Source organism: Podarcis pityusensis (assembly GCF_964106645.2).
Source record: "Podarcis pityusensis genome assembly, chromosome: 2".
Classification (NCBI taxonomy): Eukaryota; Metazoa; Chordata; class Lepidosauria; order Squamata; family Lacertidae; genus Podarcis; species Podarcis pityusensis.
In genome coordinates, this window is record NC_138029.1 from 20,695,399 (window position 1) to 20,838,480 (window position 143,082).

The 143,082-nt window shown below is 43.5% G+C and overlaps 5 protein-coding genes across 11 annotated transcripts in view; 2 read left to right on the forward strand and 3 right to left on the reverse strand.

The window, feature by feature from the left end:
* Nucleotides 1-213: 213 nt before the first annotated feature.
* On the reverse strand, nt 214-6,910 carry LOC308469302 (uncharacterized protein). 4 transcript variants are annotated; one of them, XM_080991520.1, is made up of 4 exons: nt 6,757-6,910; nt 4,645-4,723; nt 2,618-2,818; nt 214-827 (listed from the first exon to the last, which is right to left on the reverse strand). In XM_080991520.1, exons 1-4 carry the CDS (start codon nt 6,811-6,813, stop codon nt 658-660), a joined length of 507 nt encoding a protein of 168 aa, XP_080847646.1. In that variant the 5' UTR covers nt 6,814-6,910; the 3' UTR covers nt 214-657. The 4 variants fall into 4 exon arrangements, with proteins under 4 accessions (XP_080847646.1, XP_080847645.1, XP_080847648.1 ...); XM_080991519.1 differs by having other exon boundaries at nt 2,618-2,827; XM_080991522.1 differs by having other exon boundaries at nt 6,633-6,763.
* A 4,939-nt stretch (nt 6,911-11,849) lies between these two features.
* Nucleotides 11,850-33,645, reverse strand: UTP6 (UTP6 small subunit processome component). The gene is made up of 19 exons (XM_080994623.1): nt 33,456-33,645; nt 31,511-31,595; nt 30,631-30,672; nt 30,455-30,547; nt 29,474-29,521; nt 28,887-28,950; nt 28,370-28,488; nt 27,164-27,241; nt 24,429-24,510; nt 22,821-22,902; nt 22,024-22,205; nt 19,675-19,754; nt 19,479-19,556; nt 19,152-19,331; nt 16,471-16,551; nt 15,324-15,433; nt 15,130-15,196; nt 13,645-13,717; nt 11,850-12,110 (listed from the first exon to the last, which is right to left on the reverse strand). Exons 1-19 carry the CDS (start codon nt 33,545-33,547, stop codon nt 11,953-11,955), a joined length of 1,794 nt encoding a protein of 597 aa, XP_080850749.1. The 5' UTR covers nt 33,548-33,645; the 3' UTR covers nt 11,850-11,952.
* Nucleotides 33,646-57,791: 24,146 nt separating this feature from the next.
* Nucleotides 57,792-89,849, forward strand: SUZ12 (SUZ12 polycomb repressive complex 2 subunit). 3 transcript variants are annotated; one of them, XM_080994478.1, is made up of 16 exons: nt 57,792-58,334; nt 60,015-60,061; nt 60,145-60,209; nt 67,592-67,660; nt 69,892-69,941; nt 71,062-71,147; nt 71,808-72,039; nt 72,789-72,891; nt 75,263-75,368; nt 76,084-76,231; nt 81,181-81,272; nt 81,402-81,545; nt 82,383-82,540; nt 84,684-84,882; nt 87,175-87,254; nt 87,536-89,849. In XM_080994478.1, the coding sequence occupies exons 1-16, from the start codon at nt 57,977-57,979 to the stop codon at nt 87,882-87,884; spliced, it is 2,286 nt and encodes a 761-aa protein (XP_080850604.1). In that variant the 5' UTR covers nt 57,792-57,976; the 3' UTR covers nt 87,885-89,849. The 3 variants fall into 3 exon arrangements, with proteins under 3 accessions (XP_080850604.1, XP_080850605.1, XP_080850603.1); XM_080994477.1 differs by having other exon boundaries at nt 57,794-58,334; nt 76,054-76,231; XM_080994479.1 differs by lacking the exon at nt 67,592-67,660 and having other exon boundaries at nt 57,793-58,334; nt 76,054-76,231.
* A 1,514-nt stretch (nt 89,850-91,363) lies between these two features.
* Nucleotides 91,364-120,734, reverse strand: CRLF3 (cytokine receptor like factor 3). The gene is made up of 8 exons (XM_080994819.1): nt 120,536-120,734; nt 112,004-112,211; nt 110,110-110,197; nt 108,023-108,200; nt 105,655-105,877; nt 104,660-104,792; nt 99,156-99,268; nt 91,364-95,676 (listed from the first exon to the last, which is right to left on the reverse strand). The coding sequence occupies exons 1-8, from the start codon at nt 120,650-120,652 to the stop codon at nt 95,417-95,419; spliced, it is 1,320 nt and encodes a 439-aa protein (XP_080850945.1). The 5' UTR covers nt 120,653-120,734; the 3' UTR covers nt 91,364-95,416.
* Nucleotides 120,735-122,118: 1,384 nt separating this feature from the next.
* Nucleotides 122,119-143,082, forward strand: part of ATAD5 (ATPase family AAA domain containing 5) — a 29,497-nt gene continuing 8,533 nt past the window's right edge. Inside the window, exons 1-16 of one of the 2 annotated variants that reach the window (XM_080994342.1) lie at nt 122,119-122,412; nt 125,105-126,780; nt 126,953-127,007; nt 127,946-128,104; nt 130,131-130,257; nt 131,479-131,560; nt 132,823-133,004; nt 134,265-134,425; nt 134,634-134,778; nt 135,354-135,599; nt 137,187-137,283; nt 138,462-138,541; nt 138,822-138,967; nt 139,053-139,203; nt 140,779-140,940; nt 141,801-141,913. In XM_080994342.1, the coding sequence (XP_080850468.1) occupies nt 122,350-122,412; nt 125,105-126,780; nt 126,953-127,007; nt 127,946-128,104; nt 130,131-130,257; nt 131,479-131,560; nt 132,823-133,004; nt 134,265-134,425; nt 134,634-134,778; nt 135,354-135,599; nt 137,187-137,283; nt 138,462-138,541; nt 138,822-138,967; nt 139,053-139,203; nt 140,779-140,940; nt 141,801-141,913 (3,645 nt within the window). In that variant the 5' untranslated portion in view covers nt 122,119-122,349. The remainder of the gene's footprint in view (nt 122,413-125,104; nt 126,781-126,952; nt 127,008-127,945; nt 128,105-130,130; nt 130,258-131,478; nt 131,561-132,822; nt 133,005-134,264; nt 134,426-134,633; nt 134,779-135,353; nt 135,600-137,186; nt 137,284-138,461; nt 138,542-138,821; nt 138,968-139,052; nt 139,204-140,778; nt 140,941-141,800; nt 141,914-143,082) is intronic. The other variant, XM_080994343.1, reaches the window with a different exon arrangement.

A 143,082-nucleotide genomic window follows, 5' to 3' on the forward strand; every position in this document is an offset into this window, starting at 1 on the left:
TGGAAGCAAGTTTGAGGCTCAATCCAAGACAAGGGGATGATAGCTCTCGAACTAATTGGGGATTATCTTGTGTTTGCTGATAAGAGCTCCATTGTGTTTGCATGATTAAATCAATGGAAGGCAGGCAAAAGCATTCAGGTGCCAAAGCAGTATGTTGCATCAGCCATTTCCCCCACATTTATATTGACAATCACATTAAATGAGACACACACATTGTACACACTCAAAAAGCCTGTATTCTTCAGGAGCGATCCTGTCAGAACACCAAAGTCCAATAAATAACATTTACAAGAAAACTGAAGCGCAACAGTTACGATGTTGAGTTTGTAACATGGATACAAATATGGATTGACAGCTCAATGAGGTCATTCGTGTCAAATCAAATAACTAAAATTGCACACGAGACAAGGGGAAAGTAATAAGCAGCTCAAAGTAACAGCATGCTGAACTGAAAAATAAAACCTATACCGTTTCCAAGCCAGTTTAAAGCGAAAAGTGCTACAAAATTGCCATCCACCTAGTTTCTGATCTTCCACTTCTCTAGTTTCCAAGTTGTATAAACTATTCCATAAAATACAAGAGGTGTTCATGTTGAGTCTCAAGTAAGTTTCAAGGAGATATAAGTTTAGAAGTCCACATTTCTACCCCAGTGTCACCTCAGTCAACAGCATCGTCAAATTGGCCTTCCACTGGCATAGTCTCTACCTGTCTCCAAGTCACCGGTGCTACATGGTGCAAGCTTGGGTCATACAAAGGCTTTTCTCGAACTGAACATGCCACTGGCTCTTGATCCAAGAAACCTCCGCCGTGAATCACATCTTCAAAATCTGTTGAGTGATTTTAAATCAATATGATTATGTGTATAAAGCTGTTTTCAACAGGCTGCAATTCTAAGAACCCACGCTAGGGAATAAGGCCCTCTTGACATCAGAGCAAATTATTTTTGATAACAATTATTCCTCTCATCCCACCCTTCCTCTAATAATCCTAGGGCAGGATACATGGAGAGGATATCATTTTATCTTGCCAACAACCCTTAAGGCCATGTTGTCAGCTTTCTTCCTTGAGCCAAGAAAACAGAAAGCTAAATACATGCACAAAATTGGATCTCAAGAGTGTTTATCAGTGTGTGCTTATTCTGCAATTCGGTTGCAACCCTCATCAAAGGATATCAACTTACTTAAGCAGTATGTCAACTCACTTTAGCCTTATAAAGGTCTATGCTGAACACAATGAAATTTGGATCCAAGTTGTTAAGTAAAATAACATGGCAAGAAAATTTGTTGTTGGTTGTTGTTGTTGTTGTTGTTGTTGTTGTTGTTGTTGTGCCACTGAATAATTAATTTCCCCTTCCTTCACCACTCCACACATATTGCAATAAGCATGTCAGCAAGTCATGCAGAACAAATGGAAACTTCCTCTATTGATTAGAACAAGTTTCAGGAAGATAATATTCTCCAGCACTACTGCTCACTAACTGCTCAAACGAATGCTGTACGTAATCCAGAAGTGGTAGCACCAGAGTACATCATGTTGAGTAGAGCAATATGTGTGTATGTCTGATGGCTGCTAGACTACAAGCCCTGGCCTGTTTCCCTCTCTGCTTGCTTTCTCGGGGGCTTTTCCCAACCATCTGTGATGTACTGGGAGAAGGTAACTAGGCGAGACAGTCAGCCAACCCAGACCAACAGCAAGGAAGTATCGCTGCTTCCAGAGCACCAGCTCAGAATGGGAATGGCCAGAGGGCTCAGGAGAAACGGCTCAACAAACTGCTGCTGCCGCCGCCACCCAACAGCACCTGCTACCAGAAGCGGCTGATTTACTCCGCCTCATGACAGGGCTGGCCCTACAAGGAGATGGGATGTACGTTTTGTCAATGTAGTCTCGACAACCACTGCATCTAGGTGCCAAGTAGATTTTGATCTTTAGCTGTCTTACAACTGCTTTTTCAAAAGACTGGTGCATATACCCGGCCTACTCTGTTCTCCCAGACTGCTCCACTCTCTCACACATCTAATGCTGTTGCTATGAACTGAGTGACACATGTAGTCTTAGATTGCGTATCTCCAAAGTTTCACAGATTAAAAGAGATACCTTTTGTGTTCTTGAAACATCCCTATTTTTACACCACACTCTGTCCTCTATAGACGGGTGGGTTAAAAAAAACATGTCCATAGTAGCTTCCTTTTAAACACCCACCCACACCCCTTAAGTTTTAATCTCATACTCAATTTGGTACAACTTATTCAAAGAATACTTTTAAAAAAAAAATCATGGATATGATTATGAATGGCTAATAGTCATGAAGCTATGTACCACCACAGGCATCAGAGCTGGTATACCTCTGAATACCAGCTGCTGGGAATCACAAGTGCTATTAAACTTACCTCCTGCTTATCGGATTCTCACAGACATTTATCTGGCTGGTCACCATGAGAACAGCATGCTGGACTAGCAATCCAACAAGCTTTTTATGTTCTTATGACACTTTTATTGGCCTATCGCATGAGCAGTTCTAAAGAAATCTTCCCACAATGCACCTCTCCCTAGACACCTGGCTTTCTAGCATTTCTTCTTTTCTTTTTTTAAAAAGAACCATGTTGAAGCATCCACCTACCATAAGGATTGCTATTGTTTTCGTTGTCTTCCAACTCTTTATCCCAGTCCTCTTCTACATAGTGAGATACAGTTTTCGTCTCAATAAAAGCTGCATCTGTGGGCATGCTTAAGTCTTCGCCATCTGACTCAGAGTCTTCGTAGGGTGACTCAAAGTCTTCCAATTCCTCAAGGGCGCTTTTCGCTTTCTCCACCGCATGTTCTGCCAAACCTATAAAGAAAGAAGCCTTTGTTGATTTATTTGATAAATTAAACAGCAAAATGGATCCAGAAACCTAGGGAGTTTGATAGGTTAAGGCGATAAATCAGCTTAGCCATTTCCTCACTTCATTGTACGTGGCAGCAGAAAACAACTGCTGTTGTTTGAGGCAATCTTTGAATATTACAAATTCCCACCTGGTAATCATTTAGATTAAATATTGTCTGAGGTTTCCCTTTCAGTTTTAACGGATATTATTTCATAAAGCTAGTTGACTGAGGAAAACAAGGGATAAGTAAAAACGTAACTAGTTGGGAGGGGAGGCAGTTCAGGGCAACATTGGCAACTGTTGCGAAGGGAATCTGAATGTTGGTCAAGTGGCGGTTGGGGCAGTTAGCGCAGAGAGAGGAAGGGATGGTGCGGTTAAGTGAAAAAAAAGAAAATGTTGTCATGGGTTTGTGAAGCACATCCAAGGAAGGAAGACTGGTCGTTCTGGGAATGACTGTGGCAGAGAGACGGAAGAATGATGGGGTGCAGAATGACTGTGAGGTAGCCAGCAACTTTCATGGAATAGTGTGAAATGCTGGGTGACACCGCGTCATCCAAAAGGGATGCAACTGGGGGACAGAACAGAAGTGTTAGTCTCATTGTACAAGAGTGGATCAGGGGTACCAACTTGGAATAAAATATTGCAGGGTGGGGGGGGCAAGTAAGCCTTGCATAATTGATCACATTGCCATGGTGCACAGACACCATTTGAATGGCAATGCCCATCAAGCTGGGGGGCCCCTCAAATATTTTATTGGGGGGGGAGATGCAAAGACCCCTTGGCCCCTAGGAGTTGGCTCCTATGGGATGGATACATGCTAGGGGTTACTCCATCCAACATTTATAACAAAAGTTGTTTCAGCTAGCAAAGGTGTTTGTGTAATCTTCCAAACTCCCTTCCCAGGTTGCAAACTTGGGAGCATGGCTTTCCAGCTCTCATGGTAGCACTTCCTTGTTCAGTTTATAGCCTCACAGCTCTCATCGTAAGAGTTGGAAGGATCCCCAAGGGTCATCTGGTCCAACCCCTGCTGTGCAAGAATCTCAACTAAAGCATCCTTTACAGATGACCATCCAACCTCTGCTTTAAAAGCTCTAAGGAAGGAGAGTCCACAACCTTCCAAGACAGACCATTCCACTGTTGAATGGCTCTTACTGTCAGAAAGTTCTTCCTGATGTTTAGTCGGAATCTCCTTTCTTGTAACTTGAAGCCATTGGTTTGAGTTCTACCCTCTAGAGCAGGAGAAAGCAAACTTGCTCCATCTTCCATGCGACAGCCCTTAAGATATTTGAAGATGGCTATCATATCTCCTCTTAGGCTCCTCGATTCCAGGTTAAACATACCCAGCAACTTCAACTGTTCCTCAAAAGGCTTGGTTTCTAGACCCCTGATCATCTTGGTTGTCCTCCTCTGCACACGTTCCAGTTCATGGAGATAAAAACATAGCCACAGCAGGCTCCAACAGTTTGACTTCAACCCTCGAAGGCGCACTCTTCCACTGTCTCCCGAGAGGACAGATCCCAGCGATATATGTATGTAATATTATAAGGAGCTACCATCTACTGAACAAGACCAGCAAGGACTAGCAGTGGCTGTCCTCTTTCCCAGTTCTGCTACTCAAAGTCTCTTACAGGGATTGAGAGCTTGGGAGATATACTGTACAAGGTACGGTATGTATTCTACTATTGAACTACAGGGCCTTCTCCCAGGAATATGGGAATCTCTGGTATTCAAAGCTAAGATTGCACTTCTCAGCCATTTCCTCCCCACCCCAAAAAAGTACCTTTTCCAGGCCTCCAGCTGAAAGTCTTCACCACTTCAAATTCCTCCTGTCCAGCAAATGCAGATGCATCAGCCTTTTTCTAGAGGGGGAAAACGTTTAAGAAGTCAAATGATCCACATCTTTGATTGGATTCCTCATGAGATTGGCTGTTACTGGACAATAAATTATCCTATTATTGAGCTTTTGGTAACCATCTCTTTATTTTTGAAAGATTGTGTTGAATTACCTTTCGGTGAGCAAAATGTTTGTGACCTATTTGTGTATATTTTTAATGCTGATTTCACCGTTATGACCTATTTGGTTAACTAAATTGTTAGATGATGATTCCTAACGTATGTTATGCAAATTATTAGCCTCCTCGTGTAACCTCATGAGAACAATTACAACACTTGTCTTAAGAAAATGTTTCCTTCTACCACAATATACAAATGAACTGGCACACTTGCTTCGCTGGAGTAAAAAAAGGAAGCCGTATAAAGAGGTACACACTCCAACCCTCCTGCTTAGAGGCAGGAAATTTTATTTCTAAAGAAGGGTGTCAACAAGTTTATCCAAATGAACAAAAAACCTCTAAGACCATTTGTTCACCTGCTAATGCTCATTTTTTGTCTTTGTCAGGAGCAGAACAACAGAAGATATAGGATCAACCACAGGGAAACACTCTACAGATTTTTTTAAAGCCCTCAGAAAGTAAATAATTTATCCAGCAATTCCCCAGAATAATACAAAATGCCTCAGATGCAAAAGGCCCATATTAATTTCCACTCCCTCCAAAACGTAATAATAATTCTGGAGGACTGTATAGAAGTTTGAACTCCACCTTACTTCATCCAAGAAAAAGCCAGTACCCTGGGAAACTGTTCTTTACAAGAGCAGAGGAAATGTGAGTCTCCAGCAGTAAAACCACTAGCACATTTGCAAAGCTAAGCAGGGTTTCAAATGGGATGGGGAACCTCATGTTCCTGCATTTTAGGGTTGCCACCTGTCCTGTATAATACAGGACTGTCCCGTATTTAAATGTCAAATGCTAGTCCTGTATTCACAACAGTTTTGTCCTGTATTTCAGAGCTCTCTTTCTGCCAAGTTAGGGATCCTCTCCAAATGCATGTGTTGGAAAGGTGGTGCAAAAGGTCATGCATTCAAGTTGTGCGTAGCCAAGCACAAGACAGATTTACAATTTCATGTGTATGCATGTGTGCACGTGTGTGTGACAAACTTCAGAGCAGCCATCCTGCAACAGCTTGAAATGGATTGCTTTGAAGAGAGAGTGACAACTTGAATAAAACATTGGGGGACCCACATAATCCATCGCTAGACACGGCACATATAATCTGAATGGCAATGCCCAACAACTTTGGGGTAGCCCGGACCCCTCAAATATTTTATTTGGGTGTGGACCTTGACCTTAGGAGTTGGCTCCTATGCTTTGAAATCACTGCAGTATCAATTTTTTTATTTAAAAATATTTAAAAATATAACCTCCCCGCCCCGCATTTTGCCAGAACAAAAGTAGCAACACAATGTTGGACTCGACGACCCTCACAGGATTCCTTCCAATTCAGCAATTCTCAATTCCCCCATGTTGGGGGACATGGGCGTAACCAAGGAGGGGCAGTTGCATCCCGCCAAAAAAAGGATTAAAAATCAATAGAAACACTTCAACAAACTGAAGTTCTGCTCCTCCTAACAGAAGCCTGCCACACCCCCACCTAATGTCCTCTTGGGGGGGGGGGGCATCCAGGTTTCCTTTTACATGTTAAAGCCGTGGTTCCCAACCACAGGGGGTCAATTCGAAAATAATATCTCAGTGAATGGCATTTTAGGCTTCCTCCACGTGAATAGGAGTTCACCTGTTGAATAATAAGAATTTAGGAAGCATTAGGATATGTGAAGCATTAGGATTTGAGAGATGCTTAGGTGGGGCATGACCAAAAACAAAGGTTGTAAAGGACCCGCTCGACAGCTGTTCGTGAGACCTCCTTCCTCACCCTCCCAAAAAAGTAGCTGGACATTTCGAAGGTGAGCACAAGCTTAACACGTGTTTCCTCCCCCTGCACGTGAACTCCAGAGCCTCTTTCTCTCTCTCCTATCCCGTGGCCGTTTTCCCCTCACCCGCTGCTCTGGGAGGAGGAGGCGCCCCGGAGGCTCGCGCTGCCCGACCGCCTCCATGCGCGCGCTGCCGCCCCCCGCCCCGCGCGGCCAGAGTCCTCCCCTCAGTCCCTGAGTCACCCGGACACAACCGGCGCCCGCCCCGAAATGCAGCTGCGCCGCCACTTACTCCGCGGCCGCAGGCGCGCGCGTGTCACGTGGCCTACCCTCGGGCTGATCCCCTTGAGCAGCCGACCAATCCGATCACGGAACCAAGAAGCTGATCCCTTGGGAACCCTCCCCCCCCCCCCGCGCGCGCCCCTGCCGGTGTCTCGCCTGCCCGCCGCATGCGTGGGTGAGGGCGCAGAGCGGGTTGCGCCCTGCAGCTTGCCTTGTTATTATTATTAGTAGTAGTAGTAGTATATAGAAGTTTGAACTACATCTCACATCAGCCATTATTATTATTATTATATTATTACTGTATAGAAGTTTGAACTCCACCTCACATCATCCATTATTATTATTATTATTATTATTACTATATAGAAGCTTGAACTCCACCTCACACCATCCATCATTATTACTGTATAGAAGTTTGAACTCCACCTCACATCATCCATTATTATTATTATTATTATTACTATATAGAAGCTTGAACTCCACCTCACACCATCCATCATTATTACTGTATAGAAGTTTGAACTCCACCTCACATCATCCATTATTATTATTATTATTATTACTATATAGAAGCTTGAACTCCACCTCACACCATCCATCATTATTACTGTATAGAAGTTTGAACTCCACCTCACATCATCCATTATTATTATTATTATTGTTACTATATAGAAGCTTGAACTCCACCTCACACCATCCATCATTATTACTGTATAGAAGTTTGAACTCCACCTCACATCATTCATTATTATTATATTACTGTATAGAAGTTTGAACGCCACTTCACATAATCCATTATTATTATTATTATTATTATTATTATTACTGTATAGAAGTTTGAACTCCACGTCACATCATCCATTATTATTCCGGTGATTATTTATTTTTGGGTATGCACGCGTACTCAGGAGGAATTCGCTTTGTCCTGTGTCCGAAAGGATTGTTGGCATGTGAGCCAGCACTGCACGAGTTTTGCCTTATTATGTTTTCTAAACTCGTGTTTATGCTTAAAACTCATAAAATCATTTACCCAGAGCATGCTACAGGTTTCAACTGGGCAGTGGTGATATGACACCTGTTTGAAAACATGGGCCAGTGGAAACATTTTATTACATTTGGAGTCTTGACACAGGACAGTGGCACAGAGTTTTGTTTTTCCCCTAAAATAATGGATGCAAGAATTCAATACTGCCTGGAAGTCGTAGTAGTACCCTATAGTCACACCTCGGGTTACAGACGCTTCAGTTTGCGTTTTTTCGGGTTACGGACTGCCGAAACCCAGAAGTACTGGAACGGGTTACTTCTGGGTTTCGGCGGTTGCGCATGCGCAGATGCGCTAAATCGCGCTTTGTGCATGCACAGAAGCACCGAATCGCAACCCATGTGCACACAGATGCGCTGCTGCGGGTTGCAAACACTGCAGGTTGCAAACGTGGATCCCGCACGGATCCCGATCGCAACCCGAGCATCCACTGTATTTTATATTTTAGCTTTCAACTGTATGCCCGCAAACTTTGGGTTGCATCTATTGAAATCTAAACACAAGTGCACCGATGAGCACGTTCTGTTAACTGCATTCTTGTGCGAACTCTTCTGCTAGGACTTGGAAGAATGTGGAAGTGCAGCCAATATGCCTGCAACTGCATGTCTGTTAGCGGAAAGCAATAGCTGGAGTGCACTTTCCCCCTTAAAATATGTTTGCAAGCAGAGACTTCCGGGTTGGCGCGTCTGTCTAATGGCGGATTCCCTCCGAGCTCCGGAGGGAATCGGCTCAGCAGGGGATCGGGTCTTACCGTGCCGGCGACACGGGGACCCTCACAAACCACGTACACGGGGTACGTGGACATGGTGACTCGGCGGGCATCGTAAGCGCCCCCCCGACCCGTGAGAGAGCCTTTTTAAAGGCTAAGGATCGGGTGCCTGGGAGCGGCGTGGTGCTGTGAGTCTTCTGCTACCCCTGCCGAGCGAAGCCGCATGCCATTCTTCAGTCAGCGCTAACTTCTTCCTGCTAAATTTGGACTCAAAACTAAGAGCAACAACCCGTGAGTAATTTGAAAATTGGATTATAAATTTTTCGGATTGGATTTGGTACGAACGGAGGAGATGAAAAAAAAGGGAAGTCCGCCTCCTCCATATTGTTAACAGTGCAAGCAAGGATTTGACAACTAAAGTTGCGGGAAAACTTGTGAGATTGGATAAAAAATACAGACCTCACGGATTTAAAAGACCTAAGCTAAGGTGCTGGAGGACAAGAGATTATTTTGTTTGAAATTAAGTATCACCCTACTCAAGCCCGGGAGCAATCCGAGCTAAGAGCCTGCTGAGACATAGATACTTTTGACAGCTGTCAAATTAGCTGTCAAAGTTGAAAGAACTGAAAATTGAAACTTTAACCGATTAAATTGCTACAAATTATTACAAATAAGGAAAGATCGACACAAACAAGTCTGACTTTTGGATCGGAGAGGGAAAGATCATTAAAACCAGAATCCCTCTAGAGGGGACTCTTGGATATTGCAAGAATGGAACTAAAACAAGGAATACAGGAAATACGTGCTGGTTTGAAAGAGCTGATCTCTCTTGTGGGAAATTTGATACAGAGGAATGAGAAAGGCCTTGTTTTGTCTATGAGCCCACCAGACCCGAAGCTATCTGAAAATACACTAACTGACTTGGAAAGGGACTCATCGTTTGAAACACAGGCAGCTGGACAAGGGAAAGAACCCAAGATTGAGGAGGAAAAGACACCTGCCAAGCAAAAGGAGCTGAAGGAAGGGAAGGCTGAGACACCACATAAAGGAGAGGAGAGACCAAGATCTGCTAAGAAGAAATCTAAACTGACTAAGGTGAAAACAGGACTACTTGGGACATATAGATTTATGAAACAATGTTGGAATATGGGACACAAGCAAACAGGTTTAACTGAAAGAATCATCGCCAACATTGAGAAAATAAGTCTTCGATCCTGGGAGTTAAGCATGAGAGACTTTCGAAGGAATCGGCTGAAAGGAACTGTGAGAGACTTGCGCGCCTCGGACGTGAGATCACCAGGCTAGAAAGATGGACTAAATGTACTTTGATTAAGGATTGAAGCCGGGGGAGAAGGGTGGGACTTAACAGTCCGAAGGGGGTTGAAGTTTTTTGTTTTTTTTTTGTTTTCTACCTTTTAATTTTTATAGAATAAAGAATATTTTATAAGAATGGGGAATCCGTGGGGGGGAAAGGGTGGCAATTTTAGGAAAGGTATCTTCTTTTCTTTTTTAGAAACATGCTTATATCTTTTTTCTGTTCTTTTACTCTTATACAGAGGATTAAGGGGTATACGTTAATAAAATGCTAGCACAACAAATGAATTAAAGTATAATTTTATAATTAAAATGAATTTAATCAAACTAGGGTTAAGTAATTTTAATAAAATAAGGTACAGGATGTTTAGGGGAAAAACTTGCTAGAATAAATAAACTGGAGTTGGGAAACAATAGGAGGAGACGTGGGGAAGTCCTGAAAAGAAGTTACTGAAAATAAGTGTAAAGAGGTGAACCTCTTTTTCTTTTTCCTTTTTTTTCTTTTTTTTTTGGATGTATGTTTCTATGTTCCTGAGCTTTGATTCTAAATGTAATCTTATTTGGAAAATTAATAAAGATTATATAAAAAAAAAAAAAAAAATATGTTTGCAAGCAGTGTCTCTGAGATCTGAAGCCTTGGGCCAGCAAACGTTGCTTTCCAGCATTTGTCTTCCAGCCACTGGGGTATCGTTTTGCAGTGTGCAACCCAGCTATTTATTTGGGCTTGATCTGCCCTAGACAAGGTGTTTATAAAAGAATCAAAACAAAATAAATCCAGACGGGAGGAAAAACAGCAAAGGATTTTGTGCAAATGGATGTACTTGGATTTCACATTACTTTTTAGTGCAATGTGGTACTTGCTAAGGCAAAAGTCTGAAGTGAAGAGGCTTTCTGCTTGCAGGAGGACATCTTTAGATACAATCTATTGGTACATTTTAAATTTAAAAACTTCATGAGACCAAACTGACCAGTCAGTCTTAAGTTCCTTGCAACTTGAGTAATATCAACGCATTCCAAAAAAATCTGACAGAGTGATTGGATATTAGATTGTTAATGATACTTTGGACACCACTGTTACTGGCTCTATATACACTGCTAACTAGTTAATGTCCAAGAGTCAGAAATCCTATTTATTTAAATACTCTTTATTATTGTACTTGTAGACCACTCTTCAGTGTATGTCACAAGGTGGATTTGAAAAATGTGACAAAGCAAATAGATTTTACAAAAAACACACAGTAAAACCACAAAACAGTGTTATGGGATGGGGGGGATTTCTCTTAAGCAGGGCAAACCCTAGTTCAGGCTATTACTTTGAACTAGAGATGTCTCTTGTAACAACTTTGAGAGTCCAAATGAGCTAGTTTAATATGGGTATAACAAATTAATCAATTGTGTAACAATAAACAGCTGGAAGAGCCAGGGACAAATTGGTTACTGCAATAAATTTAGGTAGGTAGCCATGTTGGTCTGACGCAGTCAAAATAAATTAAAAAATTGTCCAGTAGCACTTTAGAGACCAAGTAAGTTTGTTCTGGGTATAAGCTTTTATGTGCATGCACACGAAAGCTTATACCCAGAACAAACTTAGTTGGTCTCTAAGGTGCTACTGGACAATGCAATAAATTTATTTGTTTGTTTGTATAGCGCTCTTCATCCAAAGATCTCAAGGTGGTTCATACCAATGTAAGCTTTTCTTTCCGTGTCTTCCGTATTACGGATCAACAGAACACACACAACAATGTGCCAACTGTTTCCTCTAACTCCACACTCATGTTCTTATAGTTCTTTTTTTTCCATTGGAGTACGCCGTATGAACATCAGTCAGAATCTTTTATCCACCCATCAAAAAACCAACAATAAAGAGAGAAGGCCCCCCCAAAAATATATTTATTTGCCTTTGGGTTACAAATTTACAAACAACATTTAAAGTAGGTTTAGCTCTTAAGATAAGACACATCTAGGATTACATTTCTCACAGGTGTCCAGTTTGCAGCAATGTGTACTTTGAAATAAAAGTTTCAACTTGTTCTCCCTGCAACATTTTCATCGCCCTCCAGTGAATGCTGCCGCAGTTCTCAGGTTTGCCTTGGGACTGAGTCAGTTCCTCTCTGATGTAATCCAGCCAAATATCTTCAAAGGAAGAAAAAAGGCTAGTTAATATTGTGATAATGGAAATGCCCCCATGGGCCCAAAACTTAGCAACACATGATCCTATGTATGTTCCACCATTGGGGTATATGTGTGGAGTGGTTTTTTTTTGCAAAATCTGGGACTAAAAACTTAGCAGTTGCTATAGTACTTACAATAGCTCCTTTTTAAAGATTATTTACTCCGCATCAAAGATGAGAAAGTGGTTCCAGCAGAAGTGGTGGGTTTCGATTTACGTTATGGTGTACAGTGGTGCCCCGCAAGACGAATGCCTCGCAAGACGGAAAACCCGCTAGACGAAAGGGTTTTCCGTTTTTGAGTTGCTTCGCAGGACGAATTTCCCTATAGGCTTGCTTCGCAAGACGAAAATGTCTTGCGAGTCTTGAGATTTTTTTTCGCTTTCCCCCCCCTTTTTCTAAGCCGCTAAGCCACTAATAGCCTTTTAGCAGCTAAGCCGCTAAGCCGCTAAGCCTTTAATAGCCGCTAAACCGCTAATAGCGCTAATCCGCTAAGCCGCTAATAGGGTTGCTTCGCAAGACGAAAAAACCACTAGACGAAGACACTCGCGGAACGGATTAATTTCGTCTTGCGAGGCACCACTGTATGTTGAACAAGGGTCGCGGGTGGCGCTGTGGGTTAAACCACAGAGCCTAGGACTTGCCAATCAGAAGGTCCGCGGTTCGAATCCCCACGACAGGATGAGCTCCTGTTGCTCGGTCCCTGCTCCTGCCAACCTAGCAGTTCGACAGCACACCAGTGCAAGTAGATAAATAGGTACCGCTCCGGCAGGAAGGTAAACAGCATTTCCGTGCACTGCTCTGGTTCGCCAGAAGCGGCTTAGTCATGCTGGCCACATGACCCGGAAGCTGTACGCCGGCTCCCTCGGCCAATAAAGCGACATAAGCGCCGCAACCCCAGAGTCAGTCACAACTGGACCTAATGGTCAGGGGTCCCTTTACCTCTATATGTTGAACAATGCAGACATTGATGATGAGCAACCTTTGGGCCAAGTCCAGAGTAAAATAACTTGTGCACAACTTTTAAAAAAATATCCCTTTCCTGTATATTGGATGGCTCTGGCTACCACCGGCTTATGGCCAGCCCCCAGGTTAGCCAGATGCTTAATTCTGGGGATTTGAGGGGTGGTGTGGGGATTTCATCTGAGGGACGTTGCTATTTGGGCTGCCTGCTTATTTAGCTGCCGACTTCATCCTTATTACCAGGCCTAGGCAAACTCCGGCCCTCCAGATGTTTGGGACTACAATTCCCATCATCCCTAGCTAACAGGACCAGTGGTCAGAGATGATGGGTATTGTAGTCCCAAACATCTGGAGGGCCAGAGTTTGCCTATGCCTGCTTATTATGATTCTGGCCTAAGTAGGTTCTCAAGATGACACGCAATAAAATCCAGTTTTTTGCATGCGTGTCTTTAAATTTACTCTAATCAAAATGCAGATGGAAGGAAGAGAAGATCTCTGGTTATACCCACAACACTTGAAGAAATAAAACTTCTTACCAGGGTCTGTGGCACCGAATTCTCTCAAGGCACGTTCATAATATTCTCGGATATTGGACATTTTACAGGATTCCTGGGAGGTAGAAAAAAAGGGGGGGATAACGAAGGATGCTGAGCCAAAGGTTACAGCTGTTAAATATACTTGCCAAGTACATAAAACAGTGTGTTGCTATTTAGTCCTTCAGCCCATGAATTAAAAGGGCACAGGAATAAGAGCAGAAGCTGTGACAGGCTTGGGCAATAAAGTATTGAGAAGCTTTCCCCTCTCACATGGCACTTTTCCTGCCTCACCACCCAAACCCATAGCCTTGAATGCTTCCCCTCCTATTCCTTCTCCACTACCCCACCACACCCCCTGGAGCTCCCTGAAAACTATCCATAAAACACACATACAGCGGTACCTCGGGTTAAGTATTTAATCCGTTCTGGAGGTCCATTCTTAACCTGAAACTGTTCTTAACCTGAAGCACCACTTTAGATAATGGGGCTTCCTGTTGCCGCCGCGCCGCCAGAGCACAATTTCTGTTCTCATCCTGAAGCAAAGTTCTTAACCTGGGTTAGTGGAGTCTGTAACCTGAAGCGTATGTAACCTGAAGTGTATGTAACCTGAGGTACCACTGTATTCCTATCCAACCAGATACAACCATGGGCAGCAACTAACGTGAAAGTTAAAAACATTCAGAAAGCACACAGAGGAGGCTGTTTTATTCTCAGACAGAAGGCAAGTCAATCTAGCTCAGAACTGGCTGGCAGTGGCTCTTCAAAGTTTGGGGCAGGGTTATCTCTCAGCCCTACTCAAAGCTGCCAGGATTTGAACCTGGGACCTTATGCATGCAAAGCAGATGATCTACCACTGAAGGCAGCCCTGTACAAGGAAGCTTTTAAAGGTTCAATGTTTTGCTATGTCTTTATTACGTATGCTGGAAGCCGCCCAGAGAGGCTGGGGCAACCCAGTCAGATGGGCGGGGTACAATTAATTATTATTATTATTATTATTACTACTATTATTATGCTAGACTACCAAAGAGTAGGCACTGATCTATGGGCCTTTTCAGGGCCCCACGCCTTTCAGTGCCCCCATGACAATGTATCAAAATTGGTTTATCAAAATTGTTGGTTGGTTAAAAAAAAAAATGTACTAGGCATCCACGTTTAATCTGACACTGTGGAGCTATGACCTTTTCCCCAAACAAACAAAAAAAGTATAAAAAAATAAGCAACATCACTAGCTGTTTAGGGCTTTCAGAAAACAACACAGCATTTTGAGCCATGTCAGGAAACGGAATAGCAACGATGCACTTGATATAGGTCAAATCCTTTAAAAAAAGTTTCCAGATGTTTTCTAAAAAGGCACCTTATAGTAGTCCAATCCCAACATATTCCAGCATATTAACCGCTGCTCCCTTTGGAAAATTCACAGTGGCACATGCCTCTAATGATACAGAACATCCAAAAACTAAGTTTGTCCTAAGTTACGTTACTTACTTGCTCCTTTTCAATCTGAATCATCTTCTTGAAGAACTCAAGGGAAAATGGACGGCTTTCATGCAAACTAGGACATAAAAGATGGTGTGTGAGGGATTCAGTTTTTAAAAAACCACCAGAGAAAGCAGAATAAATAAATAATTGTATTTCTGTATATATGTGTGTGTGTGTGTTTCAGAAGGAGTTCTTCTAACCTGGTAAAGACTTTCTTTGCTTTCTTATAGCCACCAGCCCTGTACGCCCATTCAATATACTTTTCCTTCATGGTTACCGAGTCAGCAGGCAGCGTGGCAAGCAAAGATCTCTGCAAGTTAAAACATAAAAAGAACCTGAGCACATTCAGAGAAGACCTGTGAAGCTCTTAAGCACATGTCATGGACTATGAGGAACCAGCATATTTTGATCTGAAGTGGGATATTTCAACCCAAGAGCTAAGGATTCAAATAGAAAGCAGGACTAGTGTACACAGATGGAATAATTCTGATTCAACTAACTTTAGCAAATCTGAGTACATCTTGTAATTTTGAGACTGTCCTTTCCAAATCAATATACAGTCATACCTTGGTTTTCGATCAGCTTAGTTCTCGAATGTTTTGGCTTCCGAATGCCGCAAACACTGAAGTGACTGTTCTGGTTTGTGAACTATTTTTGGAAACCGAACATCCGACGGGGCTTCCGACTGGCTGAAGGAGCTTCCTGCAGCCAATCAGAAGCTGCGCTTTGGTTTCTGAACGTTTTGGAAGTCGAAAGGACTTCCGAAACGTTCGAAAACCGAAAACTCAACAGCTGACAGCTTGGCCTCAGGATCTTGCACTCAGCAGAAGCCAGGTGGCATGTTTGACTTCCGTGGAGTGTTCGAAAACTGAAATATTCGTCAACGGAGACGTTCGAAAAACCGAGGTACCACTGTATTTAGAAATGGGGATTGTGTCTGAATGCATTCATACACACATTTATATTTGGGGTCCTTTGAGTATTACTGTCTCCAGTCATTCCCCTCCTTCTCCCCCCTTCTTGCCCCCCCCTCCTGCTTTGCTTCCACTTCTCTATTGTCAGAGACAACTCACATCTTCAGCAAAGGCTTTCCCCAAGTATGGCAGCCAGATCGGACACTGTCTTCCCTCGCCAAAGCCCTTGAGCCCAACTTAGTCTGGCTCCTGTACTCTACAAGGCTGTCTTGGGATCACATAATTTCTTTGACCTGCAGATTACCAAGCACAGTCCTGGCTCTAAAATTAATGCTAACATGATAATGTTGCTAGTAAAACTATTCCCATCTGCTTTCCTGAATAGTTCTACCCATGCTGAGCTGTCGTTGTTTTCAAATAGGATATGTAATACCTGATAGAGTGCTTCCGTTTCAGGAGTGCTATTGACATTCTCGCTCCATTCTGTACATAGAATCCATAACGGCAAGCTGTCCTAGTGGTAGGAAGAGAGAAAAATTAATGTATTTTTTAAAATAATTTTTATTGAATGGTTTTATGTTATAGAAAACAATACAACCATACTACCACTAAATATAATTAAGAAATAAAAATTACATACATCGATATTTAGTTTATTTGTTATTTACTGTCTTATTTCCTCCCAAACATTGCATACAACAACACACATATGTGCAGACACCCACACCCGCACAGAAAATGATAATAATGAAAGTAAATAATTTTTCCCCTTTTATCTTCCAAAATCTTTTCTTCAACTATGACTTCCTGTCAAGTCCCTTCGCATATGTTTTATCTTACATTTGAATGTACTCAAAACAATAAACCTTTCTATATAAATTGAGAAAAATTAATTTTAGGCCATGGAAATACTGTGCATGATATGCTGGATGCGAGGAACACACATAGAAGCCAGACCCAGCATTTGAGGCTATGTGACAGCTATGAAACATATTTTTAAAAGCCACAGAAAGCCCAGCGTGGGCTAGGAGATTAGGATGGCAGCAGAATTAATGCACTTATCTTCCTATTGGAGGGGTCTAGGCATATCAAGCAGCTGGAACCCCTTGCTGCAGAGGATAATATCAAAGGCTTGTAACGGGACAATAATGGGTGATACCTTTGTTCTAATTACAGGTGTTTAGGCAAGTAACTTAACCCTTAACTTAAGCATTACAAGCAAGGGGTGTGTGGCACACCATCTTAGTAACTCTGGGGTGTCCCCATAGTCATGTGCCTTTCCCCAAGTTGCAGCTGCTGCCCACCCCCGTGGAGTGCAACTTATACAAATTATGATGATGATGATGATGATGATGATGATGCCTATCTGACTGGGTGGCTTCCAACAAATTAAAACACATCAAACATTAAAAACATACAGGGCTGCCTTCAGATGTCTTCTAGAAGCCAGATAGTTGTTTACTTCCTTGACATCTGATGGGAGGGCGCCACCACCGAGAAGGCCCTCTGCCTGATTCCCTTTAACTTCACTTCTCACAGTGAGGGAACTGCCAGAAGGCCTTTGGAGCTGGATCTCAGTGTCTGGGCTGAATGATAGGGGTGGAGACACTCCTTCAAGTATGCAGGGCCAAAGCCCTTTAAAGCTTCAAAGGTCAGCACCAACACTTTGAATTGTGCTTGGAAACGTACTGGGAGCCAATGTGGTCTCAGCGGTCGCTCCCAGTCACCAGTCTGGCAGTGGCATTCTAGATTAGTTTTAGTTTCCGAGTCACCTTCAAAGGTAGCCCCCCAGAGAGTGCATTGCAGTACTCTAAGCACAAAGGCATGCATACAAGACACCCTCCCACCATGGCTGAGGAAACCCATAGTCTAGCATCATTCCAAAGGCATTCTGGGGGGAAAAACACTAAATGGAAGGTCCAGAGAATTTGCTCCTGTCCATTGGGGGATATAGGAAGCCCTGAACACATATTTTTTAGATGTCCCTTTTATGATGAGGCATGTAGAGAAACCATTGACCCCCCTGCTGGTGAGGCTTGCTGACCTCCCGGTAAAGCAAAATTTCGATCTTCTCCTGTTAGGCAAAGACCACAAGATGACCCGGATTGTAGTCAGATTCTGCGCACAGATCTGTAGGCGCAGACCATCCCCCAATTCAATCTAGTTTGTTGAAATTCCCAAACCCGGATCCACGGGCGACTTTGGGTCATTTCTCTAAGGTAGTCTATTTTGAAGTTTTTATGAGTTTACATGCCTATCGCACTTTTAAACTTAAAATCCATTGTTGTATATTGTTTTAAATGTTTGTTTTGCTATTGGGATGGTAGTTCCATTTCTGTGTCTCAAGCTGGTCTCTGACCGTAATAAATTTCATTGCTAAATGGAAGGAGCAAATGAGAAGAGTTGTTGCCCCTGCCTTCACAGTAAACATCCCTGAACACCATCTGTCCCCAAGATGAGGGGAACATTTCCCACCCACCTACCCAAGATCAGAACACATGCCCCCCCCAAAATGCAAGTGAGGTGGCAAATTGGGGAGGAGGGTATTTCAAGGAAGCTGCCTGTGGCGTTTGCCTCCTAGGATGGGTCATAAGGAAAGGGTTAAAATGGGTGTGATGTGATTGGCCAGTGAGAATGCAAGGGGGGAATAAAAGTTAGAGTGGGAGGTTTTGAAAGTCAGTTGAGGTTTGGGAGTTGAGAGTCGAGGTTTGGGAGTTGAAGAAGGAAGAGGGAGGTTTAGGTGTGAGTTGGTAGAGTTGTATTGTGAGAGAGTGAGAGGAATTGTTAGGTGGAGTCAGATAGATAGTTGGAATAATCAGTTTGGAGTTGTTAGGAACTAAGATTAAGAAACTGTCAAGAAAAACTAACTGAAACCATAAGCTTGTTCCTGCATTTAAAAATAAACTTGATTATTTGTTTATGTTAACAACTGACTGGACTCCCGTGTGTCCCCGTGAGATACGGGGTGGTGGCAGGGGAAAAAGCAATCGCAGTGGCGGCACAGGGTCAATAGACTGTCAAACGTCCGGGGGCCCTGTGTGGGATCGCCACACTGCCCCTCCACCATGAGGCTTGCAAACAGCGATCCTTTCATTCCAGGGGCTTGTCGCTTACCTTCGCCTTAACTGCTCTAAATGCTTCCTGGAAACAAGGGCCTACACCATCCGTGTTCAGCTGGAGTAGCAACTTCAGCCTCATCTCCCACATTTCTACCAAGTGGCTGAATCGTCTCGTTGCCGCTGCTGCCACCTCTTCAGCCTTTTCTCGGAGGTCGAGCCCCAGTAAGAGCTGGAGCTGACGAGATGCAAATCAAAGATAAAACGGAAGCCTTTATTGAGAAATGTGTCCCAAGACCCAAAGGCAAGTCTTCTCGTTTCATGCAGTGTAGTGCTTTTTTATATATTTAAAAAAAGACCCAGCAAGAGCCATGTACATCCTTACCCATTGCTGATAGAGAGAAGCTGGCAGCAACTGTAATTCATGAGCCCGGCTGCAAACACTTGATATCCTTTCCAACCTCTAAAAAAACAAGAAGAGATAAGGAAAAAAGAATGAGCTTCACTGCCACGCAGACTAGCCTCCACAAAAACAAAAGTAAACTTCTGAAATTGACTGCAGGAATACTTAAAGCGTTTACCTTCTGCTTTAACTCTTCGCTGTTTGTCTTCCGGTTATATCTTTCCAAGCAAAAAGCGACGTAACGTTCCCACATGGCCTCTGGAAGGTTAAAAATGTTTTTCTTAATAAAAATGGCAGTCACTCCTTCTGAACGAAAACAACAACACTGCTTTTCCAAGACCCACTAAAGAAAAATTCAACTCCTAAGCAAAAGCTAGGAACGCGGGTGGCGTTGTGGGTTAAACCACAGAGCCTAGGACTTGCCGATCAGAAGGTCGGCGGTTCAAATCCCCGCGACGGGGTGAGCTCCCGTTGCTTGGTCCCTGCTCCTGCCAACCTAGCAGTTCGAAAGCACCTCAAAGTACAAGTAGATAAATAGGTACCACTCCAGTGGGAAGGTAAACAGTGTTTCTGTGCGCTGCTCTGGTTCGCCAGAAGCGGCTTAGTCATGCTGCCCACATGACCCAGAAGCTGTACGCCGGCTCCCTCGGCCAATAAAGCGAGATGAGTGCCGCAACCCCAGAGTCGGCCACGACTGGACCTAATGGTCAGGGGTCCCTTTACCTTTTAAGCAAAAGCTATCAAACCAACAATTAAAGGGGGGGCACCTATTCACAAGATTCGCTACAAGTTTCTTTCCTCCTTCAGTATCTTTATTTAGAAATTTTATAAGCCACTTAATCGAAGAGCTCACTGAGCAGTGCACGAATAAAATCGTAGATAAAACACAGCTAAAATCCACACGGTACAGACACCGTATAAACCTCAAGGCAGCTCTGGTGCTTTCTCCTACTTCTCTGAGTCAGTTGGGAATGAAAATGTACAACATCTGACTCTCTTGGAGCACGTCATGAGTGAAAAGTAGATTACAGGACACCAGAAAGCAGACACACATATTCTACCCACCTCCTGGCTCTTTTCCGTCACCAAAGCAAGACAACGGTAAGTGGGCGATACTGCCCTTTGAATATGATTTCTGAGGCGTTTATGGGAGGCCTCTGGGAAGGTTGTGCATGAAATAAACCCTTGCTAACCAGCCTAGCCGGGTTCACTCAGCTGTTCCCTCCTCCAAGCAAATTGCACAATATACGTTAAGTCCCTGAGGTGAAGCGGTTAGTGGCATGAGGCCCGCAAACCCTTGTGCTACATGAAGATACAGGAGGGCCCTGCTTCCTCCCAACGCTGACACTCTGGCCGCCTTCTCAAATTCGGCAGAGGTGAAACGGTTTTGGACCACACCACTTCAGACTGCAGGCAAAGGTTCTGAGGAAAAATCACTCTCTCGGGAGCAGCAGTACACTCCCAAGCATGGAATATGTCCTATAAAAGCTTAGCCTGGAAGCTTGCTCCTTGAAATCTAAATTTCTACGTGGAGGCATTTTATTTGAGGCCCAGGAAGGTGCTGAATTGGGGAACATTCAGTCATGCAAGTCTCTACCTGCAGTCTTGAGGTGGTCAAATCCAGACATGGCTTTATTACCTCATCTGCTGTTAGAACTAGACCAACAAGCCTACAGTTCACCTTAAAGCCTATAGCTTAATTACTATTTTTGGAGGACATAAATCACCACTGTTATCGTGTAAAGGGAAAGGTAAAGGACCCCTGGATGGTTAAGTCCAGTCAAAGGTGACTATGGGGTCGCGGCACTCGTCTTGCTTTAAGGCCGTGGGTACTGGCATTTGTCTGCAGTCAGGTTTCCACGTCATGTGGCCAGCATGACTAAAATGCTTCTGGCACAATGGAACACCATGACGCAAACAAGAACAAACGGAAACGCCATTTACCTTCCCACTGCAGCAAACTATTTATCTACTTGCACTGGTGTGCTTTCGAACTGCTAGGTTGGCAGGACCTGGGACAGAGCAACGGGAGCTCACCCCGTCGCGGGGATTTGAACCGCCAACCTTCTGATCAGCCAAGCCCAAGAGGCTCAGTGATTTAGACCACAGCGCCACCCACATCGTGAAACCTGATTAACAATTGCAAGCGGATGAGAAGGACAAATGGACAAGCACTAGGAAAGCTTGCTGCCTCTCTTGCATTTCCAGATGGATGTTAAAGCGTGGGAAGGAGGCTCATCGCGCATGGAAATTCTTCGCAGCATCTGCATGACATCATTGGCAAAAACAAATGTATTGCCTTCCCGTTTTCATTCAAATATACCCCTTTCGGGGGAAATCTGAACAGTTAAAAATTAAAAAATAACCACACACATATTGAGCTCAAGTCCATCAGTTCGTAATTAAATAGGGAATCATGACTACATACATCTTCAAAGCTCTACCACAAGAACTGGAAGTATCATTTATGTTTTAGAGATTTTATACTTTATAAATGCTGATATATATTAGAGGCACAAGTTCTAACCTGTGGGAAGGGAGGCGACTGCTTCATCAAACACCATGCAACACCGTTCTTCTTTTAGGGCTGCTTCCTGTGCTTTTGACTGTTTGGACCGATGTTCTGTTGTGGGCAAGGAGTCCTTCTCCAGCTCCTGCCGTGCTATGTAGTCCCACATAAGAGGATCGTTGGCGTATTCTGCCTGCAGGCTAAGAGGAAAACTATCATGCTATTGTTCCATGCGCTACCCTCTTCTTAGGAGGGAGCATTAAGAGTGCTTTGCTCTACAAGCAGGCAGCTATATCACAACAGTGACATTTTATTTATCCTGAGATACTCTCGGCACCAATTCAGGTGAAGCCACATCAGACATGCCGGAGTCTGCCAAGTCATAGTGTGGTGTACACACACTAAAGAACAGAATGGGGATGAGGTGATAGACTGAAAGTGAGAACATCAAACCTGAATGCTTTCCATGTTAAACAAAATAATATTTCTAGCACAGTGGCTTCCAAACTTTTCTTTCCCAAAGACCACTTGGAAATTGCTGAAGGTCTTGGCAGACCACTTAATGATGTTTCTGCCTGTTGTAACAATTGCAATGCACTACGATAGATGATGATGATGATAATAATAATTTATTATTTATACCCCGCCCATCTGGCTGTGTTTCCCCAACCACTCTGGGCAGCTTCCAACAAAACAGTAAAATGCAAAAGATGCTGTATGATTTTTTTTAAAAAAAACTGTATTTTTACAGACACGCTGCAGACCACCTGAATGGACCACACTAATTGTGCTCTAGTTCTCCACCCCAAACTTACTTTTCCAAAATTTCCTTTTGAAGGTCTTGTGTAAAATCAAAAAGTTTTGCAATTGACAGCAGTGACAGAAGAAACTCGGCACCTAGAATGGAGTCAGACAGACAGACAATAATTTGGGGGGGTCCAGAACCTCATAAACAGTCTCTCTTAAGCCAGAAAATATTTAACAAATAAAATATATGTACTCTATAACAAGAGGATTAATTTAAAAAATGAATAAAACCGTAAGAACTCTCCAAACTTTGCTTTAAATGCATCTCTTTAATGTGGAGTGTCAAATTTTGCCGCAAGGCTTGGATTGACTTGTATGTGAACTTGCCTACACAATTCATGAATGCTCAGAATGCAGCTGGGACAGATCAGTCTGTAGATCATGCAGCTCTTAACCTCAGGGTCATGGGTTCAAGCCCCACATTGGGCAAAAGATTCCTGCATTGCAGGGGTTCGACTAGATGACCCTCAGAGTCCCTTTCAACTCTTATGATTCTATGCAGGTAATACCAGGTCAGAGACAACTGGCCCATCAACACGAGCATCCTGAGAGCAGCCAAATCCAGATGCTACAAGAAAGCTGAACAACTCATCCTACATACTAGTAAATATATTTCTTAAAAAGCTAGGTGCCACTTTTGAATTTTAAATCAGTCCCAAAATTCGTAAAACCATTTGAAACAATAAACAACAGTGAAAACATCCACATACAGTGGTACCTCGGGTTACATACGCTTCAGGTTACATACGCTTCAGGTTAGAGACTCCGCTAACCCAGAAATAGTACCTCGGGTTAAGAACTTTGCTTCAGAATGAGAACAGAAATTGTGCTCTGGCAGTGCGGCGGCAGCAGGAGGCCCCATTAGCTAAAGTGGTGCTTCAGGTTATGAACAGTTTCAGGTTAAGTACGGACCTCCGGAACGAATTAAGTACTTAACCCGAGGTACCACTGTAGTTGATTTAATTTCAGAAACCTCCGCAGCCAGAACCAAACCAGAACTCAGTTATCAACACTTGTGGAAAGTTAGGGTGAGCAGAGAGGTCGTTTAACTGTCTGTGAAAGCACCCCTTTGTCAGTAACACCTTCAGGGTTGTAGCCACCCAAAGTCATTCTGTTAGAATGGGTGCCGCAATATTCAACCCCAGCCAACCAAACTTCAGTCACCAGTGGCCTATATTTATTTTTAAAAACCTAAGGCAAGTTGGTGGGACGCAGGTGGCGCTGTGGGTTAAACCACAGAGCCTAGGACTTGCCGATCAGAAGGTCAGCGGTTCGAATCCCCGCGACGGGGTGAGCTCCCATTGCTCGGTCCCTGCTCCTGCCAACCTAGCAGTTCGAAAGCACGTCCAAGTGCAAGTAGATAAATAGGTACCGCTCTGGCAGGAAGGTAAACAGTGTTTCTGTGCGCTGCTCTGGTTCACCAGAAGCGGCTTAGTCATGCTGGCCACATGACCCGGAAGCTGTACGCCGGCTCCCTCGGCCAATAAAGAGAGATGAGCGCCGCAACCCCAGAGTCGGTCATGACTGGACCTAATGGTCAGGGGTCCCTTTACCTTTACCTAAGGCAGGTTGCTACTTAAAACACACACACACAGAGAAACACAACATGGAGTTACCTTTGATTTTCTGAACAGCATTTCTGTAGACAACTCGGGCCATTGCACCATTAAGTATTTCCTCAGAATAGCTGAATTCACCCTAAAATTGCAGGCAAAAGTGAAGCTTTCATGTCCTAGACCCTTTTCAGATAAAAAAACAATTCATGGCACACAACCAACACTTTTTCTTCCACAGAGTTGCAGCCGGGGCCCCACTGCACATATGGGCCACTGCACTGCACTGTCAGAGAAATGCTCCACATATATTGATAGGTGGACATTCCCTAATATTGAAAAAGCAACAATAGTGTGGCCTCTGGTTAGCTTTGTTGGCATATATTTTCCATAAGGCACAGAAGGTCACAAGAAACTTGCAGATTGTCAACGTCTTCTAGAAGCAACACAATACACTTTGGTGGGCAGGGTCAGGGAAGGTCAAGATGGAATAATTTAGCTTTTTCCTACCCACCACAAGCCATTTGGATGGGGTGGGCTACATGTTCAACAGAATACATAAATTAAAAAGGAACTTGGCAAAGAACCTTTCACAAGAGGTGTGTGGTCTCTGAAAGAGTGCAGTCACTCAACGAAACACAATCCGGTGTTCGCCTTGCGTTTGTTAACAGCTGTACAAGTTACTAGAACTGTTCCACAGCACATGTCCCAAGTTGATGACTCGCCACTATTACAGGAGCACAGAAACATTGCTCCACAGGAGAAAGCTGCGCCAGCGACGTTCCTCGAGTCATGTAGACTCTGAGCTGCACTTAAAGGACAAGCACAAGACCAATTAAGGGATAGTGGTTTTTGCTTCAGATGTCTCAAATGGACACATAGCACAGGAAAGTACAGTGGACGCTCAGGTTGCGAATGTGATCTGTGAGGGATGCACGTTCGCAAGCCGCAGTGTTCGCAACCCACAGCTGTGCACACATGGGTTGCGATTTGGCGCTTCTGCGCATAGCGTGATTTACTGCTTCTGCGCATGCGCAACCACCGAAACCTAGAAGTAACCCGTTCCAGTACTTCCGGGTTTCGGCGGTCCGTAACCTCAAAAAATGCAACCTAAGGCGTCTGTTAACCCGAGGTATGACTGTACTGTATAAGCATATCGTAATTTATTGTATCGCAAACACTTCAAATGATACAACTTAACTGTCTAAGTCAGAGGCGGGAAAACATTTTCCAGATTAAGGATCCCCATACCCTCCTGGGCCACGTTTTGGGGGATGCACACCAGTGATGGGAAGGGGGCCAGAAGCAGGCGCAAAGTGAGTACAGCAACTGTTGTGACACTTTACCGTACAAAGTTAAGTGCATCCCAGTCGCCAGGGCCGGATTTAGGTTTGATGAGACCCTAAGCTACTGAAGGTAATGGGGCCCTTTATATATCCAGCTGTCCTTTGTCAACAACAAATTGTTGCTGTTTATTGGGTTGAATATATGCTATATGGTAATTTATGGACCTAATAGGTATCTAAAGCCATTTGCACGTAACAAAATATGTATTTTATCAAAGTAATTGTTGAACTGAAATACAATTAAGAACAAGTATATTAATAGTGAAATACAATTAAGAAGAAGTATATTGGGGGGGTACAGAAGTACTGTTTTTGGGGGACAGGAGACAGGCGGGTATGGAGGTCCTGAATGGAGTAACTGTGCCCCTGAAAGACCAGGTGCACAGCCTGGGAGTCATTCTGGACTCACAGCTGTCCATGGAGGTGCAGGTCAATTCTGTGTCCAGGGCAGCTGTTTATCAGCTCCATCTGGTACGCAGGCTGAGACCCCACCTGCCCGCGGACTGTCTCGCCAGAGTGGTGCATGCTCTAGTTATCTCTTGCTTGGACTACTGCAATGTGGGGCTACCTTTGAAGGTGACCCGGAAACTACAACTAATCCAGAATGCAGCAGCCAGACTGGTGACTGGGAGTAGCCGCAGAGACTATATAACACCGGTCTTGAAAGAACTACACTGGCTCCTAGTACGTTTCCGAGCACAATTCAAAGTGTTGGTGCTGACCTTTAAAGCCCTAAATGGCCTTGGTCCAGTATACCTGAAGGATCGTCTCCACCTCCATCATTCTGCCCGGACACTGAGGTCCAGCGCCGAGGGCCTTCTGGCAGTTCCCTCGCTGCAAGAAGCCAAATTACAGGGAACCAGGCAGAGGGCCTTCTTGGTAGTGGTACCCGCCCTGTGGAACGCCCTCCCACCAGATGTCAAAGAGAAAAATAACTACCAAACTTTTAGAAGACATCTGAAGGCAGCCCTGTTTAGGGAAGCTTTTAATGTTTAATAGGTTATTGTATTTTAGTGTTTTATTGGAAGCCGCCCAGAGTGGCTGGGGAAACCCAGCCAGATGCGCGGGGTATAAATAATATATTATTATTATTATTATTATTATTAGGCAAGAGAATGGGTCTCTAAGCTATAGCTTGTTTTGCTTATACATAAATCCGGCCGTGCCAGTCACACAACGCTCACAGGTTTCCACAAACACACACCCATCTCCACCCAGGGAGGAAAGAGGCATTTTCACAGTTCAAGGACTTATTTCAGCCAAGCAAAAGCACTTGAGAAGGGTGTAGAGACAGGCTGAAGAGGAGTGTGGCCTGGGGACAGGAGATGTAGCCTGGAAAAAATTCCCAAGGGCTCAACGGACAGGTCTAGAGTTTCCCCACCCCTGACCCAAGGGGAATTGTTTCTGGCACAGGCAGAAATTTTCCGTGACTAACGACATCTCATTTCTTACCAGGTCCATCTTTGCTTGCTCAAATTCTTTCTTCTCTTTCCTTTGCTTTTCGGCATTCATGAGCTCCATCCTGAAATACTACAAAAACAAAGAAAGGCAAAGAGGGGGAAATGAGGTGGCAAGGGCTTCAAACGCCAGTGGAGAAGGATTCCTTGTTACTACTGTGGTTAATAGTGGTGCTGATGTAAAACGTAACTGGAGTAAAATCAGGAATAGGAAATCAGCCATTTTGTGGCGTGCTCCCAATTAACCATGATTAAGGGACTCCCAGCATTATGTCTACTACTAAAAAAAAAATTAGCTGTCTTCTTCTTAATAAACTTTGCATTCGTTGTTCTTTTGACTTTTCCCTCACTACTGTTCTTGAAACTGTTGAAGATTTTGCCCGGTTAAGTGCTTCACCAGAAACTGACGCCGTCATTGTGGATGGACCAGGATAAACATGGCTGTTTCACAACAACAGAGGCTACTATTGACACATAAAAATAATGACGACAGTGGAGATCAAGTTGGCATGTTAAAATTTTAGAGAGAAATTTTAAAGCTCCCTTGGACTTTTGATGATTTTAACAACAAAAGCAATACTACAAAATTGCATCACTTTCAGGCTGCAAAGATAAAACACAAAGGACTTCACAATGATTGCATATCTTACTTTCCCACCTGTGGTAAAGACAATTACATCTGAGGTTTTTCCTGGCAGACACACTCAGAGTCAGTGCCTACCGTATTTAACTATAGCTTTGAGAATGAAAAAAGGGCATCATACTATTAGCTCGAAAGTTATACGTATATAAAAAAGCAACAGTATGTCCAACCAGGCTCACTTGGCACATTCATTACAGGCACTGAACAAAACCATTTCTCTTCAACCAGGCCTTTGACTGATTAGCATTATATGGCTTTTTAAATGTGTCTGTGGGAGCGGGGTTATTGGTTTGTTTTGCTTTCGTTTTATTACGCATTTTGTGTTTTCGTTTTGTATTTTTCTGTTGTGAACGGCCCTGTGATCTTCGGAGGAAGGGCGGTATACAACTACTACAACTATAAAAAAGAATAATTTGCCAGTGAGGATGGAAAACCGGAATGGCGTTCTGTTCTTCAGTTCAACAAACCAGCAGTCAATCAACAAGCAGATCTTAGCTGAAACGAACTAGTTAAACATTTGCAGCGGCGAAGGGGGGAAGCATCAGAATCACATGTTACCTCTTGATACAGTTTGGGACATTCTGGATGGAAACGCAAGGCACGAAGGAACAACTGCCGGGCACTTTCAGATGACAGGCGGTCCTCCATTTCCCATTTTGCAGCCATGATCCAGAGAGCTACAACAGAGAGAGAGAGAGAGAGAGAGAGAGAGAGAGAGATGCATGGTGCTATTTTAAGACAGTCACTGCAAAACCAACTGACAAGCAAGAAGTCATTCTGAGTAATGGTTCTTATGCCTTGTTCTGCTAGCCTCGCCTTCCCCAACCTGATACCTTCCAGATACTGCTAGACTACAACTCTCATCATCCCTGGGTATTGGCCACACTGGCTGGAGCTGATGGGATCTGGAGGACACAACATTGGGGAAGGTTGCTCTGGTATACCAACATAACCTGTTCCATCAGCTTAAATGAGCCAGATCAGGCAAGCGAATTGTGCCACTGCCAATATATCCCATCCATCACTCCAAGACTGCCTACCCTACTCACTTCATTTACAAGAGTAAGTACTGTACCTGGTTTGTTGGGATGAAGGGCTAACATGGCTGAAAACACCTTGCCCAGCTGTATTTTCCTGTTCTATTAGGAAACAGAAAGCATCATATCACTCTCTTATATTGTGTACCTTTTCAAGTGAAACAGATTCACTTTCATTACAGAGGACTTTGATACTGTTTGGTTTGCCATCTTACAGTGAAATATATCTGGATCTGCACAGCAAGCAACTTAGTTTTTAGTACCTGCATTCCCCTTAACAAAAGCTTGGGGTGGTCAGGCAGAACAACAAAGCTCAAACAGCAGCAAGACTGTGAATATTTATTTAGTATTTATTTATTTATCTTTATCACAAACTCCGGCTGTTGTAAACTCTGTCATGCATACACATATATAAGGGACAGAGACTAACTCACAGTCCTCTGATAGTACTGGCAGGTAAAAATATCAAAAGCAAGTCCAGTCGTTCCAACAAGTCCGGTCATTTCAACAAGGTTCTTCCAAATTATCACCATGCAAAGACCACATCCCGTGGCTCCCTTGAAAGAAGGTTCAACTGCTTTATAAGCTCACAGCTGAAATGAGGAAATTACACTCCAATACTCACCCATTTCTTGCAAAAGGCCACATGAGACAACCACAGCTGAAGATCATCCTATGGAAGTGAAACAAAGAGGAGGGTACAGGTAAGCTAAGAACACAACAGGTACCATTAATCCAGAATTGTTATCCTTTTTACAACAATGGCGTAAGGAGCAAGATATGGGAAAGTCAAAGCTTCCACAGCCAGCAATTGAGAAAAGAAACTATGGAATGAAGAAGTGTCTAAACTAGCAGTCAGTGATGGACCTGTCTTTCAGGAGGAGGAAGAACCAGTATTCTAAAACAAGCATTTTAGAAACTAAAAAGGCAAAGGTAAAGGTAAAGGGCCCCTGACCATTAGGTCCAGTCGTGGCCGACTCTGGGGTTGCGGCGCTCATCTCGCTTTATTGGCCGAGGGAGCCGGCGTACAGCTTCCGGGTCATGTGGCCAGCATGACTAAGCTGCTTCTGGCGAACCAGAGCAGCGCACGGAAACGCTGTTTACCTTCCCGCCGGAGCGGTACCTATTTATCTACTGGCACTTTGACGTGCTTTCGAACTGCTAGGTTGGCAGGAGCAGGGACCGAGCGACGGGAGCTCACCCCGTCGCAGGGATTCGAACCGCCGACCTTCTGATCGGCAGGTCCTAGGCTCTGTGGTTTAACCCACAGTGCCACCCGCGTCCCTATTTTAGAAACTAGAAAGCTACAAATTGCAACTGGTTTGTTCTTGGCTTACCACTCATGGTTTGTTTGGAGCAAGACAACCCATGAGCCCAGGTTTGAACATAACACTAAGCCAAACTCTGTCACAGCTCCAAGAAAAACAGCAGCAGCACCAGGAGAGAAGTGAAACAGCTGCTGTTTTCTAACTATGTCGCTAGGACACCTGCTCATTCATACTTAGCTGCAGTTTGGCTTTAGAATTATGCACAAATAAGGTCAGCATCATGTTACACAAGAGGTTATACAAAATCATCCAAGTGCTATAGAATAAAACAGTCTTACACTCCATTTTGTTGTGGCCCGTTTGAAGACACCATGTATTCTCTGCAGAATGGAGTACTCAATCTCATCTTTCTTGAACGAGTAGCCAGTGCGCTATGGAAAACAATGACCAACTTTACAATCCTTGGTAAATTCCATAAGGACCCCTTCAAGTTTTCAGTTACATGTCAACTTACCGCTCTTCTTTTCTTAATCAGTTCCAACAGATTGATTTCATACTGAAGGGGAAGAAAATATTTAGAAGGTCAACAATACTTCAAGGATGATAAAAACTGAGAAATGGCTAGCACAGAAAAAGCCATGCATTTATTGCTTTATATAGATTTTATATGCTATTATATAATAACAACTGCAATTAAGGCCTGTAATAATGAGGTGAATAAATCAAAAATTATCCAGTGCCCATTCATCCTAGCTACTAAGCATGGAGAAACTCTCCTCCCCACTCAATCAGTGGGCTGAATCCTCTTGGATTTTGATGGAACCAAAACATGCATTTACCACTTTCTCTCTCTCTCTCTCTCTCTCTCTCTCTCTCCCTCTCCCTCTCTCTCTCTCTCACACACACACACACACACACACTCATTTCTCTATGTAGGGTCCAGAAAGACTTCTGTCTATTCTTAAGAGCTGCTGCTAATCAGTGCATAGACCAGGGATGGGGAACCTGCGAACCTCCAGATGTTGGTAGTCCAAACCCCATCAACCTCAGCCAGCATGGCCAATTGTCAGGGATTATGGGACCTGTAGTCCAGCAACACCTGGAGGGTCAATAAGTTATCTACTCGTCTGGTGATATAAGGCAGCTTCCTCTGTTTTTAAAAGGCCCTCTCTACATCCTTACAACTGCATCGTAATTAATGTATAAATCTGCTGCAGCAAAATTTAGAACCAAGAGATATACCAGACTGTGCATTTGAAAACTAAGCCATGCTTTATTGCATTATGTTTTCAGTTCACATTTTTAAGAAACACCAGAAAATATAATGCTTGTTAACGGAGATAAATCTCAAGAGATGAAAGCATACCGAAAATGAATCTTCTTAAGAAACCTACCTGAATGTAACTGATAAAATTTTCCTTATGGAGTGCTCTCCGTTGTATTTTATATTCAAGGGCTAATGTCTTCTTAATAACCGCCCTGCAGAAATACAAAAAGGCAACATCCTTCCATGGTTCCCAATCCACAGAAAAACACAGGTATCACAACAAATTGAGGTGGTAACAACTCAATTTCCTCCTTATCGTCCATGTCTGGTGAGGGACATGCAGGTTCTATATCGGTGCCTGGCTGCTAGAATGGTCTGGGTGGGGGGCTGATAAAATCCTGAAAAGATGTTACTGAATATATGGAAAATAACTGTGTACAGCTGACAACGTTGTCAGCATTAAGATAAATTCCACAGTGTAAATAAGTTTTGAGGGATGTCACAATGGAAAAGCGACTGGCATAGTTTTTTTGTAAAATATGCAGGGATATAAAATATATATGATGAACCATGAAAAGAGAAGAAGGGAAGTCTTAAGTATGTAAAATGTTTATCTGAACTTGTAAAACAGAAGATTTAATAAAAATCACATTTACAAAAAATAAAAATAAAAGATGTAATGGCTTGGCTGTGAAATTTAGAACCCACGAGATATATCAGAATGTGCATTTGAGCACTAAGCAGTGCTTTCCTGGCATTATATTTTCAGTTTGCATTTATGAGAAAGAAAAGACACAGTTGGTAGCATTGAGATAAATTCCACAGTGTAAATAAGTTTTGATGGATGCAATAATGGAATAACTGAATGGTATAGTTTTTGTAAAAAAAAATACAGGGATGTAAGATATGTAAAATGAACCATCGAAAGAGAAGAAGGGAAGTCATTGATATCTTAAGTATGTTAAATGTTTCCCTGAAATAGTAAAAATTAATAAAAATCATATTTATTTTTTTAAAGAAGATATTATGGCTTGGCTGCTTGCAGGTCTGCCGAGTAAGGTGAAGAGCCTGTTCCCTACCAACCTTGAAGGAGTAGGACCAGGGCCGGATTTAGGTTTGATGAGGCCCTAAGCTACTGAAGGTAATGGGGCCCTTTATATGTCCAGCTGTCCTTTGTCAACAAATTGTCACTGATTTTTTTGTGTTGAATATATGCTACATGGTCATTTATGGACCTAATAGGTATCCAAAGCCATTTGCACATAACAAAATATGTATTTTATCAAAGTAATTGTTGAACTGAAATAAAATTTAGAAGAAGTATATTAATATATTAATAGTGAAATACAATTAATAAGTACATGAATAGGTAAAGGTAAAGGGACCCCTGACCATTAGGTCCAGTTGTGACCGACTCTGGGTTTGTGGCGCTCATCTCGCTTTATTGGCCAAGGGAGCCGGCGTACAGCTTCCGGGTCATGTGGCCAGCATGCCTAAGCCGCTTCTGGCGAACCAGAGCAGCGCAGGGAAACGCAATTTACCTTCCCACCGGAGTGGTATCTATTTATCTACTTGCACTTTGACGTGGTTTCGAACTGCTAGGTTGGCAGGAGCAGGGACCGAGCAACCGGAGCTCACCCATCGCAGGGATTCGAACCGCCAACCTTCTGATCGGCAAGTCCTAGGCTCTGTGGTTTAACCCACAGCGCCACCCACGTCCCAAGTACATTAATTGTGAAATAATTATTAAGCTCTAACTTAAAATGGTTGGGGGCCCATTACTTACATCACAGGAGCCTACACAACACAAAACACTGTTGCTGTATGTAGGTTTTATTTGATTTGTTTTTTATCTTAGATTTTGGAAACGTACATCCAGGGTTTTTTTTCCTTTAAATTTTTGGGGGACCCCAAGAGAGTGTGACCCTAAGCTAGAGCTTGTTTAGCTTATACGTAAAACCGACCCACACAAACGAGGTTCCCTTTCCCCACCTTCCTGCTTCCACCCCCAATCCATGGGGTCGTTCCCTCCCTAGATCCCCGGGGATCGCGGAGATCCCGCCTCGCCCAACCTGATCTCTTTGCTGGTGAGGAGCCCGACCCTCCCCAGCTCCTCTAGCTCGGGGATCCGGTCCTCGATGCGCTGCTCGGTCCTCTCCGCCATAACCGGGAAAGGCGACCAGCCTCCGAGCGCCGGTCTCTATCTAGATGCACGGCAGCAGCGAGCGACACATGCACGCGCCAGGAGAGAGAGACCACTTCCGCTTCCGCCGGGGCGTCGCCGCGTTTCCCTTCCGCGCAGGGCTCGCTGCCTCCCTGCGGCTCCCAGGGGAACTGCAGCATTTCTGGCTCCGGCCGGGAAAAGGGGTCAGGGCAGATCAGGGCCGCATTGTCAGCCTTTCCTCCTCCGCTCCTGTGCAAGGAAAACCTGGTCCAGACCTGAGGTGGGATGAGGGCCTGGTGACAACCTGAGTTGCTAAGATGTGGAATATACACTTCGTTAATTCAAGGAATATACACTTCATTAATCAAAATTTACCAATTTCTGTGATTCACCCCCAGCAAATTCCTACCAATCTTGTCTTCCATACTACAAACGCTGTCATTCGGGATCTCCCTCTTTGATATATCATCTGCAACACTCCTCTAAAATCAAAGGAGTTGCATTTATCTGGCACAGATAGTGTGAAATATCACGAAAATAATGGCATCGAGTGCCAGCTATAAAATACTAGCTGTACCTTCCCCACAGAAGCACCCAATAAAACAAAACAAAAATCCAACCTGCAATCTGAATGTGTAAAGGTAAAGTGACCCCTGACCATTAGGTCCAGTCGTGGCCAACTCTGGTGTTGCGGCGCCCATCTCGCTTTATTGGCCGAGGGAGCCGGCGTACAGCTTCTAGGTCATGTGGCCAGCATGACTAAGCCGCTTCTGGCGAACCAGAGCAGCGCACGGAAACGCCGTTTACCTTCCCGCCGGAGTGGTACCTATTTATCTACTTGCACTTTGACGTGGTTTCGAACTGCTAGGTTGGCAGAAGCAGGGACCGAGCAACGGGAGCTCACCCCGTCGCGGGGATTCGAACCGCCGACCTTCTGATCGGTAAGTCCTAGGCTCTGTGGTTTAACCCACAGCGCCACCCGCATCCCAATCTGAATGTGTAGGATAAATTATCGTTCACAGTACTATTCAGGTAGGTAGCCGTGTTGGTCTGACGCAGTCGAAATATATTTTAAAAATTAAAAAAATTGTCCAGCAGCACCTTAGAGACCAACTAAGTTTGTTCTTGGTATAAGCTTTCTGAAGAAGTGTGCATGCACATGAAAGCTTATACCAAGAACAAACTTAGTTGGTCTCTAAGGTGCTACTGGACAATTTTTTATTTATATATATATTAATACTATCTATGACAGCAGTTGTTCTCCACTAGGGGTCAAAGCTAGGTGGAAATGTATCTATTTAAAAATTATTATTATTATTATTATTATTATTATTATTAATTGAATTTATATACCACCCTATACCCGGGGGTCTCAGGGCAGTTCACAGAATAAAATCAAGATATAAAACTATTTTTTCTATAAAAAAAGGTGCCAGAGTTCACCACGAATGCCTCCCTCTTTCTCTTAGAATGGCAATGGCCCCCACCTGAGAGGAGCCAGAACTGAGTTCTGCCAAGTTCCCCCTGAGAGGGGAAAAACCCTCCTTTTGACCAGTTTTGAGAGCAGCTGCACCAGGAATTCCCTTCATCCTTCCCAAACTGCAGTTTGTTTGTTTCCCCAGCATGTTTTATTAAATTTCCACAAATTTCACTCATACATTCCAATACACAATAGATTTTTTTCTTTGTCGACTTCCCATCCCATTTTTCCATGATGTTTTTTCAATCTCCCTCCTTGCTGCACTTTGTCTCCTCTTCTCTTATATCATGGCAATAAGACAATAGTCTCTTAATTCCTTCTGTTGCTCATAGTCCATACTATCATATTTCTTTAAATTGTTTGAAAAAGGCCTCCATTCTTCCATAAAACAATCAGCATTAGGTTCTCTTTTTTCAGCTGTTAATTTTGCTGATTCATCACTTTACTTATTGGTTCTTCTTTGGTGAGAACTTCACCCTTCCACCAAACTACAGTTTCTCTGGATTCTTTGACAGAAGGCACTGCTGTTAAACAATATAGAAGACCAATATAACAAACAATATAGAAAACCAATATAAGGTTTGTTTTAGATATGCCTTAAAAGGCTTTTTGAGCCTATAGTAGGAAGACTTGAAAGGGCATTATTTCCCTGTCACACCAAACACATCGGATTTGAAATGCTCAGACTGAGCCAGAGTTTTCCAGGGCTTTGCTCCAGAACCTACTTTCAATGCCAGGGTTCACTAACCAGTACATATAAGAGAGGTGATGCAGCTTACTATATCCCCCGACCTGAAATATTTCCCCTCTCTGAGTATGTTGAAGATGGGCTGTAATTACTTTCAAGTTCCACTGAGCACATGTCTAAGTAGGATCAGACTGCAAGTACTGTGGGAAATGCACTTTGAACATGGCTCAGAGGTACTGTACTATAATTAAATCTTGTTCCAGGATTAAGCCCGACACAAAACTAGGGCTTGGCACCTGAGCCCTGGTTCCAATTAAGCCCTTAGGGACTATTTGACTAAATGTTTGTGTAAAACATTTTGCAACTTCTCAAGCTCAAATCTTATTGTCATTTTCAAAGCACACATTTGTTTGTTTGAACTGATCCTGAATAAAACCAGCCTGAGATGAGAGGGAAGGGGCTTGCAGATTAGAAGATGTGACTGCTTGGCAAAAGGGGAATAATAAAGGTTCATCCCTGACCCAGAAAGTGTGCTTTGGCCAGGATAACTTCAATTGTTTAGCTATATTCCTGTCGAAAAAGACCATTCCTGGTACATGGTTAAACAGCTAATGCAAGCTCTCTTTAAAGAGAGCATCCTTACTGCCATCCAGTGGCGTAGCGTGGGGGGTGCAGGGGGGGCCGGCCGCACCGGGCGCAACATCTGGGGGGGGACGCGCTCGCACTCGAGTGCTGAAATCCATGGGTTAGGGGACGCAAATTACTTGCCTTGCCCCGGGTGCTGACAACCCACGCTACGCCACTGCTGCCATCCCCATACAGATGGGGCAGCAGGACAGGATAAATGCTTAAAGCTCCCCGCCCTTGAGAACGCCTTTCATAACAAACAGGTTTCAAAAGGTGCTCTCACATTTTGTGACTCACCCTTGCGCCAAGGTCAGGCTGAGAATAGTTGCATTTCTGTATTGCTGCAGGCCCTGAGAAGGGATGTATTTGTATGCTGTGCTAGGAGGAGTTCTGGCCTCGAAGAGCCAGCTGCAGTACACTGTAGCTGCTACAAACTGTAGAGGTGTTGACGAATGCATATGTTCCAGTGCGTGTGAAACAAACCCAGATTTTGTGATAGGAATTTTCTGGTCTTAGATATATGGTAATGTTCATAGGTGTACCAACCAAGCACATAGATAGATCAGCACAGGAAGGCCAACCTGGAACCATTTCGATTCCTAAACTGACCAAATGTTTTCTCTGCAAGGTCAAAGTGGGAAACCTCCCCATTGTCTCTTTCCTCACAAATCCTGTCTTAAGGACACATTTAAGATATGAATAGGGTGTGAGCCTGTGACCTGGCCCAGGAACTAAGTATCACTACAAAAGAATGAGCGGGCTCCCCAGGCAATCCAATCAAATAACCTGCCAGACAGGAGATAAACAACAGGAGAAAAACAATATTAAAATTTCTGTTTTAGACCGCCTTTTCTGTGATGTAGGTGTGATGTATCTGAGGGGTGGTCTTAGGTTACACCCCTTCTGTGATGTATGTATGATGTTTCTGGGGGTGGTCTTCATCTACAGGGTTATTCTCTCCTATCAATAGGGTTTTGGATACCCCATAAGGGAAAAGGGCAATTTTTGTTTACAACACCGTGTATATGATAGGCTATTGAGCATAACCACTTAGATCCTAAATTAACTTACGAAAGTCAATGGAATTAAGGCCTCACCCTTCCACTACAGCTCCCTTAAATGTCTAGATAGGAACAATGTAGTCTTATGGGGTAGAGGGGGCTGCTGCTGTTAGGGGGAATCACCCTAAGTAAATTAACTAGGGAAGTTCACAGAAAGGTTTCCTGTTCTCTTCTCCCAGCAGCAGATTCCCATGCCACTGTCAAACATTGTTCAGAAATCCTCTGACCCTGCAGGGGGTCTTTTACAGTGCCACACAGGGAGAAGGAAATAATAAATTTGCCATGAACTTCATTAACTTTTCTTATGTTGCAGGAATTTATGTATAGGTTGGGGGGGGGTTGCCCCTCCAGCAGATATCATGCACATGCAACCCACTACCAGAACCAGCACAATCACTTTTGTGACTTTTATGATGTGTCCCCACAAAACACTTAATCACAGTTTCTTCCTATCCATTCAAAGGGCCTTTGCTGCACGATACCAAATGTAACAATTCACTGATAAATGTATCTATGTACTGGCTCACTGGGAAAACTTCAGAAATTCATATAGACATGTGAGCTCAGCTACTCAGCAGCCCCTCTGCCTGAGTGATAATTCCTGGCATCCTGATAGCTGAGTTCCAGACAGGTAGCCATTCTATAAATAACAAACCCAAATGAAGACAAAAGGGTGTGATTAACTTGGCTGGGAAACAGGGAAATGTAAATATGGTAATGCTCATAGAGCAGCAAAAGAGGCTTGAGGCCAGGAGTCAGCCTCTTTTCTTTGGCCTGAGGCCCACCCCCGGCCCGGCCGTCCATTGTCCTCCCTGGCCAAGGGCGGGTCAAAGGCCAGCTCAGGCAGGTGAGTGGCACCCGCCCAGGTGAGCCTCGCTTGGTGCCGCAAACCCCGCCCACCTGTGGGGAAGGGAGAGCGGATATTGCGGGCACACGCTCTAAACCCTGTCTGTGGTGCCTACCCCTTTTCCCAAATGATAACACAAGAGACCAGAGTATGGGTTCAAATTGGCCACAACTTTATTGAATTTTAGAAGTGGGAAACTTGGCACAGGCCTTGGCAGGTAAGCCTCTCAGCCCGCCTGGCTGAGGATATGCAGGCAGTTGAGGCCCAGTGGGAGGGGACTGCAAAATGCAAACTTACACAGCATGCCCTTCCACTGACCTCGTCCCGGGAGTTTGACCTACATGCCGCCGCTCTAGGGCCAGGGACTCCCGGTTTTGCCCTTTAACGGGCCCTGCAAGCGCCGCCGCATGGGGAGGGAGCATGAATGCACCCCCTCAACTTGATGTTAGACTAAAGGCTACCTTGCCAAGGCCTAAAACCGCCACTCGAGGCCCTAAGGGGCCTCGCCGCCAGGTCCCACAACCGAGGACCAATTAAACCCCGCAATCTATCCGGTCCCCAAGGGCTTGTCGCAAGTCGCGGAGCCAGAGGTCATTGCCCAGCGGGGTCAGGTGCACCCCGTCCCCCCAGAATAGGTCAACTCTATCTGATGTGATGGTGGGATGTGTTAGGATATTTCCGTTCCACCTTAAAAGGGAGCAGGCTTTGTGAGTAACAGAGTCTGCGCATGTCCTGTTCACAGGATGTTTATGCTTGCTGTTTTCCTTTCGATTTCAGTCGGGTCGAGATGATGACTCAGAACGGTCATGTTTTTCTTTGTTCTGTTCAACGCTAAATAAAGTCTGTAAATATGCTCTTCTGCTCTTCTGCGGTGCAAGCTTTCTGGCTGTGTTTCTGCTGATAAAGGATGTGCACGAGCCTGGAATGTGGCAGTCAATTTCCAAGGCTTCGTGTCGCTAATTGCTGGATCTGCGTGGCTACAGAGATCGATGGACGTCCGGCAGCCGGCATGGGGGCATCAGATGGACGCTATCTCCCTGGCAGTATCCCAACAACAAGGTTTCGGGCCCAGATTCACAGCACCTACAGGAGAGTAAAGCTGCAACAGACTGCGTCTGAGAGGTATGTCAAAAGCGAAAGAGAGGTTTTTCTCTGTTTACCTCGGAAGGAGCCTTTGGAACTCCGGCAGATTAATGGCTCTGGGAGCCAAGCCAGAGAGTTCGTGATTAATGAGCTGCCAAGATAACGAAGTCTTTGAAGGCATAAGAGACTCCCGGCTCAAAGGAAAAGCTGAAATGGAGTTTTTCCAAGCTTCTCAGGCTGAGGAGTGCCCAAAGTTAAATCGGCACAATTATGAAACCTGGGCAAAATGGTGTGAATCTTTGCTGCGTCAGTTTGGAGTGTGGCATACTGTGTCTGAAGCCCCTCCAGTTCCTCTGACAGATAGATGGAGGGCCGCTAATTCGAAGGCGATAGACGTAATCGTCTTGTCCGTCTCTCTGGAGGAGATAAAGACGCTAGCTGGCAATCTGACTGCACGTGGCATGTGGAATGCTTTGATGAAAGCTCACAAGCCAGTCATCCCAGCCCAGAATTTGACTGCATCGGAGGTCCTAGCTGTTTCCCAGAATGCGAGTGAATGCAGGGATGCTGAGGGCACCGGTTGCAAGCTGCAGGGGGAGCTGACCGTCACGTCATCCCAGGCAGCATTCCAGCCTCCAGGGGGAGCCAATGAGTCGGCAGCTGAGAGCTCTGTTTCTCATGGGAACCAAGGTCATCGCCTTTGCAGAGGCCGGAAAGGCAAAGGTAAACAAAGACAGATGCCTGCAGATTGCCAGAAGCAGAGGGAGGGTGAAGAGCCCGCGCCAGGGAAAAACAAAGCTGTGTTTGCTGGCACTGCTTCACCAAAGGCTAAAGGCACGTCTGCTGACCAGAAGCAGGGGGGCAAGCTGCAAAAGCCCACGCCAGTGGAAAACAAGGCTATGTTTGCTGGCACTGCTTCACCAAAGGCTAAAGGCACGTCTGGTGGCCAGGAGCAGCAGGGGGGCAAGCTGCAAAAGCCCACGCCGAAGGAAAACAAGGGTTTGCTTGCTGTAAAGACTGCTCCAACAGCCAAAGGCAGATTTATTATCGATTCAGGTGCGACCCGCCACGTTTCGAAGGATCGCCACCTGTTCATCTCCTTCAAGCCTCAGGAAGGTGAGATCCACCTGGCTGACGGAAGGACGTTGCAAATCGCAGGAGAAGGGACTGTGAAACTTGCAAGTCTGCACACTACCATCAGTAATGTACTTTATGTTCCAGGCGCTGCTAGCAACTTGCTAAGTGTCCCACAGCTTACTGGGCGTGGTTTTCAGATTTCCTTCAAGAGGAGCGTCTGTGTCATCAGTAAAGGCAAAGAGGACTATTTGCATGCAAAGTTTATGGATGGTTTGTTCCATATAACTTATGATGACACTGCTGTTGTATCTAATGCTGATTCTTGTTGTGTTGCACAAACTAACCAAGTTCTTCATGCAGGATGCATTCATGATGCACATCGAAAGTTTGGTCATCTCTCTTGGAAGGCACTGGCCAAGATGCCAGAGGTGGTTGAGGGTTTGAACATCAAACCCTGTAAATTTCACATGAAATGTGTATCTTGTGCAGAGAACAAGGTGAAGGTTGCTCCAAAAGGCAAGGAGTCTAGCAGGCAGGCTTCCAAGCCCTACCAGCTAGTGCATGCGGACCTGGTTGGTCCACTTACGCCCTCTTTAGGGGGAGCAAGGTACTTCATGGTTCTAATTGATTCTTTTTCCAGGTACATTCATGTGTTTTTGCTCGAACAGAAATCGCAAGCGTTTCCGAAGTTTAAGGCATTCTGTGCTTGGTTGGAGAATGCCCACGGCAAACGTATCGGTTGTTTGTTTACCGATCGAGGCGGGGAGTTCACTTCTCAGCAGTTTGAAGCTTTCCTGACTGAGAAGGGAATCCAGCATGACTTGTCAACGCCCAGATCGCCATGGATGAATGGGCTTGCGGAGCGAGCAAATCAGACATTGCTGCAAGGAATGAAAACCTTGTTGCATGATGCCAATCTCCCTGATAAGTTTTGGGGGGAAGCTTTGGGGAATTTGGTTTACTCCTATAATCGCAGATTGTCATCACCCATTGGCTGTACCCCCTATGAGAAGATGTTTGGCAAGAAACCCAACACCAAACACATGAGAATCTTTGGTTCTGACATGTGGGTACGCACCCCACAAACCAACAAGCTTGGGAAGCGTGGGGCACATGGTTTGTTCATGGGGTACGAAAAAGGTGCATACAGGGTATGGATGACTAACTCTAAGTCCATTAAGTTCACAAGGAGTGTTGAGTACAATCCTAAGTGGGGGGAAAATGTGGGAATTTTCCAGAGTTACCCAGAGGAGGATGAAGGTGATGTCAAGCAAGCAGCTAAAGCTGAGGAAGCTGCTGAGGATGATGATGAGGATGAGGATGATGATTATGATCAGAGTTCGGATTCCAGTTCAGTGGGCGGTGCTGCTGCTGGTGTCAGTGACAGTGATGACACAGCAGACTACCAGAGCGCAAAGGCCTCAGTCAGACCATCTGATGCGTCTGACAATGAACTGGAAGAACCACTGTTCACCATTGGTCAATTTTCTCCTAAGAAGGAGGAGATGAGTCCAGAAGACTTGCGTCTAGTACGTAGGTCTGAAAGGGCGACCAAAGGCAGACCTCCAAAGAGGTATGCTGATGAGTTTGCTAAGATAGCAACTGCTGTTCTTAGTAGCTCAGAGAAGGTGTGGGAACCTTCAAGCTTCAAAGAGGTTCAGGAGTTAACCTCTAAAGAAGCTGAGCCTTGGCTTAATGCCATGAAGGCTGAAGTTGATTCCTTGAACAGGAACCAAACTTGGGAACTGGTACCGGTAGTCCCAGGAATGAGACTGGTTGGCAGCAAATGGGTCTTCAAGGCCAAGACAGACCAGAATGGCAAGGTAGTCAGACACAAAGCCAGATTGGTTGCCAGAGGTTTTTCACAGGTACCAGGACAGGATTACCATGAGACCTACTCTCCCACCGTCAAATATGAGAGCATTCGGCTGATGCTCAAGGTCGCTGCGGAGGAGAAACTGCATGTTTCCCACCACGACATTAATACAGCTTTTTTGTACGGGATTTTGAACGAGGAGCTGTTTATGCTTCCACCTGATGGGATGGAGATACAGAAGGGAATGGTCTGTAAACTCCGGAAATCCTTATATGGTCTCAAGCAGAGTGCCAGGTGTTGGAACACAAAACTCAATGAGACGTTGCTTTCTCTAGGTTTTCACCAGGGCAAAGCTGATCCATGTGTGTTTGTCAAGGAGGAGGGGCAAAACAAACTGTATTGTTTATGTTTTGTTGATGATCTTCTGATGTTTTGGAAGAATCAGGCTTTTTACCAAAGCACCCTAGCTCAACTGAAGGAGCACTTTGACATGAAGGATCTTGGTGAGGTATCCAACTATCTTTCTCTGCAGGTGGAGAAGGACCAAGCAGGTAATTTTCTGGTACACCAAACACAGAAAATTGCTGATGTGTTAACCAGGTTGAATTTGGTTGATGCAAACCCAGCAGACACACCGATGGTGACAGGTTACCAGGTAGACAGTACTGCTGAAGCGTTTTCTGACACAACGCTGTACAGATGCATTCTAGGCAAGATGAATTTCATTGCCAGATGTTCAAGACCTGACATTGCTGTAAGCTGTAATCTGCTTAGCAGACATGCCAACAATCCTACAGTTCAGGATTGGAAAGCTCTGAAGCGCATAGCCCGCTATTTGAAAGGGACTATGCACTACAGGCTGAGGTTCACCAGTCAACAGACTGGGGGTCTTGAAATCTTTGCAGATGCAAGTTTTGGAAGTGACACCACGGATGGTACAAGCACTTCTGGAGTATGCTACATGTACAACCACTGCCTGTTTGACTGGTTGTGCAAGAAGCAGACGACAGTGAGCCTAAGTTCCTGTGAAGCAGAACTCAATGCCCTGTCATTTTCACTCATGGATTGTGAATGGTTGATGCAACTGTTTAAGGACATCGGGGTTTCTGTGAAATGTCCTGTACAAGTGTATCAAGACAATAGATCTTGTTTGGCTTTGCTGAACTCCGAGAGTTGCAAGCAAAGAACCAAGTACTTGCAGATTAAGCTACATCGTGCAAGGGAGTGTATTCAGAAAGGACTGATTCAGGTGTCCTACATGCCAGGAAATGAAATTCCTGCTGATCTGTTGTCTAAGGTTGTTAACAGAGAACAACTTAAGGTTTATGTACAAAGGTTGCAATTGGGTTGAACCACAGGTACTACAGGTTACACGGAAAGGGGGAGGATGTTAGGATATTTCCGTTCCACCTTAAAAGGGAGCAGGCTTTGTGAGTAACAGAGTCTGCGCATGTCCTGTTCACAGGATGTTTATGCTTGCTGTTTTCCTTTCGATTTCAGTCGGGTCGAGATGATGACTCAGAACGGTCATGTTTTTCTTTGTTCTGTTCAACGCTAAATAAAGTCTGTAAATATGCTCTTCTGCTCTTCTGCGGTGCAAGCTTTCTGGCTGTGTTTCTGCTGATAAAGGATGTGCACGAGCCTGGAATGTGGCAGTCAATTTCCAAGGCTTCGTGTCGCTAATTGCTGGATCTGCGTGGCTACAGAGATCGATGGACGTCCGGCAGCCGGCATGGGGGCTCAGATGGACGCTATCTCCCTGGCAGTATCCCAACAGGATGTGGGATAGAGAACCCACCAATTTGGCGCATGGTGTTGTGCATGACCCGGTTAATTTTACTCACCGCGTAATTGAGGCGAGAGGGATTGGAAGCCCCCCTCCAGTGAAGACGGGGTAGGAGATTGGACCAGCCGATGGTCATTGATGGGTACAAGGCATGCAGGCTTTTTAGATCTGCCCTTGCAGCAAGGGTAAGGGCAATGCCTTTTTGCTCCACTAGATTGTTCTCCCCCGCATGTATAATCAAGACCCTTGGAAGGCCATGGGTCGCTGCGGCACTACGCAGCATGGGCATCAAGCTCTGCCAACGCATGCCCCGCTGGGGCATCTAATAAAAGTGTACCTTGGGGTGGATGTTAAGGTTATGGCCACGATTTTGAGACCGTGCATAATCCGCTGCCCAATGGACAATGCTGTGGCCTATCACCCAGATCTTCATGGTGGGCAAACCTGTAAGACAATTAAATTGCAAGTGATAAGGAGGAGGAGCCGGGACGAATATAACTTTTGTAGGCTGTCGAGCGCCAGCGCCCCAGTGTCTTGATGTGTCCCAACCCTGTATTGCCGCTGAAGTAGCAGCCCCGATACGGAACGAGTGCCCGGAATATTCCTGGGGACTAACACCGCAAGCAGATAAGGCTTTGCGTAAAACCGCTGTGAATTGTGATCGCGTCAACGGGCGCGTGTTTGAGTGAATGAAGAAAGGGCCCTTGCACTGGGGCCGGACCCTGAAGAAGCGGCGTGTGTCGCGATATGGGCGCCTGTTCCGTTGGGGACAGCGCGAGCGTGACCCCTTTGCGCAACTGGTCAGTTTTTGACGACCGAATCTTAACATTCAACGTATGCCCAGAGAACTTGATGTCGTTGTCTACCAACCCTGATTGCAGGGGCCCAGCCAAACACTCCCCAATGCGCATGGCACCAAAAAAGGCTAGGGAAAATGCTGCCCGAAAGAGACGCGTTTCGAAATTAGACCAGCAGATCTCTGGTAGTTTTTTCCAAATTAGATAAAGTACCGTATTTTTCGCTCCATAGGACGCACCTTTTCCCCTCCAAAAATGAAGGGGAAATGTGTGTGCGTCCTATGGAGCGAATGCAGGCTTTCGCTGAAGCCTGGAGAGCGAGAGGCATCGGTGCGCACCGACCCCTCTCGCTCTCCAGGCTTCAGGAAGCTATCCGCAAGCCTTGCAAGCCCGGTGGGAGTTCCCGCGGGTTCACAAGGCTTGCAGGCAGCAGCCTGCAGCCCCGGCGAGTGTCCGCAAGCCTTGCGCGCCCGGCAGGAGGTCCCGCCGAGCGCGGGAGGCTTGGGGCAGCAGCCTGTCGCCCGAAGCACGGGGAGCCCTCCGGAGGGCTCCCCGTGCTTCGGGCGAGTGTCTGCAAGCCTTGCGCGCCCGGCAGGAGGTCCCGCCGAGCGCGCAAGGCTTGGGGCAGCAGCCTGTCGCCCGAAGCACGGGGAGCCCTCCGGAGGGCTCCCCGTGCTTCGGGCGAGTGTCTGCAAGCCTTGCGCGCCCGGCAGGAGGTCCCGCCGAGCGCGCGAGGCTTCGGGCGGCAGCTTGTCGCCCGAAGCACGGGGAGCCCTCCGGAGGGCTCCCCGTGCTTCGGGCGAGTGTCTGCAAGCCTTGCGCGCCCGGCAGGAGGTCCCGCCGAGCGCGCGAGGCTTGGGGCTGCAGCTTGTCGCCCGAAGCACGGGGAGCCCTCCGGAGGGCTCCCCGTGCTTCGGGCGAGTGTCTGCAAGCCTCGCGCGCCCGGTGGGAGGTCCCGCCGAGCGCGCGAGGCTTGGGGCGGCAGCCGTGGGGGGGGATAATTTTTTTTATTCATTTCCCCCCCCCAAAAAAACGAGGTGCGTCCTATGGGCCGGTGCGTCCTATAGAACGAAAAATACGGTATGTCTATGGTGATAGGCTTCCTGCCATCCTGACGTGGGGGAATGACCCACCGCTACCCAGCCAGTAACTTCTTGACATGGAAGCTGTCACAGGGGTTTGGCCAGTGACAGAATTTACAAAAGAAAGAAATAGCTGCCCTGTAAAGCATTAAAGTTTTTATGGCAAGGCCCTTGCGCTTTAGGAGCACCAAGAACTGAAGCACCTCCTCCTCAGATGCGCGCTGTGTTGCAGAGCCACGAAAGCGCCCAAAGGCATCCCAGGCCCTGGAATAAGAATGCCTAGTGGAGGGTGCTATTGCTGCCAATACTCCCTGGTTTACTTCTCGCTTCCAATCTCCCACAGATCGTCTGGGAAGGCGTCTGGGGACTGGGCTGCTCCTGGTGCCAGCTCGCGGAAACGCTCCATCTGAAAGATCTGAAGAATCTGAAGAGTCCCTCTTGCACTTATGCCCATGCTTCCTCGATCTGCAAGACCTCTTCTTCCTGCGACGTGTTCTGCGTGAATCAGGGCTGGAGGAGCTGTCTGATGAACTCGAAACAGGTGACCTATGCCTACGCCTACCCTTGCGAGAGCGTCGACGAGGGGACTTAGACTTATCTAAGCGCTTCTTAGCCCTAGCCAGGCGACGCTGCAGGCTGCGGTTCTGACGCAGCAATTCCTGCACATCGTCCTCACTGGACTGGGAAGAATCGCTCTCAGCAGTGAGCTCCTCTGTGTATGCCCGCTTTTTCTTCTTGGGAAAGGCCCTGTAGGGCCTGGCATCAGAGGTGGAGGGGCCATCATCCCTCACTTTTTTCTTAGAGATAATTACCGTATTTTTCGTTCTATAGCACGCACCCGACCATAACACGCACGTAGGTTTTAGAGGAGGAAAATCCGTAGGCATGCCACCCGTAGGCATTTCCTCCATAACACGCACAGACATTTCCCCTTACTTTCTAGGAGGAAAAAAAGTGAGTGTTATGGTGCAAAAAATACGGTAACTTCATAGGTGGGACCTTCCGGCTGGAAGACAAGGCCCTTTTTTTAATCCTGTTGGCTGCCTTTACGGCATTGCTAGGGGTACCCCTCGATGCGGCTCTTGGGGTGCCCACCCCTACGGCACCAAGAGAGTGTGAGGGGGAGCCTTCTCTTTGATCAGCAGCCACGGCTAGAGACATAATGCGCCTTGAAGCAAGTCACCACTACTAAGACCTGCAAATACCTAAGTATGATGGCAGTTTGTTGTATTTGTTTGTTTGTTGTTATATTAATTATAATTATTAGATTTATATATATTTGCAATCGGAATGTTTTGGTGAAAGACAGAACCAGCCAACCTAACTGCGCACAAACGCTAAGACTCATACCAAGAACTAACTTAGTTGGTCTTAAAGGTGCTACTGGAAGGATTTTTTTATTTTGACTATGGCAGACCAACACGGCTACCTATCTGTAACTGGAACCATGGAAGGCACCACATTGAGCCACATGAAATGGAAGTCCATCAACCTCACCAAGAAACTTGCACAGGTACAGACTGATATCTTCTTTCTTACTAAATGCAAGAACCTGGACATTATACCCAAGGGTCTTATAATTAAGAACCCTCTACAATCCACATATCCCACTGAATATGCAAGAAAACTATGCAACACTTTCTCTAAGAAGCTGCTCAAACATCTGATCAGCGTTCTCTACTCTAAACAGAAGCTAATAAAGGAGGAACTCCTTGTATTAGACAACTCTATCAGGAACCACCAAGCTTGGCAAGAGTTCCAAAAGGAAAAACAAAACATTTACCACTCTCAACTGGAGCTACTGAAAAAACAGAAAAACAAGAAACTCTCTAACCTTTCCAACCTACAGGCTACTAATCAAAACAAGATCAACAATATTGTCAATCTCTCACAGCAAGCACTCAGCCCAGCCGAGGAATCAGTCCTTTCACGTGGACTGTCATTCTGCCCTGCCAAATCCCCACACATGATTCAGTTCTACGGGGACTTGGAAGCATTTTTCCGCCGTTTACGCCTGAAGGAGTATTTTCAACACACACACAACAACAAGACAAATCAGAACAAACAACAACTTCACAACACAACACCTCTCAACCCACTGGAGAACAACAACCACCCTCCCAACAGAACACTGACCACCAACTACCTCCGAAAAAGTGTTACACAAAAAGGGACTCCACATGGACCCCTCCTGATGGACGCAATACCACACTGGACTTGTACATTGACTGCTTCCGCCACAGAATCCAAACAGATGTGACCAGAAAACACCATCGCTTACAACAAAATCTAAACCATGCTGAAAGGAGAGCCATAGATAATCTCAGAAACAACCCAGACGTTATAATTAAAGAAGCAGACAAAGGTGGAGCTGTCGTCATCATGAACAAAACTGACTACATTCAGGAGGCTCACAGACAACTTTCCAATACCGCCTTTTACACAAAATTGGACTCAGACCCCACACAAGAATACAAGAAAGAACTGAACAAGATTGTTAAGGAGCTACCCCCACACATCCAAGAACAGATCCTCACCAACACACCAACAGAACCTCGACCAGGAACTTTCTATCTTCTACCTAAAATACACAAACCAGGAAATCCAGGACGCCCCATCATTTCAGGTATTGGCACTATTACAGTGGGTGTCTCCGGTTATACGGACTCTGTTCTGAAACCATATGCCATCAGTGCTCCCAGCTATGTACGTGACACCACAGATTTTCTGAGGAAAATACAATCTTTAAATAATCTTCCCAACAATACTATACTAGCTACTATGGATGTGGAATCTCTGTATACCAACATCCCACACAACGATGGTTTACAAGCTATAAGGAACACCATTTCAGATAAAACCACAGCGGACCTTGCCACCAAACTCTGCCAATTTGTCCTTACCCACAACAACTTCAAATTCGGTGATGACCTGTTCCTTCAGATCAGCGGCACAGCAATGGGCACCCGCATGGTCCCACAGTATGCCAACATCTTCATGGCAGATTTAGAACAACGTTTCCTAAACTCCTACCCACTCAAACCTCTCTTGTACCTGCGATACATTGACGATATTTTTATCATCTGGACACATGGTCAACAGACCCTGGACACCTTTCACCAGAAATTTAATGATTTTCACCCCACAATCAACCTTACAATGAATCAATCTATGCAAGAAATACATTTTTTGGACACTACTATAAAAATACAGGATGGGCGCATAGACACCACCTTATACCGTAAACCAACTGACCGACTAACATATCTACATGCCTCTAGCTACCATCCCAAACATACCAAACAGTCCATTGTATATAGCCAGGCACTACGTTACAGCCGCATCTGTTCCAATTCTACAGACAGAGACTCTCACCTAAGAGATCTACAGCAAACCTTTTCAGAACTAAAATACCCAGCAGATGAAGTTAGACAACAGATCAACAGAGCCAGACTTATACCCAGAGAGAACTTGCTGCAAGACAGACCCAAAAAAAATAACAGAACACCTCTAGTCATCACATACAGCTCCCAAGTTAAAACAGTACAACGCATCATCAGAGATCTACAACCTCTCCTGGACAATGACAGTTCTCTTTCTCAAGCTCTGGGAGGAAGACCTTTCATTGCCTACAGACAGCCACCCAATCTTAAACAACTCCTAACCCACAATAATACTACAACCAGACTTAACACGGACACTGGCACCAGAGCCTGCAATAAACCCAGATGCCAACTTTGCTGCCACATACACCCGGACAACACCATTACTGGCCCCAACAACATCACACATACCATCTCAGGACTATTCAATTGCTCATCATCTAACATTGTGTATGGCATCAAATGCCAACAGTGTCCTTCAGCTCTCTATATTGGACAAACAGGCCAAACCTTACGCCAAAGAATAAATGGACATAAATCTGACATCAAGAATCACAAAACAGAGAAACCAGTAGGAGAACACTTCAATCTCCCAGGACATTCTATACAAGATCTCAAAGTAGCTGTTTTACTACAAAGGAATTTCAGAAATAGACTGGAAAGAGAAGCTGCTGAATTGCAACTCATTACCAAACTTAAAACCATGGAGAGACCTGGTTTGAACAAAGACATTGGATTCTTATCCCATTATACATGACTAAGCCATTTCTCACCTTCTCACCCCTTGCCTTTTCCTGTAAGACCTATTACAGTCGTTAAGAGTCGTCAGCAGGCTCATCTCAGCTATCTGCCAATCTCCCATTCCCACCACCCTTCTGAGTAATACCCCTCCCCACCTTCTCACTATATAGAAGGATCTGGCAACTTCTGTTTCAGTGTATCTGAAGAAGTGTGCTTGCACACAAAAGCTCATACCAAGAACTAACTTAGTTGGTCTTAAAGGTGCTACTGGAAGGATTTTTTTATTTTGACTATGGCAGACCAACACGGCTACCTATCTGTAATTAAGGTAGTTATTTACTATAATAAAAAGGGGTGATATCACTAGAAAATATAACTTGTTTTCACCCACTGATGCAACTCCAAGCAGGTTTACTTGGAAATAAGAATCACTCAACACATTAGGACTTCCTTATGAGCGAACATAGCAGAATTGAGCTGTGAACAGGAAGCAGTGGAGAACAAATCAAGGCTCTGCTTAGCAACCACTGTGTTCTGCCCCCTTACCTGGAAAAATAATTATGCTCTCTGGAATTTTATAACCCAGTCAGTGAAGAAACGGTGATGACAGAACCAGCCACAATACCATAAAAAGCAACGTGAGCCCTAATGGCAGCCGTTTTTTCAACTACAGGTGCTCAGTGTTGCAACTTGGAAAAGCAGTTAATACAGTGGTACCTCGGGTTACAGACGCTTCAGGTTACAGACTCCGCTAACCCAGAAATAGTACCTTGGGTTAAGAACTTTGCTTCAGGATGAGAACATAAATCGCACAGCAGCAGGAGGCCCCATTAGCTAAAGTGGTGCTTCAGGTTAAGAACAGTTTCAGGTTAAGAACGGACCTGCAGAACAAATTAAGTTCTTAACCCAAGTTACCACTGTACAAACATTGGTAGTAGTGAGCAAGGTGGTGGTTGTAAGAACATTGCATTCACCATTGGAAGAATCAACTCTGAGGCAGGTCTACTGACTTGGGAATGGAATGACTTCAGTATCTTTGCTGTATCAGTATGCTAACCCCTCAAACAGTTTTGTGTTCTAACCCTGGTTGGCAAGATATAAAGCTGGAGACAGGCTGTGTGATTCATTTTCTTACAGGCAATGTTAGAAACCTCCCCAGGTGCCAGGCACGTTTTGCAACTGGCCTGAGTCCAACTGCGACCATGTGCATATCTCTGGATGCTAGGTTGGCGACTGACATCTCCATCTGGCTGGCCCCTCCAGCTTTCTTAAGCAGGTAAGCAGAAGAACTTATTTGTTGCATTTACTGTATATCCCACTTTTTCCTCCAAGGAGTACATGGTTCATCCGCCTCCTCGGTTAATCCCTACAAGAACCCTGTGAGGAAGGTTGAAAGGCTCTGAGTGGCCCAAGATCACCCAGTCAGTTTCCTGACTGAGGATTCGAACCCTAATCTCCTGTGTCCTAGCCTGCCACTCTTAACCACTACACCACATTGACTTCCTAGAGCACTTCTGCTATGGAGCAGCTATATAAATAAAGTAGGTAAATAATTATGGGGAAAGCAATGTGTCACTTAGAGAAGGATTTTAAATATTTTCCTTGAATCTTGAATGTGTTTGTTTCTGGATTGTTTTATCTGATGTTTTAATGTGTTGTAAACCACTCTGAGATTTTTTTCTTTAAAATATCAAGTGGTATAGAAATAATAAGAATAATAACAACAACATCCTACCTCAAAAAAGGTGCTTACACATTCTATTGTGGTGACCATAAACTAGGTTTAAGGTACCATTTGGTGAATAGTTTATACAGTCGTACCTTGGATCCCAAACTCCTTGGTACTCGGACGTTTTGGCTCCTGAACACCGCAAACCCAGAAGTGAGTGTTCCGGTTTGCGAACGTTCTTTGGAACCCAAATGTCTAATGGGGCTTCTGCGGCTTCCGATTGGCTGCAGGAACTTCCTGCAGCCAATCAGAAGACGTGCTTTGGTTTCTGAACGTTTTGGAAGTCGAATGGACTTCCAGAACGGATTCCGTTTGACTTCCAAGGTACAACTGTATACCTACCTTTCTAACACTGCCTATAGTTTCTAACACTGCCTTCTGAAAAAAGGAACAGAAGGAGAGAAACAGTAGGTTCTTCCTCTTTGTTGCCACTTCACTAGTCATCCTTAGGCCAAAATACTAATCTACTCACCAGCTTTTGAAAAGTTATTCAGATGCTGTCCACATAAGAGCAAAAATATAAAGCAAAGCTGGCTAACTGGCCATTGCTATTGTCAGAGTCAATGTACACACAACATTTTATTTTAGAATCAAGGAGGACCAAATATTTTTTTTTCTTATGTAGTTCACACACTCTAGATCTATTGCATTGATTTTTGCCCTTGAAAAGCTCTTATTGAGAAACTGGTTTTATTCTTGAAATAAAACCTTGTTGAGGATTGATTGTGCATGATACCATTACATGTCCATTTGAAAACAGATGTAGGCAGTCCTGTCAATAGGGGTGGTGTATGCATCCATTCCTTCCTACTTATGTTGTGCACATGCCAATACTGCAATAACCACTTCCTTCTCAATTCATTTGGGGCATGTGCAGAGAGGAAAACACATGGATAACCTGATCAAGGGGAAAGCTTTCAAACATGTTTCAAGTAACCACGCCCACCCTTGCGGGTGGCAGGATCTAGAATCAATCTAGATTACGTTGTGGTTGAGCACGAATGATTACAGATTTAGAAAAACTGTATTTTTGCGCTACAAACGGGTTAGGGTGTATGCAGCCTTACAATATTGCAACTGATATGAGCGCACAGACAAAGCGGAAACCATTCTGCATGACCTATAGCTGTTAGGCTCAAAGCAGAACAAAAAGAAAGCAGTACAGCAGGACAATGGAATTCCAAAGCTTTTATATTTCGGGAGTGCCTGAAGTCTCTTTGCTAGAAACACAAACATTGAAGAAACAACAACAAATATATTTAAAATGCTGGCGTGTGATGTTAAATAGCCAGTCCAAGTATAACCAATAACTGAAAATAATACTCTGTTTCTGGGGTGGGGGAAATCACCAAAATAGACCTCATTTCTAATTCACAGTCTAACAAAGTGATCCTTAGAACAATTAACATTATGGACTGTCAGAAGTATTCAAACCAAAGTAACAAATGCCACACATGGCAGGCAAGCAAAGACCAGACCCACGAGAACAGTGCACAGTAGATTTGGAATGCAAATCAAAATGCAACCTGACATGTCCTTTGTTCTTTCCCCCATGGAAAATCCACTTTAAATGCTTCCCATGTGCCCTTTTTGTAAGCTTATCATCTGAACGGATCACGGAAAATTAGGCAAAAAGGATCTATTACACATTTTTAAGAGTAGGGGAGAGACTGTCTCAGAAATGCTACAACAGGATAATCAGAGGGAGGCCCATTACTGTCCCTCATGCTCTGTTGCTGCTGCAATCTTTTAATCTTTTATTTGCTTAAGAGCAATTTTCCCTTGAGCACATATATCAAGTACCATACACTACTCTCCCTTCTCATGGTAAAAGTTATTTTAAGTCACCCAAACTAATGCTGCTAGCTCCCATCAAAACATGGGGCACTGACCAAAAAAATATGATCGGGGTTTATCAGTGTAAGGATAATCCGCTTAACCAATTTAAATGTAATTTATGGAAAGGTATGTATCACATTTTAAATTGTTTAAGGAAACAACATATGAGCAATTCCCTCCACTGAGAGAATAGTGACCCATTCTGAAATAAGCACTTGGAAATAGCTCTGCTACCACTCTGTATGCCTCCCCCCCAAAAATGAAAGGCTTCTATTCCTCTTTAAAAGCATCACTATTCCACATGTAATGTCTGGTCAAGCATAATATGCCTCTCTGGAGATTCACCTGCTGGTATTCAGATGTTCCTATAGCTAATATTAATGGGCTCAAGCTGAATATAAAACCTCAGCAGATTTCTTTGTAGCTCCTGCAGCCAGTAGATAAGCTACCTATGGTTAACAATATGAGCTGTATTTCAGTAATATTTAAGGGTCATGCCAAACCTATCACTTACGGAAAATGTCCTGCCTACAGATGTTCAAATCCAGAGCTAACTAAAAGCAGTTAATTTTGTTCTGAATATGAATAGTAGGCAATTATGACTCATAAAAAGTTTAGATTCAGAATCATGATTCAGTAGCAGTTAATGGAAAGTGTAATGCTGGTGATCAACAAGAGGTTTAAGGACTCTCTCAAGGCAAATCTCAAAAAAAAGTAGTATAAACACCGACAGCTGGGAAACACTGGCCTGCAAGCGCTGCAACTGGAGAACAGCCTTTATCAAAGTGGACTTTGAAGACACTCAAACTCGGGACAAAAGGGAGAAACGTGCCAAGAAGGAGGCACGTTTGGCAAACCCTCACCATGATCAACTCCCACCAGCGCTAGATTTATGTATAGGCTAAGTAGGCTGAAGCCTAGGGCCTCTACATCTAGGGGACTTCACCAGCCTGCCCACTCCCTAGCACTGCAGTCTCCCGCCCAGAAACCTATGTCCCCACTGTGTAAGGATGTGTGGATCCAGAATTGGCCTCCACAGTCACTTACAGACAGACTCACTGTTAAGACAGTGTTCATGGAAGACAATCTTACTCGGCTATGCGTGATCACCAAAGAAGAAGATCTTCTATAGTTTTGCCTTTTCAAAGGAGAAGATAGATAATCATTATTTGGACTCAGGAATTGGGGAAAACCCAGTTTTTAATGAGTTTAGAGGTAGAATTTGAAAATGTCTCATGATGGAAAGTGGTTTGCATGTTTGGAGTAAAACAGATGTTTCTTCCAAAACATCTGGAGAACACCAAGAAGTGGGGTTTCATCCTACAAACTACCTAGAACCTTTAAGTACTAAAGTTGGACGGGGGACACCATATGTCAAGGTCCTGCAAAGCAAAATAGGTTGCTGCTACACAGCACTTGATACTTTAAAAAACAAACTTCCAAGAGATTACCAGAACCACCACATTGTTTATTATATACTTTATAAATGCTGCTGTTTTGGGTAAGCTGGCAAATAAAATTTACCATCATTGCCCTCTTGCTGCTTTCACCCTTCTCCCATGGAGAGCTGAGGGAATCAACCTTGAAGCATCAAGCATGCTGAGAAGAGTCCTCTTCCACGCTGAACTGTGTTTATTGCTTGCCCATTAATTTTTATTTTTATTTGTGCTTACATATAAAGTCTGGGTTGATTATCTGCAGTAATGAATTGTTTGTTGAATTGTTGATATTGTATTATTTGAATTTATTAAACTTTACAAAACTAGTTTCTCTTCCCACCATGTTTTGAATTCTGAAGAATGGATGTCTGTTGTTAGCTGCTTCAGCAGCAGTTCGCTGTGGAAAGGTGGCATATCAACAGTTCGCTGTGGAAAGGTGGCATATCAAGGCTACAAGGGTAATCACACAGTAGTAATTCTGGAATTTTATTCTTTAAATTGCCTTCTGGGTTACCTTTCAAAGATGTTGAAAAGAGAAACACTTTTTGCCGTTATGGATATTATTGATAAATCCTCTTCACTGAACATTTCAATCCTCAAGTGGGGAACAGTGAAACAAAATAACAGTAAGATGATACAAAAAAAGCAATATACAAAAACGGCAAAACCTATAAAAAAAAGTCCAGTAAGTAACAATCAAATTAACAGCTCCATCGTAAAGCAAAACAAGAGTTAAGAGTTTGCATTTTAACAAAATACCTAGGTAAAGAAAATACGGCATTTAACCACAGGTGTCTGCAGGAATAAAACACCAAAAAGGGAAGCAGCCCAATTTCTAAAAAAGAAAAGGATTATTAGAATATGTACATCGTGTTTTAGGTTCTACAAATGCTAGCAGCTCTCTTTAAAAAAGCAAGCAAGCGGGGGTGGTGGGGTGGTCTGCAGATTGTGATTCACTGAAGAGCTCCCCCCCCCCCGCCCCTGTGGACCATCATTAAAGGAAGCAAATGGCCTTAGCAACAGTTCTCACCTCCTCTGTCAGCTAGTGCACCCGAATCACCTCTCCTCAAGAAGGCCTCACTCTGTGGTTTGTGAACAACTGAATACCTTTCACCTTTAAAACCTGTGCAAGTTCTCACTCAACAATATCAAGCACATTGTGTCAGAAGTAGCTGCCACCCTGGGAGAGGCAGACACTAGGAGTCAGCCTAGCAGATAAGTAGTAAAATATTAGGCTCCTTCACCCTTTCCCTTAACAAAAACACATACTGTACTGTAGTTCCTGCCATTTGAACCTAGGCTGCCCACCCCAGGTAAAGGTAAAGGGACCCCTGACCATTAGGTCCAGTCGTGACCGACTCTGGGGTTGCGGCGCTCATCTCGCTTTATTGGCCGAGGGAGCCGGCGTACAGCTTCCGGGTCATGTGGCCAGCATGACTAAGCCTCTTCTGGCGAACCAGAGCAGCACACGGAAACTCCGTTTACCTTCCCGCCGGAGCGGTACCTATTTATCTACTTGCCCTTTGACGTGCTTTCAAACTGCTAGGTTGGCAGGAGCAGGGACTGAGCAACGGGAGCTCACCCCGTCGTGGGGATTCGAACCGCCGACCTTCTGATCGGCAAGTCCTAGGCTCTGTGGTTTAATAATAATAATTTATTATTTATACCCCGCCCATCTGGCTGAGTTTCCCCAGCCACTCTGGGCGGCTCCCAATCAAGTGTTAAAAACAATACTGCATTAAATATTAAAAACTTCCCTAAACAGGGCCGCCTTCAGATGTCTTTTAAAGAGAAGATAGCTGCTTATTTCCTTCACATCTGAAGGGAGGGCGTTCCACAGGGCAGGCGCCACTACCGAGAAGGCCCTCTGCCTGGTTCCCTGTAACTTCACTTCTCGCAATGAGGGAACCGGCAGAAGGCCCTCGGCGCTGGATCTGTGTCCTGGCTGAATGATGGGGGTGGAGACGCTCCTTCAGGTATACAGGACCGAGGCCGTTTAGGGCTTTAAAGGTCAGCACCAACACTGTGGGTTTAACCCACAATGCCACCTGTGTCCGCCCACCCCAGGCAAAGGGGTATAAAACAAGAGGGCCATGACCATCTCCCCATATGCTTGGTTGCGGCCATGGGCATAGCCAAGATTTTTTTTGGGTGGGGCGTGTAGTTATCTACGATGCAAATTGTCATTTATTTACTTTATTTAGTGGGGGGGCAGTTTCCCCCCCACTGGGCTAATGGGAGTTGCAGAGAGCACCTGGTGCTGCAGGAGGGAAACAGACCAAGATGGCAGCCGACACCTTACTCTGCGCGGCACGTGTGGACGTAGCCTCACTATCGCGCGATTGCGCGCCCCCCCCACTCCTGTTTCCGCGCGCTCGAATTCCGGCTCCAATCGGGGCGCGTTCCACGGAACGAAGGCGCGCGCCTCGGAGCCCCTCGCGCCTCGACGTGAGCCGTCGGTTAAAAGAAGTTCCCTAAAGCCCACGTCCTCTCCCGTCATGCACCGCAGCGGCGAAAGCGTGCGGGTGGGGGGAGGAAGGAGCAGCTCCGCTTTCCCGCGAATTCAGTTCAAAGGAAGCAGGAGGGGGAGGGGGGGAGGCGAGCTCCCAGCGGCGAAGCGCGCGGTCCAACCAAACTCTCGCGGAATCATTCTGCCGTCACTTCTGGGCGGGCTCTGGGCCGGCCAATGGAGCGGCGCGGCGCCAGGGCGCGGGCCAATGGGCGCTCGGCGGAGGGGGCGGGAGCGGCTGGCGGCGGCGCCGTCGGGTTTGGCTGGAGCAGAGAGGGCGCTTGAGGAGAACCGATCGGCGGCGGCGGGGCGAATTGGCGGAGTCGAAGCGCTGCCCACTTCCTCCGCCGCGCCGCGCCTCCTGGCCCTCGCGGGCCGCCGCTCCCCGCGTCTCCCGCCACGCGACCCTGCCCCGTCGGAAAGGGCCCTCTCCCCCCCTCCCACCATGGCTCCTCAGAAGCACGGCGGCGGAGGAGGCGGCGGCGCGGGGCCCAGCTCGGCTGCTCCTAGCGGAGGGGGAGGCGCCGTCGCGGCCACTGCCACGGGCGGAGGCGCGGGCGGTGGTGGCAGTGGCGGAGGGTTCGGCGGCGGCGGCGGCGGCTCGACCTCGGCCGCCGCGCCGGGCGGCAAGTCCGGCGGCGCCGTGGGAGGCCTCGGCAGCGGCTACTCGGGGGGCGGCAGCGGCTGCGGCTCCTCGGCGTCGTCGGCAGCGGCCTCCTCGGCTGCGGCCCTCCCGCCGGTGAAGAAGCCGAAGATGGAGCAGATCCAGGCCGACCACGAGCTCTTTCTGCAGGCCTTCGAGAGTGAGCTTCGTGGGGGGAGGAGGGAGGGGGCCCCGAAAATAACAACCGTTCCCCTCCCTCCCTCCCTCCCCCCTCCCGCCCGAGTCGAGGCGTGGTGGGCGGAGGAGAGGGAGCAGCATCGGCCGCTTATTGTGGGGCGGCGGGGGTGCCTTCCTTTCCCCCCTGGCGCGCGCGGGTCCTTCGGCGGGAGGTGGTTCCCCCCCTTCTTTCGGTTGGGGAGGGGTGCTCTGCAAGCAATGCTGTTGCTCCTTTGTCAGGGTTGTCAGCCCCCAGGGCTGCCCGTGGGGGGAAACCCGCGCCCTGCCTAATTGTTACATTAATGAGGCCGTGCCACACACGCTCCACCTCGAAGGATTTTAAGGAGTAGTCAGATTGCGCCTCTCGGTAGGATTACCTTTCGGGGCTCGGGAGAGCCGCGGGGGGCGTTGTAAGTTGATACTATGTTGTTACGAGTGTCTTCTTCATCTCTCTCTCCCTCCCAACCCCTTGAGAGCTCATTGGGAAGCTGGTCTTCCTAAGCGATTGAAGGACTCCTTGTCCCACAAAAGATCATTTTCGAAGCTGAGGTTTTATGAACTGTAAGGAAAGTCAAGGGGGGATGTATGGAGGGTTAGGGAATTGGTCTCTGGTTTTGGACCTTAAAAAGGTTGGTTATTCTATTTGGGGCAAAAATTGCAGACTTGTCATTTTGAGTTGTGTGGTGAAGGCTGAAGGTATGGATAAGGCTGGTCAAGGAGGAGTGGAGAACTCGAGAAGGAAACGTGATCAGGAATTAGTCTGAAGAATGTGGCCGATTATTTGGTAGCCTTACAAAATTGCCTTATGTATAGAAAAAAGGTTTTAACTGCCACCCCTTTTTAAACATTGCAACAACTAGTTTTTAAAGTGAAAAGGTTCAGTCCCTAGAACTTTCATCTAACAAGACAGCAGCTTAACAAAAACATTGGGGGGGGGGACAGCAGTTGCTCTTAGAACACTTAAAGCACATCTTCTGATTCTTGTAAAATGAAATTGTGAATGATAAATCTGTACACTTTATAGAGTAAGATTTTAAAGTTGGATTAGGAAGGAACTAGTGTGTTTCCCAGAAGTCAGTTTTCTAAGAATTTAAGATGTTTTCTTTCACTAAATTATATATTTTCAGAGATGTTGTAGAAATGTTGAAGGGTTCTACGCTGACAGGCATAACTCTGGTTAACCATCTGAATATTCTTCCTCCTTTGTGAACTTTGTGTTTCATAGGAGCTAAGTAGTCAAGACTTTGCTAGCAAGATAGAATGTATTATATCCAAGGGCATAATGCTGCTGTTGGTTATTCAAGTGTCAGGGATGCAAAATTAGCTTCTGGAAATACTCCATTCCACAAAAGTATTTTTAATCTATCTTATTGGATCTACTGCTGTATGTTATGGGTGTTTATTTTCAAATATATACTGCCATATTTCCCAGTAGTAGATGGGTAGTGGTCACAGTAGTGGTCACTTGGTTGTAGCTGATAGTGATTAGGTTGCTGCTTGAAAGTGCCCACTTGCTTCATTACAGTCTAGGTATTTATGTACTACACATGTTTGGTATGAATGGATAATGTTGTATCTTCAAAAATTTAATGTGTGTCAGGGAAAAGCTAGTAAAGTGTCAAATTTTCTGCTTTGTAAAAGACTGCTCTATTTTCTCTCACAGAACCAACACAAATATATAGATTTCTACGCACCCGCAATCTCATAGCTGTGAGTAACTGTTAATCCTTTATTTTAATTTTTTGATCCACTCGTGGCAATGTTGAATTGACTTTTTTCGTTTTCTGTTGCAGCCAATATTCTTGCACAGAACCCTCACGTATATGTCCCACAGAAACTCTCGAACAAATATCAAAAGGTAACTTCACATATTAAAAATGTTTGTTATTTAATATGTTAGCGTCCTCCCCTCTTTAGCAACTGAGATGATGATAATAGTAGGGTACTGCCTATGTATAGTATGAATGATAACTTTCTCCAAAATTGGGATCTAAATTCTTTTGTAAACTTCACTTGGAAATGAACTTAATGACCACATAACATGTACATATGTAATGAAGCCTTGTATTTGTCTTAAATTTTCATGTGGTTTGGTTTGCAATGTGAGCTTGCAGGTGGTAGTTTTTCAGAGATTCACTTTGCTGATGCATAGCAGTGAAAAATATCAACTGTTTGCTGTCAAAGATGAAATCACATTGCATAAAAAATATATATACTTCATAAGTAATTGGGAGTGTCTGGTAATTAATTAACATTGTATTGTGCTTGCTATTTAGCTGTTACTGCTTGTGGTACTTCCATCTTAAGTCACAATGCTTTGCTTCAGGTCAATGTGGGTAATACTTTATATTTTCTTTAAACTTAGCCACTCAGTAAAAAATAATTATAGACAATGTCTGTGGGAAAGTAAAGAAAAATGGTAATCCAAACTAACTTCATTTCTGAGCTTCTGCAGTGGGTTTAGCAATCAGGAGCCTTGAAATACTAATACACTTCAAAATAATTAAAACTGCCTTTAGCTTTGAGTGCTTGCAACGTAATGTTTTTATCTCAGATAACCTATAAAGATTAAATTTGTGACTCCACTTGAATGGAATTAGTGGTGCAAAACATTGTTTGAGTCAACAAGATACGCATAAGATACGTCAGAGGATGGAAAAAAACAAAGCGATAAAATGTACACTGAAGGAATGGGGTATGCTTGCCACGGAAAAGGGAACTACAATGGGAGTTAATTCTTAGGCATATAGCATTGCTGTTGCCCATTAACATGAATTGTTCTTGAAAGCCATTTAAAATAAAGCAAGAACCAACAGATTTAAATAATGTAAAAATAGGTCTAATTAGTCAGAAGACTATAGTGGAGTATAGGTCAGTAGACATCTAGGAATTAGGTTTGTGTGCTGTAGGGTGTTAGTGCAAACAGAGGGATGAATCCTTGATCATGTTCTGAGTCTGGGACGTTTTGTCAAATAACTTGTAATGGTCAGTGCTGCTACTGGATGATAGGGCGCATCAGCTACATATAGGTGTATTTTTTTGGTATGTCTTTGTTTCAATGTAGTTGTGGTATTGAAAGAGTATGGCTATTTAAGGACTCATAGAATTCCTCAAACTAAATCTGTTTTCTTTCCAGAAATATCTTACATTTAGCGACAGTATGGGAGCCTGCTTTTTCTGCTACTGCAGATAGCCAAGGAATATTTTTTTACTGCAACATCTATACTTAGTATATATTTCTGCAGTGTGATGGAGAAAGATGAAATTGGCTGTGTTTGCCCATCATGGTAAACCATAAACCATGGATTGCCATGTTCAAATGAATTGTGCTTGCTTTACTCCTCAGCCACATTGGGAGGAACCAAATTGTGATCACTGGCTTAGCAGTCCAAACAAGTGATCATGGTTTGGTTTGCTTTGGTTTGCTTTGGTTTGCTCTTTAAAGAAAACCATACTGATAAGCCAATGTTTCTTCTTGGCATACCAGTTATAGCTTGAGCAAAATAAACTGGTTCCTAATTGGGCTGTAACACTAAATTGGGGGTCATGGGTTTGTTTTCTCCCATCCCAAGAGGGAAGTAGCAAAATAGCTGCTATTCTCTTGTGCATAGTAAGTCATAGCTTACTGTGATATGCAAAAGCTGCCATTGTGTATGTTTCTCTCTACTGCTGCTAATTGGTAAACAGCATTGGCAAATGCCACATTTCACTCTGAAAAGGCCTAGATTCTTAGCTTTAATCTTTAATTCATGTTTGCATATAGTTAGTTGACTGGTAAACATTTGGTAAGAAAGAACTGCATCCAAGAGGCCAGGCAGTGAAGCTTTTGTAAATGAGATCTGTTGGTTGTTTCCAGCAATGTGGTATAAATGACAGTGTGACATAAATGACTATTAAAATGTGTTAAGGGCTAGTAACTATGTGTAATATTCATAAGAATATTAATGTGCAAGCACAGCCATGAGAATTGCAAAATAAGGTCATCTGAATTGTAGGTGAATGATGGTCATGTCAACTGTGTTCTGCGAGAAGCAAAAACAACAATGTTTTTGAATACATTTTTATTCTGTCTTTTCCTGAAGTGTACTCTCAAGGCAGCTCCCAGCTACAAATAATAAAGTACAAAGAATTAAACTGTAAAAGCCATCAGTTTAAACAGAGAGACCAAATTAGGAGAATGCTTGCTGAAATAAAATGGTCTTTACCACCCGCCAAAGGACAGGATGTATTATGGGGGCCAAGCCATACCTCTGTAAAAGAGTTATTTCACAATATGGATGCCACAGGTGAGAAGGCCCACTCTTGTGCTTGCTCACCATTCTTCAGATAGCAGGGGAACACGGAAGAGGGCCTCCCATTATGGAATCTAGAGGAGACCCATAACAGACTTTCTGGACAGATTCATGCAGGAGTCAGTGTTTCCTCGCCTCACTGTTTAGGACTCCAAAAATCAAAGGCTGGAGCTGGTTCACCACAACATGGTCAGGTATCTTAATCAAAAATGCAGATTAGAAACTGGGCAAAACTCATTCATATTGGAGAGAAGTGCAAGGATATCTTCAAGAGTGTCTTCACATTTACTTAAGTGCTGTCAAACGACCTCTGCAACCCAAACCCTGTTCTGGCTGCATTTACAAGCCATGATGAACAAAGATCATGCTGGGTCTTTCGGTTTCAAGAATCTTGTCCACATTCTCAGATTGTGCAAAATGAAAAGTATAAGGCATGGGGAGGTCTGAAAAGGTGCTTTAGAGCAAACTGCAGGACTTCTCACAGGCATCTGGTTGGACATTGTAAGAAACATGACAATAGGCCTTTCGTCTGATCCATCAGGGCTCTTATGTTTGCAAAGGGCAGTACAAAGCAGGAGATCCCATATAGATTCTAACGAGAAAAGGGTTACTTAGCAGAGTTGTACACACCCACCCTCCTATTAACAAAACGTATCACATTTCCCTTCGCCACGAACAAATGACCCGCAGGGAATGATACTTAAATTCCACAAAGTCGAGAGTTCTGTGCTTTAAGCTGGATCCAACCAAGACAAAGGTGCTTTAGGGGACATGAACAAATGACCTCACGGGGAACGATATTTAAATTCCACAAAGTCAAGAGAGTCAAAGTCGAGAGTTCCAGGGTGGAAGGAATGTGTTTGGAGCATTGGAGGGACTTGTAAACAAGGGTGTTTGAGGGGGAAGCCTGCAGTGCTGTCTCATGGTGCATGTAGGACCAAGAGACATTGACAGCAAGGGAGCTGCTTCAGTGACCTGCAACACCAGTGCCATGTTTGTCTTCCTGCCTGAGAATGCAAAACTGCACCTGCAGTGAGTACAAGCTAGTTGCCTTGCTGGAAGAGAAGCTACAGCAACTTTAGGCAGAAAACCAGGACTGTCAGCAGCCATGCTGTGTCTCTGGAGCTACAAAATCAATTTCATGTCCTCACCTCAGATACTGATTCTCAGCCTGAGGAGCAAGAACTACAACTGCAGGCCTTGGAATACATTGAGGTAGTAGTGGACAGTGTACAGAATGATTTCTGTTGCTCCCCAGAGAAGAAAAGATGTGTGGTGGCGGAGGACGGGGCAGCAATGTGTGGAGGAATGACTGGTGGTTTTAGTTGTCCCTGCCCGAATGCACAAAGTACAGGAAGCAAGCAAGAAGAACTTGAGTTCTTATAGGATGACAAATATGACCCAATAAGCATTGCTGAAACTTGGTGAGATGAGACTCATGGCTGGAATGTAGAAACTGAGGGGTACAACCTCAAAATAAATGATGTGTACACTTGTGACGATATCTAAGATTTTGAACATGGAAGGCAGATTGTGTAAAAATTGTAGGAAAGGGAAAGAACAGTGATCTTACTGCAGGAGCTTTTGGATGTAATCTCAGAACCTCTGTCTATAATCTTTGAGAATTCTTGGAGAACAGGTGAAGTCCCTGTAGATTGGAGGTGGCCAAATATTGTCCCCATCTTAAAAAAAGGGGGGGAGGAGAGAATACCCAGGTAACTACCGACTGGTGAGCTTGACATAAGTGCCTGGAAAGGTCCTAAAACAGATAATTAAACTGTCATGCTGTGATTACTGAAACCCATTATGGGTTTCTCAAAAACAAGTCATGCCAGATGAATCTCATTTTTCTTTTTCTTTTTTATAGTTACCAGCTTAGTGGATTAGGGGAGTGCTGTGGATGTAGTGTACCTTGATTTCAGTAAGGCTTTTGACAAAGTCCTTCATAATATTCCTGTACAGAAGCTGGTAAAATGTAGACTGGACAACGTAACTTTTAGGTGAATTTGACTGACCAAACCCAAAGAGTGTTCATGAATGGTTCCTTGTCATCCTGGGAAAAAGTGACAAGTAGGGTGCCGCAGGGTTCTGTCCTGAATGAACCCTTTGTTGTTCAACATCTTTATAAATGATTTGGATGATGGAATTGAGGGGATGTTAATCAAAATTGCAGATGAGAGCAAACTGGGAGGGGTAGCTAATGCCACTGAAGACAGAATTGGGATTCAAAATGACCTTAACAGATTGGAGAACTGGGTCAAAATTAACCAAATTAATTTCAGTAGAGAGAAATGCAAGGTTCTATACTTAGACAGGAAGAACCAGCTGCACAAATATAAAATGGGGGACAGCTGGATTGCCAGTAGTATACAGTGGTACCTCAGGTTACAGACGCTTCAGGTTACAGACTCCGCTAACCCAGAAATAGTACCTCGGGTTAAGAACTTTGCTTCAGGATGAGAACAGAAGTCGTGCGGCGGCAGTGGGAGGCCCCATTAGCTAAAGTGGTTCTTCAGGTTAAGAATGGACCTCCAGAACGAATTAAGTACTTAACCCGAGGTACCGCTGTATATGAAAAGGATATTGGGATCATAATAGACCAAAAGAGTCAACAGCGTGATGCAACAGCAAAAAAACCACGCCAGTGCTATTTTAGGTTGCATCAACAGAAATGTAGCGTCCAGATGAAGGGAAGTAATAGTACCTCTCTATTCTGCCTTGGTCAGCCACACTGTGTCCAGTTCTGGGTGCTACAATTTGAGAAGGACAAGCTGGAATGCATGCAGAGTAGGACAGTCAAGATGATCAAGCGTCTGGAAACAAAGCCTTATGAGAAGTGGTTGAGGAAGTTGGATATGTTTCGCCTGGAAAAGAGGAGACAGATGAGATATTGAAAGGGTTGTCACATGGAAGGCGGAGCAGGCTTGGGACCTGAACCAATGGATTCAAGTTACAAGAAAGGAAATTACTAGTAAACATCAGGAGGAGCTTTCTGACAATAAGAGCCGTCAACGGAACTGACCCCCTTAGAAGGTGGCAGATGCTTCTTCCTTGGATGTTCTAAAGCACAGATTGGATGGCTACCTGTCAAGGATGCTTTAGCTGAGATTCCCGCATAGCAGGGCTTTGGACTAGATAACCCTTGGTGTCACTTCCCCCATCTTCCCTCCGTGTGTGTGTGTTTAGATTGTAAGCCTGCGGGTAGCGACTGTTTTGTTTTGCTCATGTAAGCAGCTCTGAAAGCCTTTTTGGCTGAAGAACAGGGTACAAATTCTACAAATTTAGTATCCTGTCTTTATAAACCCAGTTGTAAGGACACACAATGGAAGCTAGCAGAGTGTTGGACAAGGCTCCTTGAAAAAGGGTATTGAATCCTAGGGTCACACGCATGCTCATCTGATTCAGGAGATTGTTGTATCAATCAGCCTAGTGGGCAGAGATAGGAGATTTATACTTCCTTCCCCGAAATAGATACTCGTAGTATGCAACATGTCTTATTTTCTCACCCAGAATCAAATCGTGGATGAACTTTGTTTCTTTGTTAACTGACCCTGTATTCACCCACAACATTCGAAGACTTGGTGGATTGCTAGCAAGGCTACCTCAGTTCCCAGGACTGAAGGATGGATCAGGAGAGACACTTGTGTGATATCTCAGCTTCTGATTACCTGGCATGTTCTTTCCTATCCCATACACTTTCCTACACATATCCAGTAACATGGCCCCATCTGTCTCGCTTCAGAAACATACTCCCAATATAAACAGTCAAAAAGCATTTCCCGAATATTTAACAACGGTTCCACACATAAGCCTTCAAGTGCTTATGTTCTGCATGGGCAGAGACTAAACTATATATTTTAAGCCCTAAGCTGCAGAGATGTCAAAATGTTCGCTTTTTATTCTTCAGAGTAGTCAAAGCAAGTATAAAATGCTACGACCACAGTTACTAGCTTTCTGAATATAAGGCGGCTGAGTGAGTTTGGCGTGGATTGTCTTGTATAAATATATATTCATGTTTCCGTTTGAGTAAATTATTTACAAAGCAATGAAAATAGCATTGCTTAAGACTTTAAAGAACTTGCACTATTCCTTTTTTTTTTTACTTTTGTCCTTTGCCTTACAGATTTTACTTAGACCTTATTTGAAATTTCCTATCGTTGTATGAACATTCTCTCATATTTGTATTTTTTGTCCTTAGAATTGGAAAGGGAAGTACCTTCCAATTATATATACTTATTTAATTTCTCAGTCTTTTACAACTTGAGAAATAAAAATATTAAAGCTTGACGAGTGCAGTCAGGTATGGGATTTCAAGATCTATTTGATAAGAAACCAGCTTTTTCTCAATTGTGAATTATTTTCAGTTTGACAGGCTGATCTAAACGATTGTGTAACCTTTTTCAGTTATCTTCTTAGAGAAATGCATCTAGCAACCACTTGCTGATGCCTGGCCTAAGTCCTCCTTGTACTATACCCCAATATTCAGTAAAGGGCTGTCATATGAAGACACTGGCACACTGCCAGACCTGAATGTTTTTAGTACAAGGAATGTCGCTAGTGTTCAGCTGAGCTCCCACAAAGCAAAAACAGCTTTTCTGAATTCTAGTTCTGTAACTCTAGAATTCAGTTTCTGATACCTTTGTCTATTTATGCCTGTGGTGATTCTTAAGTGATAGTACATTTTACTTCTGCAAGTGTTCTTGAGCTAAGCGTAAATATTGAAACGTTTTGAAAATAGCCATGATTGAAAGACAAAATATTTAGGGATTAACATCATGCGGCTAAACACTAGCTTTCTGTGTCATATTGTGAAGTATTTCACAACTTGGTGCACCCGACTCCCTTCCAGGTTTTTTAAAAAAGCAATTGGAACAAATCTTTATGAAGCAAAACTTAACAACATAATGGAGATCAGTGAAATTTCAAAAAAACACAACTTTTATTACAGGAAAACATTCAGAGTAGACGGGATGCTGACGAAAGTAGAGAAAAAACAGGGAGAACACGACTTGCAAAGGTAACATTCATTTTATCTACCGAGAATGTTTCAGTAACAGTGTTTCAAATGGGATTATGTATTTTCTATGTCAGTAGAAGTCATACTGAAATATGACTGGAAGTATAATGAAATTCTGCTCCTCCCATAATAAAATACATGTAAACTAATTTTACCAGAGGTGTTGTGTGTGGTGTCTGTTTGTTCTCTGGTAAACTTGCGCTACAGTGTTTAGCTCTTAATATGGATGAAATAAAACATGCAGTCACTTCCTGAAAAGCGGCAAAACATGCAAACCGGCTCTAGTAATTTATTTGTTTTTGAAATTTCATTGATTTCCATTATGTAGTTGAATCACAGTTTATTCTGTAGTGCATGTGCGAAAACACACCTTTCCATCTATTGCTGTAGGTTGCTTGTTGTTGTTCAAAACTGTTGCATTTGTGTTAGGTGAATATGCTGAAACCTTGCCAGAAAACCTTCATAAAATGCCTGTGCTATGTTGTAGATAGGAATAAGTTTATTGATCGTCATTATTTAATTATTTCTATGACTCCCAATTGTCAACATATCAGTTGATAGATGGGGAAGTATCTTCTTGAAATTGCAGCTTCATATTTTGGGAGTAATTCTGGACCCAGCCTTGACCCTGGGTGACCAGGTGACAAGCAGTGGTGGAATATGCTTTTGCCCAGCTCGGGTGATCACATGCTTGAACTACTAAATGGGGCAGCCTTTGAAGAGTGTTCAGAAAAATAAACTGTGATGGCTAGGATATTAACTAGAGATGAATGCCAGGGGTAAATTCCATCATTGTTGGAACAGCTGAATTGGCCTCCAGTTGGTTTCTGGGCCCAATTCAAAGTGCTGGTTAAGACATGTGAAGTCTTATATGGTATGGGACCAGGATTCTTGATGGACCATCTTCTCCATTATGAGTCTGTTCATATATTAAGATAATTAACAGGAAAACTTTTGTGCTCCTGGGACCAGAGTGATGGCCTTTTTTGTGGCCTTGGTCACACTTTGGAATTGCCTCCCAGACACATGTACCTCACTCTTTACCTGACATGTTTTCCACTGCAAAGTGAAAACCTTCCACTTTAGGGAAATCCTTGGTCTGTTAGTTATTTTAGTGCACTTGGTTGACCATCCTTAAGGTGTTTTTTGTTTTTGTTGGTGGAACGCTCTGTCACAAGAGACTAGGGCCCTGCGGGACCTGACATCTTTCCGCAAGGCCTGCAAGACAGAGTTGTTCCACCAGGCCTTTGGTCAGGGCCCAGCCTGACTCCCTCCTCTGGCAACCTGCACAGAACTTTGCTTAACGGTTGCCATTAATTTGATTTTAATTAATTTTTATAATGAAATGTTTTAGAATGTTGGATTATTTGATTGTTTGATTATTTGTTTATTGTTAGCCGCCCTGAGCCTGGCTTTGGCTGGGGAGGGCGGGATATAAATAAAATTTATTATTATTATTATTATTTGTTTGTTTTTTGTTTTTGTTTTTTGTTGCTGTACAGTTTTTAATTATGTGTTATCGTTCATATCTTAATTTAATGTTAATTTTGTTGGCCACCTTGAACTATTTGGAAAGATAGGGTATAAATGATTTTTTAAAATTACCCTGTTTAAAAACCTGAATTGAATACAAAACAAAGAAAGCTATTTTGAACTTGTTAATGAATCGGTGACCCTATTATCAATTATTTATTGTAAGAAAAAAATCATAGGCTGCTTAAGCATAAAGCATAAAACTCCTAAGAGGGCACACAATAAAAATAAAGGAAAAACAGATACAATTAATAAAGGAAGGGAAGCATTGTTGCACTTGAACTCATTCCACGAGCACAATCATCTAGTTGTGATACGATCCAAAATATGAGTGAAAAACACTGATTTGACCATTAAGTATAATCCCTTTAGGAAATTCCTGGACCAATGCTTTGTCCCATGATGTTGCTAAAGGGAGGCATGTTTCATGTTTTCATAAGAACATGAGAAGGACCCATCTGATTAACATCCTGCATTGGCCAGCCAGATACTTCTAGAAATTCCTAAACTGTCTAAAAAGGCAGCCACGTGTGAAGTGCATTGCTGTAACATAATCTGGGTGCAATTATTGCATGAATGAGGCCAGGTTAGATTAAGAAAATAAATGTTAAAAAAGATTACTTGTTGTCTTCTCTCACATTTCTTAAATGTGCCTAGAATGTCTGAAGAGTGAAACGATATTTCTTTCCTTATTTTAGCTTGTCTGCTCATCTACAACTCACCTTTACTGGTTTCTTCCATAAAAATGGTACGTATTTCATCATACACTTTTTCTTTCAATGTCATTTACTGATGATAGAGGAATGTTTTGGTGTGTAACTGAGGTTCATGGACCTCTGCATTTTCACTGGGTGAAATAGTATTTATTGTGATTCGCTTGTAGACTGCGAAATGTGTCCTTATAAAATCCTTTCATTATGACTAAGCTGAACTGTATATCATTTTATAGTACACTTAACATTTTGGGATGATAAGTTATCATGGAGAAAAATAACAGTAGAAATGATCTAAGTAAGAATCAAGATACATTTAAGTTTTAGTGCTGTAACCCATGTAATTTTATTGGTACATGTGCAGGCAGACAACATTAAAGACTGGCCTCTTGGTTGAATGGTGTTAAATTGTCAGAAAGTGTTGAGCTCTACATGTCCATGAAAATGGCAACAGTCCTCTTTTTCTGCAAATTGCTGTTTGCTTGCTCCCCAAAATGAATAGCTGTTGCAGGGTTGGAATCAGGTTTCAGGGGGACGTGGTCCAAGTGCCCTGCTGGAGCCCTTGCTCTGTCCTATGGGATTTCTTCTCATTAGCTAACCAATAGCTAATGAAATTGCTTTTAAAAAAATAGTTACTAGGGAGGTGGTGAGCTGGCAGCAGTAAGGCCCAGTCCTTTGATAGAATAGACGAAGCAGCTGCATGTAATCTTCATTTCCCTGGAATTACTCTGGACCTGGTAGTGGGTTCATCCTCACCTGACACGGCACTTTATAGTGCTGGGCTGAGCACTGCCACCCTAGCAGCAGCATCAGGGATCCAGTATCAGCCTCAGTGGGCCCTGTCATTTGCCCCTTCTTGCGGCTATTAACCCTGGGCTTCAGCAGTGGCTCCAGTGAGCACAGCTGAGAGTTAACATGCACTTCTCCATTCAACTCTCCCCTTGATCTCTCTCCTCCCTGCCCTGCACGCAAATTGGGTAATGCAGTACAGTGCTCCAGGGCCTGTGCTTAAGGTTCTCTATATAGTTTAAAGGGCCAGTGACACATTAAAGCATAAAGACAGCACCTAGACTGGCAGATATGTATTTGGGTTGCACTGAAGTAGAACCTCTCTTTCAGAAGTTTAAAACATTTTCCCCCTTGGGCTCTTTTTAGATAAGCCATTGCAAAACTCAGAAAATGAACAAAGTTCTGTAACTCTGGAAGTACTGCTTATAAAAGTTTGCCACAAGAAACGAAAGGTAAGTTTAGGCATGGTTTAGCAATAGCAGGAGAAAGCAGCTTTTAACAGTCGAGTTTCCTAAAAATATATATAAACCATTTTCTTTATTAACGAGACTCTGCAAAGGCGTTTAAATATAATATAATACAACAGTCCCCAGTTAAATTCAATACTGTAAGATCTCCAAAATGCTGCTGCTGCTATTATTATTATTATTATTATTATTATTATTATTATTATTATTTATAGCCCACATTTTCCCTGGTGGAAAATATATCATTTAAGTATTTCTACAAGTCATAAAGAAAAAAGTAATAATCATTTTCCAGTTCATTTTAATATTTTGTCTGTATTCTCTGCTTTTAAAATTCCCCTAAAGAATATGGGTTCACAGAATCTTGTGCTTTGTTGCTCTAATAAAATAATGAATTCAATAAATGTTGAAAGAGATTACTTGCTGTCTTCTCTCTCACTTTAAGCAGATTTTTTAACTTCATCATGTGTCATATCCTAGATTTAGACTACACAATAATCTATAGAAGAGGGAGTTTGACAATACATGTTCATCATTTATAAACTGTTTCCCATCCCCCCAATGGGTCTTCGTTAAACCTCACAGGCATTTCATTTTCACTTTATCCAGATGCTGAAAAGTATTAAATATGTTCTATGTCTACAGGATGTTAGTTGTCCAGTAAGGCAAGTACCTACTGGTAAAAAGCAGGTACCCTTGAATCCAGACCTCAACCAAATGAAACCAGGCAGCTTTCCATCACTAGCAGTTTCCAGCAACGAATTTGAACCCAGTAACAGCCATATGGTGAAGTCTTACTCATTATTATTCAGAGTAACGCGTCCAGGAAGAAGAGAATTTAATGGGATGATAAATGGTGAAACTAATGAAAACATTGGTAAGCATGAAGTATATCCAGAACTTACTCATTTAATCGGGGGAAATCAGCTAGCTGCTTAAAAGAAAAATATTAAGCAGGCTTTTGAATGTGTGGGCGTTAATTGCTTTATACTTCCAATCCTATACTCAACAGTTTTTCTGGGTGAGTGGTTTTAGGATGAGACAAAGTGTTCCTGACAACCCTGGAGGTTGCAGATCCACTGCCTTGACTGTAGATGTGTCCATGGAAATTCCCCCACGTACTGCAGACAAGCTCTGCTGGTGAAGTGGGTGGCATAGAGGAAGAGCACATCTATGCCTATTCATTCCATGGTTAAAAACCCGTCAGGAACTGGTGTAAATAATTTCCCTCCCATTAAAAAGTTGAGGATCAACATGGGAACTGTTTGGATGTTACACTGGCATACACAATTGCACAACCACCACTACAACTGAAATGTGTGTGTAAGATTTCAAGAAGCCTGCACTCCTTGCAAGAATACTAACTTGGAGGGATCTCTGTTCATTTTTTCATTCTAGAATAGAACTTCCATTTTTCGATGTCCCTGGAAGATTCTTAACTGAGCCTTATTCTAATAATGTAATATTCACCAGGGGTTGAACAAAGAACTTTGTCTAAAGTTTGAAACAATCGTTAAAATAAACCCTCATTGAATCTAATTCAGTAACTCCTACTGAACAGCTATGCCAGAAAATTTGTGTATATTTATTCCTTACAAGTATAATATTTAGTGTGCTTAAATGCAGATGTTAACGAGGAGCTTCCAGCTAGAAGAAAACGCAATTCTTCCAACCGTGAAGATGGGGAGAAGACTTTTGTAGCACAAATGACTGTATTTGATAAAAACAGGTAATACTTTTTAAAAAGAGACTTCTCCTAGGGCATGTATTGGATTTGCCTTTTTCTGCGTGAATTTCATTTTAATCTTTTAAATGTCTTCTGTAAAATAAATCCTAGTTTTAGAGATTCATGTTTCCCAAAACGGCATTGAAAAATTCTTTGTCATGGCTAGAGATGTGAAATTTTGAAGCAACAGGAGGAAATCAGAAATTTTTGGGGAAATGAAAAAAATGCAAGATTTACTTTTAAACCGCCTTTACAAGTCAACCATCAATTTAGAAGCATAAAATGTATTGTGTATGAATTGGTTAGCCATAAAATTATCATGTTTGGTATATTAAAAACACAATTCATTCAAACAAATGAGCAAATTTCCTTTTTTAATTTTTTGCTACAAATGAGCTACTATAAGAAGCTACCACATTTTTTATTTGCACCAGTTTATGAGGAACAAGCAAAAAATAATTAAAAGAAACCACTGGCATTATAGTAAAACAAAGAAGAATGTTAAGTATTCCAGGAACTGTTTCCTCCAGTACATAACCTTACATAAAAGTCTTCCTCTCGCATAGTTTTTAGAAATCATTTAGGGGGAATAAATATATTGTTCTGAACATTTTATTCCTCTCCCCAGTTTTTCTCTCTCTCCACACCCCCAGCCTTCACATTTTTAGTAGTGGCATAGTAAAAAGAATTGCCTGAAACATGCCTACTGCCCCATCTCTATTTAAAATGCAAGCTGCTCATGTGTACATAATAGTACACATCAAAATAGTGTCAATAAATAAACCCCACACATTTCTGACGTCTGTGTTTGTTTTAAAACATGTGACTGCTGGGGTCCTGATCTGGTGGAATGCTTAAAATATTATGGAAAAGGGTAGAGCTTTCATCCTTCAAGTGGGCTGTGCTATTGTGATTAAACTCTAGGATACTGAATTTATACATTTTTCACATGCAAACAAAAGTTACAAACTTGCAGCTTTAAGTTCCTGGCTAAACTATAAGTAGCTGCCTTTCACTGTCTTTGTACTCTCCTTTCATGGATTATATTGGAACTTGATGTCTAGAATTCATGTGCCATCATCATAGTTTTTAAGGGCTTCCTGTGGTGGGTTTAACTAGGTATTTGCTACTTAAGTAATAAATTCCATTGGATGAACAAGTGCAGCTGCTATTCTAATGAAACTATATACCTTATTGTCATGCTGCTAATTTTCCGGGAGGGGTGTGTGGAATAAATAGATTAGGAATATTTGTGTTCGGTTGTCATGTACGTTGGACTATTTAGAGAACTGGCTGGGATTCACAGAAGCCCTTGCTCAGGTATGCTTTGGGGTAGGTATGTGACATGGAACTGCAATAGGATGGGGAACTTTTAAAAGCCCTAGTGTGCGTGCAGCCCAGCCATGATGTGGATGATGATGATGTTGTTGTTGTTTAGTCGTTTAGTCGTGTCCGACTCTTCATGACCCCATGGACCAGAGCACGCCAGGCACTTCTGTCTTCCACTGCCTCCCGCAGTTTGGTCAGACTCATGTTTGTAGCTTTGAAGACACTATCCAACCATCTCGTCCTCTGTCGTCCCCTTCTCCTTGTGCCCTCCATCTTTCCCAACATCAGGGTCTTTTCCAGGGAGTCTTCTCTTCTCATGAGGTGGCCAAAGTATTGGAGCCTCAGCTTCAGGATCTGTCCTTCCAGTGAGCACTCAGGGCTGATTTCCTTAAGAAAGGATAGGTTTGATCTTCTTGCAGTCCATGGGACTCTCAAGAGTCTCCTCCAGCACCATAATTCAAAAGCATCAATTCTTCGACGATCAGTCTTCTTGATGGTCCAACTCTCACTTCCATACATCACTATTGGAAAAACCATAGCTTTTACTATACGGACCTTTGTTGGCAAGGTGATGTCTCTACTTTTTAAGATGCTGTCTAGGTTTGTCATTGCTTTCCTCCCAAGAAGCAGGCGTCTCTTAATTTCGTGGCTGCTGTCACCATCTGCAGTGATCATGGAGCCCAAGAAAGTAAAATCTCTCACTGCCTCCATTTCTTCCCCTTCTGTTTGCCAGGAGGTGATGGGACCAGTGGCCATGATCTTCGTGTTTTTGATGTTTAGCTTCAGACCTTATTTTGCGCTCTCCTCTTTCACCCTCAATAAAAGGTCCTTTAATTCCTCTTCACTTTCTGCTATCAAGGTTGTGTCATCTGCATACCTGAGGTTGTTGATATTTCTTCCAGCAATCTTAATTCTGGCTAGGGATTCATCCAGCCCAGTCTTTCGCATGATGATGTGGATGATGGATTCATGCAAATTAACATGACTTGTTATTGAATGCCAGCTAATGAAATTAATTTCTCTTTACATATATTTTGCGCAACAGACGACTGCAGCTTCTTGATGGGGAATATGAGGTAGCCATGCAAGAAATGGAAGAGTGCCCAGTCAGCAAGAAAAGAGCAACATGGGAGACAATACTGGATGGGAAGGTTTGTGCCACTGGCATTTGCCAAAAAGTCTTCTTGAAAAGTGTATATAAAGTGAGGAGCTTCAAAACACTTAAGGACCTTGAAAATAGTGACGCTTCTTGAAAGCTGTAGGACCGAAGCCTTGAAGCGAAGTAGACTATTTAATTAACAAAATTTATTTACCTTGGTTTACAACCATAATCCGTTACGGAGGTCCGTTTGTAAACCAAAGCAGGTTGTAACCTAAGGCGCGCTTTCGCCAATGGGGCCTCCCCCCAAAAATTTGTTTGTAAGAAAATGGGTTGTAATCCAAAAAAAAGGTTGCAAACACACACTTCTGGTTTTGATGTGTTAGTAATCCAAAACGTATGCAAACCAAGACGTATGCAAACCAAGGTACCACTGTACTGCTTAATTGTAATAAAACCTCAAAGCTGTTTACAAAAAAACAAAAAACAAACACCCCACAAGTCATTAAATTTATCAGTAAAAAGAGTTAAAAACTGGTACTTTAAAAATAAACATGAAATCAACAGTATGCTAAAAACAGATTAAAAGCATAAAACATCTGTACTTCTGGATACGCTTGCTGTTTTTTGCAAGCGCCGAAAAGGTGCCTGATGTCAGTAGCTGGCGGTGGCATCTGTAACGGTCCCAATTTGAAGCTCCTTTGAAAATCTCTCAAAGCAATATATTTTTGTTTCAGAGGTTACCTCCATTTGAAACATTTTCTCAGGGACCCACACTTCAGTTTACCCTACGATGGTCAGGAGAGGCAAACGACAAACCGACAACTCCTACTGCGAAGCCGCTTTCAACACGGAATTCAGAGAGCTTCCCTCAAGAAAACAAGCCCAGCTCTGTGAAACCTACACAGACTATAGGTAAGGAAGTGTTGACATACAGATAGTGCTGCTTGCATATATTGGATTTTGTTTTCTTTCGTTGCCTAGTTCTGAACACTGTTCTAATGCGTTTCATGCATACGCTTCAATTGAGATTCCTGCATTCCAGGGGGTTCGACCAGATGTTCCTTGGGAGTCGATTCCAACTCTACAATTTTGTGATTCTATTACTAGTCTAGGGACGCGGGTGGCGCTGTGGGTTAAACCACAGAGCATAGGACTTGCCGATCAGAAGGTCAGCTGTTCAAATCCCCGCGACAGGGTGAGCTCCCATTGCTTGGTCCCTGCTCCTGCCAACCTAGCAGTTCGAAAGCACACCAGTTCAAGCAGATAAATAGGTACCGCTCCAGCGGGAAGGTAAACGGCGTTTCCATGTGCTGCTCTGGTTCGCCAGAAGTGGCTTAGTCATGCTGGCCACATGACCCGGAAGCTGTATGCCGGCTGCCTCGGCCAATAAAGCGAGATGAGCGCCGCAACCCCAGAGTTGGCCACGACTGGACCTAATGGTCAGGGGTCCCTTTACCTTTATTACTAGTCTAGAATCAAGAGAAATATATATGTTTATGGGGATTTGTCTAAAGTTGGGTAGGATTAACGTGTACAATGCTTAAATGTCTTTATCTGGTGGAAATCTCTGTTTGGAAATCTGTGGGAATTTGATCCTGTTGTGTCAGAGCTCAGGATGTGCTTGTTTGCTTCCTAGCTGGCTGCCCAAGAGGGAGTCTGTCAGTCGGGTGCTGGTCCAACTGCACTGTTTTGGATTTGTTCCTGAACCCAATTCAGTATGACCATGTTGACCTTTAAAGCCCTTAACGTTTGCATCCTGCATACCTTTGGGAACACCTGCTTCTATACTTGCCTCATCACACTGTGAGATCAGCAACTGAAATTCTGCATGTACCCCATCCCTTTTGTTGGTGTGATCTGCAAGAGTTTACTTTTCCCCATCATGGTACCCTCTTAGGAATTTCTATGCCTAGGGAACTCCAGTCGGTCCCTTCTTTATATAACGTCATTGCCCATTATTGCAGTTTCCTTATTTTCTAGTCTGTTTTCTGCTGCCGACTGTGACTTCAATTTATGTTGTTTTAAGTCTATTGTGTTAATAGCTTTTTTCCTACTTACATTTATATTTCTATGCTGTTTTTTAATGTTTACATGAGTTGGATATGTTCAGTATGGAATAGATAAAAAGTTGTTGGCGAATGCTCTTGTTACCTGTTTTTATGAAGCTTATAAACGCACAGTATATCTTGGGTGGGGTTGGGGAGGAGAACCTGAGAAGGAAGAAGGGAATTGCCAAAAGTCAGACGAAAGCAACCCCGTCCCTCCATAAGCGGAGCTCCACTCCCTAATGAGCCCTTCACTTAAATCTGCAGCTTGTTTGTGGTTGCTTTTATTTCTATCTAGGTTGATTAATTTTGTAAGAGTTTCCATTTTCATCTATAGCAGTTCATATGTGATAGAAGAAACGAAGATTTCTGATAAATACAAAAGATGTTTAGGGTGAATTGGGCTCAGTTTGGTTTGTGGAATATGGTTTTGTGAATTTCCCCTCAATGCTCACCCTCTGCTCTTGGTGATAAAACTGGGATATTCCGGATGCTAGCGTATTTTGGAATGCAGGTGTCTGTATTGTGTGGGAAACAGTTATTCACAAAGTGTTTATTTTCTTAAATTGGTCAGATACATCTTGATGAACACAAGCCTGTTTTTAGCAGGAGAATACTCTTGATTTTTTTACAGGTTTTTTAAACATTGAAGCTTTGTTCCCTTTGGTTTCAACATTCTCTTGACACTCTTTTTCCCTCTTTGCAGCCTGTTAAAACCTGCTGTAAAGACTTATTGTAATGAATCAGGAGTCGAGATTCAAACTGTAAAAATCTTACTATTTTAATTGTTTCAGTAGTTTTAAGGAACGCTGGGAAAGTATTCTTAGAACTGGTTTGATTCAGATTCTTTTGAATCTTAGGGAAGGCTGAAATTGAATTTATTTTCAGTTATTTTTTCCAGGAGCTAGTACAAATGTAGAACATTAATGTTGCCATGCATTTGAAGTACAGTGGTACCTCTGGTTAAGAACATAACTCATTCCAGAGGTCCATTCTTAACCTGAAACTGTTCTTAACCTGAAGCACCACTTTAGCTAATGGGGCCTCCCGCTGCTGCTGCGCCGCCAGAGCACGATTTCTGTTCTCATCCTGAAGCAAAGTTCTTAACCTGAGGTACTATTTTTGGGTTAGCGGCATCTGTAACCTGAAGCGTCTGTAACCTGAGGTACCACTGTACAAAAACCAACTGAATGTGGTTTTAAAAATGATGCAATATGAACATCTAAGCTTGTCAAAACAAAAATGTCCTCAATTATTTCCAGAAAGTACAAATAATGGATGCTTTACATTTCCAAGCACAATTCAAAGTGTTGGTGCTGAGCTTTAAAGCCCTAAACCGCCTCGGTCCAATATACCTGAAGGAGCGTCTCAACCCCATCATTATGCTCGGACACTGAGGTCCAGTGCCGAGGGCCTTCTGGCGGTTCCCTCACTGTGAGAAGTAAGGTTACAGGGAACCAGGCAGAGGGCCTTCTTGGTAGTGGCACCCGCCCTGTGGAACGCCCTCCCACCAGATGTCAAAGAGAAAAACAACTACTAGACTTTTAGAAGACATCTGAAGGCAGCCCTGTGTAGGGAAGCTTTTAATGTTTAACAGACCATTGTCTTTTAATATTTTGTTGGAAGCCGCCCAGAGTGGCTGGGGAAGCCTAGCCAGATGCGCAGGGTATAAATAATAAATGATGATGATGCTTGTCGTATCTCAACAGAAACGCTGTTCCATAGAATGGGGGCTGCCAGTTGTTAAAATAACGGGCGGGGGACACACACTCTGACAATTATAACAATTAGAAATGACATTAAACATCAGTGCAGGCAACCTCTCCTAACCATTGAGTACTCCCACCTCACGCAAACAAGCACATTGTTCTTACAGATTTTAACAGTGCTATCTGTTAGCAAATTCCAGTGAAGAGAAACCCTAGCTAATATTAAGCAGAATCAGGCTAACAGAAGGCAAGCAAGCATCTCAGTAGTGGTTAAAAGATCATGACCTGCATTAGAAGTGTTTGTCAAAATAACAACAAAATGTGGTTGCTGAGGTTTTTTCGTTCTGCCAGATGAAATTTTGCGTAGTTCACCTTTCACCAAGGTACAGAAGGTGAAACATCATATTTTTGAGCTCTCCAAAGGTGGTAAGCACATCACATGGTGGGTTATGCTGCCCTCTAGTGCCATAAGACTGGAATCACATGCTTTCCTTCTCCTCTTGACCAGTCCTTTCCCTGTCTTGACTAAGGTTACCAGACGTCCCCATTTCCTGGGGACAGCTCCCAGTTTTACAAATCAGTCCCTATACACAATCCTATCATTCCTACTGAAGTTGAAAAGTGTGCCTTGATTCATTGAAAAAAACCTGGTAACCTTAGTCTTGACCCAGAGCGGGGTGTGTGTGTGTGTGTGTAAGTAATGGGCAAAGAGCTCTGTTTTCTGACGTCTCACAAGAGGACAGTATAACCACACATGTCACCTTTTAGGTGAGAACCATTCTTAGTATAGTGGTATTGGATATATTGAATGAATGAGTGAATCGATTTATTTCGGTCACTGACCAGAATGAATTGGATATTTTGGTTCTTATATCTGCAAAGAACCAATGTGTGGATCTTGAAGACCTTTAGTGCTGTCTTTAGCTGTACGACTCTTAAGCCAGCACCGAATTTAGGGCAGTGCAAGCAGTTCCCTCACACAAGGTGCCAAAGCATGGGGGTTCAAATTAATAATATTGAGAATATCCATTAAAAAGCAACTGTACTGCTTCCAGTTCCTTTCATCAGCATGTAGCAGTGGCACAGGTACGGGGAAGATTTAGATGCAGAGCAGTTTTCACTCCAAAAAAGATTGGTGGTAAAAGTGAAATTGATGTGAGAATTGCAGTGGTGGCAGTATTATAATGTATGAAGCATCGTTTGCCTTGTATTTCTGAGGGTGGAAATACTTTTTTCTTCTTATCAAAAGGTTCTCGAAAATCATGGTATGCTGCCATGCAGATGGGTGAGAAGGAGTGATCTACCGTGAGAAATTATAATTAAGGTTTTTTTTGTTCAGCCAATTGTTAAAAAGTTCATACACTGACTAGGTTCTTGTGTGATTTAGTAGATGGTGTGTTAGACATGACTGCTCAGCCATGAAGGTTGTGGATAGCTTTAGGCGAGCGTTTAAAATCATAGAATGGGATAATGAGCTTCATGGAAGGAAGGGCTGATACAAATGTAGTATAGGCTTGGAGTCTGTGTTTGTTTGCAAGATTAACATAATTATTTTCCAAGAACAAATCTAGGTAGTATGTCAAGTAGGGGTGATTGCGTACACGCTTGTCTAATACAAAGGTATATAAGTGGAATGATTATTTTAATACATTCATTCATTTATTTATTTCCTGCTATATTTTTTATAAATGCATTCCAATTGTCAGTGTATTTGTCCATACACAGTCTATGTCTGCATTCGAAATGTCAGTATATTTGTCCATACACAGTCTATCAGCAATCCATTCATATGTTACAAGAGGTTCTTTTTGTTTTCTTCTTCTTTTGTACTTTTTATGCACTAAAAAGTGGAAGGTTTTTTTTAAAAAAAGGAAGAGAGGTTGAAGCTAGTGCTAAAAGCATGCTATGCTCTCCTACTTGTTGTCTTAATTAGGAGCCTTGTCTTGTGTTCTGAAATGTGTGTAACTATTCAATGAGACCACTCAATTCCCTTCTGCTAATCAGCTACTTATAACAAAATGGGGGCACTTTACTTACAAAACATTGAGTCCTGTAGAGGTTTGTTTTGAACAGTAGTACAGTTAGTGACATCCGTGTTCTTTTGCAGCTGTAAAAGAATCTTTGCCGCCAGACCTGCAAGCAAGAAAAGAAAGGGATGTTTCAAATGAGCCTCGACAGAAACTGAGAATATTTTATCAGGTATTGAAAAATCTAATATTTGAGACGGTGCATGATTAGACCTGACCATTAGCAAGTACTGCTTCCCATCTGCGTAGTATAAAAAGAGGAGACAACTTTATACTAATAACAAGCTCTTGTTTTTGCCAGTTCCTGTATAATAACAATACAAGGCAGCAGACTGAAGCGAGAGATGACTTGCATTGCCCGTGGTGCACACTGAACTGCCGTAAACTTTACAGCTTACTCAAACATCTCAAGCTTTGTCACAGCCGGTTTATTTTCAATTATGTGGTGAGTATTTTTCCTTGTATCTCTGTAACACCTCTGGTACGGAGGGAATCCAGTTGCTGCTCCTATGCTCACACAAGGACTCTTGATCCACTAACAAGACGAAGGGAGATGGCACCCTGGAGGATCAGCTCTAGAGGGTTGGGGGATCCTCCATAATACAGTTGTACCTCCGCTTACGTATGCCTCTGGATACGTAAACTTCGGGATGCGAACGTGGCAAACCCGGAAGTATTTTTCTGGGTTTCGCCGCATGCGCAGAAGTGCTAAACCGCGTGCATGCGAAGAAGCGGTCCTCTGGTTGCGAATTCCTCGGGATGCGGCCGGACCTCCAGAACGGATCCCATTTGCAACCGGAGGTACCATTGTAGGGTAGAATGAGGCATTGGGGGGGTGCAGGGGAAATGGAATTTGGGGAAATAGCCTCCCCACTAGTTTCATTGGCAGGTGTTTTCACTGGGTCAAAAGCCCTTCTGTGAGCACAAGGGCAGCGGTTGATATTATTACCTTGGCAGAGGACTGCTCTTGGTACGATACAGAGTCAGAAGGTCAAGTGAAACAAATTTGATACTTTCAAGGCAGAGTGACAAAAGTGCAGCTACAATAACTTTCATAAATAACCTGCCCGAAAGCAGACTAACAGTGGTTGAGACTTGGTTTCTAATCATTGTGTGATAGGACTGGAAAACGTTATTTTAAATTTGGTTAACGCTGCTGTTTCAGTGTTCAGGGGCTTTAGCCAGAGTAAGAGATGTGTCAAGGAAAGCAGAGTTTTCACGTCGCGGAAGGAATGTGTGGTTGCAATTAACACTTACGATGCTAAATATTTATTTATTACAGTATCATCCCAAAGGTGCTAGGATAGATGTTTCCATCAATGAGTGTTATGATGGCTCATATGCAGGAAATCCTCAGGATATTCATCGCCAGCCTGGGTTTGCATTCAGTCGTAATGGGCCAGTCAAGCGAACACCAATTACGCACATTCTTGTATGCAGGTTGGTAGGAAACTGTTTCTGCAGATATTTGCAACTGTTTGCACTCCCTGTCTGTAAGATCTTATTTATCTGTTTATATAGCTATCTATTAAAACGTTTCTGTGCTGTGTGCTACTGAAAATCTTAAAGCGACTTACAACAGTTTTATTACTGTAAGTTCTCGATCTCCATGTTTTCTTCCCACTTCCTCAGTGGAAATTAAAAATTGCTCTCCTCTTTGTAGGACATGCATATTATAGTGGTGCACAATAGCACATTCCATTTAACTTCATTGGTATATGTGCTGCTTGTTAAATAAAGCCAGTGGTGGGGATTAATCAAAGTAGAGTACGTAAATTCCTGTATTTTTCACCCTATAGGACGCACTTTTTCCCCTCCAAAAATGAAGGGGAAATGTGTGTGCATCCTATGGGGCGAATGCAGGCTTTCGCTGAAGCCTGGAGAGCGAGGGGGGTCGGTGCGCACCGACCCCTCTCGCTCTCCAGGCTTCAGGAAGCTATCCGCTGGCTGTGGGAGAGCTGCGTGAAGTCGCGCAGCTCTCCCACGGCTAGTGGAGAGCTTGCCTGCACCCAGAAGCTTGGGGCGCGCTGAGCTCAGCACGCCCCAGGCTTCGGGCTTTGCGCAGCTCTCCCATGGCTTACGGATAGCAGCCTGTTCTGGGGTCGGGGGAAGCTCGGGCTTCCCCCGCCCCAGCCCCGCACCTGGGGGGGAAATAATTTTTTTTCTTTATCCCCCCCCCCCAAAAAAAACTAGGTGCGCCCTATGGGGCGAAAAATTCAGCAACAAATCTAAACATTCAGCACCAAACTAAATTCAGCAACAAACCTAAACATCACTTTAATTTAGGACCGACAACTGAGGAACTTTTATTCTGTCTGCCTTTTGAAACATTTGGACATTACCAAAAGCCATGGTTGCTTTGCTTCTCTCCAGTCCTGCTTCTGCCATGCTAAGCCATGGTTTGGTTTAGCATTACGTCTCAATCTGAGCTCATTGTTTGGCTCCCCCAACAAATGTAACGCTAAGCCCAAACCATGGCTTAGCTCAGAGGAGTACAGCAGGAGCAGTGTAAGAGCACAATGACTGCCGTTTTCTCACTGCGTTAGCATTCTTGCTGCTTCGTACGAAGCCATAGTTTGGTTCAGTGTTACATGTGTCCATAGCTACTATGACAAATGAAAATGTGGAAGCCTGCTTTGGCACACTGAAGGAATTCCATTAATAAGCATTACCTCCCACTGAAAGTAAAGGCCATCCTTAATACTTTGCTATTCCTGCAATGCCACAGCCTCAAAAAATGAAATAGTCTGCTCTTCTTTCATAGCTCTGCTGATTCCACTTGGTCTCCCCTGATCACTTTGTTCTTCTACCAAGCAAAACCTATTAAAGCTCGCAGGCCTAACAAAAATTGGCTTAATTTATAGCATCCAATCTAAATCTTCCTATTTTCTAGTAACTTTGGCCGCAGTCCTAACCCCACTTGTGTGTAAGCCCCAGTGCATTTAGTAGCATAGACAAGGTTAGGATTGTGCTGTTACTAATGTTGCTGTAGTGATCAGAATGTTACTCCCATAGCTATAGAAGTCAGAAAATTAAACAAAGCTCTTTATTCTTACTCTGCGGTATCCAGCTAGTTTGGTTGCTAGGACATTGTCTGTGATACTCACCACTTATCAGAGGTTGATTTTTAGTCAGGCTCAGATAATTCGTTAGTGACATGCTATGCAGAGGCAGAAACCTGTCAAAACAGACTATTTTGGGTTCTTGAAATAGTTGGAAATGTGCAGCAATGACACTCCATATTGCTAGCCATTGTATATGTTTCCATTTCCTCCCACAAATGCAGCAAAGTGTCTTGTGGCACCTTAAAGGTTACCAATATAAAACTTTTGGTTGTTTTTTCTGCAAGAAACTAACATGGCTACCCCTCTGGCCTTTTCGTGGATGTGGTTAAGGTCTTGGTAAATTGCAGATGGGCAGCAACTCTAGGATCATAGAATAGCCCTGATCCAACTGAAAAGTGAGCTTTGTAGGTATCATCTGTTCTATGCGTTGCAGATATATGGCTGCCAGGCTTTTAGGTACCTGCTACAAACCATACATACTGTTTTTTTCCTCTTCTACGTGCATCTTTTTTTTCCAGACCAAAGCGTACAAAAGCCAGCATGTCTGAATTCCTTGAATCTGAAGATGGAGAAGTGGAACAGCAAAGAACATACAGCAGTGGACACAATCGGTTATACTTCCACAGTGATACATGCTTACCTCTCCGTCCACAAGAAATGGAAGTTGACAGTGAAGATGAAAAGGACCCTGAGTGGCTAAGGGAGAAAACTATCACGGTAACTTTGTCCGACAGCAGATAGTTCTTGTTTTGCTGAGCGATATTCCTGCTTTCCATGGGACAAACCTACATACTGTGTTTCCCACTTTGCATTCTTGGAAAAGGCACATTGCGATACTATGTCTTAATCCAGGCTTCCTCAACCTCGGCCCTCCAGATGTTTTGAGACTACAATTCCCAGCATCCCTGACCACTGGTCCTGCTAGCTAGGGATCATGGGAGTTGTAGGCCAAAAACATCTGGAGGGCCGAGGTTGAGGAAGCCATCTATTAACACAATTAGTTTTTATGGGGTGGTGAAATATTGGATGTGGGCGATAGACGAGCTTGGTGATAAAACGGGACCAAATTGATGGTTGTGACTAGCTTGCATACTTTGCCAAACCTTTATTAGGTATTACAAGTATTGGCCATCATAAATCATCCATGTGTAAAAATTTAACATGAATACAAATTAAAAGCCATGTAAAATATATAACAATGAGGGTTTTCATTGGGATTTCTTCCCGCTAAATAGAAAGTTGTGACTGTCAGAGGCAGTTACAATTACATGCACACACATTTTTGTGCTAAAAACATTTTGGAATTGCCGGATACTGAATGTCTGCTAGAAGCTACGTAACAGAATATTACGACTTGGACAATACTAGACTATTCAGTAATGGCCTAGGACTAGTTTGGCAAGGAAGATTTAAGAGTGACCTCTAACGTCACATGAGCAGGCTTTGATTTCCTCTCCTCGCCCTTGCAACTCCCACACACCCCTCCCCAAATCTGTACTGGTGTGACCCCCAACTCTCCAGAGCAGGGTTATTTGGGAGTGCGGTAGGAGGAAAAGGAATTCCACCTGCTTTGTCCATTCCTTTGGCAGACTGACATTCTTGGATGCCACACAAATAATCCTAATACAAAACACTGCGGACTGTTTAGGAAACTGAAGTTAGGCATGGCAATCCTCATTCGTCATAACCCATTTTAGCCTCATGTTCTTTTTATTATTACTGCTATAATTCCAGCTTTAGAAACAAAATGCTCATAATAATCACAAAATCTGAAAATACATTTCTTCAGATTACAACTTAATATTTAAACCTATACATTGATCATTTAAATACAACAGTTATTTTAAATCTCTATATATTCCATCTTTATAAACACCTGCTTAGAATTCCATTCATTTGATCTAATTTCTGCTTAAAATTAGATTACTTTTACAATTTTTTTTGAAGTTTCAAAATAATTCATTTTACAGACTTCTTTTTTATTCTCTATTCTTTAATCCAGCAGGTTAACTTTGCCAACTTGATTATTTTTAACATTTAAACGTCTAATCATTTTTGGACTTCTTCCTTTCAATTAGTATTTTGTCTGCCACCAATAAAAACCCGCAAAATCTAGTTCTTCTGTTTCTTCCAAAAATCCTAATAAAATTATTTAAAATAAAATTATTTAAAAGGTCTGAAGAAATATTTACTTCCATTACAGCCTTAATTTTCCTTAATTCACCTCCATAATGTTGGTATCGCAGGACCACACCACCAAATAATGTAACATCCCTGCTTTTTGACAGCATTCAGCTTTCTGTTCCTGTTTCATCCTTTTGATTTGACATGAAGTGACATCTAACAATTATTTTAAATGAAACCTCCAATTCAAATAATGTGTAAACTGAAGTGAAAGAGCCTTTGCATCAACCTACTGAAGGGATTTAATAGACTTTCCCCTCTCATTTCTCTCTGCCATTGCGCAAACCCCCCCAAATATTCTCTGTTAGTGTAAACACTTAGATGCAAGCACAAGGCACGTTCCCTATACAGTGGTACCTCGGGTTACGTACTTAATTCGTTCCGGAGGTCCGTTCTTAACCTGAAACTGTGCTTAACCTGAAGCACCACTTTAGCTAATGGGGCCTCCTGCTGCCGCCGCATCACCAGAGCACGATTTCTGTTCTTATCCTGAAGCAAAGTTCTTAACCTGAAGCACTATTTCTGGGTTAGCGGAGTCTGTAACCTGAAGCGTATGTAACCCAAGGTACCACTGTATTCCCCCTTCCCCTCCCAAAATATAAACTGTTATCTCTTCACTTTCTTCCAAAAGTAACTTCAGGGACATTTGTAGCAAAACTGTGTGCCTTTTCCCAGCTCTTGCTGCTTAGTTCTGGCTGTGTGGAATTGTACTGACTATGCAAACAATTATGACAATAATAAGCAGATGATGGGGGAAAAAAGCCAAGCAATGGCTGACTTAAATAGATGCATGCTAATGACCTTTAAATGGTTGTCTCACTGCAGCAAATTGAAGAGTTTTCAGATGTGAATGAAGGAGAAAAAGAAGTGATGAAATTATGGAATCTACACGTTATGAAGCACGGGTGCGTACTTAGAACTTCAATTTTATAAATTTATGAAAAGTGATTAGGTTACAATTAAAAATAAAACAACAACCCTGAAATGCTTTTAAGCCTTTCACATATCTGTTATTTTAATGTGTTTTTTTATTGTGTGAACTACTGAGCATTTAAAAAACCCTATGTAGGAATTGTGGAGAAGCAAGTATTACATGACAGCATGTCTGAGCAGGATTTTGATATTGTAGGCATCTTTGGGCACCCAAATCTGTAATAATGCCTTGCGTCATTTTTTTATGTTACAGGTTTATTGCAGACAATCAAATGAATCATGCCTGTATGCTGTTTGTTGAAAATTATGGACACAAAATAATTAAGAAGAACTTGTGTCGAAACTTCATGCTTCACCTGGTCAGCATGCATGACTTTAACCTTATAAGCATAATGTCCATAGACAAAGCTGTTACTAAGCTTCGAGAAATGCAGCAGAAATTGGAAAAAGGAGAGTCTACTGCTACCGCAACAATGGAGGAGATTTCTGAAGAACAAACTGGAATAACCAATGGCTGCAGTGAAACTAACACTAGGGAAAAATCATCAGAAATGGATGCTATCTCATGTATGGCAAAACAGAATAGAAAACAGAAGATCTGAAAAGAAGAGCAAAGGGGCATTCAATGCACAAACAATGAAGTGACATTTTAAGATGCATGAACTCTTACAAGGAATTTAATATGACACACAGGCTCCTAACAGGCACTGCTGGAAACAGGATTTCAACAATATGGTTCCTTTTGAGTTGATTATGCAAGTACTACATGTATATCAGTTCTAGTGGTGTAATGACAATACTCAAAGTTTGAGCATGAAGAGCAATACAATTTTTGGGAATTTTAATTATGAACTGTACTGAATTTACATAACTTGAGTATATGTAAACCAGTTTTTATATAAAGATTTTTTTTGATGATTTTTTTTGCATCTGTACTGGCTGTCTTTCCTACCATGGAGTTGAAAATTAGGGAAAGAGATTCGGACAGTTTATGCTTTGTACTTAGAAATTCCTTAGGTTAACTTTTTTTGTGGCAAATAACACACCATTTAAAGTTTACCTTGATCTTATAGGTGTCAAACTACAGATTGCAAATTTCTAAACACTTTTTAAACATTCAGCTGTAATATAGCACTTCTTTGTCTCAAACCTTTTTTGGAAAAAAAACCAACCACCTCTGCTTTTCTCATTACAAACGCAGGGGAAGTACCATATTAATTCTGGCAGTTGTCCAAACGAATCTGTAGATAACAAGGTGTACTAGAGCAAACCTTTAACCTAATCAAGCATAACTGTTGAGAGTTGTTTAATAGAATGCTTTGTTTAACACCTAGAGATTGCTTCTCGGCCTTTTGGCTAAGAGATCAAGTGTTAACACCTGGAGGCCATGGTAGGCAGTGCCTGGATATGTACCTATTTTGCCTATATACAGACTGTAAGATCGAAGCATGGCGTTAAAGAGAATTTTTGGTTGCTAGTTTTGAAGGGGAAATGCACTGTAAAATTAGGCCAGAAAATGTGTTGCACTTCTTATGCAAGTACTCTGTGATGTATTGCATTCAATACAGATGCTAACCTGTGCAGTCTTGCACTGCTAACACATTTTATGCACATGTTTACAGATTTTCTTTTTTCCAATGGAAAGTAGCTTCACTACTGGTACAGTATCAGCTTCAAGGGTTTATTCCAGCAAGCACTGTAGTTGAGTGGCATCGCCTCATTTTTTAAAAATTCTTGAATAGTTCATTTTTTCATATTCTTTATTTATAAAGGATTGATTATGTAAATACAGGTGTTTCTAATTTTTTATTTCATTCCACCACCACAAGAAGGCAGATCCCTGTTGGTTTTTGTTTTTTGTTTGGGGTGGGGGGTGGGGGTAAGCTTTGTAATGGGTTTTTTTCCAGAAATTTATAAAACTGTAAATACTGACTTTGGTCCCTAAAGATGTGTTTAACTGTGAGACTATTTAACTAATGGTGTGGATGTGATTTGTCATCCAGTATTAAGTTCTTGGTCACAGATTTGTGTCAATATGAAAGAGGGAGACTGCAGCTTTCTTTAGACTTCTCAAATTTCCTGCTCTTGAGTTGTAGCAAACTCTTATTACACCTTTGAATAGCCGGTCAAGCATTTCTCTTGGGCTTTAATTTGCTAAAGCTGTGCACATATGTAAAAAAATATATTTTAGGAGAGACGTAGTTGTAGAACTATTGCTTATGTCACTTCTTAAGCAGCCGCGCTCTTAATGCTTAAAAGGAGGCTAGCATTGTTTGCACAAAAAAGTTGGTGACCCCTCCCAAAATAGTAATGAAATTACTTCTGTCCAATAAACTTTGTATGTCATGTCAATTTATAATAAAAGCTGAGAATCCCTTTGTTTCTATTTATAATAAAGATGGATTTTCTATATGTACCCTTAATGAGACTTTCAATAAATCATGTAAACTGGGTGAACATTTGAATGGTACAGTAGATATAAAAGAAGTGTTTAATGGACCTTTTTGTTTTTACATTAAATGTTTATTTGAAATTGGATTTTGTACATAAAGTTCAATAATATAAAATCTTCTGAGGTGTGCTATTGCTTTTTTAAAGGTGCAACCAGGTAAGGGGTGTGTAGTGTGTGTGTGTGTGTGTGTGAGAGAGAGAGAGAGAGAGATTCTGACTTGGAACCAGGCATATCGAGTTTTTGAATTTGGAACAGGTATTGTGATCTGCAGCCTGATATGGACAGTTCTCTATGCATTAATTTGTGCATTATATGTTTCTTGAAATGAAATAACTTCTGTTTATTTTCTCTTTTAACCTACATGAAATGAGGACTGACTATCTCTTGAGCCTGAAATCCTTTAGTCATGGTGCATGCTCTGGTTATCTTCCACTTGCTCTACTGCAATGCGCTCTACGTGGGTTTACCTTTGAAGGTGCCTTGGAAACTATAACTAATCCAGAATGCGGCTGCTAGATTGGTGACTAAATCAAAATGGGTCAAATAAAAATTGATTCATGACACCTATTTTTTTTCTCTCCCTTTGAGTGTGCAGTATTTAAATGTCTCCAGCACTCTAAATACTAATTGGAACATGTAGGAGGCTGTTGAGATGGAGAAATATTCAAAAAGTGGCACCTTTTTCTCTTATGGGAGGAGAAGGAACATTGTCACAGTCCCCCACCTTAGACATATACACGCTCCAGGCAAAAGAATTAATGTCTCAAAACCAGGCCAATTTCTGCTAAGGAAGGGCTTCTCAAGCTATTGGATGGGGTAATCTGGCAACTCCCCTCCCCCATTGTCGGGGACAAATACCGTATTTGGTCTCTGAGGGGTCCCACCTGGTCTGGGATGTGGTGGAGTTACTGTCAAGTAGAAGCTGATGACATTCAGGCAGGCAGTGGTCTGTGGGCCACCACTTTTGAGTAGCATTGTGGTAAACCACACTGGGTGTAACCTTCCCCACGGAGGATAAAAAGGAAATTAGGTGAGGAAGAATAGGGAAGCCATGTTTGCCACCTTTAGGTCTTCTGTAGAAAAGGTGGGATGAATATAGTAAGGTAAAGGTAAGGTAAAAGACCCCTAGACAGTTAAGTCCAGTCAATGACAGCTATGGGGTGTCATTCTAAAATGGCTGATATGAAATGTCCTCAAATTAATCCATGTTGTGCTCAAGATGACAAATTCTTTTAAAAAGTAAAGGACCCCTGGATAGTAAAGTCCAGTCAAAAGTGACTAGGGGGTGTGGCGCTCATCTCGCTTCACGCCGAGGGAGCTGGCGTTTGTCCACAGACAGCTTTCCGGGTCATGTGGCCACCATGACTAAACCACTTCTGGCACAATGGAACACCGTGACGGACGCCAGAGTGCACAGAAATGCCGTTTACCTTGGTACCTATTTATCTACTTGCACTGGCATGCTTTCAAACTGCTAGGTTGGCAGGAGCTGGGACAGAGCAATGGGAGCTCACCCCGACGTGGGGATTCGAACCGCCGACCTTCCGATCGGCAAGCCCAAGAGGCTTAGTGGTTTAGACCACAGTGCCACCAGTGTATAGTAAGTCAATAGTAATGGAATAACACTAGTCAAGCAGATGGACAAACTTTTATTAAAAAGTCATAATACAAAGTACGTATGCTGAGGTAAATAGATACAAGTTTTATAAACACATTCCCTTCCCAACATTGTCTCCAAGTTTTACCTTAACACTGGGTAAAATGTCTTCCAAAGGACCAAATACTTGTAAGGTATTGTTAAAGTACAAAAATATTGCAAATGTATTGGGAACCTTCCCCTTTTACATATATTTTTCACTAGCGAAGCAGTTTATCACTGGTCAATTGCTAGGTGCCTTTAATCTCCATCAAGCCTTTTGGTCCTCGTATCCGCTTTATTGGTAAGCTTTCAAACCAATATTTTGCACACTGCTGCTGTTCCCAAATACAACTCATTCACACATGCTCTCCCCCCCCACCGCAAAGGATTATCAGTCCTAGGTAAACTCCCCCACCCCACCCCCCATATGTGACGAGTCAGTCAATGGTAGAAAGGCATTCGGGCTAAATGAAAGCACCAGAACTGGTAAAACATTTATTTATGAGGCCAATGGCTAGCTTGCCCTTTGCCTTTTCCTCATTTGGGAAAACAGGGTTGGAAACTACTGTTGCAGGAGTGAAGCTAAGCAACTTCAGCCACCCAGTCCTGTCTACAAGTTTTCTATGAACCAAGCACTGCATGCATGGACTTCTCAACTCCCGTCAGCCCCAGGCAGCACACCCAGCGGTCAGGAATGATGGGAGCTGTAGTCCCAACAGCATATAGCAGGCCACAATTTCCCCCATATGTGTGCCTTTGTGGAAGGCAGCACAGCCGCCTCCTGGTCAGAGGCACATTTACAAGCTCCAGTTCATCTATAACCCATTTTAGAGCAGCGGTTCTCAACCTGTGGGTCCCCAGATGTTAGACTACAACTTCCATCATCCCTGAGCTCTGGCCTTGCTAGCTAGGGGTGATGGGAGTTGTAGTCCAACAACATCTGGGGACCCAGAGGTTGAGAAAGGCTGTTCGAGAGGGAGGAAGAGGATTCCCACCCTCCAGTGTATATATCTCATGTACACACACTTAACAGCTAAATGTGAATTGCGTCTTTGCCATCGCATTTCTCTATGTAACAGCAGGGTGACATCCAACAGGATTGGCCTGATCATGCAACAGGATTTCCCCAATGCGCCCTCAAAATCTTATGGGAGGTTTAGGAAACAGATCTGGAGGGGAAGTCGAGTTAGCCACCTTTAACATCTCATACAGTGTTGTTGTTTGCTCCATTTCAAGTTTGCAGAGCTCTGCTTCCTTACATTAGATTTTACCATATTGCCTAATTCTTAGAATTGCTCTAATTGTAGCTCATGCCTTAATTGTGATTCCTGCATTGCGGAGGGTTGGACTAGATGATCCTCGGGGAGGGGGGTCCCTCCCAATTCTACGATGCCACCTGCGTTAACATGACTAAGGCAGGCTGCTTGCCTGAGTGCAAGGGAAATATACTGGCATGTGGCACAAGAGAACACGACAAACACCAGCTTTTTACTTTGAGGCCAAGGGAGTGTCGGGGGGGGGGGAGCCTTTCACTTGCAAAATGTCAACAGCCTCGTTCCGCAGAGCTGTTGGGCTACAGAGAAGGTGGGTGAACCTTTAGCCCTCTGGATGTTACTGAACTACAACTCCCATCATTCTAGGACCTTGGCTACGCTTGCTATTGCTGATGGGTGTTGTCGTTAGCAACATCTGGAGGGACAAAGGTTCCCCACTAGTAATTGCCTGAAGGCTTCAGGACCAGGGAGAGGCCCTAACTTGGTGCAGCAAGGAGATATTGCCATCCTCTTAGGCTCCAGTTTAAGGGTCACTGGAGCTCTTGTGCCAGCACCCCAGGTCTTGGCATCAGCGCAGCCCTAGAGCAGCTGGGATATGCAGCAAGGTGCTTTCCTGTTTTTCATCAACAACGTCTTACTTTGTTTGTCCTCAACAGGATGCTGTGGTAAGCAGCCTCTGGCTGGCACTGAACAGCTACAGTTTGTGACAGGACATGTCTGCAAGTAATACTGGTCTGTACTATATTTTAAACATGAAAAAAGGGGATTTCACGTCACTTGCACGGTTGAATTTGCCTAAACAAAGGGTGGAGGGGGGGAGAGAAACCTTTGGCCTTCCAGAGCTTCCTAAATTAGAAGCCACATCAGTCCCAGCAAGTATGGCCAATGACCAAGGCTAGTGGGGGTTGTAATTCAACAACATCTGGAGGGTCACACCTGGCCTAAACTATCATTAGAACAAGTGCTGTTGGGACTACAACTTCCGCCATCTCTAGCTAGCAGAAGGAATGCTCAGAGATTATGGAAATTGTCCCAAAACAGCTGGAGACCCAAGTTTGGGAAACCCCGATTGAGTGCACAACTGTGCCACACAGCAGTTATTCCCTCTTAATATCACTACCCTGTCTATGCGCTGACCTTGTTACATCAGCAAAATAATAAAATCCCTGATAGATGATGCATTTACAGACACCTTTGTCTACATGGTACCTTAACTTCAGCATCATTCATGTAGCACGCTATCCTAAGTAAGTTATTGCAGAGTTGTTCTTTGAACTCACGGATGGGTAAGAAAGGGCAAAGCAACGATGTATAAGAATGCTGGTTAATTCTGACTGCCACCTACTATAGATTCCCACCCACCCACCCACCCATCCACAAATGCTCAGAACTTCTACAAAACCTCCTTACAGAATAAGCGTAGCCTAATTCTTTCAGCAGAAGGACGCTGTTGAGGTCAACCCACTGACAGCCATGTGCCAGAAGTGGCCAACACAGTCACTAGCCATATATCAGACACACCCTCCCCTTCTGCTGATTAGCAGAAAAACAGGGCGGGGAGGGAGAGACAGAGATCTTTTCAATAGCATTTTTCCTGATGGGAGTACTGGGCTAGGAGAGGAACATCTCCTAGATCAGGACTTCTTCTTTTCCCTTGTAAAAAATCTCTTCCTCCTTTTGGGAGCCACCACTGCAAGAAATGGTGTGTTCCCTCTCAGAGCCTCTAGATCAGCGGTTCTCAACCTGTGGGTCCCCAGATGTTGGACTACAACTCCCATCATCCCTAAGCTCTGGCACTGCTAGCTAGGGATGATGGGAGTTGTAGTCCAACAACATCTGGGGACTCACAGGTTGAGAACCGCTACTCTAGAACTTCCTGCAATGTTACCTTAGCCAGAGGGAAAAGAGAGACTTTTCGAAGGTAACCAAAATTGCCTGATCTTAACAGGCTGCTGCCACACATGGCCTCCTGGGCAGGATCTGCCCCACAGGCTGGCCTCCTCTACTATAGAATTTCCCCTGGGAACATGTGACATCATCTTGGTAGAGGCACTTTCTGAAGCAGGAGGTAATAATAAAGCCCAAGTTAAATATCAGCCGTTCAATGGCACTCAACTGGGCACTGCATGTTCACTGTTGGAAAGCTTATTTATCTGTCCTGTGCAATACTTTTGAATAAAAACCAAGGCACACAGGTAAAGAGATGAGACCGAGGTACTGCACATGGGGAAACAAATACTTCAGCTGGTTGCAGTAAATGGGGGAGCAGGATTCAAGAAACACTAATGCCTGGTATTCAACTGACAAAAATGAAGCATTTGCTGAGTGTCTGCCCAGCAGCAGTTTACAGTACCGTACTCTGATGAATAGGATAAGCATACAAGGAACTTTGGTCCATAAACCCTGAGCCAAAAGAACAGCACTTTAGCAAAATTGGGCTGTTCATTAAGCGTAACCACACAGACAGGAGCACAGCAAAAGGTTCAACTCTGGCTTTTCCTCCCTTAAGATTAACAATAATAAAAATAATAGTAATACAAATTTGATAGCAACAGTGAAGGCTTACTCCCCACCCCCACCCCAGATTACTTAAACACACCATCAGTATTTTAAACTGTATACAGTAAATAGTTCAAGTAATGTTTATCACATCGGCAGGTTGCGTTAGAGGGCTCCCTCCTGCACTAGTTAATCGCTGTATCACCAAGTCCAACCACTGGAGGAATGATACAGTTTAAAACAATTGGCATCATTTCAGAGGTGGAGAAGTTAGAACACCAGCACCTTCCAGCCTGGATAGGAGAACGAACACCCAAAATAAAGAGAACCGCAGGACTGATCAAGTACCCAGTCAAAGACCACTTCCCTGTTGTTGGAGCCAATTGTCACTCTGAGTTTGAAGTTCCCCCCTTCATTATTATTATTGGAAGGGCCTAAATTCACAGCTTCTATGTCAAATGTCACAGCTGATCCTGAAGTAACCGCAGGCAACTGGTTTGTCATCTCTTTTCCGTTTACAAAGACAGCACCTGGAACAGGTAAGGCAAGAAACATTAGCTTTCATGAACTAGACATGAAAACCCAGTAACGTCTGGATTGTGATCTGACTATTCTATCCCCCTTTGCAGCTTTGCAAACAACTTTATAAAGGTTATTAGGGAAGCTTTTGTTTAGGGAAGCTTTTAATGTTTGATGTATTACAGTATTTTAATATTTTTTTGGAAGCCGCCCAGAGTGGCTGGGGAAGCCCAGCCAGATGGGGGGGGGGTATAAATAATAAATTATTATTATATAGTATTATATTATTAGGCCAGCAAGAAATCAGCATTAGTTAATCGGTCCAATTTTTATTATTTCTTTCTTTCTTTCTTTCTTTTTTAAGCTTTCCATTTTATACCAATTAAAACCAAAGAAGAAGCCAAATACAGATGCCAAATTATATATATTTTTGGCATCTGTATTTGGCTCCTGCAGCCAATCGGAAGCCACGCCTTGGTTTTTGAATGGTTTCGGGAGTACAGTGGTGCCCCGCAAGACGAACGCCTCGCGAGACGAAAAACTCGCAAAACGAAAGGTTTTTTCGTTTTCGAGTTGCCTCGCAAGACGAATTTCCCTATGGGCTTGCTTCGCAAAACGAAGCTTGCCCCGGGAACTGCGGGTCTTCTCTTTTGAAGCAAGGGGCGGCGGGGAGAAGCGATCTTCTCCCCGCAGCCCCAGGTCCGGGGGCAGCGGGAAGCGCTTCCCGCTGCCCCCGACCTCTTTTGAAGCAAGGGGCTGCGGGGAGATCGCTTCTCCCCATCGCCCCTTGCTTCAAAAGAGGTCCGGGGACAGCGGGCGCTTCCCGCTGCCCCCGACCTCTTTTGAAGCAAGGGGTGGCGGGGAGAAGCGATCTTCTCCCCGCAGCCCCAGGTCCGGGGACAGCGGGAAGCGCTTCGCGTTGCCCCCGGACCTCTTTTGAAGCAAGGGGCTGCAGGGAGAAGCGATCTTCTCCCCGCAGCCCCAGGTCCGGGGGCAGCGGGAAGCGCTTCCGCTGCCCCCGACCTCTTTTGAAGCAAGGGGCGGCGGGGAGAAGCGATCTTCTCCCCGCAGCCCCAGGTCCGGGGACAGCGGGAAGCGCTTCCCGCTGTCCCCGGACCTCTTTTGAAGCAAGGGGCTGCGGGAGATCGCTTCTCCCCGCCGCCCCTTGCTTCAAAAGAGGTCGGGGACAGTGGGAAGCGCAGCGCTTCTTCCCCGCTGTCCCCGGACCTCTTTTGAAGCAAGGGGCAGCAGCCCCTTGCTTCAAATGAGGTCCGGGGACAGCGGGGAAGAAGCGATCTTCTCCCCGCAGCCCCAGGTCTAGGGACAGCGGGAAGCGCTTCCCGCTGTTCCCGGACCTCTTTTGAAGCAAGGGGCTGCGGGGAGATCGCTTCTCCCCATCGCCCCTTGCTTCAAAAGAGGTCCGGGGACAGCGGGCGCTTCGCGCTGCCCCCGACCTCTTTTGAAGCAAGGGGCGGCGGGGAGAAGCGATCTTCTCCCCGCAGCCCCAGGTCCGGGGACAGCGGGAAGCGCTTCCCACTGTCCCCGACCTCTTTTGAAGCAAGGGGCTGCGGGGAGATCGCTTCTCCCCATCGCCCCTTGCTTCAAAAGAGGTCCGGGGACAGCGGGAAGCGCTTCGCGCTGCCCCCGGACCTCTTTTGAAGCAAGGGGCTGTCCCCGCAGCCCCTTGCTTCAAAAGAGGTCCGGGGACAGCGCGAAGCGCAGCGCTTCTTCCCCGCTGCCCCCGGACCTCTTTTGAAGCAAGGGGCTGCGGGGAGATCGCTTCTCCCGGTGCTCCGAAGCGGGGCGGGGGGCGGGAACACCTTCCCCCACCGCCCGGCTTCGGAACGGTGCTCCGAAGCGGGGCGGGGGTTGGGAACACCTTCCCCCACCGCCCCGCTTCGGAACGGTGCTCCGAAGCGGGGCGGGGGGTGGGAACACCTTCTGAAGGCTGGCGGGGGGCAAAAGTCTTTGTCCCCCCTGCCTGCCTTCCCAGGGGCTTTTAAATCGCCCCGGATAGCGGAGAAGTCCTCCGCTGTCCCGGGCGATTTTAAAATGCCGCCCGCCAGCATTTTAAGATTGCCCGGACAGTGGAGAAGTCCTCCGCTGTCCCGGGGTTTTTTAAAATGCTGGGGGTGGGAAGAAAAGCCCTTGCCCCCCCCCCAGCCTTCAGAAGAGGTCCGGGGACAGACTGTCCCCGGACCGGGTCTGAAGGCGGTTTCCCTAGGAACGCATTAATTGATTTTCAATGCATTCCTATGGGAAACCGTGCATCGCAAGACGAAAAACCCGCAAGACGAAGAGACTTGCGGAACGAATTAATTTCGTCTTGCGAGGCACCACTGTAAAACGGACTCCTGGGACAGATTAAGTTTGAGAACCAAGGTTCCACTGAATTTGTTCTCAAGAGCCCTACCCTTTGCTCCACAATGCGTTGATTTCCTGAAGTAACTATAAATTTCCAGACTGCTAGCCATGCTAAGTCTCTTGGAGTCCTGCAGTACCCTAATGACGAATACATTTATTAAGGCATAAGCTTCTGTGGACACAGTCCTGCTTTGTCACGATGCACGAAGTGAAATGGTAGTTGGCAGGTAAACAATGGGGGAAACTGTAAGGGGGGGTGTTTGAATGCCAATGAGATGCAAAAATGAAAGTCAGCGATAATTAAATGTGTGTTAAATAGGCACACTTTCTGCTGAGGCTATCAGCAACCGGGGACACCTCCTCCATCATGCTCCAACTGAGAGCCACTGCTATGGATATAAAGCTAAGTTATACAGTGGTACCTCAGGTTACATACGCTTCAGGTTACATACGCTTCAGGTTACAGACTCCGCTAACCCAGAAATAGTGCTTCAGGTTAAGAACTTTGCTTCAGGATGAGAACAGAAATCGTGCTCCGGCGGCGCGGCAGCAGCAGCAGGCCCCATTGGCTAAAGTGATGCTTCAGGTTAAAAACACCCGTTTCAGGTTAAGAACGGACCTCCGGAACGAATTAAGTACTTAACCTGAGGTACTATTGTACTGTATTTCAGGCATAGGCAAACTCGGCCCTCCAGATGTTTTGGGACTATAATTCCCATCATCCCTGACCACTGGTCCTGTTAGCTAGGGATGATGGGAGTTGTAGTCCCAAAACAGCTGGAGGGCCGAGTTTGCCTATGCCTTTTGTATTTGAATGAAGCTGCCTTGGGAGAAGGTTGTGCCCTTAAGAGAGACTTATAAATTTCCCGTTGCTGTTTGGAGGTCACCAGGTTGGGCGATAGCTCCCAGATTCTTGAAGCTTCACCTTCATAACCAGGATATAAATTTTACGAAATAAAAATAAAACAAGTAAGTTCTAAAAATAAAGAAATTCACAGTTCTAAGGTTTTATATAGTTCTGGAATTTGTAGACTATATTAGAGGACAGAAGAGGGCAAAATCTGGGATAAATCAGATTATTTTTCATTTTAAAAAAGTTGTGCAAGTGAATTCTTGGGCAACTCACCGTTGGTGCTCACGCAAACTGCTTTATCTCTCTGCAGGGAATCAGCGCCATTCTGCTGCGCCACACAAACACCTATACTGTCTTTTTTGTCCGGCTGACCGACTGTTTCAATTCTGAGGAGAAAGTTGGATGCGTTTTGTGCTATTAATATAAATTGTATCAGGTTTTTATCAATGACAATGCACCTTTCTTATGGTATCACCCACACCCTGAAAATTACGGCAACTATGTTGACGTTTGCCTCAGTTCAGCGGCAGTAAATTGGTAGAGGAAACTTTATTGCTGAATCTGTGGCTCGTTGGAACGGCTGCCTCTTTGTTAAAGTGGAGCAAACTAAAGCAAAAAAAAAAACCAATTCATAAAATCTCTCTAGGTGAGGGTTTGCCCATTCATTCTCAGCACATGGAGCCACACTATGTGCAACTCATTCAGCACTGAAGTAAACTGGCAAAACTGCGACAGCTCAGGGTATAAGCTGATCGAATGGATTCATGGGTCATGTACCATTTTGGATATAGGCACATCTAAGAATGTTGAACCATCACACAGATAAAGAGATGACATTCAAAGTGCTGAGGGATCACATTAGGAAAGAGACACAAATTATTATTACTTATTAATTAATTAAATTAAATTTTGTATACTGCCCTATTAAAAAAAAGAGATAAAGGACCCCTGGACGGTTAAGTCCAGTCAAAGGCGACTATGGGATTGTGGCACTCATCTCGCTTTCAGGCTGAGGGAGCCGGCATTTTTCCACAGACAGCTTTCCGGGTCATGTGGCCAGCATGACTAAACCACTTCTGGTGCAATGGAACACCGTGACGGAAACCAGAGCGCACGGAAATGCCGTTTTCCTTCCCGCCGCAGCAGTACTTATTTATCTACTTACACTTTTGGCGCACTTTCAAACTGCTAGGTTGGCAGGAACTGGGGCAGCGCAATGGAAGCTCACCCTGTCATGGGGATTTGAATCGCTGACCTTCTGATCGGCAAGCCCAAGAGGCTCAGTGGTTTAGACAACAACGCCACCCGTATCCCATGAACCCTATACACTATATCCGCAGGTCTTAGGGTGGTTCTCAGGATAAAATGACGATATAAAAACACAAAATACATACTCAAAACAAAAACAACCCAATATTTGGCCACATCATGTTCCTAGACCCCCAGGCAAACAACCACAGGTGCTTTTTTTTAAATATTCTAGTATTCTTACAGTTTTAGACAGTTTCTTTTTTATTTTATGAAAAATGTTTTTCAAGTTTTAATTAGTCTAGTATTCATTCTGATTCAAGTTAAATAACCCATTTATCTTCCCATTTCATCAATGCGTCATACGCACCGCTATGTGAAAACAATGCATTATCCTTGTTCAGGGGGTTATTAATGGGGAAGACATCATTCTTTTTCCCCTTTCAAAAAAATCCCCACCATTCATGGAAGAATGTTATCTGCCTGACCAATGAGACAAAACACCTGCAGATTGGACCTATGCAAGAAGAGGAGCACATTTACAGCCCTGCTTCTTGCCGGTTAAACATACCAGTGAAGTTGTAGACACTGATCATAGTGGCAGACATAAAAGAAAACACACCAGTTTATTTTAGAGATGACGCAATTTCCTATAGCCAGCAATGAAAGCAAACTGGATATGGAACATGTGTTGAGCGATAAGTATCGCTTGAAATTTTCAGGAGGAAATTACATTTGTTTTGCTTGCTTTTTTTTTTTTAAAGAACAGGTTGGGTAATAATGAGACGCCTGTCAAGACATTTTGAGTACAGCTCAAATTTGTAGCCATATTGCACTGCGAATACTCCCACCAAGCCTTCCTGTCTCCCAAGAGCCAAAAATGTGCATTGCAAAATGGGGGGCAGCGTAGGGAAAACCTAAATCTCTTCCATCTGGAAGCAATCTAGCTCTCTTTGGAAAAATAAACCCGAGAATTACAATCAGATTTTGTCAGCCAATGTTGTTGGTTTTTTTAATGGTTTTTTTTAAATACTATTTTAAACTTCTGCACTTATTTATAGCCATTGGCTCAGATATGCGTAAACCAGACAGCATTGTCTACTCTTGCAGAAGCTCTCTAGGATCTAACGCAGGCAGAGAAGAGTTTTTTCTAATTACCTGTTCCTTTTAACTGGAGATGCTGGGAGCTTCTGCATGTGAGGCATACGCTCTACGACTGACCTATGGTTTCTTCCCAAGTTGTGGGGAGGGGGAGGCAGGGAGCAACCATGGACCCAACAGCATTTCATTCAGTTAATTAACTACTCGCACACGGAACGCTACTGTGTTTGGGGAATGATGGCTCTAGAAACTGAGTTGATGTCAAAGAGCCAGCCGGCAATAAATCACACCATTCTAACTTAACCCTTTATTAGCAAAAACACAATCTTCACATTTCACCCTTGGCTGAGTGTCAAGCCAAATGAGCACAGCAGCTCATCTCATCCCCAGTAGGCCTTGCCCCATGATTCAGTTGCCGAGGCTGAAAGTCCCCACCTCCCCACAGCCATCTAAGTCACCTCCTCTCCAGGGCTTTCCCTCAAGCAATCAGAGACTGCGCCTACATGCTGTCGCTCCACCTGTTTCAGTCCTCTTCTGGTTCTGGGATACCACTGGGGAGGGAAGCTTGTCAAAGCAAGAGTGGGAGACCCCTGTGTCTCACCATCCTGACCCAGCGCTGCCTCTTGGCCTCCCTCCTCCTAGTCTCCTGCTTCAGCAGCTGCCTCTGATTCTGGACTTCTCTCTGTCACTGATTCTCCCAGCTCACTTAAGCCCCGTTACCTCTTCCTAGTCTTTCCCCTCTTCTCCCTCTGACCACTCATTAATGTCCTACCCCCACCCCTGGGCTCTGAGCCTTCTTCCCTTGGTGGTTGACGCCTCCCACCATTCCTCTGAGTCCATGACAGGTAAACGCACCAGTCCATGACGGAGGAACAGCGGGGGCTGTAAAATGACTGACACCACCCTGAAGAAAGACCTCTGTCAAAGCAATGCCTGAGTCAAGAGACGCATCCGTGGAGGAATAATAAAAAAGAGTGAGCCTTGTGGATGAAAGAGCTCTGAGGCAGCGTGTTGTTTGAAAACATTTCTGTCCCATTTTTCGGTTTAAAAAGCATCCAGGGAAGCTCGCGGCAGCAAAATGCATTTTAAAAACAGCCCTCTCCTACTCCCACTGAAAGGAAGGAACAGTAGGCAGAGAGGGAAAACACAAAAATGAGGGGAAAGAAAATGAATCCATTAACGCCCTTAGGAAATGAAAAGGTTACTACAGTGGTACCTCGGGTTACAGACGCTTCAGGTTACATACGCTTCAGGTTACAGACTCCGCTAACCCAGAAATATTACCTCGGGTTAAGAACTTTGCTTCAGGATGAGAACAGAATTTGTGCTCCAGCGGCATGGCGGCAGCAGGAGACCCCATTCGCTAAAGTGGTGCTCCAGGTTAAGAACAGTTTCAGGTTAAGAACGGACCTCTGGAACGAATTAAGTTCTTAACCCGAGGTACCACTGTATTAAAAATTTAACTTGGAACAGTCTAAATCTGTGAGATGGGCATCCACAAGAGAACACGAGCAAACCGACTCTTCTGCAGTGGCTCCACAACTTTGGAACTCCCTGCTACTAGAGCTGCGGGAGGCAGCTGCACTTCAGCCTTGTTGCAGTGCCTTAAAGACTCATTGGTTTTCACTGGCCTCCCCAGAGCAATTTTTTTGTCTCGCTCACTGGATGGAGGCAGGAATCTCGTTATGCTGTTGAAGTTCTGAGCCTGTTTTATTCTTGGCTTTAGTAGTAACTGGTATTTTATACCTACAGTGTTTAACGGTTGCTTCATTTTTAGGGTTGTTAGGCCGAAGAATTGATGCTTTTGAATTATGGTGCTGGAGGAGACTCGTGAGAGTCCCATGGACTGCAAGAAGATCAAACCTATCCATTCTTAAGGAAATCAGCCCTGAGTGCTCACTGGAAGGACAGATCGTGAAGCTGAGGCTCCAATACTTTGGCCACCTCATGAGAAGAGAAGACTCCCTGGAAAAGACCCTGATGTTGGGAAAGATGGAGGGCACAAGGAGAAGGGGACGACAGAGAACGAGATGGTTGGACAGTGTTCTCGAAGCTACCAGCATGAGTTTGACCAAACTGCGGGAGGCAGTGGAAGACAGGAGTGCCTGGCATGCTCTGGTCCATGGGGTCACAAAGAGTCGGACACGACTAAACGACTAAACAACAACAACAATTATTTTAAAAACGAAAGAAAAACGACACCCCACCTTTCTCTGATCGTGGAACTCAAAGCAAAGCTATGCGGGGTTCCGAGATGATGGCCCATTCAGGCGCTGAACAGACCTAGACTAAGCTCAGCTCCAGCAAGGCGGCTGCATTATGTGCTCTCAGGGGGTGGGAATGTGGACACTCTGACGGAAAGCCAAGAGGGGAGGAGAGCAGCCACACCCAGGTTCGAGACCTGGGTGCAGCAGCCAAGTAGGTCCACTCCTGCGTCCCCTAGCTGGAGAAGGCAGGAGGATGCAATGTAGGGCCTCTGCCAATAGCTTACCAGGGCCATATGGAGCTGGTTAGAGCGAGTGGGAAGCCTATTGAATGAGGCTTCCTAAAGCTAAGCATCTGTGTAATCAGAGACTAAGTCTCTTACCCTACTAATAGCAACTGGCACCAGGGCAGTTCCACAGGGTCCCTTCCTTGGCCCAAACAGCATCGCCCTGGGGACAGGAGCAGTGCCAGAATTTCTAACATCATTGTCCCAAATTAGAAAGTTTAAGTCTGAAAGCCAACATTGCCTGAGCAGCCTCCTCCCGCTGGGAGTTCCACTGAAGTCAGCCATCCGTAGCATAGTCGGATCTATAATTAAGGGGGAGGTGGCAAATATTGGACACAAATGAACCAGCAACTGCAGCTGGAATCTTTGCAACGGCTCCAGCGGAACAAGCGAGCTCCTCTGCCAAGGGAGGAAATGACTAGATAAGGGATCACTCAGGACAATTTAGGGCACAGTGGGCTTCAAATATCTTTGAATTAAGACTGATGGGTGGGTGGGTGGGTATGGTCCGTCTTCGAATCTAATGAAAGAAGAACGTAGAGAAAAGCTGGGCTGCAGACGCCCCACCTCTGCTCTGCCCCCAGTCTGCACCACTATTTAAGAGAAGCAGCAGTGTCAGGGATCTCTGAGGGTCAGCAGCGTGCAGCCCTTTATCCACACCAACCCTTGGCCAGTGTTCGAAATTAGCCAAGTGCCAGGCGCATTTTGCACCAAACTAGCGGCCACTTGCGACCAAGTAAAGATGCCTGGGGATCAGGATGGCACCTGACCTCTCCACCATCTGGAGGTGCGTGCCTGGGGATCATTGGATCTTGACTGTTTTCACACACTAATACTGCATGCTGTAGAATTCTACCGGTTATATTTTATCTGCACAATCAGAATGAATTTCAGGAACCAAAATGCATTTTTCTGTTACCTAAGCAAAACGACTTACCGGAATGTCAATGTCTGACCGCAATAGTAGGTTGGAGCTCTGGAGTACAGCACCCCGCCCACTTGTGAATCATTTCGAAGCGCAATGTTTCTTCGGCTGCTCAAGCTGTAGCCTTCAAAGCCAGGCGTCCATTCTAACAAAGGAAAGGCAAACAATAAATAGCACGCATGTACGCATCACTTGGAGGTGCAAGATTGCCGTGCGATGCAACACAGCCTTCCCAGGATGTTGCTCACCACCTGGGAAAAGAGGGGCTGCAGCTCTCATATTTAGAGAACATTTGTCTGCACTCCAAAATGGGAAAACTGCATTATTTTGAAATTGGCGGGGGGGGGGGGACTCCACACCAGCAGCGTTACAAAGATGACAAGTCTCTGTTCCTAAACACACCTACATCCGGACCCAAATCCATCCACTCACAGAGAAGTCCCTCTGGAATCAATGCCTAAGGGCAGGATCCAAGTGAGTCCTTTTGGGGGAAGTCCTCTGCAAGTCCTTGCATCAATTGGGCATCAAGATGGTAATTATATTAATAATGACCTGAAAGACCTATGTTGGCTCCCAGTACATTTCCAAGCACAATTCAAAGTGTTGGTGCTGACTTTTAAAGCCCTAAACGGCCTTTGCCAAGTATACCTAAAGGAGCATCTCCACCCCCATGGTTCAGCCCCGACCCTGAGGTCCAGCTCCGATGGCCTTCTGGCAGCTCCCTCACTGCAAGAAGTCAGGTTACAGGGAACCAGGCAGAGGGCCTTCTTGGTGGTGGCACCCGCCCTGTGGAACGCCCTCCCATCAGATGTCAAGGAAATAAACAACTATCTGACTTTTAGAAGACATCTGAAGGCAGCCCTGTTTCGGGAAGTTTTTAATGTTTGGTGTTTTATTATGTTTCTGTATATGCTGGAAGCCGCCCAGAGTGGCTGGCGCAATCTAGTCAGATGGGCGGGATACATATAGTAAATAATAATAATAATAATAAATGCGAAGAATAATACCGTGGGGCACTAAGGTGGAACGACCGGTCTGAGAAACACTCCACGGGCTCCATTCTTGGCGGCCATCTCCTCGTGCACAAACCCTGAACTGGTAATCAACATTGGGATCAATATGGAGCACTATGAATTCTGTGTCCGAGCCGACATACACATCTTCAAAGTGGCTGGCCGTACTCTTACGATACTGAAGCCTGTAATCTTGTGGCACAAAGTCCTCATCGACCTGAAACAGAGCCCAGTTATTGGATAAACACACTGCCTTTAATCTTCCTCCAATTCAACTATCTTGCTAGCTCTCCGAAGTGCAACGTTGTCAAGGTAATATTGCAAAGCAGCAACACACGATCTTTGCTGGCTCAGGGTCACGCTGGTCAGGAAGTCCTCAAGAAACCTCTCCCAAGGGGAAGGAGGGTAACACAAGCTCTCATGTCACAGCAGCGAAAGGAGAAAAATCTCAGCGATAACTGCATTCTGCAGCAAATAAATAAATAAAAATTTGGGGGCCCAGAAAGTTCAATTGTGTGTTCTGAATAAAATAATGTACAGATAATTATGCAAACTGATGTTCGATTTGCAAAAGGGACTTAGCTTGCATGTTTCATTTGAACTCACTCTTTGTAATTTTTGTGGAAAGAAAAAGAAACAGGTATGGGGGCTCCAAGAACCAGTTTAGACAAGCATTCCACTGAACTTTAAACTATCTGATCCAACTGTTTTAATTGTATTTTGAGTCGGTTTAATTGCTATGCTTCTGAAAGGGCTGGTTTTTACTGTATGGTTTTTAATGATTTATTGAGGGCATTGCTTTATTGTGAAATTTAATCATGTTGTGTTTTTAAAACACAAAACAAAACAAGTAATTTATTTTATACTGCTTACAAGTTATTTTGACATGCAAATGGCATATAAGTAAATAAACAAACAACCTGTGAAGTTTCAGAAGGAAAAGGACGGAACAAAGGAGAATGGCAGTCAAGAATGGCAAGAAATCGCAAGGAAGGGAAAAGGAAGCCATGCAGACCACCAAAGTCTCCCTTGAACACTGGAGTTTCATTGACTGCAGCATAAATCCTGTCGGAGGCAAAGAAGACCAGGAAGCAGCTGGTGACATGATGGTCCTATTTTATTACTGCATTGACTATCCTTGTGGAGTTGTGTTTTCTTTAATGGGTTGTTGAGGGTGCTTACTATTGTATTGCATTTGTATCCTGCTCTCCTATACAGCAATGTTATGTGTAATGTTCCTAACTTTGGCATAAAGATGCAATAAAATAAATAATAATAATAATAATAATAATAACAACAATAATAAAAAATATATGTGAACATTGTAGCTGTTTGCAATCATTAGCGGGATATCTGTCTTCACTCACTATGTAGGCTGGCTACTTCTTTTTTTAAAAGCAAAAAGTTATCCAAAAATGCACTGTATATCTGTTTAGGGAACCATCCCACACAATCATGGAGTTAAAAACTGCTACTTGTAATATGAATTCATGAGAAAGTCTTTAATTTGTGGAGAAGCTTCCTGAGTCTATGAAATATGAAGCAATGAAACATACTGTAATTTCAAAAGGGGAATAATTTGGGTCAATGCACAGAGAGAGGAAGAAATGCTTTCTGTACCCTTCTTCTTGCTTTTGCTTATAGATGCTGCGACTTAATTTCTGTTTTGCAAAGAACTTCAAGAAGTCTGCAGAAACTGTCCAAAACATTCCAAGGCAAAGCAGAAAAAGACAGCTTTTTGAAAACATGTAACATGAAGAATATCATAGCCAGCTAATGCTACACCCCATTTACCCAGGAGTAAGCTCCCCTGAATTCAACAGGACTTACTCCTGAGTATACAAGGTTAGGATTGGACTTTCAGTCTATGAGGTCAGAGTAACTGCTAACTGTCTTGCCTGAGAATCAATAATCAAACTGTCTTAAAGGTAAAGGAACCCCTAACCGTTAGGTCCAGTCGCAAATGACTCTGGGGTTGCGGCGCTCATCTCGCTTTATTGGCCGAGGGACCAGGCGTACAGCTTCCAGGTCATGTGGCCAGCATGACTAAGCCGCTTCTGGCGAACCAGAGCAGCGCACGGAAACGCCGTTTACCTTCCCGTCAGAGCAGTACCTATTTATCTACTTGCACTTGGACGTGCTTTCAAACTGCTAGGTTGGCAGGAGCAGGGACCGAGCAATGGGAGCTCACCCTGTTGCGGGGATTCGAACCGCGACCTACTGATTGGCAAGCCCTAGGCTCTGTGGTTTAACCCACAGCGCCACCCACTTAAATGAAAGTGATTAAAGTGATTAAAGCACAAACAAAAAGAAAGAAAGTGCATATTGGAGACTGATCTTGAAAAGACTCTTTTCCACCCACCTTGCACCACTTAACAATGATGCCCCCAGGCTTCTCAATCAGCTCTTCTATCTGTATTGGTGGTCGGGATGCTACTGTTCCATGGTTAAAGATCTGATTTCTCACTACTGTAAGGAGAGAGTCATCCAACTGGGCAGATAAACAAGGCACATCAACCAAGGATGGTACTTCTGGCAAACTAGAGAGAGACAGAGAGAGACGGAGAGAGAGACTATTCAGTACTGCTAGTAACTTGATAAGCAACTGTTTTCAAAGAATCAACAAAGGTTTGGCGCTCTTGATTTGTTTACATAGACAGGATTTACAAGAGAGTGCACATGTATTTGATTATCTCCCCAACCTCAAAAACCTTTTTACAAAACCCAAAATTTAGCCTACTTGAGTTTCACAGTAATCTCTTCTGAAATCCAGGCATTTCAAATGATGACCAGACAGTGCTTTGAGTTGGAAGGTTAAATGCTGCTATGAACACCAGTCTTGCTAGTTCATGTACTAACAGGCCAGGGAAGTCTAAACCAGCGTTGCCCAACCTTGCACCTTCCAGATGTTCTGGACTAATAATAATAATAATAATAAATTTTATTTATATCCCGCCCTCCCCAGCCGAAGCCGGGCTCAGGGCGGCTAACAACACTAAAACAGTGCAACGTTATAAAAACATCAAAGAATTAATTAAAATCAAAATTGATGGCAACCATAAACTAAAGTATTGTAAAGATTGCCAAAGGAGGGAGTCAGGCTGCGCCCTGACCAAAGGCCTGGTGGAACAGCTCTGTCTTGCAGGCCCTGCGGAAAGATGTCAAGTCCTGGAGGGCCCTTGTCTCTTGTGACAGAGCGTTCCACCAGGTTGGAGCCGCAGCCGAAAAAGCCCTGGCTCTAGTTGAGGCCAGCCTAACCTCTCTGAGGCCTGGGACCTTCAAGATGTTTTTATTTGAAGACCGTAAGTTCCTCTGTGGGGCATACCAGGAGAGGCGGTCCCATAGATACGAGGGTCCTAGGCCGTATAGGGCTTTGAAGGTTAAAACCAGCACCTTAAACCTGATCCTGTACTCCACCGGGAGCCAGTGCAGCTGGTATAGCACCGGATGAATGTGATCCCGCAGCGAAGACCCCGTAAGGAGTCTCGCTGCGGCATTCTGCACCCGCTGGAGTTTCTGGGTCAGTCTCAGGGGCAGCCCCACGTAGAGCGAGTTACAATAATCCAGTCTGGAGGTGACCGTCGCGTGGATCACAGTGGCTAGGTCAGGGCGAGAGAGGTAAGGAGCCAACTGCTTAGCTTGGCGGAGATGAAAAAATGCCGCCTTTGTTATAGCTGCAATCTGCGCCTCCATGGAGAGGGAGGTATCGAAGATTACACCCAAACTCTTAACGGACGGTGCTGGCACTAATTGCACCCCCGCAAGAGATGGGAGTTGCCCCCTCAATCCCATATCATCCCGTCCCAGCCAGAGGACCTCTGTCTTCGAAGGATTTAACTTCAACCGGCTCCCACGTAACCATCCAGCCACAGCCTCCAAGCATCTGATCAGTGTGTCTGGGGCCGAGTCAGGATGGCCATCCATCAGCAGATAGAGTTGGGTGTCATCAGCATACTGATGGCAGCCCAGCCCAAAACTCCGGACAAGCTCCCATCAGTCCCAAAACATTTGGAGGGCACCAGGTCAGGAAAGGCTGGTCTAGACTGTACCTTTTTTTAAAAAAAAAAGAGGTGTTTCTCATTCAGATCAACTGTCCTAAATTGGGAAAAGGGAGCTCTAAATCAACCCTGACACCCATTATCAGCCAGTCACACAAGTATCAAACTTCCACCCTCAATTCATGGCTCTTACCCAGGGTCAGCAAACTTTTTCAACAGGGGGCTGGTCCACTGTCCCTCAGACCTTGTGGGTGGGCGGACTATAGTTTAGAGAAAAAGAATGAACAGACTCCTATGCCCCACAAATAACCCAGAGATGCATTTTAAATAAAAGGACACATTCTACTCATGTAAAAACACACTGGTTCCCGGACCGTCTGCGGGCTGGATTTAGAAGGTGATTGGGCCGGATCCAGCCCCCGGGCCTTAGTTTGCCTACCCATGCTCTTACCTATCCAGCTGAATATGCAATGCCTTTTTGGTAAAGCTGCAAAGCTTGTCACTCTCCTCCCCTGTTACACCATGGATGACAGTTTCTCCTGGAATAAAAAATAAAAATTAAGAGGTTCCTATTGAGAAAAGTGGTGCTGTGGTGTACCACTGAGGCTTGGGCTTGCCGACTGGAAGGTCGGAGGTTCGAATCCCCACGACAGGGTGAGCTCCCATTGTTCCATCCCAGCCTCTGCCAACCTAGCAGTTCGAAAGCACGTCAAAGTTCAAGTAGATAAATAGGTACAGCTCTGGCGGGAAGGTAAACGGCGTTTCTGTGCACTGCTCTGGTTTCACCAGAAGTGGCTTAGTCATGCTGGCCACATGACCCGGAAAAACTGTCTGTGGACAAATGTCAGCTCCCTTGGCCAGTAAAGCAAGATGAGTGCCACAACCCCAGAGTCGTTTGTGACTGGACTTAACCGTCAGGGGTCCTTTACCTTTTTTTTTTTTTTTGATTGAGAAAAGGCAACCCTGACCTGGAGACAGCAACTGGACACATGCAACATTCAATTCTGCATCAGAAGGTATTTCTACAACAGATGTAATGGCTCCAGAGGCTAGGACCCGATCCAGTGAATTCAACTTACAAGAAATGAGATTATGACTAAACTTCAGGAAGAACTTTCCAACAGTAAGAACGGACTCCTAAGAGAGATGGTGGACTCTCCTTCCTTGGAGGTTTTCAAGCAGAGGTTGGATGGTAATCTGTCATGTATTATCTAGCTGAGATTCTTGCATTGCAGGGGTTGGACTAGATGGTCCTCAAGATCCATTCCAACTCTATAATTCTATTGTAGAGAGCCCATCCGGTTTGGGGAAGGAAGGCTCCAGCATCCTTTCAGAGGCCTGGTATCTCCTTCCCAAAGCCAGAGAAACTTCTGCCTGGCTGAGGGAGAGAGGTGCGATGCTCACGCATGTGATGTCAAGACGTCACGTGCATGATGTCCCCCCACCTCAGAAAAAAAATCACCCTTGCAAGCTGGTGCCTCTGGCCCTAATTGTTCACCTGCAAAAAAATTCACCGCACGCCACTGCCATCATCCCTGCCCATTGGCCAGGCTGCCTGAGTCTGATGGGAGTTGGGGAAGGCCGATCTAGCACAATGAGCTTAGTTGATGCCATGTGTACCTTAAATGAAATGTAACTATTGTGTGTGTGTGGAGGGCATGTTGCACATAAACATTTGCATGCGCTGAAAACATGTGCGAAGGGGGTGTTGCAGCAGCTAGTCCCACCCCCTCAACAATGATGTGTGTGGGTGTACCAATCAGAGACCCTGCATGCCTGGTAGTCATGTGGACAGGCTCCAAGTGCATAATATCATACGTGCATTCGGTTCCTTCCACCCAAGGGAGGAACCAATTGAGATTCTACATCGCTTGGAGGTGTCTTGTATGTGTATATTGGTACCTAAGCAGGACCAGTCAACTGTCACCTAAGATGAAGAAGAAGAAGAAGAAGAAGAAGAAGAAGAAGAAGAAGAAGAGTTTGGATTTGATATCCCGCTTTATCACTATCCTAAGGAGTCTCAAAGTGGCTAACAATCTCCTTTCCCTTCCTCCCCCACAACAAACACTCTGTAGGAGTGAGGCTGAGAGACCTTCAGAGAAGTGTGACTAGCCCAAGGTCACCCAGCAGCTGCATGTGGAGGAGCGGAGACGCGAACCCGGTTCCCCAGATTACAAGACTACCGCTCTTAACCACTACACCACACTGGTGCAGGGGGCATCATTGACAGAGGAGTGGGGCAAGACAGTGTAATCCCTGCATGCGTGTTGTAAACAAGTGTGGGGTTTTGGGGGGGAGCCCCCACGCTCAAAAAGAACTGGCATGTTTTTAAGATAGCCTCCTACCTTCCCGGAGGAGTTCATCAGCCGTGCCAACGCCCTGTTCTATTAGCTTTCGGCACTCGTCCAATGGTTTGATGCTCTCCTCTTCGATGGCATCCACTTCTTGTAGCAAGGACACCAACCGCTCATCCAGAAGCTTTCTCAAGGTCCCTTTCAAGTCATTAAAATGCTGCTCAAGTACATCCCTTGTCAGTGCCGCACTCTCTTTGATCTGGAAGGAGACAAAAGGCATGAGAAGCCGGGCCAATTGGGGCAGGGCCAAAACCAATCAGGCTCTTGCCATTCAGAATTTGTTGTACCTTGGTTTCAAACAGAATGCGTTCCAGAAGTCCGTTCAACTTCTGAAATGTTCAAGAACCAAGGCACAGCTTTTGATTGGCTGCAGGAGCGTTCTGCAGGAGCGTCCTGCAGCCAATCGGAAGCCGCGCTGGACGTTCGGCTTCCAAGGCAAAGTTCACAAACTGGAACATTTGCTTCCGGGTTTGCAGCGTTCGAGTTCCAATTTGTTTGTGAACTAAGCTGTTCGAAAACCAAGGTATGACTGTAGTAACATCACAGGGTGCAGGAGAGCTCTCAAAACCATGTAGTACAATAGAGAAAAATTACAGGAATACAATCATCATCATCAATTTAATTATTTATACCTGTCAGAAAACGAGAATGAACAGCCCAATCTGTATTCATAAATCTAAGAAACAAGGTCTCCAAAGTAAAAACCACTCCCCTCTCAAAGTTACAGTTAGCTCCATGGGGAGGGGGGAAGAGACATATACCCCTCCCCAGGCAGTTTAACAGCTGGATTGGGGAGCGGGGCTGTAAACACATTTGTAAGCACTTTGTGAGACTACAATTTTATTCATTTACCGTATTTTTCACTCTATAAGACGCACCAGACCACAAGACGCACCTAGTTTTTGGAGGAGGAAAACAAGAAAAAAAATATTCTGAATCTCAGAAGCCAGAACAGCAAGAGGGATCGCTGCGCAGTGAAAGCAGCAATCCCTCTTGCTGTTCTAGCTACTGTGATAGCTGTGCAGCCTACATTCGCTCCATAAGACGCACACACATTTCCCCTTACTTTTTAGGAGGGAAAAAGTGAGTCTTATAGAGCAAAAAATACGGTATTTTCATAACCCATGTTCTTGAATACACAGACATCTTGACATTTTGTGCTGATCCCTACAAACTATTTTAACAATACGATTTAGACTGGAGGAATGGCACAGGAAGGAACAGCATCTCCCCCTCTCGTCGCTGCAATTGAACTTGGTGCTCCTTGCATCCAATTTAAAGTTTAAAAAAGAAAACAGGAGAGCTGATTACAGGTCTTCCCACACCACATCTGGCGTAGCCTGTGGATGTCACTTGGCATCGCTCATCAAAAGGATCTGCACTGCAATGGGGAAGCAGAATGACTACGACAGAATTAGGCGGAACTTCCCCCCAGAATTCCGCACATCCTTGATTAACAAAACAGAACAAAGCATCTTGCTTACATTAAGGAGAAAAGCAGCGTGGGCAGTTTCTGTCCTGAAAACCAGGCATAATGGGGGGGTGGGGAAGAGTGATTGGGCACAAGTCATTCTCATCCATTCCAGAAAGGTTCCTCTGCTGCCACCCTCCTTTAATCAACAGCTTCATGCAATCAGCAATGCAACGATGCAAGGAAAGAGAAGCCAGTGGTGCAAATTTAAAAATTGGCACTAATTGTACGGCAACGTGCCTAATTTATGCTAAGCAGAGCAGCCGAATTTCAGAACAGACTTTCTGTGAGCAATCACCTCCGCAAGATGCCAAAATGATTTTGCAATAACCATTTCACACGATAAAGAATAGAGCTAGTTTGTAAATTTAATCTGGTTTGGAAAGAGAATTAAGCTACTCAGTAGGAGAGAAATCAATCCTGGTCCAGATGGAAAAGTTGTTTAAAACGTTTCTCTCAATCAGAGAGGCTGCAGAGATGTTAGCCAGATGTAACTTCTTGATCTTCAGAAAAACACAGGATGCTCTACCATTATGTAAAGCTTAACTTCCTCTTTAAGCCACATTCAAAGGACTTTGAAGTCCCCTTGCAGTTAAGACTTCACTTGCTCTTTCAGTGCTTCAGAAAAAAAAAGGAAGTATACATAAAACAGAAGTGGCAGGAAAAAGAGAAGGGAAGCACTATTTTCTCCCCCTAGATCTTTTAGGCCAGATCCTCCACCATGCTGTGCAAGGCAAAAAAAGAGACATAGGGCCAGGTGGCTGCATGAGTAAATCTCAACTTATCAGCTGGTACAGTATATTATTTATCCAGCACAATAAATAAAGCATCCATGTTAGGGGAACAAACCACTGATGCGGCAACTCAGGACAGAACAACTGCAGTAGTGTAAGGTCTCTTAAAAATTAATTGCATATATTATCCTTCACTGAAACAGATTCCAGGGCTGTTTACCAAGGTTAAAAATAATGAAAGCTACATTCACATTGGAATAAAAAGAATACACTTTTTTTAAAAAGTTAGCAAAGGAAACAGTTCAAACAGCATATAAAATGCCTGGGCAAGAAAAAAAAGTATTTACAGTGGTACCTCGGGTTACATACACTTCAGGTTACAGACTCCGCTAACCCAGAAATATTGCTTCAGGTTAAGAACTTTGCTTCAGGATGAGAACAGAAATTGTGCTCTGGCGGCGCGGTACTTCAGGTTAAGAACAGTTTCAGGTTAAGTATGGACCTCCGGAATGAATTAAGTACTTAACCCGAGGTACCACTGTACTTTAGGTCAGGGATGGGCAATCTGGGATCCTGCAAAGGTTGTTGCGAGTCCAACTCTTATAAGCCTCAGCCAGAATGTTCTCTAGAGTTCTAGATTTCTTCCATCAAGCAGGCAGTCACACAAGATGGTCTATAATACAGCCTCCTCCATTTCTATGAATTTATGAGCAGGCACTTGCATGAATGGGCAGTTGTGTATGAAGAGGGATGCAGAACGCAGAAGCAGAGTGGAGAAAAAGTAACATTAAGTGTGATTCCATCAATTGCGTCAGGGATCCTTTTTGCACTGGTGCAATACTTTGGTCAGAAAATGCAAGTACTGTATCTTATTCAGAAACGTTAATGCCAAGGCTAATCAGAGAACAGGACTTTGGTTAAGAACAGGATGCCATCTAAGATGCCAGCTTGCCCCGGCGTAAAAAACACTGCCTGCAGGCAGCTACATTTCATTAGAAGAGGCTTCTTGCTTGCACATCTGGGGCAAGCAATAAGTGTCTCTAGGCTACAGCTCTGAGTTGGTTCTGTTTTCTCTTATTTGGGCCACAAATGATGACCAAAAGCCCATGTGGACAGGTGTTCTATCTAATATTGTGGACCAGTGAGTTATGTGGACTTGCTTGAAAACTTGGGTAACTATGCTGCAAATTCATGTTTTTAACAGAATCTCAATACTAAAGGCTCCGTTGTCCCAGGATTCCTGGAGCATGTTAGTCACAGCTTGGACTAAGGAAGATTAGGCCAAGAACAAGAATGCTCCAAAAAGAACAAGGTTATTCACTACGCCCAATCAGAAGAAGTCATTTTAAATTCAATGAGGCTGATGCCCAGGCACGTGGGGAGAAGGGTGCAGCCCCAGTTAGCTCCATGGCTGATCTTAAATCTCTCCAGCCCAAGTTCAACGTTGTAACCATTGCACCACACTGGCCCTTGACATTCTCCAGGTTCAAGTCAACACCTGGCCTTAAAGTCAACATATGGCTATCTCACTGCCTGAACAGCATCAACAATGGAAGTAACTACGCCGATCCACCTACAGTTGTTTGGATTAGAGAGATTAGATGCACAAATACAAGGCCAAATAGCATCTGGATTTTGCAGGAAACATTTATCTGGCACTAACAGAAGACGCTGGCAGCAACAGGCACCAAGAGTCTGAGAAGTTTTAGAGATAAGCAGTTGTAGTTAAATATTGCCTTTTCTGCGGTAAAGAGGGTGCCATGAAAATATTGGCTAAATGAAAGCAGTTACAGTGGTACCTCAGGTTACATACGCTTCAGGTTACATACGCTTCAAGTTACAGACTCCGCTAACCCAGAAATAGTGCTTCAGGTAAAAACTTTGCTTCAGGATGAGAACAGAAATTGTGCTCCGGCGGCGCGGCGGCAGCAGGAGGCCCCATTAGCTAAAGTGGTGCTTCAGGTTAAGAACAGTTTCAGGTTAAGAACAGACCTCCGGAACGAATTAAGTACTTAACCCGAGGTACCACTGTATTGGCTGTTGCTGGAGGGCACAGAACTAACAGGCCAACAAGACAGCAATAGACAACAGTCCAAGAAGTTTTGCTTTCATTTACCAATCAAATTCTGGAAGATTTCACTTCTGAAATTAATCACTGTTTAGCATGTCATCTGAATCCTAAATTGTGGTTAATGTTTAAGCGAGGGAGCTTCATAGCACCCACCACCTAGCATGTCCAAGCTTTCCTTTTACATAAAGGAATCAGTTTTACTCAATCTGCCCTGACTATCCAACTGTGGGAACTTGAAAGACGTGCACATACATGCTCACAAAATTATGGCTTTGGAGCCAAAGCTTTAAAGAAAAATTACAGTGACGCATAATGGTCAAAATACTCCACTGCATCCTATATGTTGAGGCTCGTGTAAGAGAGAGTAGAGCCACCAAGTTGGGTAAGCCTATGAAAGCATTTCAGCCACTATGCTAAAGTTCACGGCTACATAGAAAAATAATTGAGAATGAGAGGAGCATAACGCTTTCAGAGCAATCACTCAGTCTTAGCCTTCCCCTGCCCTTGAGCCCCTATAACCCAAATATTAACATGTGCCCTGATAACAACTCAAAGAAATCAAAGCAAGTATTCTCAAAACAGTACTGAGCTTAAATATGCACACACAACACTAGGTTAAACAGAAGGCAAGACCAATAAACCAAATGTTAGAATGAAGTATGTGCAGTACATATTTCTCTCTTGCCTAAATGCTCACACCACCAACGCATGTTTTCAATGTTGCTTACAGTGTGGCAAGCAAGACTGGGTGTTGTACAACCCTGTATGTAACAGTGGGCACTTTTCCAGATTGTACCTTGATGATGACACTGTTACATTGTTCTAGACATTTCCTAAGGCTGAAATTCAACACCAACTTCCTTGGAAGAAAATCCCACTCAAACTAACCCTTTGTATCCGGCTGCAGGTCTTGTCTGCATGCAAGAGTAGCCTAGCTGGAACAGACCACCAAAGATCTACCATCCAAGGAATTCAAGGAAGCTTGCCAGCCTACTTCCTAATAGCAACTGGTCTTCAGTAGCAAAGTGCCTCTGAACAGGTTGGTTTCATTAGGTGATCATGTATAAAAGACACCGATAGACCAATCCTCCATACTGTTGTCTAATCCACTTTTAAAGTCAAACAAGCCATTGGCCATTCCAGACACAAACCAGTGGCAGTGAACCCAGTGAGCTGATTAATGTTCTATGAATATTTTTTTCTAAATCAAAAACCCTTTCCTCACTGGGAAGGAGCTCCAATCCCTTATTTAACCACGCTACAACAAGGCAGCACATTCCGGATAGGTCAAGCAGGCTTTTGGAAAAGAATCAATGAGTACAAATCTGTCGTGGTGAAATGGCAATATTAAAAAAAACCAGCTGATTTCTGTTGCTGATCATAAGGGGGGCATTCTTGAACAAAGAGATTTCAAAGGGAGCTCCAATGTAAAGCAGATGGATTACAATTTATTAAGAGTTTCTTTTGGGTCTGTACAAAAACAAGAGTTTCCTGTCTCACTGCAGATATTAATTAACCCAGTATTGCTAAGTTGATTGTGTTTCACCTGTCACTTCTGCTATGAAGAGAAGGGTCACTGTGCTTATTTTTGCACACCTTCAAGCTTTTATTGAATTGTCCACTATCTGAATTTTTTTGGACTTAATTCCCCCTAATCTCACCGATTACAATCCTCCTGCAAGTGGGGATAATATTTCATGCATCTGATGAAGTGGACCCTATTTAATGATAAGTTTTTTACTTCTTGCTGCAACACAAACTAAAACGGCTACCTCTGTGACCATTACTACAGTGAGGTGCATATTCAGTGAAATTGCTTTTATAATTTATGTTTGTATTTTATATAATTTCAGAGTTATTTAATTAACCTGGTTCTAAAGAGGCAAAAATGTCTTCAAACATTTGGAAGAGGTCAGCAAGCAGATCTAATATCTACTTAATTCCTGTCTATTTAAGACACACAGGAGCTGTCTGGGCTCATTAAAAATTAGCTCCTATAGGGGTCATGCTTGCAGTTCTTGATCATAATCAAAACAAGCAAGAACTTCTTTTCAAAATACAAAAAACAATGTGCAGCCAGCTACATAGATATCCATGGATGGAAGCCTCAATGGAGCCCCTTTGCAAGCTTCACTAGAAGCAAGAAACTCAGCTAACTCCCCCCCTCCCACAATAGCTATTGCTCTTAGATGCCAAACTGAGTCTTTGACCCAGGCAACATAATGTCCAGTTTTGCCCTTGGCTATGGCACAAGAGCACACTGATGATGCCTATTATTAATAATAATAAGTGGGCTTTTTGAGCAGGAACTCGGGGCACCTTGAGTTCCCTTACCTTTTTAAAAAAAATCAAATTATTATTATTATTATTATTATTATTATTATTATTATCATCTGCGGGGGCCGGAACGGACATACACCCTATACCTGAGACCAAAATCCACCTATACCTGTAATCAATAAAGTTGTGGCCATTTCTGATCCATATCATTGTCTGCTCAAGTTCCTTAATCACATACATATTAATATTTTGCTACCGCCTGTGGGGTGTCTATGTGGGGGGGGGCACTAGGCCCATAATTAACCAACTAATTTTCAAGGTGAGTTCCCCCACCTTTTCCCCAGGAAAAAAAGCACTGATTATCACCACCACCATCATCATTTATTAAATTTGTATACCGCCCTTCACCCAAAGATTACCAAGGTGGTTTGTGGCATGAAAAATTCAAAACGAGAACAACACCACAACATAACCACCCGACACCACTCCACTTACCATTTCCCCCCATCCCCTCTTTCCCCCCTTTTCTTCCTACAAAAAAAATAAGATTCTATTCTATCCTATTTCCCCTTTGTTTAAACCAGTTCACGAACCAAGAATTTATACATTGACCACTAATAATGAACCATATGTTGTTGATATTACTCCACATTTATTATGCTATTTTTTGTGACATACAAATGACATGAGAAAACTTGGTATACTTATTTGTATAACATTATTCTTGTTTTATAAAACCAGATAAAAAGTTATTCAAAAAAAGACGAGAAGAAACTCAAGCAAGATTGGATAAAATTTATAGATGTCAAAGAACACTGTAAATATGTTAAAAGATTAGCAGGATTGGTGTAGCATTTATGAAGTAATTTGATATCTTAGTTAAAAAATAAGAATTAAAAAATGAATTGGAAAAGTAATTGTATGCAAGGGGAAGAAATGTAAAAAAAATTGGAAACCAGTGGGGGGAGGGGGAAGTCAGACAAGATGAATTTGGTGTCAAGATGAATGGGAAAATGTTGGTATCTGAAGAAGTGTGCATGCACACGAAAGCTTATACCCAGAACAAACTTAGTTGGTCTCTAAGGTGCTACTGGACAAATATATATATATATATATATATATATACACATACATACACACACACACATATATAAACATAAACATATATAAACATACACACACACACACACATATATATATATATATATATATATACACACACACACAGTGGTACCTAGCCTCGGGTTACATACGCTTCAGGTTACATATTCCGCTAACCCAGAAATAGTGCTTCAGGTTAAGAACCTTGCTTCAGGATGAGAACAGAAATCGTGCAGTGGTGGCGCAGCGGCAGCAGCAGGAGGCCCCATTAGCTAAAGTGGTGCTTCAGGTTGAGAACAGTTTCAGGTTAAGAACGGACCTCCGGAACGAATTAAGTACTTAACCTGAGGTACCACTGTGTGTGTGTGTGTGTGTGTGTGTGTGTGTACATATATATATATATATATATAAAGCAACGTACTTTCATATATATATATATATATATATATGGAAGTACGTTGCTTTAAAAATCTTGGAAAATATAATAATAATAATAACAATGTTATTCAAAAAACGAAAAGAAAAGAGAACAACAAAAAACACAACGCAAAAACCCAGAACAAACTAATAAGCCCCGCCTAGCAAACACGTTTAAAAGGATGTTCAAAAAAGCCAAAGAAATAGACTAGAGAGAGAGATAAAAACGTTTCCTCCTGGCGCCCTCGGGAGGAGCAGCAGCCGTCGCTGCAGAGAAGGCGCAAAAAGCCCTGTCAGGAGTAGAGAAGGAGCAATACCGACACCATACCGAATTGCCCCGACCCTCGGCAGGGATATCTCAGCTGCAGCCTGAGAGGGGCTCCGCAGCGCTTTGCAACACCTCCCGGTCCCCTTCAGCTGCTCCACCTGCCGCCCGGCGACCCCGTTACCTGCTGCCGGGCCAACTGCAGCCCCTTCAGGCGCTGCTGCAGCTCGCGGCGGTAGGTGCGCGCCGCCGCCCGACGCTCTCGCGAGCCTCCAGCAAACAACGCCTCCTCCGTCTCCATTCCGTCCCCGTCGGCGGGGAGACAGAGAGAGAGAGGCTCGCAGGCCGCGAGCGGACCTACTGCTGGCAGCGGCCTCACACCCGGAAGCGGCCCGCATCCGGGCACCCAGCGCCGTCGGCAGGCGCAGGAAAAGGGCGGGGTCTGGGGGATTCTCCCCGCCCCTCTTCCCCTCCTCCTCTTCCTGGCCTCGCGCCCCTTTTTTTTAGGCTCGCTTTCTCTCGCAGAGGCATCGCAGGGCGGGGGACGGAGAGGAAGTTGAGATAATGGGTAAATTAAGACGGGAGTCTTAGTACTTGGGGGTTTTTATTTATTTATTATGCTGTAAAAATGTTCAGTGATGCATGCATGCGTCATGCAATGATCAATACATTTACTCAGTTCAAATTGTAAATACAGTGGAACCTCAGGTTACATACGCTTCAGGTTACAGACTCCGCTATCCCAGAAATAGTGCTTCAGGTTAAGACTTTGCTTCAGGATGAGAACAGAAATCGTGCTCTGGCGGCGCGGCAGCAGCGGGAGGCCCCATTAGCTAAAGTGGTGCTTCAGGTTAAGAACAGTTTCAGGTTAAGAACGGACCTCCGGAACAAATTAAGTACTTAAATCATGGGTAAAGATCCCCCCCCCCCAAATCTCCCATTAGGGGAGGCAGACTTTTGTTACGGGGGCAGGTTTCTGCTGAGGGGTGAGGCAGAAACTCAAGATTCAGGTAGGTAGCCGTGTTGGTCTGATGCAGTCGGAATAAATTAAAAAATAGTTCAGTAGCACCTTAGAGACCAACTAAGTTTGTTCTAGGTACAGTGGTACCTCTGGTTACGTACTTAATTCGTTCTGGAGGTCTGTTCTTAACCTGAAACTGGACTCTTTTTTAATTTTTTATTTCGACTCCTTTAATTCAGTACTGTATTTTTAATGCTTTTCTATACTTTTTGAAGATTTAGCTCAGCTATGCCCATGCCATTTCTCCCATTGAATTCTGGGAACTGCAGTTTCCCCCCAACACAGAACTACAATTCCCAGCACCTTTAACAACACACTTTACAGTTCCCAGGATATATAGAAAAGGCATTCCTGCATTGCAGGGGGTTGGACTAGATGACCCTCGGGAGGGCCCTTTCCAACTCTACACTTCTATAATTCTGTGTGCTCCTGACGTGCTTTAAATGCACGGTGTAGGACCTGCCAAGGGAGCTCCAGCCGCCGGCGAACTGCAGTTCGAAAAAGCCGCGCGTGAGGCTTTTTCCTTCGAGAGAGGCCTAGTTCTCGCGAGAAAACAGAAAAAGCAGGAGGGGGGGGTTGGGGCGCGATTCTACCCCGAGATAAGTCTGGTCCCTTTACAGTACATTGGGCTGAGAGCAGCTCACGTGACACGGGAGAAGGTTGGGGGAACGAAGGCGGCTGCGCGCTCCCCTGTCACGTGAGCTCCAGAGGCGCACGCCCCGCCCACCGCAGCCGCGGAGCTCGGAATCCCTCCAGCGCGCGCTTTTCTAGTTCTGCCCGATTGTTGTCTGGCGCGCGAATTTCTGACAGGATCTCTCTCTCTCCTCGCTCTCCTCCGTCCCGGCCGGCCGGCCGGCGGGAGTCCAAAGGCGGCCTCCGTCGAGCCAGCACCTGCCTCCTTCATGGCTCCGAGGACCTTCCTCCGCTGAGCTGAGAGGCGAGAGAAATCGCCGGCCGTTGCTGAGGGAAGAAGGCGGATGGTGGGGAGGGTGGCCATGGCCGCCGAAGCTGCGGCTGCCTCAACCGACGGCGACGTCCAGGTAAGAGAGAGAGAGAGGCCGAAGCTCCTTTTCCCTCTGGCTTCGCGGACTTGGTGCGTGTGCAAGCGAGTGAAATGGGCTTGGGAAAGGGATAGGGTTGAGGCGGCTCCGCCTGTGGGCGAGTTGCAGCTGTCAGAGCCAAGAAGGAGTGCCAACTCGAATAAAATGTTTTTTTGGGGGGGTAGGTAAGCCCAGCCCCACAAGATCGATCATATGACGTGGGTGCACGCACACCGTTTGAATGTCAACGGCCGTCAACTTTTTTGGGGGGGAGGGCTGGCCCGGTTCTCTCAAATATTTTATTTTATTAGAGGTCAACCCCCAGGAGTTGGCTCCTGTGGCAGAGGTAAAGGAGTCAGGGGTGCCAGCTTTTTGGGCTACTTCGTGCCATGCAAACTGGCTAGATTTTTTTCTTTTCTTTTCTTTAATAAAGTTTTTTATTGATACAAGAAAAGAAAAAAAAAACACAAATACCAAATTACACACAAGAATAACCATAGACACATAATTTTCTTAGCAAACAATAAAACATCTATTGGTCTTAACACTAAAGACCCAACCTCCTGTCTATTCCATATTTCAAATTCATATTACTGGCTATATTTTTTTCGTTGTACAGTACTAAGTTGCTCTGGGTTGCCTTGGTCAAGATAAAGCAACTAACAAATGTAATAATAATAACAAATGTAATAATAATAATAATAAATTTCATTTATACCGCGCCCTCCCCAGCCAAGACCGGGCTCAGGGTGGCTAACAACCAATAATAAAAACATGTTGATTAAAATACAATTTAAAAAACGAGATTAAAATACAACATTAAAACATTAAGGATGCAGCCTCTTCACAGGAGGAGAAAGGAAAAAGAAAGAGGGGGAGGGAATCAAACTGATTTTAAGCCAAAGGCCAGGTGGAACAACTCTGTCTTACAGGCCCTGCGGAAAGAAATCAGATTACAAATGTAATAAGTAATAACAATAACTTGAAGAAAATATCCCCCCCCCCATAAGCCTCAGCCCGTGTCATTGATAGCATTGATGCTCAGCACTTTCACACCATTTGGATGGCGATGCTCATCAACTTTTTCGGGGGAAGCAGCGCCCTCAGATATTTATTTATTTGCCCCTATGAGTTGGCTCTTGTGAAAGCGGTTAACCATCTTATTTTCTTTTTTAAATAGCAGTCTTCATGTTTTTCTGTTTACCGGGGTGTGTGCCATCAGGAGTGTTTTCACTTCCCACCCCCATGCAAATTCTAAACGTTTGAAACAGATTGGTGGCTCAAGGTTGTCTCTCATAGCCTGATGGGGGAGATCTGGAAAAATACCGCCTTTTACTGTCTCAGTGGGGTTGGTGAGTTTTCCATTACAGATTTCTCCTCCATAATTTTATAATAGTCTTGTGTTTTATTCAGTGAACTTCCCTGAGATCCTTTGATGAAGGGCAGTAAATAAATTTAATAAATAAATAGAATAAAAATAAACGTGTAAGGTACACACAAAGGCAGGCATGAGGGCCTCGGTGAAAAACTTCATTTGTGATGCTGTTGAGGGTGTGTGGCGTTAAACCGGTTTAGCACCACATTTTTCTGTCCCCAAGGAATCTTGGGTATGGTAGTTGTGGGTGAGAGGGCATAGCGGCCTGTCCCAGAGAAAATGCAGCAACCTTGCAAAGGTGCATAATGTGATTGGTTTGTTGCTATATCCCATGTTCTGAAAGGGATCATCTTTCAGAGAAAATGTGTGTGTGTTTTTTTTTTTTAAAAGAACCCCAAATGTTTTTCATTAGGGAATGTTTTTACAGTCACAGTCTAGCTTAACTGTTAAACATCCCACTTGGGCCCTAAAGCTCAGGATGAGGAGCAGTTCCATTTGGCTAACCTATAGTAGGGATGTTGAGAGTGCAGAAGTACCTGCCAAAGATCAGGTACATTGTCCTTTTCTGTTTTGCAAGCCTGACTCAGTAGTTGAGCTCTAGCCAGAACCTGAGCTTCCCAGGTCTGAGCCCAATTTTGTATTCATGGGCTAAAATAAAAATAATACCTGGCTCTTGTATTTGTAATGGGATCTTCAGAACGAACAATAAAGTTTATGTCAGTTTAGAAAAGAGAATGTTTGTTTTCTATTAAATACAGGCAGCCCCCTGTACATACTGGGGTTACATAAAATCACATATAATTGAAGCCCATAGAAAAAGCCCACAAACATCTCATTCCGCCTCCACCCCACTCCTGTTCCGCCCTTTTAATGATATTTAGCGAAATCTTTATAACATTTTTGTGTCACTTCCAAGGTCAGTACAATGCACGTATACATGGTCACATACATATTGAACATGCATAAATGAGGGGCTGCTTGTATGCTTTTAAATAATTTGTTATTTCATTCAACCCAGTCTCATAGGTGACAGCCTGCTTTAATAATATGTCCAGCTTAACCGCTTCTGAGGTAGCATAGATAGATCATATTTTATTTTTTATTTTGCCTTTAACAATTAACATAGCTTTACCAATTAACATGGTGCCCCATATTTGTTTTTAAAAGAAATGTGTGAATGTAGTTCTTGTGTAATAAGCATGACAAGCTTTTTAGACAATTTGCGTTCTGAATAACAAATAAGAAATAAACACGAGCAATTTTAATGCTAGCTAAAGCTGTTCATTTATACAAAACCACTCTGCTTTTCCTTTATAGCCATGTAAGAAACGGAAAGAAGATGATCCTTCTATAAAAGCAATTACAAAATATTTTTCACCATTAGGAAAAAATGTTGATAAAGTGTTGTCACCACCAAAATCCAACAATATAATGGATTATTTTAAAAGAACTTCCCCGACATATGAGAATATTGCTGCACCTGTAACAGAGATGAAAACTAAAACAGATAGATCATCCTTGGAAAATTCTTCAAAGGCTTTATCAAGACTCAAGAGGAAAGGAAAGAGATGTAATTTAAATAATAAATTAAAAGATATAAAAACAATTGGGCCTGACCTTGTGATAGAAATTAATAGTAATGATAGTAAAGAATTTCTCAGTCCGAAAGAAGAAGACTCTAAAGGTAGTTTCAATAGTCATAGTGTTCCTGCATTGGTTGGCCCTACAAACCTGGAAGAAATGTTAAATGATTGTAGTAAACACCGTCTCAGTAGTGTTGACGGGAAACATGAAGAAGGAATAAAGAGTAACATAAAAAGATTAAAGAAACGGAAACACAAAGATAAGGTGGACTTGCCTAAACATTTTTCTACTGAAACCCAACAGAAAGATAATAGTAGAGAAGTTGATAATAAACAAGGTATATCTATGAGTAAACCAGAAAATGAAAGCATAGAAAATATTATGCATCCTGAGACTAATGCACATGAGACACCACTTTTAAATGATTGCACAGTTACTGTATCATTTGAAGACTTTCTAAAAAGCCAAGGTGAAAATAAAAGCCATCAAATTCCCGAAGCAGAAACAGCAGATAGTCCCATTGCATCCTGTGAAACAATGAGCTGCCAAGTTGCTCAGCAGCTCCCACTTAAGAAAGTAACTGTCCTTGCACAAATTCATTCTGTGCCTCCAAAATCTCCCTCTTCTAGGAAAATAGCCTCTATCTTTTTAAAGCAAAAAACCAAAACAGCTAGAAGACAAAGCAGTCCGCCTGCCTCAGAAGAGATGTATGCTGAGCAAATTACACAGAAGCGAAAATCTAATGTGGTGATAGCAGAAGAAGAGTTAGAACTGGCAGTATTAGAAGCTGCAGGTTCCGAGAGCATGAAGTCAAAATGCACTGCAGAAGAAAGATACCAGTTTATGAAAGCTTTTAGACAACCGGCATCTGATATGGTAAAAAATGGATCTAAAAAAGGACCCAGTAAACAGAAGGAAGTAGAAAAATCTTCAAAACACAAACTGGAAGTGGAAGAATCTGAGGATGTTTCTAATAAAAAACTAGGAAATGAATTATCATCTGATTTTGCTGGTAGTGATTCCCATTGTAATACAGTTAAAAAAGATCGTACCAAAGTAAGAAACAGCAAGCTCAGCAGGAAAAAGATGATACTAAGAGGAGAGGAGAAAGATTTAAATACAAACAAAAGCCTGGACCATGCTGCTGGGGAAACCACTTCAACTGAAGCAGAAAGCACATTGTCCCCCAAAAAGAATGGATTGAGAAGAAGTCCACGGCAAAAGAAAAGCCAAAGTTCCATAAATATTACACCAGAAAAAGCAAGGTTTTCAGAGACTTTTGATGAAAACGCATCAGATCCTATTCCTGTACAGGCTTCTACTCCCCAAACAAAAAAATCCTTTAATAAAAGTGCCTTGTATAAGGCTGTGGTGATTACTGAACCCTTTGATTCAACGAGTCCAATAAGGTAAACATATTTTTAGAGTGTAAGTAATTTTTGTTTAAGTACCTAAACTTTATCTAGAGACGGTAGCTCTGAACACATGCAGCTTTAGCACTTTGCTGTTTATCCGAAAACCGTATTAAGGAGTGGTTTTTAATAAATATATAATAAGTGGGATTTTTCCCCCCTCATACAGGATGAAATTCACTCGAATTAGTACATCTGAAAGATTTACGCAACAGAGTGTGAAGGTATTGTTTTGAATAAATTTCACTGTAATTTGAATATGAAGCCCCAATAGAATTAAATATACTAGTGTAAAAAATTGTTGCACACCCTTAAATTATGCACAGAATACTTTGAATGATATTATTCTTCCCCCTCAGCAGTAGAATTTAAGTAAGCATTGTACTACTTCTAGGTGTTCTTCCAACCTCCTCACTATATTTAAAGTGTAACACTGAAACCAGGAATAACCATCTTCATTACTTGCAATCCAAATTTGAAAATAAGTTTGAAATAAGGATGGGGTTATAGACCTGTTGAAATTAATGGACTTCAAGCACATTGATTTCAGTTGGTCTACATGACTTACATTGCATATCACCTAGAATTTCCTGTTCTGGCTTTATGTTTACACAAATGAATGTTGAGTGTGAGGAGGACAAATCTGGAACCTCTTTTGATCTTTGTGCATGTCTAGGTTTCTGAGGGAAATTATTGTATGAAAAGGCCCTTAATATATATCTGGTCATACACTTTAATATACTGGCATACAGTATATTACCAATACGACATACATATTGTTCAGTGAGAAACAGTTTAATATAATTATGTAATTATTTTTAAAACTTACAACATACACAGCTTTTAAATATTTACCTGGATTAATAGATTTAAATATAGCACCTTAGATTGAACAGTGCCTTGTTGAGCAGAAAGGATTTCTGTTCATACAAGGCATGGTGTCTGATTTTCCCAGGCTTCCCCCTACCTGCTGCAGCCCCATGTCATTTGCCATGCTATTTTGGAGAGTCCCCCAGCCTTCAGGAGCAGGGTTTTTTTGTGGGGGTGCTTTAATAAGGAGGAGGAATTGGTGAAGAACATTTCCACCTTTGCATCTTTAGATCCAAGCCACAGTGTGCATTGGCCCTTGCCCCATTAATGATTCCTTTTAATTTTACTGTAGATGAACAGTATATCGAAAGCAAAGAAATTGGTTGAGAAAGCAAAGGCTCTAAAGCATAACAGAGCAACGAAGATTACTGAAGAGACATTACCCGTGCCTCTGCGACGCTCTTCTAGACAACAGGCCTTGTCTGAAAAGAAAAAGTCACAGAACACAGAAGTAAGTCATAAACTCTAGCTTATACAGTGGTGCCTCGCAAGACGAAAAGAATCCGTTCCGCGAGTCTTCGTCTTGCGGGTTTTTTCGTCTTGCGAAGCAAGCCCATTAGCGGTTTAGCGGATTAGCGCTACAGTATTAGCGGCTTAGCGGGCTTAGCGGATCAGCTGATAAGCGGCTTAGCGATCAGCTGTTAAGCGGCTTAACGATCAGCTGATAAGCGGCTTAACGATCAGCTGATAAGCGGCTTAACGATCAGCTGATAAGCGGCTTAGCGGCTTGGGAAAAAGGGGGGGAAAGGGAAAAAAAACCCCGCAGGAACTCGCAAGACATTTTCGTCTTGCGAAGCAAGCACATAGGAAATTCGTTTTGCGAAGCACCTCCAAAACGGAAAACCCTTTCGTCTAGCGGGTTTTCCGTCTTGCGAGGCATTCGTCTTGCGGGGCACCACTGTATATGGAATCAGCATTGTTGTTCACTTGCTTTAAGCAACAGTTTGTCTTTGACCTGTTCTCTATTCTGTAGTATAAGGGGTTTGAATAAACTTGTAGTCGTTGCTATGAGTTTGTCTGAAAACAATTTTTTAAAGTATCTGTTCTAGTGATAAAGTAGATGAGTGTAAACCAGGGGTCAACAAACTTTTTCAGAAGAGGGCCGGTCCACTGTCTCTGAGACCTTGTGGGGGGCTGGATGGACCCCCTCCCAAAAGCACCTCCCCGCCGATGCCACTCACGACGACGACGCCTCATCTTCAGCAGCGTCAGCACCCTCTGTCTCGGTGGGGCGCAGAGCCCAAGCCGCTGGCCTGTGCGGCAGAGGCAGCCTCCGCGCCACTGCCGCGTCCTTCCCTCTCGGCTGCTTTCTCCCACTCAGCCGCCTCAGTGGGAAGGAAGGGGCGGAGCCCAGAGGCACCCATGGCTTCTGATTGGCTGCAGGAGCTTCCGTGCTGCGTCGCAGAAGTCAGTCTCCGCGCTGCGAGGCTGCCACGCCACACCTGTTTAGCGCAGGGACTGACCGACTGGGCAGCAAGGTTCGCGGGCCGGATTAACGAGCCTGGTGGGCCGCATCCAGCCTGCGGACCTTAGTTTGCCGACCTCTGGTGTAAACACAGAGATTAATTTCATGAATAACTGAAAATTGTTTGCTCTCACTTTTCAGCCATACTCCAATAAATGCTGATGATCACATTTTAGGTGATTGTTAGTGTTCTTGAGTATTTGTTATAATAATATAACATTTCCTTAGCTTATGAAAAGTAAGCAGAAATTGTATAGTTTCTTCTAACATTTTCAGTGAACGTATAACACGGTTTCTATAAAAAATGAACTTTTTGTTAACTGTACCTATGCAGTGTGCTTCCTTGATCTCTCACTAGTCCTGTTCTACACAAGGAAAAATGAGAAAGGGAAAGTGGCTTGTTCACTGTTACCAAGTGAATTTAATGCTGAACTTGAATTGAGCTCAAGTTCCACATCCAGCTGTGCATTAGTTTTTGCATACTACACTGAGTAGATAGAGAGGCTCATTTTTATTTGATGTAATACTAACAGAAGTTTGTATGAAATACAACTGTTCATTTGAAATATAGTAGCAGCCGATACCATAAAAATATAGAAACCAAATGCAAGTTGCTGAAGCTTATTTTGTTACTTAGTATCATGTCTTTCGGTTTGCATTCATTTATATTTGCTTTTATAAAAAATGTTGTGCACTACCCTAGAATTTTCTGATACTTTAAATAAAATGAAATAAATGTCTAGTGAACTGTAGTGTATGCAAGAGCTCTATAGAAGCATGTATTTTTGCATTCTCTTCCTTGTCAGGGACTATGCACTGGGAATGTGTGAGTTATCTAACAGCGGCAAGAGCTTTTTCATGCAGGGCTCCATAGGCACAAAAAAATTACTTGGGGGTGGGTGGGTTGGGTTGTTGTTGTTTTGATTTTGATTATGTATTTTGTGGTTTTATATTTCGATTTTATTCTGTGAACCACCCTGAGACCTGTAATATTTATCCTGTTTGTGTTCAGGATTCAGTGATTTTTCTGGATTCAAGTCCTGTTTCAGAAAATGTGAACAATCCAAAGAAACTTCGAAACTTGAATGATGTATTGGGGAAGAAGACTGGAAATGTGAAGACAGCTATGAAATCAAATGGTACCAAATTTTACTCACTAACTTTCCAATTTCTAGCCCATACTTCAGTGTTTCATAAAATTGGGATAGGTTACAATGATAAAACAACTCACAATTTAAATAATAGCATTTTTAAGGCATTGTAGCAAAAGCAGGTGGACACTTCTTCAATTTTCAACTCACTGCATTGTGTTAGCCACTATGTGGGCTGCTATAAAACCCTGGGGAAAGAGGTACGTCTTCAAGTGGTGTCAAAGGTAAGCAATATCAACACCAAGCCTAAATTAATGAGAAGGGCATTCTACAGTCAGGGTGCCACCACAAAGAAGGTTCCTAGTCTATGTCACCACACAGTGTCCTTCACTCAACATGAGATGAGTACAGTATTAAGCAACTATCACAGAGCCAAAATATATTGAAATGTTGGAGATCTTTGATCTCCCATCTCTTTATATGTTTTTAAAAGCAGCCATGGGAGTTACTTAGATTGGGACCATGATGCTAGGGGCAAAGTTTAGCCCTCTCAAGCTGCACTATTTGCCCAATGAATATAGCCTCAATGGGTGGGGAGGTTCATGTTATGTGCCCCATTAAGGTAATACTATCTGGATTTTGTGTGTTAGTATGTGTTACAGGTATAACCCTGTTGGTTGTCTTCTCCTGTTGGGGGCAGGGTTTGGTATCAATTTTACATGCATAATGAGAGAAATGCTTGTGCAGATTGTCAGAACTTAAAATACGGCTAAAGCATGTTTATGAGCAGATGCTAAACAACTAAGTTCACAGGAGTTTTGTGCAGTGTTCTGAAAACTTCACATTCCTAATATTTTTTCCTAAAATTTGTAACATACTTCCTTAAACTATAAATATGAAAATGAAATTGTTCGCTTTTTCTGAAATATGTGCACCCTGGTACACATGCTCATTCAGGTAACTGTTTTGTGGTTACAGAATATTAAGATTTTCAGAAACAGAGAGAGTATCTGTCCTATGACTATGTAACACAGAACCATGGAATTCAGCTAAAATATACATAGTTATTATATCATCAGGGAAATTAAATAGTATAATTTTGAAAACATTTTTTGTTATAATTTAAGAATCTGAGATATAGTGTGCAGTTAATTATTATTGTGGTTAATTTGATGTATATCTATCTGTTCCTTCCATAACTTCATATTGCAGCACAGAGTTAGGGCTATATTTGTGCCTTGCTAATCTGGCAATATTTTACTTTTAAAGGCAAAGAGAAAGTGTCTTCATCAATTAGGAAAAAGGTCCAGAAGACTACAGATGCAGCAATTTATGTTTTGGATGAAAGCAGGTCAGTTTGTCACATATATCCTTGTAGTAATTTACAAAGCCCTGAACAACTTAGGTCCAGAGTACCTCAGGGACTGTCTGAACCCTGCTATCCCAGCACGATCACTGTGATCATCTGTAGGAGCATCACTGCTCATTCCCCAAGCTGGTGAGGCTCATTTGACCTCAAGAAACTGAGCCTTTAAGTGTCATTGGCTCAGTATTAAACACCTGCTGGAAACATTTCGGTTTCATCAGGCTTATGCAGGCAATTAAGAATTTCCTATTTCCATAATAGCTGATTTCAACTTTTTAATATGGCATTTATATTATGGTTTTATTATATATTATGATACGATTTATTATATATTATGGTACGATTGTTGTAAACTGCTCTGATACTTTTTATGACTAGAAATGAGGTGTGTGTGTGTGTGTGTTAATGAATGAGATGGAAGTGCATAAATCCACACCCATTTTTATAGAACCATGAGCAACATAATGGAATGAATGGGCTGTTCAACTAGAACTGGAGAGACCCAGTTTTCAACCCCTGCTCATCCATGAAGCACACTGGGTGACCCTGGACGTCCCCTTTCTCTCAGCCCAGCTTAATCTTACAGAGGGTGAAATGTGGCAGTGTGTTTCACTGTATTCAAACCTGAGCCCCTTGGAGGAGAAGTGTGTTAACATTATTAGTACACAAGTGGAAACTTGATGAAAGTGTTGTCTGGTGCAATGTAACAAGCAAGGATGCAGCATAAAGTGGGTGGCAGGAGATTTTTGACGGTTCTTCTCAGAGCTGCATGCTCCAGAGAACAGTCAGTAATTGTAGGCAAGTAGTATTTGCCTACAATCCTGCCAACCTATCAGTTCGAAAGTACGTCAAAATGCAAGTAGATAAATAGGTACTGCTCCGGCGGGAAGGTAAATGGCGTTTCCGTGCGCTGTTCTGGTTCGCTAGAAGCGGCTTAGTCATGCTGGCCACATGACCCGGAAGCTGAACGCCAGCTCCCTTGGCCACTAAAGCGAGATGAGCGCCGCAACCCCAGAGTCAGCCACAACTGGACCTAATGGTCAGGGGTCCCTTTACCTTTACCTTTATCTTTACCTAGTGTTTCGGAGAAACTTTCCTCCCATTACTGATCATATCATTGTAGATTGTGGTAAGCTGCTCAGGAATCTTCAGGTTCTCCTGAACAGTTCCAAAGCCTTTGCTGCAAGGAATGCAAACCAATATTAAATAGTGAAGCTTATCTGCTTTTGGTTGTCACTTCCACCTAGTGATCAAGATTCTGAAAATTCTCAAGATGGCAAGCAGTTCAAAGCGAAACGTGAATTTTTAATGAGTGGTTTGCCAGAGTCTTTAAAAAGGCAGATTGCAAAGAAAGCAGCAGCATTGGAAGCATATTCGTCAATTAATTCCTGTTTTCGAACAGTGCTCCATGTTCAGCAGAAGGACTGTGGTGAGTATTGACTTCCTGAAGTTCTTGCAGTGTCTACATTATTGGAGCTTTTGCCTTAAAATAACGTTTATTGACTTTTTGTTACTACAAGAGACTAACAAATGTTTGGGTGGCATAAATTTAGATGAGTTTCATAAAACTATACTTTCGGGTTTCACCGCGTGCACATGCGCAGAAGCGGCGCCTCCAGATATGGACTTTTCGGGGTAAGTACGGACTCCCGGGACGAATAAAGTTCGTATCTGGAGGGTCCACTGTAAGAATTAAAAACGTCCACACACTTTGCAATTGCATGCATGCGTTTGGGAGGGATACAATTGCATTTTTGAAGTTAGGGGCTCTAAATAGCTATAGGGCAGGGTTTGTAGCTCACTTGTGAATTGACATTTGTGTTATTTTACAGAGATTGAGTCATGTTTCCATTTTTGAGCAGTCAGGGCAGGTAAAGGATGTTGGACAGCTTTTTTAAAAAACCCAAGTTTTACGAAATGTGGAGAAAATGGAAGATGGAACTTGACTTACTAAGTTATGCCTCTGTCCCCACGAGGAATAGCTTTCTCTGTGTTATGTGACTGTGTGTGCATCTACCACTGGATGCAGGTTCTGACAGCTTTTCCTGTTATAATGTGGTTCTCAGGCTAGACACTGTTCACACTCCTAGCTTAGAAGATGATTGCCTCTTACTTTGCAGGAACTTGAAGATGAAAAGAGCAGTGGGAATGGTGACAGCTTCTTTCATAACGAAGAAGGCAGCGACAAAAACAAGCACTAATTTAGTCCTTCCTCTGCTCCAACTATAGACATTAATGCTATACGATCGGATAATTTTTTGTGCTTCTCTAGAGATGTATCATATTAGAAGAAGAGTAGCTGTGTAGAAGAGCCATAAGAGATAAAATGTTAAGGACAGCTTGCATAGGAGCAACCTAGATATAAAGATGCACCCATTTTAAGAAGCAGATATTGGTTTTTTAACAGCACATATGGGACTGCAAAGTGCTGACAGTGCATGCCAGGGTAAGTGGATCACTGGTTTTAGTTAAAGGGACCTACCTGTCAAGTTCTTTTAGTTCAAGTGTCTGAATTCATCTGAGTCTGAATTCATCCTTTTTGTGCTGCACTGTCTGTAATGCTCTTTGCAAGCAGCCTGGCTACTATCAACAAAGAGTTTTACCAACGGGTGAATATTCTTCTATAATGTATTCCTTGTTACCTATTTCTAAAACCCCGCTTGCTAACTGAGTCTTTATTCTTTCATAGGATGTTTGATGTGGAGGTTGGCACCACCCTCATCACCTCTTCTAACTAATCTGAGAGAGGTGAATTCTGAAGTAACTGATATTGCAAAACTCACTTTTCCGCTTGGTGAATTTTCTGTGTTAAAAACACAGCCTGACAGTACTGATTCTCCAATTGTTGTGGTTAGTATTTACAAATCTTTATTGCCATGATGGCTTTCAGTTCAGTTGATCTGTTGTTATGAAAGCTCTTATCATTTTGTTTTTATTAAATTGACACGTAGCAGCTCACGTGCTTCCTTGTGTCTGTTAGTGTACTACTAAACTCTGTCTTCCATCTTCAAAAATATTAATTGGGTATAAATATATTGTGTTGTTTTCTGTTTTATAGTCTTCTGGATGGCGACCAGTTTTTTCTGAAACACAAAGGAATTGTTTGTTGGAGGAGATTCAGTCTTCCAATGCCCAGTTTCCTGTGAAACGGTTTTTTCATTTGCTGTTGAAAAAACAAGCTGCTTACCAAACTACTAAACAAGGTTGGCAAGTATATGTAACTGACATGTAAAATTCAGGCATGGGTAGCAAGTAAATTTCTAGTAGCACAATCCTAAGCATGTTTGCTGTTAATCGTTACCACTGCAGTCCCTTCCCCTAGAGGGGGCAGACAAAGTGGAGGCCTTGCTATATTGAAGCATTTTTGCTCAGAAATAAAGCCTGTTCAATGGAACTTACTCACAGGAAAGTATACACAGGATTTCAGCCTAGGTGACTTAAAAGATCTTTGCGGGAGTCTGTGCATGCATGCAAGCAGAGTCTTTCTTCAAGCAAGTAGTGGTAGTGGTGGTTTGGTTTGCTGCTGACAGCACCCCCCACTTCCTCATGGGTGTTGCTGCTCCACAGAGATCTTCAGGTAGTGGGGCCATGTCTTAGAACATGGGGTTGCATGGGGGAGCTGGAAAAACCCCACACTCTTGTGGAACACAGTACTTTGCATATTAGCCAGCGTGACTAAAGCCTATTTGTCTAGATTAGTTGGTGGTGGCAAGAGTAAGAGGTGCTAGGAATTGTTCAGCGGTATGACACGTTGCATGTTTTGTTTTTCTTTGTCTAGCAATGCAATGTGAAGCTGCTAGCACTGGGACAAATGCAGACTCTGACAATCGAAAAGCAACCAAAAGAAAACGAAAAGCTGAAGATCACAAATCCAAAAGGAGGAAACAAATTGGAAAAGCAGAGATTAAACTTCCAGACCGGGTTCCATGTGAAACACAGACTGGCATGGGAAACATAATCCCCATAATAAATTTAGATGAGACAGAAGACTCCGAACTTGGATCAGAAAGTAGCTTTGCTTCTGGTAATTTACACTTAATCCATAATATTTTAGAACATATTAAGCATGGCTGTTGTGATTAAGAACATAGTTCTTATTTAACTAGATGTGGAAGTGAATCCATTCTAAAATGGCTAATCTGAAATGTCCTCAAATTAATACATGTTGTGCTCAAGATGACAAATTCTTTAAAAAGGTAAAGGACCCCTGGATGGTTAAATCCAGTCAAAAGTGACTAAGGGGTGTGGTGCTCATCTCGCTTCAGGCCGAGGGAGCCAGCGTTTGTCCACAGACAGCTTTCCGGTACCTGTTTATCTACTTGCACTGGCGTGCTTTCAGACTGCTAGGTTGGCAGGAGCTAGGACAGAGTAATGGGAGCTCACCCCGTTGCGGGGATTTGAACTGCTGACCTTTCGATCAGCAAGCCCAAGAGGCTCAGTGGATTAGACCATAGCACCAACGGCGTCTTTAAAAATATATTTATATTATATTTATTGCAAGAGCACCATATTTCAATAAACCTGTTTGCATATAATTCACTTTCTCTTGCTCCTGACATAATAAGTGAGTTTATATATTGCAGCTAAATCCTGAATCCTGAAAAACCACTCTGACAAGGGCAGGGGGAAACTATATTATATTCCAATAAGTTGGGATTGACATTCTGACTGCTGTTAACAGAACAGTGACATTTCAAAGTCCACCTTATCAGCGCAGTCCTCTTACGTAATGAAAGAATATATTTAACAGGTTCTTCAGAACCTCATACCCTGTTTTTTTTAATGACAATTGTTATATGGATATTTGTGAAGTTACAGTATATTGATTCACAGATAACCTTATTGGAACACATCCCAGTAGACCTAAAAGGAATTAATGTTCTTTAAAAAATAAGCACCATGACTTTACCAGCTGCCTTCTCTATGAGTGAAAAAAATGCTTTTTATGGTTTCTGGAAGAAATTGCTGGGAGCGGGACACTGGGAGCAGCATACAGGAAGGGGAATCTATAATACACACTTGCTTTTTGCTTCACCATTGGGATCTTTGAGTCTATTCTACTGACTTATGGTACCATTTTATTGTAAGTTAGATTGCTGATTTAAAAATGCAAATTATATATTCAAGAGTGTCTTAACCATTTGCCTTTAGTTTCTTGCAAACATAAAGCTGTAACTTTCAATCCAGTTATTTTCAAATCCACTTATTCTGAAGCCTTCAGGGTTAGTAGCTCGAGCATTTGTCTTTGCGTTTATGTTTGTCAAAGGATCTGATAATCAGTAATACCGATTAATATTCCAGTATCCTGTGCTGTCAATTTGACAGTTACTTCTGTTGAAAATAGTAGAACTCCCTTTCAAGTAATGCATCTGAGACTGAAATGTAAAACATTCTATAAAACGTTGTAGGATGAAGCTACAGGGAGGGCCCCCCCCTTAAACCGCCGCAGCTTTGACCTATAAATATTGATCACAATTTATTTCACTGTTTCCTTTCTGTAGGCCAGACATTTTGGGCTAAAAACATCTTCAGAAAATGAAATAATAAATCTTCCTTGTTTCTGCTTGGGGTAATCATTAAAATAGGTAATTTCTGTGTTCATAATCTGCAGATTTTTCAAATGAAGATGTGCTCTGGACAGAAAAATACCAGCCACAGCACTCCAGTGAACTTGTAGGAAACACAGCAGCAGTTCAAAAACTACACAGGTTAGAAACTGTTGAATTTCTTGTATCTTTTTTTCCTTTTGAAGCAGGACCACCTGGAGGAATTTTATCTTTATGCTTTCCATATAATCAGTTATCCACATATCCATATATAACCATATATCTTTATGATGATTTTACATAATCCATGTTTGAATCATGAAGGCTTCTGCACAGCTAAATGCAAAATGCTTAGATTTGGAAAATCTAAAATGACCTCTGCCCCAGTTCTCTCCCCTTGTTCTTCTTATGTCCTCAAAAGTCTCGCCACTAAAACAGGAAAATGCTAACCACAAGTGTCCCTGTATAACAGATGTTGTGTAGGAGAAGTTATCAACAGCGAAAACGGCCGAATACAGTTCCTTTCTCTTTAGGTTTCCTTTCTCCTTTTACCATAAACCAGGGGAAAGGTCGGACTGATGTACAGACTGAAGAAAGCAGAAGTTGTGAGGGAACTCTTTGTATGATCGGGGGCAAGGCTTGAATGTGCTCAGTAGCTGGGATTCTGTTGGGTCCATGCTGGCAGCTTCATGAAGCTCCTAAACGACTTTTATAAACACCTTTCAGTTTTAAAAGCACTGAGGGTTTCACATAAGAACCCCACCCCCTGGTGAAAACAGTCTCTGGTTATGTGCTATTCCTTCTCCCTACCACCACCCTTTCAGTGTCGTGTTAGAACACACCGCACATTTAGATAGTGGCTTAATTTGCATACCATCCACGCATGACTTCAGTGGCTTCTCCCACTCCCCAGTTTCTCAGCTTGTCCTGCCATCCAGACCAAAGATTGTGGTTTATAACCCACTCGGTCCAATTTATTTATTTTTCAGTATTTATATCCCACCCTTCAACTAATGGTTGCAGGGTGGGTCACTACATAATGCAGAAAGTCAGCCTTCGCCAACGGGAACATTTTGGAGAGCAGAAACTGATGAAGACGACAATTAATAATACCACATATATAACTTAATAACACAGATTCTCTGACGCAGTACTTCATCCGATACGAAATTATCTCTTGTGTCTTTAAGGGAAAGCAAAAATAACAGCTGCCAGTCCTGCTCATGCATGTGTTGCTAAGCCATAGCTTAGCGTGAAAAGAGAACCAGTCTTATACGTCCCGGTAAATAGTACAAATGTGCACAAAGACACCAAAATAGTCCTATGTATTTATTTTTTAGGTGGCTATGTGAATGGAAAAAAAGAGCTGACTGTGAAGAAGACAGAACTCAAAATGAAGCAAAAGGTGGCAGCCAAGATGGTACTTCAGAACCTTTCTTCAATCTGTAAAATAATGAGTTTTATATTAATAAAAATGATTTATTTCAGAAACCAAATGAAGACTTATGAGTTGGATGTAAGCTTTAGAATATGTAAGATTGTTTTAAATTTTGTTTCATCTAGGGTTATTGGTTGTTGCTTTTTAAAAAAAAATGGAAGTTAGTTTGAGTTTGCTTTTTTTTTTCTTAGAAAGGGAGGCAGAAAAAATAGATAAAATAACACAGCCAAATGTGTGTGTTTACTCTGATATACCTTACTAGAATCCTTTGACAATGCGGATTTTAAAGATGAGAAGTCGGACAGCGAGGAAGAGAGTGTTCTTTGCAATACAATGCTGCTTATTGGTCCCCCAGGCATCGGGAAGACAGCAGCGGTTTATGCCTGCGCACAGGAGCTTGGCTTCAAGGTTTGTATTGGGTAGCTGCTTACATAACAAATGTGGAACCTGCAAAGTGATTTTAGCAAATCTTAATTTTATAACATTCTTGCAGATATTTGAAGTTAATGCTTCTTGTCAGCGCAGCGGAAGGCAGATTCTCTCCCAGCTAAAGGAAGCTACTCAGTCTCATCAGGTGGACAAACAAGGTGTAAATGTTCATAAGCCATGCTTCTTTAACAATTACAGTAGCACTAAATCACCCAGTAAGTAATGAGCTTCTTTGTTTTATCAGTAGAGAAGTGAAAAAAATTGGTTGGAACATGTATTTATTTTTTAAGATTTTATGCACCACACCATTTTTTTAAAAAATGAGTTTCGGGGCAGTGTACTATCACAGTTGCTGACTAAAAGGAATCTATGCTGTAAAATAAATGCCTTAATTTTCATGTAGGCAGAACTCAGGTGTCAGCTTGTCATGGTTGCCATTTATAGAAGTGGTATACGTACATTTTGATGGTATAATACATATTGCTAATTGGAAGAGAGTGAGGTTGACCTCCTCCTACTTCCCCTTCCCTGGCCAATATCCCAAACCTCTGCTGCTGGGCTGCAGTTAATAAGGAGCAGTGCTGAGAGAAAGTCTTGCCCTTGGTTTCCTCATGATGGCTGACTGTCAGCTCCGTGACAAGGGAATGAGGGTGCTTCCTGCTCACAGTTCTGTTCATCGGGGCATCCCCTATCCCCCCACACCTTGCCCATAGCAGTAGTACCTCCTGGCAGGCACCATGGGAGCACACTTTTTCCAACACCACTGGGCCACATGGTTACTTCAGATTGTACGTGGCGTACAATCCGGAGGTAAGGAGAGTGGAGTGCACCTTAGTACCATGGCCAAATAATGGGAGCTTTTAATATATAAATGGCACTTCAGAATTTCTGGTCATTCTAACCACCTAGCGTTTATGAGTATTATGAAGGTGCATAAGTATCATGGCCTAGGACCCTCGTACCTACGGGACCGCCTCTCCCGGTATGCCCCACGGAGAGCCTCAAGGTCCATAAATTGCAGCACCCTAGTGGTCCCGGGCCCTAAGGAAGTTAGATTAGCTTTAACCAGAGCCAGGGCCTTTTCAACTCTGGCTCCGGTCTGGTGGAACGCTCTGCCTCATGAGACCAGGGCCCTGCAGGATCTGATTTCTTTCCGCAGGGCCTGTAAGAAAGAGTTGTTCCGCTTGGCCTTTGGCTTGGAGCCAATTTGATTCCCTCCCCCTCTTTCTTTTTTTCCTTTCTCTTCCTGCGATGAGGCTACATTTTAATATTTTAATGTATTTTAATTTTTTTTTAAAGTTGCATTTATTCAACTTGTTTTTATTATTGCTTGTTAGCCGCCCTGAGCCCGGCCTTGGCTGGGGAGGGCGGGGTATAAAAAAAAATTATTGTTATTATAAGTATTGCAAGACTGATTTTATGTGGAATACCTGTATCCTGCTTCATAGCCCTGAGAGGCTCTTGCAGTAGCTTTTAAAAGATTATCAAAATAGAACATCAATCAGTTTTGAGTACAGGGGACAGAAATTGCATGGCATCCGTATGCAACCAGGGTAATTTAGGCAGTATTTGCAAACCTCGCCCTTGTTCTTTCATGTTCCCCTGAGCAAGATATTGGGATTGGGCAGCTGAATTTTGCTATTCTGTGATGGAAGCAGTCTGCCCTTGCTGGACATGGCAGCACATCTCACCACAGTCCTGCAAGGAAAGGTGTGGGGTTCTGCAACTGGATTATGCAAGCCAATGCTTTCTGTTTCAAGTTTAAGACAAAAATAAAATGTATATTTCAGGAAAAAGCTCTCCCAGAAAAGAGAAGTCCCCAAGAAAGTTTCCAGTTTCACCCAGAAAAGTTGGATTAAAGCAAAGCTCGGCATCCAAAACACTAGCAAACTACTTCAAAATTTCTCCTAGGCCTAAGAATGAAGAAGAAAGGGTGCAAGAAAACAACAAAGGTAGGTTTTTAACATCACATGTGTGTGCTTGATCTTTGGAGATGGGAAACAAAAGATCATAGTGTATTTGTGTAGAAATGAACTCCCAGCATGTGTAATCAGACATGAAAACTGAGCTATAATCTATGGCAGCCATGTAGGGTGGTTGTTCATTCTGCCAACTAAACACCTGTTAATGTGCTATTCCAGGTACAAAAGCAGAACAATGTCCTCTCCCTCCCCTCATTGGTCTTCCTTTTCCTCCCCCGCTTCCCCAATTAACACCCTCAAACTAACTGAGGTGCTGGAAGCCACCGATTCTTACAAGTTGCTTTATAAAAAAAACTTTTTTCGCCTTTACAAACAAATATACTTCAGTGTATCTCAGTGGTTCTTCCAGTATGTAGAAATAATTGCCTTATTTTGGAGTTTCGCTTGCAAACAGATAGAATGGATTTAGAAGCACTGTGTATAGCTTCCGTGGTCTAGCCCTGTGTTAGAACAGCGAAATGAAAGTCACACGCAGTGCTCCCTGCCTCCTTTCTATCCTTTCAGTACCAGCAGAGGAACAATGATATCCATGGGAGCAATCTGTGTTAGTGGCTATGTATTCAAAACCAGACAAGTGCTAAATCAAAAGGTTGCTGCTTGGGGGATAATTGCAAATGTTACAGAATGAAAATGTATAGAGCATGAGCAAACTCTCGATGCACCGTTTAGATATTACAAATCATTGTAAAATCAGATCTGAGAGGAAAGGCAATCTGAAGATATTTTTATGTATATGTGGCAGACATCACACATGCTTAAGTGATTTTTTTGGCAGCATTGCTGGACCTTTATTTTCCACTGATACAGATCCTACTATATTATTCATGCAGGATATACAGAACGCTTGCCTAAAGAAAAAGTGCAGATCCAATCTTTAAAAAGGGAAACTGGAGAAGAGGATTCCAGTAAAAAAAGTGCAACTTCTCTTATCCTCTTTGAAGAGGTAAGACATAAATGCAGGTCTTGCTTTCTGAAGAAAAAGTTTCAGCACCATCCAGAATAAAGGAAGGAGGGCCAGAGTTGGCCAGCTATGATGTATCTATCTCCCCCAACTCCCATAATACAACCTTAAAGTAAAGGTAAAGCACCCCTGAGAGTTAAGTCCAGTCACAAACAACTCTGGGGTTGCGGTGCTCATCTCGCTTTACTGGCCGAGGGAGCTGACGTTTGTCCGCAGACAGTTTTTCCGGGTCATGTGGCCAGCATGACTAAACCGCTTCTGGCGAAACCAGAGCAGCGCACGGAAATGCCGTTTACCTTCCCGCTGGAGCGGTACTTATTTATCTACTTGCACTGACGTGCTTTCGAACTGGTAGGTTGGCAGGAGCTGGGACTGAACAACGGGAGCTCACCCCGTCGCGGGGATTCGAACCGCCGACCTTCTGATCGGCAAGCCCTAGGCTCAGTGGTTTACATCACAGCGCCACCCGCGTCCCATACAACCTTACTATGGGTTAAATCCATTTGCACAATGGGACTTCACATTCCCACCCCTGCAGTCCCCATACCCAACACCTACTTTGGAGGGGCCTCCAAGCTTCCAGAGCAAACGCTGGATGGAGCATGGGGTGCCATGAGGGGAGGGGGGAGCGGCGGACAAGAGGAAGAATAATTTCCTTTGCATGATTCACTCTGACACTTTTGCATACAACCTTAGACATTTTTATTTTAATTTTTTTTTTTTTTTTTTTGCCAGCACAGTTTTTGTAGCAGTGCTCAAGTTTATATGGCAGCTCCCACATTCTGTACTGCCTAACATCAACTATCTTTTATTTTTTGAAGCTGGGTTGTATTAAATGAATCATCCTTAATGTATACATAGTTTATCACGCCAGATAAAATGACAACCCATAGTTAAATAAAAAGCAAAAGCTTCTGAGTGTCCCTGCAGGCTGAAGAACTGGGGAGGAGCTTAAGCTCATTTATGTTAAACACTAGACCATGGTTTAACTTGATGTCCAAACATTCATACATTTTATTTGTATGCTGCTTTTCCACTAAAGGATCATGCTGAAAGTGGCTTACAACAAAGAGATAAGGATGCATTTTAAACATACACTACAAAACAATTTTATAATAACTTAGCAAAACGATAACCTAACAATTTCATAA

Bases quoted from the DNA above. Each gene is read 5' to 3' on its own strand.
- LOC308469302 (XM_080991519.1), bottom strand. From the start codon at position 6,813: ATGGAGGCGGTCGGGCAGCGCGAGCCTCCGGGGCGCCTCCTCCTCCCA. The intron at 2,828-4,644 runs GTACTTTTTTGG...CTTTCTTTATAG, and splicing joins CAGCTGGAGGCCTGGAAAAG to GTTTGGCAGAACATGCGGTG. The intron at 828-2,617 runs GTAGGTGGATGC...ATCACTCAACAG, and splicing joins AAACAATAGCAATCCTTATG to ATTTTGAAGATGTGATTCAC.
- UTP6 (XM_080994623.1), bottom strand. From the start codon at position 33,547: ATGGCGGAGAGGACCGAGCAGCGCATCGAGGACCGGATCCCCGAGCTA. The intron at 19,755-22,023 runs GTTAGAACTTGT...TTAACCTTCCAG, and splicing joins AGTCGCCTCCCTTCCCACAG to AGGCCATGTGGGAACGTTAC. The intron at 19,557-19,674 runs GTAAACGCTTTA...TTGTTTTTTTAG, and splicing joins GCGAAGAGTTAAAGCAGAAG to AGGTTGGAAAGGATATCAAG.
- SUZ12 (XM_080994477.1), top strand. From the start codon at position 57,977: ATGGCTCCTCAGAAGCACGGCGGCGGAGGAGGCGGCGGCGCGGGGCCC. The intron at 69,942-71,061 runs GTACGTATTTCA...GGCTCTTTTTAG, and splicing joins TGGTTTCTTCCATAAAAATG to ATAAGCCATTGCAAAACTCA. The intron at 72,040-72,788 runs GTAAGCATGAAG...GCTTAAATGCAG, and splicing joins TGAAACTAATGAAAACATTG to ATGTTAACGAGGAGCTTCCA.
- CRLF3 (XM_080994819.1), bottom strand. From the start codon at position 120,652: ATGGAGACGGAGGAGGCGTTGTTTGCTGGAGGCTCGCGAGAGCGTCGG. The intron at 105,878-108,022 runs GTGGGTGGAAAA...GCTCTGTTTCAG, and splicing joins TCATTGTTAAGTGGTGCAAG to GTCGATGAGGACTTTGTGCC. The intron at 99,269-104,659 runs GTAAGTCGTTTT...CTTTCTCCTCAG, and splicing joins GGTCAGACATTGACATTCCG to AATTGAAACAGTCGGTCAGC.